General features: G+C 38.7%; 9 protein-coding genes and 1 pseudogene across 12 annotated transcripts; 6 read left to right on the top strand and 4 right to left on the bottom strand.

The window, feature by feature from the left end:
* Positions 1-32,446: 32,446 nt before the first annotated feature.
* Positions 32,447-34,460, top strand: LOC104453612 (magnesium protoporphyrin IX methyltransferase, chloroplastic). 3 transcript variants are annotated; one of them, XM_010068219.3, is made up of 3 exons: positions 32,447-32,651; positions 32,955-33,553; positions 33,849-34,460. In XM_010068219.3, exons 2-3 carry the CDS (start codon positions 32,972-32,974, stop codon positions 34,254-34,256), a joined length of 990 nt encoding a protein of 329 aa, XP_010066521.1. In that variant the 5' UTR covers positions 32,447-32,651; positions 32,955-32,971; the 3' UTR covers positions 34,257-34,460. The 3 variants fall into 3 exon arrangements, with proteins under 3 accessions (XP_010066521.1, XP_039172294.1, XP_010066519.1); XM_039316360.1 differs by having other exon boundaries at positions 32,931-33,553; XM_010068217.3 differs by having other exon boundaries at positions 32,448-32,651; positions 32,904-33,553.
* Positions 34,461-41,668: 7,208 nt separating this feature from the next.
* On the top strand, positions 41,669-46,619 carry LOC104453611 (uncharacterized protein At4g15970). The gene is made up of 4 exons (XM_010068216.3): positions 41,669-42,092; positions 42,992-43,357; positions 45,544-46,025; positions 46,149-46,619. Exons 1-4 carry the CDS (start codon positions 41,913-41,915, stop codon positions 46,225-46,227), a joined length of 1,107 nt encoding a protein of 368 aa, XP_010066518.1. The 5' UTR covers positions 41,669-41,912; the 3' UTR covers positions 46,228-46,619.
* A 601-nt stretch (positions 46,620-47,220) lies between these two features.
* On the bottom strand, positions 47,221-57,689 carry LOC104453610 (protein ACCUMULATION AND REPLICATION OF CHLOROPLASTS 3). The gene is made up of 16 exons (XM_010068215.3): positions 57,214-57,689; positions 56,275-56,333; positions 54,540-54,604; positions 53,690-53,824; positions 53,423-53,471; positions 52,744-52,856; positions 52,590-52,661; positions 52,287-52,397; positions 51,837-52,015; positions 50,967-51,248; positions 50,801-50,877; positions 50,236-50,627; positions 49,500-49,604; positions 49,277-49,414; positions 48,395-48,561; positions 47,221-47,598 (listed from the first exon to the last, which is right to left on the bottom strand). Exons 1-16 carry the CDS (start codon positions 57,558-57,560, stop codon positions 47,526-47,528), a joined length of 2,364 nt encoding a protein of 787 aa, XP_010066517.2. The 5' UTR covers positions 57,561-57,689; the 3' UTR covers positions 47,221-47,525.
* Positions 57,690-76,357: 18,668 nt separating this feature from the next.
* On the top strand, positions 76,358-81,823 carry LOC104453609 (protein indeterminate-domain 5, chloroplastic). The gene is made up of 5 exons (XM_010068214.3): positions 76,358-76,496; positions 76,719-77,052; positions 77,400-77,802; positions 79,266-80,614; positions 81,542-81,823. Exons 2-4 carry the CDS (start codon positions 76,842-76,844, stop codon positions 80,566-80,568), a joined length of 1,917 nt encoding a protein of 638 aa, XP_010066516.1. The 5' UTR covers positions 76,358-76,496; positions 76,719-76,841; the 3' UTR covers positions 80,569-80,614; positions 81,542-81,823.
* Positions 81,824-93,481: 11,658 nt separating this feature from the next.
* On the bottom strand, positions 93,482-97,526 carry LOC104453608 (ATP-citrate synthase alpha chain protein 3). Its single transcript, XM_010068212.3, has 12 exons — positions 97,170-97,526; positions 96,756-96,932; positions 96,505-96,666; positions 96,331-96,411; positions 96,000-96,051; positions 95,688-95,802; positions 95,521-95,602; positions 95,027-95,122; positions 94,694-94,795; positions 94,464-94,580; positions 94,255-94,371; positions 93,482-93,857 (listed from the first exon to the last, which is right to left on the bottom strand). The coding sequence occupies exons 1-12, from the start codon at positions 97,266-97,268 to the stop codon at positions 93,786-93,788; spliced, it is 1,272 nt and encodes a 423-aa protein (XP_010066514.2). The 5' UTR covers positions 97,269-97,526; the 3' UTR covers positions 93,482-93,785.
* Positions 97,527-98,977: 1,451 nt separating this feature from the next.
* Positions 98,978-102,133, top strand: LOC104453607 (signal recognition particle 19 kDa protein). The gene is given in 4 exon segments (XM_018859858.2): positions 98,978-99,354; positions 99,450-99,549; positions 101,761-101,805; positions 101,808-102,133. Coding segments are annotated over 4 exon segments (405 nt in total). The 5' UTR covers positions 98,978-99,177; the 3' UTR covers positions 101,891-102,133.
* Positions 102,134-103,144: 1,011 nt separating this feature from the next.
* On the top strand, positions 103,145-104,865 carry LOC104453606 (1-Cys peroxiredoxin). Its single transcript, XM_010068211.3, has 4 exons — positions 103,145-103,328; positions 103,420-103,568; positions 104,068-104,214; positions 104,344-104,865. The coding sequence occupies exons 1-4, from the start codon at positions 103,211-103,213 to the stop codon at positions 104,590-104,592; spliced, it is 663 nt and encodes a 220-aa protein (XP_010066513.1). The 5' UTR covers positions 103,145-103,210; the 3' UTR covers positions 104,593-104,865.
* A 2,528-nt stretch (positions 104,866-107,393) lies between these two features.
* Positions 107,394-108,512, top strand: LOC104455609 (annotated as a pseudogene).
* A 438-nt stretch (positions 108,513-108,950) lies between these two features.
* On the bottom strand, positions 108,951-120,443 carry LOC104455608. Its single transcript, XM_039317840.1, has 6 exons — positions 119,662-120,443; positions 117,661-118,534; positions 116,360-116,641; positions 114,874-115,597; positions 114,377-114,717; positions 108,951-109,760 (listed from the first exon to the last, which is right to left on the bottom strand). Exons 1-6 carry the CDS (start codon positions 120,441-120,443, stop codon positions 108,951-108,953), a joined length of 3,813 nt encoding a protein of 1,270 aa, XP_039173774.1.
* Positions 120,444-136,032: 15,589 nt separating this feature from the next.
* Positions 136,033-138,266, bottom strand: LOC104453594 (mediator of RNA polymerase II transcription subunit 21-like). 2 transcript variants are annotated; one of them, XM_039316418.1, is made up of 5 exons: positions 138,118-138,266; positions 137,709-137,930; positions 136,678-136,755; positions 136,514-136,586; positions 136,033-136,430 (listed from the first exon to the last, which is right to left on the bottom strand). In XM_039316418.1, exons 2-5 carry the CDS (start codon positions 137,916-137,918, stop codon positions 136,354-136,356), a joined length of 438 nt encoding a protein of 145 aa, XP_039172352.1. In that variant the 5' UTR covers positions 137,919-137,930; positions 138,118-138,266; the 3' UTR covers positions 136,033-136,353. The 2 variants fall into 2 exon arrangements, with proteins under 2 accessions (XP_039172352.1, XP_039172353.1); XM_039316419.1 differs by lacking the exon at positions 138,118-138,266 and having other exon boundaries at positions 136,535-136,586; positions 137,709-138,111.
* Between the last annotated feature and the right edge of the window lie 5,913 nt (positions 138,267-144,179).

The raw sequence follows: 144,179 nt of genomic DNA, 5'->3' as shown, positions 1-144,179 counted from the left end.
TATCCTCGAGGAGATTACAAGCTCATTTGGCAATATGTGATAAAGTTGGTGGAGAATATTTATTTTTGCTGAACAAATCTAAAAGAGATGAGGAAAATAAAAAAGATTTTGTGTCCGGGAGGTTATAGGTGATCTTTGTGCATATTGAAAAATGAGATAAAATAGTCCACGAATATCATATTTTTGGCCTATAAAAGGAGCCGTGTACGGAGAGAGAAAGGGGGCCACACTTATTGAATACACGGCCACAATAGAGAAACACACGAGAGAATAGAGTGCTTGAGATGGGCAGAGCCGTGGGGATGCTTGAGATGGGCAGAGTCGTGGTCGAACATCCCCCCTCTCAGCCGTGACCTTCTGCCGTTTGTCGAGTTTCGCTGCCGTTTCTGACTCCACTGGCCGCCTTTGAGTCTCTCTCGAAGACACAAGACAGTCGCCCACGTTTGTGCTGGTTGGGTCCAATTTCTTCTTGCAGGACTTTTGGTGAATCCGCAGCAGGTGGCAGCCCTTGGACGCTCCTCCCACATTAGCACCATGTCCTTGCAACAATCCAAGTGCTTCATTGAATAGTCCAAGTCGCCCCTCAAAGTTTACGTGTAGATACTTGAACCGACCGCGATTTGTGACTACTTGCCGAGCAAGTACCTTTGTCGCGCGTGATTCGAGTCGCAAGTGTGAGCCCCCCATCGTGCCGATCACCCAATTTGTTGTCCGTCTGAGTTTGGAAACGGTATCCAAGCGATATTGCAATTTAAGTAATAATTTTCATTGAATTAATCTTCATATATTTTTATTGCCTAATTTGTGAAATCACTATCTCGTATGAATATTTAAATAATGCTATCGTATCCACAAAATAGCGAGCATCCTTTTAAATTAGGGATTTATTCCCTAATTTCATAACATGCATACGATTAACAATCCAATTTCACGCCCGAAATATGACTCGCAATTGCACAGAAAAATCGTCAATCCGATCTCATGCTCGAGATACGATTCGCAATTTTGTTAAAAATTGACTAATTTGATCTCATGCGCGAGATATGATTCATCAATTTATTAGATGGGTATCAATCATATCTTGCCAGATTTGCTATCGTGTTGTTTGAATTGATTTTGTTTCCGTAAAAGAAAATTAAAAAAAAATGTATATTTGAGTTAGATTAGGTTCATGTTAGAATATTGCTTGTTTTAGGGTTATTTTGCATAGGGAATTTATTTATTTCGATTTTTTTGAAAAAATAAAAATATAAAAAATGCATTAATTTAGGATGTTAGTTTTTTTTTTTTTTTTTTTAAATTGCATGCTTAATTATTTGGCAATTTTAATTTCGAATTTCATAAAAAGAAAAAGGAAAATTAGAATTAGGGCATGCTTTGCACGTCATTGCATATTAGGATAAGATTGCATGTTTTTTTTTTTTAAAATTAATTATAGGTATAGATATTTTTTCCTAAATAGGCAACATTTTAGGATTATTTGGTTAAGATAATGTTCTAGTTTAAATTAGGATTTGGCTTAACCTAGTTCCTAGTACAAATTGGATGATATCTTAACCTACATTTATAATTTTTGCATTTTTTCAAATTTCGAATTTCATGGAAAATACCAAAAACTTGTCTTAGAATAAATCAATTTCATTCTTTAGGATAGACTGCATGCTTATATTTTATTTATGTCATATAGTTTAGGTCATATTGTCATGTCATATCATTTTATGTTAAATTAGTAACATTGTATTGCATAAAGCATGATTCTCATCAAGTAAGTGAAAATAAAAAAAAGTAATTGAGTGTTAATAAAAAATCATATCTAGGATTGTCGATGTGAATTATGATCTAACAGTGCAGATGCTTTCGATACTACGAGGTAAGCCCTGCAATTTATTCATTGCTTTATTTGGGTGTTAAATTAGTGGTTTGCGCACCCGCATAATCGCTTCACATGTTAGAGAAGTTAATTAAAATTAATTCAAGTTGCTTGCAAAATATTTTTTCAAAATAAAAGGGAATGGTACCGAAAGAGCATTAGTGAAAGCTAGCGTAATCAAATCTCCGAACTCACAAATCTCTGGTTCGTAAGAGTAAAGTAAAACTCCCATTACTAGACTTAATTTCTAATCAACCCATTCAAAAATAGATTAGTGGTGGCTTCTAATTAAAAATCAATTGCATGTTAAGAACTTGAATTTAAGTCGCGAGTTGGTATGGGCTTGAGAGAGCCTGAGCTAAGTTTAGATTTAGTAATCCATTAGACAAACCCTAGATGGCGTACCCGAAAATTTGGTTGTGACAACGTCGAAGAATCTTGGATGTCCAAATTCGTCTCTGTCTTCATTCAATTCCTCAGCAGCATCCAAACAACCGCATTGAATTCTTCTTTTCCACTGAAGATCGTGTGTATATGTACATGTGTCCACAATGCGAGCCACATTGACAGAGTTCTTAAGCGATTTATGCCTCGTCTCTCTTTGACGACATTGTTAAATTCTCTTAACTGGCATTTCAAGCCAGTTCACCAATCGTGATCGTGCCCATTTTGAGCATACAGAATCACCTGACAGACCAATATGTGAGGATGCATAACAAGATTGTAACAGCCCTGATGCAATTGAAGGGAAAGGAAAATACTTCGAGCAACAAGGTATGAAGCAACTGTTGAAACAGAATTAGGAGATACAATCCCCAAAGTGCCACACAAAAAGAAAAGACAGAAGGGGGGAGCGCCTGAAGATATCAGTAGAAAACTTGATCATCATACATACAGTACCTTTATCGGTTGGTCAAGTCTGCTTGGTTTATCCTTCATAAACTTGAGAACAAGCTTTTTGAACGACAGTCCTTAGGTCCGGCTCGTTCAACCTGCATGTAGCTTGGATAGGAAAAATTCGGTGATGCCAACTGCACCAGAAAAACCCACTGGCAATTTGCAAAACAGCAGTTACCTTAATCAAATGCTAGCAAAGAAATAACAAGTTAGTCTACAAGTTACATTCCAAGAATGGAGAAAATTCAAGGTGCATACTCCACAGACATAGATCTGCAAAAAAAAAAAACTTCCCTTTTTTTAAACTCTCTCTCTTCTTTATTTATTATTATTTATTATTATTATTATTATTATTATTATTATTTTATTATTATTATTATTATTATTATTATTATTATTATTATTATTATTATTTTGGGAGGGAAAAGGGTCAGTAAAGATGTCTTCTTCAAGAAAAAAAGCTTCCATAATTGTCCTTCCAAGCTAGCCAGATGCACATTCACATTATTTGAAATGCATGCTTAATCGCAATTGTAAGGTGTGCGATGGGCCATTAGGTGGCCTTTAATTCATAAAAATAATATTAATGGACTTTAAATGTTAACATATATAGATTTCTAGTGATTATGGGCATTTATTTCTAAAAAGTCACCAAAATGTTGAAAGTAAAGATCACAAGCATGCTATACAGCAATCCCATCATACTGTAGAGGGCAGAGTAGTATGTTAAGCTGATCAAGTAAAACAGATATGCCTCAGAGAGGCTTAGATGCACATCTGTTTTTTCTTCCCTTAACTTTTAATTTAGAGTACTCATCCATCAATGCCAAAATTTTCTGTCCCATGCAGTGCAAGAAGGTTACACATCAGTAGTGACTCCTAGGACATAATCCAATCCTAAAGTAATAAGCCAAGGTAGGAAATGCATGAAATCAATTAGGCAGCTGTTTTGGTGTCTAATGTCAGGGAAGAAAAGGAAGAACTTACTTTGGGGAACTTGAATAACCAGATCCCAGGGAATCGATAATATGAGACACAAATTGAATGGTGTCGGCTGAATCCTTGTGGGGGAATCTAAAGAGAAGCAAACCACTCCCTGCCAACTTAACCAATGAAAGAGCTGGAAATTAATTCGCTCGCGCATGTCTCCCTTTGCTTGGGATGATACATCTTCTGAAAGCTTACCTGCTTTCAGTTAAATAGAAAGGTTGGAGGCTATTAGACTACCGTTTGCAAATATCTAATTACGTAGTAATCGGGTTTTGACCAGAAGAAGAGTACCATTATCATTCCAATACTAATTGGTTGAATTCCCATGCTCGGCACCATCGGCACCGTCCTGATCCAATTCCTCAGGGCATACTTTCCTTCTCTCAGCAGTTTAATTTTGCCTCAGCCACCTCCAAGTCATTACTCTCCCTAGCAGCAAACGTCCCACAACACTGCAAAAAAAAATTCATTACAAAGCTAAGGACAATGAAATTTCACAATCCTATATACGAATGGAAGACCCCGTATCATTTAGCTATTTCAAACCACTTCCACATGAACAAGTCTATGCTCTGGAAATCACCAATCAGTGCAATTACAATTACTCAAAGGAGACCCGATTCTTCACTCTGAGCCTCAAGCATAAACGAACCATACACTCACTCAAACACAGTATGTAATTAATCAGAAGCACCTCGTTCAGTCACGCTCAAAAGGTTCAACTTTAAGAAGGCAATCAAACCTTTTCGAGGAGGCACGTGGCTTCTTTGCTCAAACTGTCTGTCTCTGCCATAGAACATGGTGAAACTCCGGCGGTTTTCATAGTCAGTTGGGGTTCGACCCGACCACCCAGTTCATTTTCCAAAAACGACCCAACCGGACCCGACCGGACCCGACCCAACCCGCCCGTCTTACCCAAACATTTTTCCATCCTCCATTCTAAGAAAAGATTGGATTATACTTACTTTATAAAAGCACAAGATTCCTAATACGATTATTTATCTTGCCTTTAGTTAACTCTTTCCTAGAAACTTCTAGGAAGGAGCTGAAAATTCAAACGGATTAATAAGCTTACACCGATTTTTTTTTATTTGTATTATTAGCAAGCGATATACAGCAACTCAAGGCCTAAATTCCATGTTTCTATTTTCTACATATAGCATGTGAATATATCGACATTCCCATTGTAGGGGTATTTAGTTATTCTCTTTTTTCTTTTTTAGTGAAAAAGGCATTAATAGTCCTCAAATTTGGATATAATGTGTAATGTCATCTTTGAAATTTTAATTTGTTTAATGTGATTTACGAACCATTCCTAAATATTTACTCTAGTCTCTGAATTTTTAATTTTGTCAATCTTTTCCATTAGTTGTCTATAACAAAGTCAAATCAGTCCTTCAATACTTTCATAAATTTCCGTTATTACATTATTGCCCAAATTTTTAAATATCTTTTCATTTCAATTCATTTCTAAAATATAAAAAAAAAATGTTGTCTTTTTTTTTTTTGTTATTTATAAGCAGTAGGATAGTTCCACATAAGTTTATTCTAGCTTATAACATCTATAATAGCAAAAGTAAAACCTCGTTTACAGTGATATCTTATTGATATTCCACCTATTTTAATTTTCTAATTTACACATTTGATTAATTAATTAAGAAAACACGAAACAAAAATGTAATCTAAAAAATTAGGAACGAGATTCAGTTTGATATAAGTATGATTATGTATAGATAAATTAATATCAATATTAGATATCATTATCAAAACACTTTTTCTTTTAAAGGTATAATAACAATAAAAAATTCAAATTAGTAATTGCATGATAAATTTATAGGGAACTTAATTTTCGCCTCACAAAAAATTTCAAATTGTTTCTCGTCACTCAAATCTACCCTTCATGTCATAGCAGGTATATCGACCAATATAACTCTAATGAGGTGCAGTTTTATTGTTACAGAGATAATATACTAAAATACATTTAGTGGGAATTATCGTAATAATTATAAAGATAAAACAAGGTAAAAAGGTAATAAAAACATATTGATTTAGGAAAAGGATTAAATGAAAATATATTCAGAAATCTAGGCAAGATAGTAATTATGAAAAATTAAGAATAGTATCGAAGAATTAATTTGACTTTGTTGTAGAAAGTTAATGACTAAATTGAACACATTAAAAAGTTTAGGGTATAGTTGAGCATTACGTTTAGGAATAATTCAAAGAAAATATTAAACAAATTAAGAATAGTACCAATGCAATGCTTGTCTCTTTTCAGAGTCCTGCAGTTAACTTTGATTTTACGTTGCCATGCTAACAAATGTAATCAAATTCATTATCATTTTCATAATGCTTGGTTGTCTTATGGGGTGTTCTAGCTCTTTCTACTTTTTATTTAGTCATATTTAAGGGAGAATCTGCAACAATTGTGGGCATATCACCTCATAAGCCTAGGAGAACACAATGTTGATCGAGCTTTGAGTCCAATAAGGGAAAAATTATTTAATGATTCTAACATTTGTGAGTCCAATGCGTGTGAGCCCGTAATTTTGATTGCTCCCATGATTCAAGAATTAAAATACATTGGATCTATCCTTCAGATAAGAGAGCTTTACTAGTCTTGCATTTGCTTAATCCCTTTCCACCTTTGAAGAAAACCCTTACAGCCGTACTTCGGCTATTCCGTATTCAAAGTCAATCCCTCTCTCCATCCAACACATCCATTGTAACTTGATTCCGAAATCCGTAAGACATGTCCCTAATCAATATATCTCCTAAAAGAGTGTGAATATAAGATCAAAGTAAACTAAATTCACCTCAAACAAATGTCATCTTTACAGAAATTTGAAGGATCTGAAAATTAATTTCTGTAAAAGAATTGTGGTAGATGATTCGCAAAAACAAATATACGTGCACGATCGGACTGGGACTCTTGGTCTTGCGTTTATAACATTGATGCTCCAAGTCATTGACACACTTGACAGGGGACTCTCGCACCTTGATCTTGGATTGATGTTGACACCCAGCACTAGGAATCATGCACTTGTGAATTTTGGATTGATGTTGAAAACCTGCTTTAGTTCTTAGAATACGTCGACATTTATTCCAAAGTCCTAGAGCAGGTTGTCAACATCAATCCAAGAGCAAGGTGCAAGACCATGTGAGACATACTATAATATACATTACTTAACTCCCTTCCCCAACAATTGCTCTGCTATTGCATCTCATTCTCTTCCTCTCTCTCAGCATTCGCTCTGCTGCTTGTCGTCCTCTTCCTCTTTCTCTAAATATATACAAATAAAAATGCCTATTATTAATCGTGATCAATGGAGAAACATTCATGTCATACTTACTTTCGTCATTCCAGCTCTACTTAATTTCATTACAGTGAAGTATCAAGGGTGTTCCAATTCTCCATTCGAAACTCACCCCATTATCATGTTCTTCTTCATATTTGCTCTCCTCCTCTATTGCTCCTTATCCCTTCCACTTTTTGATCTACCAGCCTTTACTACTACTTCCTCATGATCATTTCTTTTTCCCTCGCCATTGTTTTGCCTACGTTGTTGTTGTTCCAAGGAATTTCATTCTTCCTCCTATATTTGCTGTTGCTAATTAAGTTACGCATGACAACGTTTCTATTTTGGGGATCTATTTCTTTTCAGAAATAGTTTTTTTCTATTTCTACTCCAGGAACAATTTCTGAATAAAATAAGGTGTTAGGTAATTATACAAAATTTCTATTCTTGAAATAGAAAAAAAAAATAGAAATGTGTTTGGTAAAAATTTATAAATTTGTGTATCTATTTATTTTTTCTTTTTACTCATGGACTGCCAACCGTTGCCTGTCGCTACATGACTGCCGCACAACCATCACATGACCGTCGCATGACCGTTGCACAACTATCGCCTGCCGCTACACGAACGCCAACCATCGTCGGCGATCGTCGCTACAGGATTCCTACCCACAGCCCATTCGCCGATGCCCCCTCCCGCGGCCGATGGGCGGTGGGCAGCAATCCCGAGGCGGCGGTTAGCGGACGACGGTTGGCGGTCGTGCGGCGATCGTGCAACGGTCGTGTGGCCGTTGGCGACGGCAGGCTGCCGACGAACGGTGGCAATCATTGGCCGATGGGCTGTGGGTGGCGGTCAGTGGGCTACGAGTAGCGATGACCATCGCCGGCAGTCGCCTACCAATGGTGGCCGCAGGCGGTAGCAAGCCATTGTCGATGGCCAACAATTGGCCAGTGGCCGGCGGTGGTCACAACAAGGAAGAAGAACAAAAGAAAAACAGAAAAGAAAAAGAAAACTTATTTTTAGAAATTGTTCCTATAAACAAGAAGTTACTTTTTTTATATTTTTATTTATATTCCAAATCTATTCCAAGCCACTTTTCTATTCTGGAGAATAGAAAAATAAGTTAGCGTTATCAAATAGATTTCTGTTCTTTTTTTGTTCCGGAGAATAAAAGAACAGAAATCGGGAGAAATAGAAACGTTACCATGCAGGCCCTTACTTATGCAGTCTCGCTCGGCAACACGTTCATCGATAAGGCAGAAGATAATAGTATTTGCATTCATCCACTTTTTCCGCCGTCGACCTTGCGGAGGAAGAGTGCCGCCGCTTTTGCCACGTACGGTTGCGATACGTATTTCATGTTAGGATTGTAATGCCTGCCAGAGTTCAATCAATCATTAGCCGCATAAGAAAAAGCAAAAAGATGTATGAGTAATGGTGATCGATTGGGAATGGCATTGTGATAAGTAATGAGTTTTTTTTTTTTTGTGTCAAAATATCGTTGATCGTCCTGGGGTTGCCAAAGCTTGTTAGCAGGACGAGCTGTTATTCTACCCAATCTTCGATGGGCAGTAGGGGATGGCCGCACAATCAAACCGAGGACTGATCCTTGGTTACCAAGAGGAATATTAGGTGGTCCAGCTCAAAGAGATGAACCCCCGTTGTTAGCAGATTACATGGATTTCAGTCACAATACATGGAATGCTCCTCTATTGCGAAGCTTTTTTCATGATTCCATTGTGGCTGAAATTCTGACCATACCAATCAAACCTAACTATATTTCGGATCAACTTATCTGGTCTGCATCTACTGATGGCAAATATAGTGTCAAAAAGGGATACCAATCCATCAGACAGAGTCAGACAGCCCTAAGTGGCGTTACTCTCAACATAGCCACTAATTCGACTCAAGCTCGGGAGATGCTATGGAAATATGTATGGAAGTTGCAGATACCCCCAAAAATACGACTATTTCTGTGGTCCCTTAGCCATGATGCTCTACCGACCAAGACTAACCTATTCCATCGCCACATCATCCCAGACAGTATATGCCCTCTCTGTTCTACAGATGCAGCAGAAACAACAGCACATACATTTTTATATTGCCAATGGACAGCAACTATCTGGTCTCATCCCCTAATCAATATTCAGATTCCTACACCACACATACAACATCTCCGAGATTGGCTTGGAAATATGCTGTCACAGAATCATAACTCACCAGTTTTTGAAGTGGTTGCTGCACTCTTGTGGAATATCTGGAAAGCCAGAAACAATTTTATCTTCCGGCATCACCGTCCAGATCCACTTAAGGTCGTTGATCTGTCTCTTGCTACTGTTCGGGCGGCGCAGTTGTCCTCCATAGTAGGCGGTATCACGTCTAAAACCCATCTTAGCCCAGAAGAACTCTGGCGACCCCCAGACCCTGGAGTCTTGAAAGTGAACATAGATGGTGCGTTTCAACCGGGTGGTACTGAAGGGACTATGGCCTGCATCTGCCGTGATCATAATGGGAAGTTTATCGATGGACTTACCAGAAGTTTTGCAGCTTCGTCTGCTTTGCAAGCCAAATTTCAGGCGTTCACGATCACTCTTCGCTACCTGTTGGAGAAGAACAGAGCCTCTGATCTGCTTGTGATCGAATCAGATTCAAAAACCCTAATCAATTTGGTGACAAACTTAACTGATCCGCCATGGGAGGTTCAATCGCTCTGTGCTGAAGCTGTGGCTCTTCTTCGCGATTTCTCCAATTTGCGAATTAGGTTTTGTAGAAGAGGGGCAATTTTTGGGGCATATTGGGCTGCCAAGGCTCATAAAATTGGTTCTCTTCCCTCTAACCGGGCCTCCTCGCCTCCTTCTGCTTTATTGGATATCTTTTATGCGGATGCTTTGGCTGCTAATTGTAATATTAACTCTTTCTGATTAATATTAGTTGTTTGTCCAAAAAAAAAAAATTAAGGCCTCAAAATCAAATCTCCTCGAGACAAAGAAAAATCTTCTTTCGAATTGATGTCTCTTTACTTATTTCCAAGGCATTTATATGAATTCTCGATCCGCCTGCGGCTGCTAAGAAATGATGGAACATGAAAGCTACGTTGATGAATCTCATTAAACGTTCGAATTCGTCTTTGTCTTCTTTCGATTTCTCAGTAGCATCCAAACAACCGCATCGAATTCTTTTTCGATTGAAGATCACATATATGTATGCGTGTCGTCAATGAGAGCCGCATTAACTTAATTCTTGAGCAATTTTACGCTTCTCTCTGTTTGAAGGCACTATTGAATTCTCTTATCCGGCGTTTAAAGCCAGTTAGCCAATTGTCAATTGTGCCGCTTTTGAGCATACAGAGTGACAAGATAGACCAATTTGTGAGAATGCATGACAAGATTGTAACAGCTCTGATTCAATTGAAGGGAGAGGAAAAGGCTTCGAGCAACAGGGTATGAAGCGACTGTTGAAACAGAATCACGAAATCCCATGCTATACAGCAATTAGTAGATAACTTGATCTTCTAATGATACAGTACCTTTATCGGTTGTGCAAGTCTGCTTAAGTTATCCTTTCTAAACTTGAGAATAATCTTGTGAAAAAGAATCCTTAGGTCTGGCTCCTTCAACCTGCAAGTAGCCCGGACTGGAAAAATTCGATGAGGCCAACTGCACCAGAAAAACCAACTCACAATTTGTGAAACAGTGGTCAGTTAAATCAAATGCTGGCAAAGAATAAATAAGAAGTTAGTCTACAATCCACAATTCCCAGAATGAAGAAAATTCAAGGTACATAGTCCAAAGCAAAGATCTGCAAAAAACCTTCCTTTTTTTCTCACTATCCTAAGTAGGAAAGGGAGACCCATTTTATTGAACTATTTCAAATTACTTCCACAAGAACCAGCCTATGATCAGGAGATCACTAATCAACGCAGCAACACCTACACAAAGGAGGCCCAATTCTTCACTTTTAAGTTCCAAGCATGAACGAACCACACACTTACTCCAAGACATTATAAAGCATCTCATTCAGCAACGCTTAAAAGGTTCAACTTCAAGAAGGCAATCGAGACTTTTTAAGGAGGCACATGGCTTATTTGGTGGCGCCTTTCTCCCTCTCTGCTGTAAGCAGAAAAGAACAAAACGAAAACCCATCAACCTAAGTTTCAATCACCGAAATGACAACTGAGAAAGCGAAGGAGAGATGGTACGGCGATGGCGCAGGTGATGAGGAAACCAGAGTGCGAGCGTGGAAGGAGGGGAGAGGGGAGCGTTGTAGTCGAAGGAAGGGATGCTGATGACAGCTGAGTGCTGTTCCCATGGCGTCATCGTCGAATTCTTTGTCTTCGCTTTCATCGTAGTCTTCTTCTTCAATTTCTCTTCTCCCTGCCATGAGTCTGTTCCATAGTCCAACTCAAAGTCTGTGTCTCCGCCCTAAAACACATTGAACTCCGGCGGTTTTCCTGGTCAGTTGAGGCCCGACCAGACCAGACCCGACCCATCATATGAAAATGTTTTTCCATTCTTCTTTTTAAGCAAAGAGTGGATTATACTTTTTTTCTATCGGAGCGCAAGATTTCTAATTCGATTGTTTATCTAGTGTTTAGTTTACTCTTTCCTAGAAACTTCTAGGAAGGAGGTGAATCTTCACTGGACTTCCTTGAGGAAAGCTGTTAATTGCATAATCAGTATTCAAGGGCTCAAGTTTCAATTGGTTTGGGCAATTGTATGTCTCTTAGGGGCGCTCTTACACCATGGACGAAATGTGTTGTAGTTGACCCACTTAGACGCAATTCTGCAAGACACTCAAGGGCTGCATGGGAACGTTTATGTTCCTTTGTTTTTTTTATCTTTTGTTTCCTGAAAAAAAAAATATAAATCTGTTTAGTAACGTTAACTAATTTTTCTATTATCTAAAATAGAAAAATAGCCGAGGAATAGATTTGAAATAGAAATGAGAAGTAGAAAAAGTAGTTTTTTTGTTCCCGAGAACAATTTTTAGAAATAAGTTATTTTTTTTTATTTAATCTTTCTTTTTCTTATTCTTCCTTGCTACTCCCTGCGAGCCACCATTCGTCGGCCGACCACCACCGACCACTGCCCGCCATTGCATGCTACCAACCGTCAACCACCAACCATCGACTGTCGCCATCCACCGTCGTTGCTCGCCAACGCCAACAGTTAGCCGGTGGCTACAGCGGGTGGCAATAGCAGTCGGTCAACGGTGGCAAGAGGTAGGCAGTGGTGGCGAGGGGTGAGTGGCAGCAATCGGCAGCCAACTAAGATGGCAGTCAAACATGTTCCTATTCTTTTTGTGGATCATACTAAATGTATTCCTATTCTTTTTCTATTCCGAGAATAGAAATTTTATATAATTACTAAACACGTTGTTTTACTTAAAAATTATTCTGAATAGTAGAAATAAAAAAGAATTATTTGTGAAAAGAAATTATTTTTTGGAATAGAAATATTACCATTCGCACCCTTATAAGCCTATGTACATGACCCAAGTAATTTGTACAATTCCAAGCATTTTCTTGGTGAAATTCGATTGCTGGAACTTCTTTTCAAGAATCAATCTCGGAGCAATAATATCATCAGATGCCGTGGATATAGTTCCTGCTCTAGTGGAGTGAGTAACTGATTAATATACTAAATTTCTTTCTGACCAATATATGTATACACACACTAAATTTCTTGGTGACTATAGTTCCTATCAAGTCGATTTCATTGTTTTTGGAGAACCGAGCGCATGCGAGAGAAAGAAAAAATGACACGGAGAGTTATAATGTTTAAAGTTGGCGGCATCATTTTGTCATGAAGGGCCACCTCATTGTCCACGTTAGGCTTTCTTTTTTTTCATTTTTTGTCAAAAAGCCACGTAGGAATTAACATTCCATTAAAATAGTCACGCAGAATCTTTTACCGAAATTTGTCGTCGAACGCAATTAACTGATTGCTTTTGGCACTAAGTGGGTAATTGTGATGCTTCTAGTGTCCTTAGAGGGACTTTGGACTTAGAATGAATTTTGGGCAACACGACATAGGGAGATTATGATGCGAGAGCATCCAATGTAGCTCCATCAACCAACTCAGAACCATTGATACTTATCCAAGCCAAGAAAGAAATTGGACATTATGTACTTCAATGGATTATTTTGAATGAATAATGTTAATTACGTATCGGTACTTGATGGTATATCGATAACTATCATTGAGAGACCATTTTAGACGTCTTGCATGACCAATTGATAAAATTTCAGGAGGATTATTTCTGGTCAAGGGAGGAGCACGAATTTTGAAAGGCTAAAGGTTCACAATGTTGGAACCAAAAAAGCGGTTCAAGATTACAGAAAGTCAAAGGTTCAAGAATGCGGTTCAAGAATATGGAAAGCTAAAGGTTCGAGAATGCGGAAGGCCGAAGATTAAATACATTTAGTTCCCATGCTAAAAAGGCATTTAGTTCCTAGGTGTCTTTATTGTTATGTAGTTCAAGAGTCGAAGGTTTAAGTTCCTGGGTCATTAAAGTTTGTTTTTAATATTTCTTAAAGCTAAAATCCTCCTATAAATAGGGGAAAACTATTCAATGTATGGGAGATACGAATTTGATCAATGAAAATGATGAGATTTCCTCTGCTTGAGTGAACTCCTTCGGAGAGTAGATAACTCATTTCGGTCTCTTTATCCTTGGAGCGATCACTCCTTGGTGGTGAGCCAAGAAACCCTTTATCCTTGGCTGGTGGAATCTTTAGGCCTTGGTAGTGAGCTTCTCATATCCCAAAGTCCTTTATCCTTGGCTGGTGGAAACTTTAGGCCTTGGTGGTGAACTTTGTAAATCTCGATCCTCATCCTCGGTTGGTGGCGTGGCCCTTATACCTTGGAATGATATCGTTCTATCTTTTCTTATTCCTTTTCGTTTCTTCCTCGTATACACTACTCCATACACTTAACCACAAAAATCCCCTCTAAAAAATTTCTATTCTGGAATCACTCACCCCATCATGCATCAAAAGATTGGTATCAGCGCTCAAGGTTCAACTCATTTGAGGGATTCATTTCTTTTTTCTATTACAAATTCCTTATGGATGATCAAGTTCCAAGAGGCTTGACTTTGGAGCAAGTGCACAACGAAAGGCGAGATCGTGCAATCCAAAATTTTCAACAACAAATGGAGCGAGTCCTCAAGGCGTCCCAATGAATGACATTGGCATGACGATTCTAAATCTCGTCAAAATTCTGATGGCGATTCCGAGTCCACTAGAGACAACTGAACGATTCTGCACTCTAGTGATTTTGAATCTCAAATTCGAAAACGAAGATGAAGAGGGAGGCATAAGGAGGATGAAAGAGACATTAAAGTGGAGGTCCCTGAGTTTGACGGTAATCTCAATCCTGACGACTTTGTGGATTGGCTACACACAACCGAACGAATTTTTGACTTCAAGTCCTATTAGGATGAGAAGAAATGTAAGGTTGCTATCCTAAAACTGACAAAATATGCTTCTCTGTGGTGGGAGAATCTAAAGCATCAACGAGCAAGGGAAGGAAAATGCCGAATCAAGGCTTGGGAAAAACTCGAGAAGTTGATGAAGAAGAGGTTCTTGCCCAACAACTATAAGCAAGATCTATTCCTCAAACTGAATTCCTAAGACAACAAGGGATGAGTGTTGAAGAATACATTCGTGAGTTTAAACAACTCAAAATGAGGTATGAAGTTCCAAAAGTTCCTGAGCAAACCATCACTTGTTTCCTTGGCGGCATGGATCGAGAAATTGTTGATATGGTTGAACTTCAACCTTATCGGTCCTTTGAAGATGAATGCAAGTTAGCCATAAAAGTTGAAAAACAATTGAAGAGCTAGAGGTTTTCCTCTAGAACCTCAACAAAGGCGACCTCCTATTTTAAGGGTGCTTCCTCAAGCAAGGGCGAGAGTATGTCGACAAAAGACAAAGGCAAGGGAAAAATTGCAGAGCCTTTCAAAGAAGTCCAAAAGAAGTTTGAAGGCAATGTAAGGAAATGCTTTAAGTTCCATGGTTTTAGGCATTTACAAGCAAATTGTCCAAATTGGAGGGTTATGACTTTTCAAGGAATTGAGGAGATCAATTTGGCGCTTCAAGAGGCTGAGGACAATCAATACCAAAATGTTTCTGAATCTGATCGGGAAGAAGAAGTTGTCGAGAAAGCCGATGATGGTGAGCTATTGATCATCCGAAGAGCATTGCATGTTGAAGTTTCTCCTGATAAAAAGCAAAGGGAGAATATATTTCACACCCATTGCACTATTAACAGAAAGATGTGTTCGGTGATCATCGATGGTGGGAGCTGCACCAATGTTGCTTCGACAACTCTTGTGGACAAGCTGAAGCTTCCAACAACGAAACATCCTCAATCATACTAGCTCCAATGGCTCAATCAAGGGAATGAACTCAAGGTAAGCAAACAAATTCTTATATCATTTTGATTAGGAAGAACTATCAAGATCAGGTTGTATGTGATGTGATTCCTATGGAGGCATGCCACTTGTTATTGGATAGATCATGGCAATTTGACATAAATGCTATGTATGATGATTGGAAAAACACACTCTTTTCGTAAGGAACAAAAATACATTACTTTTTTACCCTTAAATCCTTCTTCGATACATAATATTCAACCTAGGGAGGGAAACACTTGTAAGGAAAATCTGTTCTTGAGTGAGACACGGGTTTAGAGAGCCATTAGCAAACAAAAGAATGTATTTACTTTGCTTGTAGTCGAGAAAAAAAGTGATATAGAGGGACCCATACATCCAAAAATGCATTGCTTGTTGAAAGAATTTGCAGATGTGTTCCTGGAGGATTTGCCACCTAGATTACCTCTCGTAAGAGGTATTCAACATGAAATTGATTTGATCCCTAGTGCTCCACTACCAAACAAGCCAGCTTATTGATGCAATCCAGAGGAAACAAAGGAGTTGCAAAGACAAGTCGATGAACTTATCATCAAATGATACGTTCGAGAAAGCATGAGTCCCTGTTTTGTTCTGGCTCTACTTGTACCTAAGAAGGATGGTACATACCAAATGTGTGTTGATAGCCGGGCCATCAACAACATCACCATTAGGTATAGGTACCATATACCTAGACTTGATGATATGCTTGACGAATTATATGGTTATTCTGTGTTTTTAAAAATAGATTTGCAGAGTGGTTATCATCAAATTAGAATGCGAGAAGGTGATGAATGAAAGACGGCTTTCAAGACCAAGGGAGGCCTTTATGAGTGGTTGGTTATGCCATTCAAATTATCTAATGCTCCGAGTACCTTCATGAGACTTATGAACGAGGTTCTTTGTTCCTTTATTGGTCGATTTGTCGTTGTTTATTTCGACGATATTCTTGTTTATAGTAGGAATGAGGAGGAGCATATCTCTCATTTAAAATAGGTCTTAAATGTCTTGAGAGATAAAAAACTATATGCTAAAATGGAGAAATGTGAGTTCTTCTCTCCAAGCATTGTGTTTCTTGGTTATGTGGTTTCCAAAGATGGAATCTCTGTTGATCAAACCAAGGTGGAAGCTATGAAGACTTGGCCGGTTCCGAAGTCCATTTCTGATGTACGAAGTTTTCATGGACTTGTTTCTTTCTATCGACATTTTGTCAAAAACTTTAGTACCGTCATGGCTCCTATAACTAAATGCATGAAGAATAGTGCTTTTGAATGGACAAAGGCTGCTCAAAACGCCTTTGAGGTAATCAAGCAGAAACTTTGTGAGTCCCCTATCCTTGCACTTCATGATTTTGATTAAGTATTTGAAGTTGAGTGTGATGCAAGCGGAGTTGGTATTGGTGATGTTCTGGTGCAAGCATAAAAGCCATTGGCATATTTTAGCGAGAAGTTATCCAATTCCAAGAGGAATTATTCAACTTATGACAAAGAGTTCTATGCCATTGTCCAAGCTCTTAGTCATTGGAGTCATTATTTAAGGCCAAAACAATTTGTCCTTCATTATGATCATGAGGTGCTTAAGTTTATTAGCGGCCAACGCAAGCTTAATTCGAGACATGCAAAATGGGTAGAATTTCTTCAATTCTTTTATATTGTCTCAAAATATAAACCTGCGCACACTAAGGTTGTAGCAAAGGCTTTATCGAGAAGATATTCTATGCTTGCTATTCTGGACTCTAGGATTCTTGGATTTCAATCAATGAAAGAACTTTATTTTGAAGATGCGGAGTTCTCATCCATTATCAACAATTGCAAGCGGGGAGTTCAAGGTACATATTCTTTGCAAGATGGGTTTCTTTTTAAAGGAAATCGATTATGTGTGCCGAAGAGTTCTTTTCACGAATTGCTGATTCGAAAGGTGCATGGTGGAGGGTTGGCTGGTCATTTTGGTATTAACAAAACTCTTGAGGTTCTTCAAGAGCATTTCTATTGGCCAAAGATGAGTGGACATGTGCATGCTATCATCTCAAGGTGTGCAACTTGTCAAAGATCAAAAAGCCATTTCCATCAAGGTTTGTATACTCCACTTCTGGTACCATTGCAGCCCTAAGAAGATGTTAGCATGGATTTCATTGTGGCTCTACCAAGAACTCAAAGAGGAAAAGATGCTATCATGGTGGTCATCAATCAGTTCTCTAAAATGGCTCATTTTATGCCATGTCACAAGACCAATGATGCATCTCATATTGCTGAATTATATTTCAAAGAGATTATTCACATTCATGGAGTACCAAAGACCATTGTGTCGGATCGTGATTCCAAGTTCTTAAGCTACTTTTGGAAAACACTATGGAGAATGCTTGGTACAAGACTCTTATTCAACACAGCTTGTCATCTCCAAATTGATGGCCAAACGGAGGTAACAAATCGTACTCTAACCACTATTCTTTGTGGTATGGTGAGTAAATCATTAAAAGATTATGATTTAAAGTTTGTGCATTCTGAATTTGCTTACAATCGATCATCAAGTTATACTACTGGTCGATCGCCATTTGAAGTTCTGTATGGAATTAATCCTCTCACACACATTGATTTGATTCCAATTCCATCTAACTCTCAAGTAAGCTTTGATGGCAAGAAAAGAGCTGAATTAATGAAGAAGCTCCATGAGCAAATTCGATCAAGATCGAAAAAGCTAGCGAATCTTACAAAAAGAAAGCTAATCAACATCGCAAGAAGACTCAATTTCAACCGGGTGATCTTGTACGGCTTTACTTGAGGAATGAGAGAATTCCATTTCGACGAAAGAACAAGCTCATGCCTAAAGCTGATGGTCTCTTTAAAGTTATTGAGTGAATTTGTGACAATGCTTACAAGATTGACCTTCCTGGAGAGTTTGGAGTTTCGGCAACATTCAACGCCCGATCCTCGGGCACGAGACTTGGTCGATTTTATAATGCGATATCCCGGGACAATGTATGGAGCCCTTTCTTTTATTAAGCACATGCGGAAACAGTTAAAATCCCCAGACAATAAAACGATGGGATAGAAAAGTAGGGCCATATTTTTCCTATTGAAACTTATAACCAAACTTTTATACAAACCACAAACTAGAGCACTTCACAACTTTTTACTTTAAACTCTATTCACATCAAAATGAAAAATCTCAAAAGAAGATAAACTCTCAGCCATCCAGGCCGTACTCAAGGCCCTTCTCGGGATTATCATCTTCTCCTAAAAATCTTTCTCCTTAAGATTCGCCTCAGAGTCCTCCTTCTCGGATTCCTCCTTCTCGGCTCTTGGCGGGGTCCCGAAATGGTTTTCCCAAGGCGGGATGAGACTACGTCTTAGCGAGTTCTACCCCACTAAGCCCGATTAGATAAACTATTATACTACGAGTTGCCTAAACACGCACGGGCGGAGGACTTACCTTGGCCTCCGATCCCACCGCAAGTCGGTACAATTTAACATAGGCACCCAAACGGTCATATCATCGATGGAAGCATCGATCAAATCGACCTAGTCGATTATATGCCAACAAGACCACTCACGGTCATCTCCATTGAGTCAATCAATTCACAACATCAAATCAAAGCAAGGATTAATCGACCTAGTCGATTACATGTCGAACGGACCATTCGGGTCATTGATTCCACACCATATATTCTTTCATCGAGCACTCGGTCACGAGCCACATCAATGCTCTCGGGCGTCAACCGCCAAGGTGACATATCCACCGAACAGCGTGTGCGTTCTTTAAGGCGCGTTTTCGCCGAGTGATATCCCAATCACCGACCACACATGCCAATGATTTGATCAATAGACAATTGCGTGCGTTCTTTAAGGCGTAGTTTTTGATATCCATCAGAACCACACATGCCCTACAATGATTTGATCAATAGACAATTGCGTGCGTTCTTTAAGGCGTCGTTTTCGCGGTGATATCCCAATCATAGAACCACACATGCCTACAATGATTTGATCAATAGAAAATTGCGTGCGTTCTTTAAGGCGTCGTTTTCGCCAGTGATGCCCTTATCACCGAACCACGCATGCCTATAACCATGTACTCAATAGACAATTGTGTGCGTTCTTTAAGGCGCCGTTTTTCGCGGTGAGTTCCATAATCACCGAACCACACATGCCTATAACAATGTATTTAATAGACAAGTGTATGCGTTCTTTAAGGCGCCAGTTTTCGCCGGTGACACCCTTAGTCACCGAACCATACATGCCTATAACAATATGAGTACTAGACCGATACGTGCGTTCTTTAAGGCGCCGTTTTCGCCGATGATGTCCCAATCACCGAGACCACGTAGGTCCATACACGATTGGTTCAATCAGTACTTACGATTCACTCTCGTCATTCTACTCACTTTACAACTCAACAAAGCACTATAAATGCTGAATAAACATACTTGGCCATTCATCAATCAACAATTCAATCTCAATCAATTCCAATCAATTTAGGGTAAATCCTAAAATATCACAATTTATTCAATTCCATACAACGTAGAGCTCAAATAAATAAACGGACTGCACCATGACGATCAGCACGAGATTTCGGTCGTCGGCCATCAAAATCTTAATTTCCGAAAAATAATTAATTTATTTATTAATTTCGAAAATTAAATAATTATTATTAAAAATTCAATTTAGCTCAAAATAAAGCCCGATTACATAAACGGACTTCACCACGGTCATCAGCATAATTTTCCGGTTCGGGCCATCTCAGTTGAATTTTCGGAAAATAAATAATTATTTAATATAATTCCGAAAATTAATATTTAAATACTAAAAAATCCACTTAGGCCCGAAAAGTCTAATTGGAGCCCACTAAGGGTCAGGAAAAATCCCGAGGCACTTCCAATAATTAGTAGACCACGTCTACTTGCTAATTGCACAATCAATTTATCTAAATCGCATCACAATTCACTAATAATTGCTAATTTATTCTAATCTAACAACCTAAACATAATTAATTAAATCTAAACCAACCTTAAGTATAATTAGCCAACTAATCCAGGATTAGTGAGATTACTCACCAAATCGCTCGCAAATCGGATCAATCCGACGGCGGCGACGCGAGGAACGATTGTTCCCAAAGCACGGCTCGGGTTCGGGGCCGGGAAACGGCCCAAAAGCGGGCCCGAAGTTGCTGAAACCCACTCCGTGGGTCTGCTGGACGGAGCCGATCTGAGCTGCTCCGGCGGCTAGGGCGGCGAGGGAAAGCCGGCGGAGGGCGAGGGGGTTGCGGGGGAGGTCCGGCGGGGTTGGCGGTGGCCGAAGGTGGCCGGAGATGGGCTGGTCGGAGCTGGAACAGAAGCGAACAGCAGCTGGGTCGCGCGGCCTGGGCGCACGCGGACGGCGGCGAGCGCACGGGCGCGGGCGGCGGTGCGGCGGTGCGGCGAGCGGGACGAGCGGCAAGCGGCTGAGGGCGAGCTACAGCTTCTGGTTCGCTCGGCGTGGAGAAAAGAAGGAGAAGAAGAAAGAAGAAAAGGGGTTCGGTCGAGCGTGCAGAGGAAGAAAGAAGAGAGAGGAGAGAAAAGAGAGAGATAAGGGTGTGGGGGTTTTGACTAGTCAAAGAAGAGAGATAAAGTGGGCGGTGGGGAATTCGCACGAGGGGGAAAGGAGAGAGAGAGAAGAGAGAAAGAAAGAAAGAAAAGAAAAGAGAGAGAGAGAGAGGAAAAAGAAAAGGAAATGTATAATTCCTTATTTAAATTTTCCTTTTCTCTTTTCCTTTTCTTTTGGGCTTCAATTTTTCTTCCGATAATTTCTTTATTGAAATTTCGGACTCGTCAATAAATTGACGAGCGATGAGACAGGATCCTAAAAAAATAAGAACTATGACGCGCTTAAAATTCGATTCCCGAAATCGAGTTCAATTTCGTGGTTAAAAATTGATCGGGCGTGATTTTAGCTCAATCTAACCAATTAGGTAGCTTTTAGGATTTTACAGTGATACATCCCTTAACGGCTTTACCCAATAGGTTAGTTAACTCGTGAGTGATCGAGAGAAAAAGGCCATAAAGACGCCGACGCCCATTTCACTTTATCGAAACGGGGTCGAATTTCAGGATGTCACACTTTCTCCTTACTTGGAGGATGAAAACTTTCTAGATTTGAGGACAAATCTCAAACAACCCGAGGAGGATGATGCGGGAGCATCCAACATAGCTCCATCGACCAACTCAGAACCATCGATACTTATCCAAGCCAAGAAAGAAATTGGACATTATGTGTTTCAATGGATCATTTTGAATTAATAATGTTAATTACGTATCGGTACTTGGTGCTATATCGATAACTATCATTGGGAGACCATTTTAGATGTCTTGCATGACCAATTGATAAAGTTTCAGGAGGATTATTTTCTGGTCAAGGGAGAAGCACGAATTTTGGAAGGCTAAAGGTTCACAAATGCGGTTCAAGAATACAAAAAGCCAAAGGTTCAAGAATGCGGTTCAAGAATATGGAAAGCTAAAGGTTCGAGAATGCGGAAGGCCAAAGATTAAATACATTTAGTTCCCGTGCTAATAAAGGCATTTCTTAAGTTCTTAGGTGTTTTTATTGTTATGTAGTTCAAGAGTCGAAGGTTTAAGTTCCTAGGTCATTAAAGTTTGTTTTTAATATTTCTTAAGGCTAAAATCCTTCTATAAATAGGGGAAAACTATTCAATGTATGGGAGATACGAATTTGATCAATGAAAATGGTGAGATTTCCTCTGCTTGAGTGAACTCCTTCGAAGAGTGGATAACTCATTTTGATCTCTTTAAACTTGAAGCATAGATCACTCCTTGGTGGTGAGCTAAGAAGCCCTTTATCCTTGGCTGGTGAAATCTTTAGGCCTTGGTAGTGAGCTTCTCCTATTCCGAAGTCCTTTATCCTTGGTTAGTGGAAGCTTTAGGCCTTGGTGGTGAAGTTCGTAGATCTCGGTCCTCATCCTCGGTTGGTGGCGTGGCCTTTATACCTTGGAAGGAGATCGTTCTATCTTTTCTTATTCCTTTTCGTTTCTTCCTCGTATACACTACTCCATACACTTAACCACAAAAATCCTCACTAAAAAATTTCCATTTTGGAATCACTCACCCCATCACGCATTAGATTATCTTGAAGAAATTAATTATTGAATTTTTATAAGTCCAAAAAGTTTACGCCTAAGGTGATTGTCCTCGGCCCAAGGCCTTATGCATTTGATTATAAGTCCAAAAAGTTTATGCACGACGGTGTTGAGGCAATAAAGTTCTTACATTAATAAGTCAAAAAAGTTGACAAAATTGTTTCCCAGACAATTTTGTCAACTATGACACAATTTTGTCTTCTAAAGCGTCCGAGCACAAACAATTTTGTCCAACCCTGCATAAACAATTTTGTCCAAAGCGCTCTGCATGTAAGACAGACTCATTATAATCAGTCCATTTTAAGACAAACTCATTATAAAATCACTTGCTCCCTCCCTCAACAATTGCTCTGCCGGTGCATCTCATTATCTTCCTCTATCTCAACATTCGCTCCGCTACTACTTCTGATCCTCTTTCTCTTTCTCCATATACAAATCCAAAAATACCTCCTATTGATCATGATCAATGGAGAAACATACATGCCATAGTTACCTTCATGAGCTCAACTTCATTGCAGTGAAGTATAAAGGGAATTCCAATTTTCCATTTGAAACCCACCCCATCACCTTGTTTTTCTCCATCTTCGCTCTCTGTCTCTATTGCTCCTTATCCCTTCCCCTTGTTGCTCATCTACCAACCTTTAATACTACTTACACTGCCCATATCTTTGGCCTTCTCACGATCCTTTCCTTTTCCCTCTCCATTGCTTTGCCTATCTCATTGTTATTCCCAAGCCTCTCCTTTTTTTCTCCTTTATCTGCCATTTTCGATATTGCTCTTTGCAACTCATTTATGCGGTCTCATTCAAAAACTCATTCTTTGTGTAAAGCAAAAGATTCTAGTGTTCATTTTCCTGCACTTGTTCTACCATCGATTGCTAGGAGGAAGAGCGCCCCAATTTTTCCATGTATAATTGTTGATACACATTTTGTGTTTGGATTGTAGTACCTACTAGAGTTCAATTGGTCATTGTTAGCAGCCCAGGAAGAAACAAAGGAAATGACAGGCAGGATAAAACATATGAGATAGAAAAATCATTATCCGTGGAGATATCCTAAGCAAATAAAATTGTGCTATCGGTGATTGGTAGATTGAAGAAATTCCAAGCAAATAAAATTGATAGTCTAAGGAGTAAGCCTTTTCACAAAAAGCTACTCATAATTGACATTAGATGAGATGGAAAATTCATTATCCATGGAGATATTAGATTAATGGGAGTACACTGGAAGCCCTAAAACTTGTCACGAAAATACAATTAAGTTTAAAACTTACAAAAAGTACAATCAAATCTTAAAACTTAGCAAATTGATTCAATCAAGTTCTTTCATTAATTTTGTCTAGTTTGACTAACGGAAAATATTGAAGTAGTTTTTTATTATTTTCTTTATTTTATGTGGAGATGAGATGACTCAAAAACATTGTTTTAGTGCAAATTTGATTTTTAATATAAATTTTATTTAGATTAATTTTTTTTTTTTAAAAGCCCTCACGGCTGCTCACCCTTTGCAATGGTGGCCGTTGATCAAGTCTAGGTTGCTGACCTCTATTCAAGGATTGGCAAACCCCACCGGCCCTTCTTGGCAATGGCCGGGCAATAGTATGGGCTCACCATTTGGTTTCTCATCCTTCCCCCTTTTTATCCAAATGTAAATTATTTTTAAGAGTTGATACCCTAAAAAACCCTAAACTAATTTCTCTATGACAATTTACCTTAACTAATTTTTTGACTAGTAAAAGCCCAAATCGATACACTTGTGATAAATCTATCTTAAATTAATTTTTTGACAGTAAAAAGCCCCAAACTTGTAAAGTTGTGATAAATTTATTCAAAAATATTTTTTTGACCACCAAAAATCCTTAAAAATTACATTTATGACAAATTTACTATCTATTAACTTTAGTCAAATTTTACTATTCAATTTGTTGACGTGGATGATAACATGTTATGGTGATTAATGCCACAAAAAGTCCCAAACTTGTCACAAGTTTATCTTAAATTCATCACAAGAGTATTGATAAATTTGTTATGGGTGTAGAAGTTTGGGATTTTTCATGATATTTACCCTATAAATTTCCACGTGAACTTATTACATGACCATACTACCTCACCATATGTCATCTAGTTCAGCAAATTTAACCTTGAAATTTGATGAAAGCTAATTGAGAATAACTTTGTCACAAGTGTACCATTTTGGGATTTTTGGTAGTCAAAAAGTTAGTTTAGATTAAATTTGTTATAAACGTATCAATTTGGGGTTTTTTATTATCAAAAAGTTAGTTTTATGTAAATTCATCATGAATATACTAGTTTGGGATTTTTTATAGTAAAAAAAGTAGTTTAGGATAAATTTGTCACAAGCGTACTAACTTATGATTTTTTAGAGTATTAACCCTATTTTTAAAATTTATTTAAATAACATTTGCATTAAAAATTAATTTTGCACCACAATGACATCATTTTATCATTAGTTTCATGACTTAGACACATAAGAGAGAGAAAATATTTTTAAAAAAAGGCCACATCATCATTTTCTTTTAGTCAAGTTGAACGGAGTTGACTGAATGACTCAATTGCATTAATTTGACAAGTTATAGAATTTGATTGACATTTTAAAGTTTTAAGACTCATTTCATTTTCTTAATAAATTTTAAGACTTCCAATGTACTTATCCTTAGATAAATCGATAAGCTTATTTGGTGACTTTCAGGTTTCTATGGGTGAAAATTTAAGCCCCAATTTTCAATCCTTCAATCCCAAATTCCTTGATATCCGAGGCAAACTTGAAATAAAACCCCAATTTAATTTTAAAACACCTTAAGAAACGAGGCTGTTTTGAGTATTCGTGTGTTCTGTTCCTTAACTTTGGATGCAGATACTTGCTATCAAGTGGACAACTTAACAACGCTTGGCGGGTTGAAACCCAAATTACGTCTATAATGTTCAACGGGCCAAAGATTGTGCTACAAGGCCTCTTTTTTTTTTTTTTTTTTAAATTCTTCTTTTGACCGAAAGGTCATACTTGCTTTGGGGTAAGTAATTGGCCCTTTTATGCTTCATTTGCTAAAGCATAGGTTGCCAATGATTGATTCCTAAATGATCATCCAGTCATTTATGTGGAAAAATACATATTTAGTACATAGACAATGAAGCAATTATGCGATGTTTTCAACACATGAACGCATAAGCAAGGATAATTGTAAACAAAAGTAGTAATGTCACCTTTTTAATGGGTAGAGAATTAATTTACATTTCTAATCTTTTATCTGTTTATTTCATCATTGCCCCCACTGGCAATTGGCTGAGGCTCTGATCTCGGATATGAGCCCCACTCAGAGATAATCACGGCCAATTTATTTCTGGAACCCAAAATTTTTTTTGGCTTTGGAAAACCTTGAAAGAAGAGGTTTTGGGTGACTCACTGAAAGAAAGACCTCATTCTTCGTCTCTCCCTCTCTCTGCGGAGTCGTGCAATTCGTCTTGATTTTTGGTACCCATTGCATCGCTACTGGGCTCCATTTTTCAACCTCTCACTTTTAGCCGTGGCCAATGTAGAGCTCTGTCTTTCTCTGTAGGTGATTATCTTCTTCCGAGCTGATGTCTCTTTACCTTTTGTCAATGCATTTATATATGTTTTCGATCTGTCTGCGGCTGCTGAGAAACAACGGACCACGAAAGCAACGTCGGTGAATCTCATTGGACGGAAAGATCGTCTGTCTTCTTTCGATTCCTTAGTAGCATCCAAACAACTGCTTTTTTCTCAATTGAAGATCATAAATATGTATGGGCATCGCCAATGTGAGTCACATTTGATTTACACTTGTCTCCCTTTGAAGACATTGTTGAATTCTCTTATCCGGCGTTAGGAGCCAGTTTGCCAATAGCGAGTCGTGCCACTTTTGAGCATATGGAGCCACAAAATAGACCAATTTGTGCAATGGTGTAGAATAGTATCAAAGGATTGATTTGACATTTTTGTGAAAAGTTGAGTGGTTAAATTGAAAAATTTGAAAGTTTATGAACTAGATTGAATATTTAGAGATAATTCAAGAATTATATTAATCAAATTAAGAGTACAAGAATGACATTCTATATTGAATCAAAGTTTAAGGATTATTGTGTCATTTATCCTTGTCTTTTTTTATACAAAGTGATTCTCATATAGTATGCTCACTATGTAGTGAAGTAGTAGATGAACTAAAGCAACACTTATTATGCACACAATTTTTCCCCCTCCTTTTCATCTAGTTCATATGTTGTCATTACAGTAGGAGAATATGTTGTGCAAATTGGGGGTTTAATTTCTTCACTAGGTGCTCCATTTTATGTGGCCATGCTGACGAATGAAATCAAATTCATTATTCAGCATTTTCACAATACCTGCTTGTCTTATGGGGTATCCTTGCTCTTTCAACTCATCATTTAGCTAGATTTAATGGAGAATCTACAACGATTGTGGGTATATCACCAGGTTGATTAAGCTCTGAGTACGATAAGGGAAAAATTCTTAATTTCTCGTATATGTAAAGCCCAATGCCCGTAAGTTCATAATTTTGATAGGTTCCATGATTCAAAAATTGAGATGCACTAGGATCATATGATCTAGATTCTTGCAAGAATATATCCTAAAACAGTTTGAGTATGAGAACAGAATAAAGTAAATTCACCAAACAAATGTCATTTTTACATAAATTTGAATGATCCAAAAAATAATTTCTGCAAAAGAATAGCCAGGGACTCTAATGTTTGGTGCACCAAGTCAATTTTGATGCACCAAGTCAACCAACTGGTTTCCAAATAAAAAAATGAACCAGCCGTGTTGTCAACATCAGCAATTCAAGCCGCTATTCACGCACACTGTCGATCGACCAGCCGGGTCGACTGGATTGCTGATGTTGACAACCAGGTGCAAGACTCCCTGTAGAGGGCATCGATGACTTGGTGCGGTCTCGGTCTTCGGAACCCAAAAAAATGAGTCCCTGTCCGATTGGTACGTATGTTTTTGTGAATCGATACAAGTGCCCATTAATCAGTCCATCTAAGACAGACTCGGTAGAAATTGACTTCGCTCCGTTCTCGACAATCGCTCTGCTATTGCACCTCGATCTCTTACTCTTTCTCGACGTCCTCTCTGCCGTTGCTCCTCGTCCTCTTCCTCTTTCTCCACATTTGTAAAAATCCACAAATGCCTATCCTTGGTCATGATCAATAGAGGAACTTGTATCCCATACTTACCTTCATCGTTCCTGCTCTACTCAACTTCATTACTATAAAGTACCAAGGAAGGCCCAACTGTACATTCGAGACCCACCGCATCACATGTTCTTCTCCATCTCTGCTCTCCTTCTATATTGCATCTTGTCCATTCCACATGTCGCTCATCTACCAACCTTTAATGCTGCTTGTGGTGCCCATATCTTTTGCTTCCTCCCGCTCCTTTCCTTTTCCCTCTCCATTGCTTTGTCTATGTCACTATTGTTTTCAAGCCTCTCCTTCTTCCCCCTCTATTTGCCGTTGCCAATGCTATTTTCTTACAACTTACTTGTTTGGTGTTGTTCAAAAACTCATACACCTAGTAAGGCAAAAGATTCTAGTATTCATCAATTTGTTTGCCCATTGATTGCCTAGAAGAAGAATGCCACCACCTTTGCCACATAGGGTTGCCGATATGCATTTTGTGTTAGAATTCTAGTACCTACCAGCTAGTCATCCTTAGAAGCACAAGAAGAAATAAATGACAGTTGTAGTCGTAGGCTAGGGGAAACGTATCAGTAATGCTATATGTATGAGATGTTTACTTGTGTCTTGTATGCTAAGAAAGTCATTGGGACAATAAACAGGAGATTTTATTTGTGTTGAAGTATTGCACGTCAATTTGAGTTTAAGATTTCAAATCAAGTATCTCCTAAACAGAGAATGCAATCACTAATGGTGTTGAATGCATTAGAATTTGTTCTATCGGTGATTAAGTAGGGGAAAAAGAAGAAGATAAAAGCCAAATGTTGGTTGATGGAAGAAATTTAAGCAAATAAAAACTGATGAATCAAGGAGTAAACTTTTTACCTGAAGCTACTCATAGTTGATGTTTGTATCCAATAGAAGAATGGATTCTTATACGTAGAGATATTAGATGAATCGATAAGCTTAAAAGGTCACTTTCGGGTTTTTACACGTGAAAACTTAAGACCCCAACTTGATTTTTAAAGTACCTAAAAAAATTTCTTAATCCTGAGTGTTCGTGCATGGTATCCCTCAACTTTGGACGTGAGACGTGTTGTCAAGTAGACAACTTAACAGTGCTTTGCGGATTGAAACCCAAATTGATGACTATTATGTCCAACAGGCCAACGATTGTGCTGTAAGGCTGTAATTTTTCTATGAGTGAAAGGTTATATTTGCTTTCGAATATTTTGCGATTAATGGGGTTCTTATGCGATCTTGTGCTAGTCTGTCTTCAGAGTCCTGCAATTAGTGTCGATTTTACAATTTCGTGCTAACAAACGAAATCAAATTCATCACTGAGCATTTTCATAATGCTTGCTTGTCCTATGAGTTGTTCTAGTTCTTTCTACTCACAATTTAGGCAAATTTAAGGGAGAACCTGCAACAATTATAGGCATAGTACCTCACAATCCTAGGAGGACCCAAGGTTGATTGGCCTTTGAGTCCAATAAGGGAAAAATTCTTTAATGATTCCAGTACATGTGAGTCCAATGTGCCGGCCTATAATTTTGATGGGTTCCATGATTTCAGAATTGAGATGCACTTGGCTCACATGTCCTCGATTCACACAAAAATATCTCCTAAAAGAGTGGATGTGAGAATAGAGTTAACCAAATTCACTCCAAACAAATGTCATTTTTACACTAATTGGAAGGATTTGGAAAACAATTTCTGCAAAAGAACCGTGTTGGATGGTTGACAAAAATAAATGTATGCACAATCAGACGAGAACTCTTGGTCTTGCATTTACAACAGTGATAAACCAAGTCGTTGATGCCCTCGACAAGGGAGTCTTGCACCTCGGTCTTGGTTGATGTTGACACCTCGAGGACCACAGTCAATAAACACTGTCTGTTGATGGTGGTCCTCTGTTGACTGTGGTCCTCAGGGGTGCCTAACATTATTCTAAGACCAACGTGCAAAACCATGTGAGACGGACGTTATAAATTGACTTTGCTCCCTTCCTCAACTATTGCACCTAGTTCTCTACCTTTTTCTCAACATTCTCTCTACTATTGTTGATCCTTGTCCTCTCCCTCTTTCTCAAAATATATACAAATCCAAGAATGCCTATTTTTTATCGTAATCAATGGAGAAACACGCGTGCCACACTTACTTTCATCATTCCAACTTTGCTCAACTTCATTGAAGTGAAGTATCAAGGGAGGTCCGATTCTCCATTCGAAACCCACCCAATCACCATGTTCTTCTCTATCTTTGCTCTCCTTCTACATTGCTCCTTGTCCCTTCCGCTCGTCGCTCATCTACCAGCCTTTCATACTACTCACGGTGCTCGCATCTTTCGCTTCATGATGATCCTTTCCTTTTTCCTCTCCATTGCTTTGCCTACATCATTGTTGTTCCCAGGCCTCTCCTTCTTCCTCCTCTATTTGTTGTTGCTAATGCTGCTCTCTATAGCTTATTTTTGCAGTCTCATTCAGAAACTCATACATCTAATATGGCAAAAGATTGTGGTATTCCTTAATTTGTTCGCCCGTCGTCTACATGGAGGAAGAGCCTTACTGCTTCCACCACATAGGGTGGCTGATATGCATTTCGTGCTAGAATTGTGGTACCTGCCAAAGTTCAACAAGTCATCCTTAGAAGCACAAGAAGAAATAAAGGAAATAGTTGTAGGCTAGTAGAAATGTATGAGTATTGCTAAATGCATGAGATGTTTACTTATGTCTTGTATGCTATGAAAGTCATCATGAATAAATAAGAGATTTTATTTCTGTCGAAGTATCACACATCAATTTGAATTTAAGGTTTCAAAATCAAATCTCTCCTAAATAGCAAATGTGATCGCTAATGGTGTTGAATGCATTAGAATATGTGTTATCAATGATTGATTGGGGGAAAAGAAGAACATAAAAAGCCAAATGTTGGTTGATTGAAGTAATTCCAAGCAAACATAAACTAGTGAATCAAGGAGTAAACCGTTTTACATGAAGCTACTCATAGTTGATATTTGTATGAGATAGAAGAATTAGTCCTTACCAACGGAGATAATAGATGAATTGATAAGTTTGAAAGGTCACTTTTAGGCTTTTACACGTGGAAACTTAAAACCCCAATTTGAATTTGAAGTACCTTGGGAAAAAGAAAAAAACCAATGCCGTTTTGAGTGTCCGTACATTGTGTACCCAATTTCAGATGTGACACTCATTGTCAAGTAGACAACCTAACAATTTTTTGTGGATTGAAACCCAAATTGATGTCTACTATGTCCAACCGGCCAAAGATTGTGCTATAAGGCCGTAATTTTTTCTACAAGCGAAAGGTTATACCTGCATTGGGGTAAGTATTTGGCTATTCTATGCTCCATTTGATATAGCATAGGTCGCACATGATTGATTCATGAATGATTGATCAATCACTTTTCTATAAAAATACGTATGTAGGATCATAGACAATGAAGCAATTATGCGATGTTTTTAGTATATGAACGCATAATCAAGGACAACTATAAAATGAATAGTAATGTCCCCTTTTGAATGAGTGGGGATTTGATTTATATTTCTAATCTTTTTTGTCTCTTTATTTCAATATTGCCCCCACTGGAAAATAGTTGAGGCCCCAATCCTGGGTATGAACTCCAGTCAAAGATAATCACGGCCTTTTTCATTTCTGGAACCCTAATTTAATTTGGCTTAGGAAAACCTTGAAAAGAAATGTTGTTTTGGGTGTTTGCACCAGTGTGTAAAAGACTACGTGGCGTTGGCTTTGGGGGGCATTTTTTGTTGGCAAGTAAGTCAAGTAAAATGATGCTTGTTAATGAAAAACCAGAGAAATGTCAATTTTGTTCCTCAGGAACGAGTCAAAGATCGCGTCTTTTCTTATGATGGTCGGCAGGAGGGCCAAAAAATTATCCACAGCAAAAAGTTAAGCATTTTTAGAAATTTTGATCTATGAGCGATTCGCTATCGAATTACGCGAACACAAAGAGAGTATTCAAGTTTGAGCGAGATTACCCATCACACTTGTCGGTAAAAGCTAGGTTGACGAGGGCCGCCGCATTGGCCCTACCACAAATTTGTAGCCCTCACCTAGAGCCATGGCAAGCTAGCCCCTCTCTCTCTCTCTCTCTCACGCACAAACATTGAGGGTGATGCCCAAGGCAAGCCCAAACACTAGCGAGACTACTAACGCTCATGGGCAGATGAGTGCCATTATTGCACTTGCCCTTGTCATTGTCTCGTTCATTAAGCCCGCCTTCTCACTCACTCTCTTTTTCCTATAAATTTATTTATATGTTTGGTTGCAATAGTAATTAATACATTTACGCATAAGGTAAGGCATCTTTCTAATTGAATTTTTCTTTCATTTTTTTTCCCTTTCTTGCCCTTAAAAATTATGATCTTCCCAAAAAAAAAAAATTGTTTGTTTTCCATCTCGATAAAAAAAATAAAAAGAAAAAGGAAAATTCTTCACTCTCAAAAAAGGGGAAAAAGGATAAAATATTCCGCCAACATTCCAGGTAACCCAGTGACATATATTATCTCACTCATATCCACTAATATGGCGCCACATGTCAGTCACTGAATAGCCCGGCCACGTCAACATCTCTTGTCCAATGACTCGTCCACGTCATCGCCCTATCCACTTCATCTCGACCATCGCTTCGCTCCCCCTGCCCCTGCGCTCCACTGCAGTCTTTTGGATATCTCTCGTCGGAGAGAACAAGACCATGAGAGAGGCCGCAAGAAGAGATTTCTTTCTGCGGCTTTGAGAGGCAGACCCAGGTTCCTGCTTGCTCGCGTGACCTCCCCATCATGCTAATTGCGCAGTTCCATTGAAGTTGGCTCTCCGAGAATCTTGCCCATCTCCAGAATCTGGTAACTGGGTTTGTCCCGCATTGGTCCTTTCTTGTTAGGTCTGCTACTTCTTTGACCATCCTAGTCATAGTACTGTAAAGCCCCTGTTGCTCAAAATGTAGCCTTTGTTCTGCATGAGCTAGTTCAAGAATTGTCAGTGCTTTGCCATTAGAGTCTTCTCTGCTTGCTCTTTAATTGTGCTTCCCTTGAGGGTTTCTTATGGCGTTTTAAGAGAATTAAGCTATCTGTCTTGTTAACTCGCGCCCATTTCAGGGCCTAATCGACGACCTCGCAATCTAGGCTTACTCACCAGAGCGTCAGCAGGTGTAGATAATTATAGAATGGCTTGCTCGGTGTCCTTGACATCCCCCATTTGCTTCCACAATGCGAACAACGGGAAGACTGCACTGAATCCTAGCCCAATCAAGACGGCAAAGGCAACACCGAGGTTGAGAACGTTTACCCAGTTCGCGATTCCGCCCCTCTCCACTGCGGCAGCCGACTTTGCGTCCGTGGATGGCGCAGCAATCGCCGTCATTGGCGGCAGCTCAGTGGCTGCTTTGGCCGCTGTGCTCACACTGACGGATCCAGAGAGGAGGCGGCAGCTCCAGGCAGAGGAGGTGGGCGGTAAAGACAAGGAGGTGGTTAGGGAGTACTTCAACAACTCAGGGTTCCAGAGATGGAAAAAGATATATGGCGAGACAGATGAAGTCAATAAAGTCCAGCGTGACATACGGCTTGGGCACTCCAAGACCGTGGAGAATGTGATGAAGATGTTGACTGATGAGGGGTCTCTTCAAGGGGTCACCGTCTGTGATGCTGGGTGTGGCACGGGGTGCCTCGCTATTCCGCTGGCAAAGGAAGGCGCTATCGTATATGCCAGTGATATCTCTGCTGCTATGGTTTCCGAGGCTGAGAAACAGGTGAATCTTCAATCAACTGCCCTTCTCAGAGCTATTACAGGCACATATGATTCCTGAATGATTGATTAATAATTCTATGCGCATGCTTTGCCATTCACTGCTTCTGTTAGAAAACTTCCAAATTTCCAATTGTGTGTACAGTGACAAGTGCATTATCAGATGTTTCTATGGCAATACTTCAAACCTTGGGTTGCTTTCAATTGACTCTGCATGACTGATTAAGCTTGTCTCTTTTGTCTCATCGCCATTTAAGAAGGCAGTTGTTACTAACTCGGGATTGTTTTTTGGCAATCAGGCGAAAGAGCAGCTTCAAATCACCAACGATGACCAATCATCTCCTCCAACTATGCCAAAATTCGAAGTGAGTGATTTAGAGAGCCTAAAAGGGAAGTATGATACGGTGATATGTTTGGATGTTCTCATACATTACCCACAGAGTCAGGCTGATGGGATGATCGCCCACCTTGCTTCACTGGCTGAGAGTCGGTTGATTCTGAGCTTTGCTCCAAAGACGTTCTACTATGATTTGTTAAAAAGGGTAGGGGAATTATTCCCAGGACCTTCCAAGGCAACAAGAGCTTATTTGCATGCTGAGGCGGATGTCGAGAGGGCATTACAGAAGGTTGGGTGGAAAATAAAAGAGAGAGGCCTAATCACCACTCAGTTTTACTTTGCGAGACTTGTCGAGGCTGTTCCTGCATAGAGGCAATGGAGTGAGTGAGGCGAGGTTTTGGTTTTTTGACTTGTTAATCAGACTGTAGTTTTGGAAAAGATAGGAAGTTTGAACATTGGTCAGAATTTCTTCTGTAAATTAGTTATTCCAAATCAAACTCCTTAATTAAGAAATTCTTGTTACATTGGCATTTTGTTATGTACTTGAGTAAATGTTTACACTTCATGCTGCCAAGTCTGTTCACGAAACTCTTGAAGAAGATTTTTATCAGAAGATGCCCTCATTTAACCCCTCAGTCATCCAGAAACAGCTGTAGGAAGTTAATTTTTTTCTTTTCTTTTTTGCCCAATAACAGCTATAGGATGTTCAGCTGATGCTCTTTAGGAGTATTACTGAAACCATTCAGTTAAATTTCTGTAGAGTATTGAATCTTTCTGAATTGGTTACCCTGGGAACAAGTTCAGAACTTTATCGTGTTCTCCTTGTAATAGTAGCGCTTGATTAAGAAACTCCTGGGAGAAGCTAACTCATATAGCTTTCTGCTGAAAGGCATTGATTATTACTGGTCTTCCTACTCAAGTCAGATGTGATGCGAAGTTGAGGTTGTTTTGGATTAGACTGAATTATGCTTGACTATTCTTTATGGATGTCTTTTTTCCCCCATTTTTGGCTACCAATCATCACAATACAGGTTAAGGTCCCCCTTTCTAATAATTAACTGTTCTGTATTACCATACAAAAAACTGGATTTTATCTGGACCAATTGAGCATGTATTGAGTCAGTTACATAAATGGTGAATGATGCCGCTATTTGATGTTTCTCTCTGATCTGCTGTTCCAAGAGGTGAAACATCATTGCCATGTTTGCATGACAAAGCAGATGAAACTGTGTGCCAAAGTCAAGAGAGAAGAAGAAACAAACTTTGATACAGAAAGACCCCGACCATATAATGATAGAAAGGTGAGTTCAAGATATTGGCTGTAAAAGAGGGCATTGATGTGATCATTCCATTTTTGGCAAACTCTTGGAATATTTTAGGAGCAATAAAACTTATCAGACAAGCTGTTGCGTCCTTCAATCTTTCTTTGTCAAGGGTCGGTGGACATATGGATGCTTGATTAGGTTGCTCTATAATCCTGCATTGGTCTCTCTCTCAACAGTGGTCTCTAGTCGGTTCACCGCTCCTCCCTCCTCCAGAAAGGAAAAGAAAACTGAATAAAAGCAAGAAAAGCAAGCAAAGTCGGTTTATAACTGAAAATTTTATCATTTGGTTGTTATTATTTATCAAAATTCTTGGAACTTTTTGAGTGGAACTTTTTGAGTCCTATATTGATTATCCGTATTGGTTCTTCTAGAATGGTAGCTCAGCCAGTTGAGATGAGAGAGTGAAAACTCAAATGTTGGTGTGACATTGCAAAAAGAAACTTGTTCCCTGTGTGTGTGTGCAACGTCCATCTGCTTTGTGAAAAACCTGTGATTTAAGAGTTGCTGAGTTTTTCATCAAAATCATTAACTGTCAAAAACACTGTCGACGGTGCAAGTGCTACGCCAAATAATTAGAATACGACTAATTTCCCTATAGCACCACAAGAGGCAACGCTCCTAAAATAAAACGAATTTCAGAATTTGATTGTCCTCCTTGGCTTGCATCCTGGTGGTAACAAATGGGGAAGAGTTTCCATGTTTTGGCTCTGTGTTGCATCATCCCTTTTCTCATGATAGAATTGTTAAGTTTCTCAGCGATCTTGTGGCTGCCAATCTTCCGCCATAAGATGCTCTTCACAGTTGTCTCACAGGTGCCATTAATAAGCATCTGGTTCTCTTCAAAGTTATTGTACTTCTCTTTAGTGGGCAGATTCCGTTTGACATTTCAATCAGCAGCCTCCTCCTCTTCTTCATCTCCTCATCATACCTTAATCTATATAGTTGTCGCTCGCAAGGGTGGCCCCGATATAGATATTGTCACCTGTAGTGTTGATCTGCATAAACATGGATTTAAGGTCAGCTGCTCGATCCTGTGCTGATGCACTTTCCCATCTTTGGGTTTCCCTTTGCCCGATGCATTGATCGTTGTTGACTTCGTTGTTTGGTTTCTAATTTCTTCCTCTGTTGCTGTGCTCATGACGTGCTCAGGTCGTCGCATGTGTATATATGTAAACATGTACTTACTATATGGAAAAATTTTCCATGGAGTATCATTTCGATTCAGGGTGAGTAGTTCCAATATCGGTTCATGTTTTACCTGAACCTTGCACCTACCCTATCGAAAAGTACTCCAATTTCTGGAACATGATCCTGTCAATTGTTTCCAACGTCTATCTGAGAACCAGCCAATTAATTCAGCAAAATGAAAGTCATCACAACAATTTAAATTATCATTTGTCAATAACAATAATACATAAAAGATGCACACGTAAAATAAAATAAATAATAAAAAAATTCAAAACACGGAACATAAAACAGAAATTACATAACTTTATTCCTCAATCATCCATATCACCTGAAATCAAAAGAAACGACAACAAAGTTAATCACTTAATAATAGATTTAAATTAACATTACTATTAATTAAACTAAAATAATCATAGAAAACCTCACCTTATATATTCAGTCCACTTTTAACTCAAACTCTATTTACTAATCATAATCTCCTCATTAAAACAATTCATATCTATAAAAAAGAGAGAAAGAGAGAGAGAGAGAGATTAAATAAAACATTCATTTATTAATAGACAAAGGAATTACAACACCAAAATATATAACCATCACTTACCCAACTCAAATTTTTCTGCATCTTCAATGCACTCTTCAACATTAATCGGCGCATGAACAGCTTTTAACCAATCTTGAGTGCAAATCAAAGCTTCCACTACTTTAGGAGTCAAAGAACTTCGAAAGCCATCAAGCACATGACCCGATGTACTAAAAGCCGACTCTAAACCAACAGCAGTTACGGGAATAGACAAAACTTCTCGAGCCATCAAAGATAGGATTTTATATTTTGAGCCAGTAGTCTTCCACCACATCAAAAGATCAAGATCAGGAACATCTTCACTTTTATCTTCAAGATACCGATCAAGCTCAGATTTGTTGTCATTGTACAATTTTTCCATCGAGTTCAAAAAGTTGTCCGCCAAACTGTCCGCCAAACTCGGATGTCATACTTGTTATCTTCATTACCATTGACATTGGAACCACTATTATTAGCACCCAGGCTTTGGACATAAGAATTTTGATTACTTGAGGCAATAAAAGATTGCTCATAAAATTCAAACAAATGCTTCAATGCGTTCTTCACCTTATCATGCATCTCATTAACTCTCGATTCATCATCACAAATTTGTCTATAACAAAAAGTCACATATTCCAACTTTTTTGAAGGATCCAATACAGCCGCAATTAGCACCATCATATTCACTTGATCTAAACTCCCACAATAATTGTCAAATTTTTCTTTCATTTTTGTACCCATAGCTCTAAACTTAGGATCCGAAACATTCGCCGCATCTTTCAAATATTTATATAAAATAGCCATTTCCTCAAAACAATAATGTGATGTAACACATGAACTCATCGACATCCGATTGATGGCATCATAGAACTGCTTTAGAAATTTACAAAGAATAATGATATTTTCCCAATCTTCATCTCTAGGAAGATCATGGTCAAGCTCATTTGGGAAAGATAAATAATCCTCTTCCATTCTTTCAAAAGCTTTTCTGAATTTTATGGTAGTATCTAACATGAGATAAGTAGAATTCCATTTAGTGGCGACGTCAAGACAAATAGAATCCTTGTAAGTGATCCTTTCAATCTCAATGCATGATTGAAATGCTTCGGCTCTCATGGGAGAACTACTCACATACCAAACCATATCTCGGATACGTTTAATAGATTCACGTACCGTAGTTAAGCCATCTTCCACAATCAAGTTTAATAAATAAGCGGTACACCTCATGTGTAAAACATTACCATCGAAGATCAATGCCCTTTCTCTTGAAAGTTTTTCCTTCAAATAATCAATTGCACCATCATTCGAACTAGCATTATCCATGGTAATTGTGGATACCTTTTTTTCTATTCCCCACTCAAAGATGCATCTCCACACTATTTTCCCAATCTCTCTACCTTTATAACTATGCATCACCTCAAAACTGATGATTTTTTGATGCAACTTCCAATTTTCATCAATAAAATGTGCAGTGAGACATAAATAATTCAAGTTTTGAATGGAACTCCATGTATTAGTCGTGAGTGCAATCCTAGACTTAAACTTATCAAAGTAAGTCTTCAAACAAGTTCTTTCACTGAGATATAACTTCATACAATCTCTAGCCACAGCAAATCGCGATATATGTTTGAAGAGAGGTTGCAACTCAGTGATAAAATCACGAAATTCAATATGCTCGACCAAGGAAAAATGTTGCTCATCAAGTATGATAAACCGAGCAAGCATGTGCCTACAACGGTCTTGATCAAACTGCCTTGTTGGTAAGATATTACCGATATTAGTATCTCCTCCTGCCTTGTTACCCCCTTCCATTTTATATGGTGCAAAAAAGAATCTTCGTTTCTTATCTACATTGCGAGAAAACTCCTTGCACGTTTTTAAGTGCTTCCTCATTGCAAAAGTACCGTTAGCAGCACGATACACAAACTCAGCCCCACAGTGGATGCACTTTACTCGATATGTATTCTTTGACTCCTCTACTAAGATTCTTGCATAATGTTTCCAGCAATTAGATGTGTATCGCTTCTTACGAGGAGGAAGACAAGAACTAGGTACCTTGTTTGTCTCGTTTGTTGCACTCACAGATGGCTCGTCTTCACATTCATGGCCCGACCATTCCAATTTTGTGATTGGACTTGTCTCATCACATTGCTCCACCTCCATTGATATGTTATCTTGATACATCAACTTCCCATATACACAACAATAACATAATATAATTAGAAATTTCAAAATAAAGATCAAATATTTATAAAATAGCGAAACAAACTTCCATACATAAACATTCAAACAGACATTCATTGTGTAACACAGAGTATTATGTCATGATTCCTGTTCGAGATAGTTCAAAGTACCAAAAATACATTCAGTGATTTGGGAATCAATATGTTTGACAAAACCAAAACTGTAACATTGCAGACAACATGACCAACTATAAATGGCTGGAAAGAGAACAGCAAAAGCCATTCTCACTAAGCATCAGCTTAGTAAGATATGGGGTCAAACTATAACATCCCAGACAGCATGACCAACTATAAAGTGGCTGGAAAGAGAACAGCAAAAGCCATTCAGCTTAGTAAGATATGGGGTCAAACTGTAACGTCCCAGACAGCCCTATTCCTTTGTACCACTTATCAGAAGTTCACAGCTGTCTAGTGATCTATGCTCGAAAGTCTTAAGGGCGGCATGACTACAAAGGAGGAAACAACAAAATCATGAAGAGATTGACATTTTCTTGGCTGAGCCACGTCTGCATGACGATTGAATTTTGGTACACCTAACTGTAGATTCTTAGCAATTGTTGAACATATGACCCCAAGTTGTTAAGCTCATATACTGGTGCAAGTCATCCCTAAATACCCCATATCCATCGGTCTTTGGATCATTTTCAGTCGGCTGTGTACTGACCGCCAGATGCTCTACTGTGCATGCACGAGTTGTTCTGTTATGTCTCATGACTTAGGTGAAACCCAGGCAAAATTCTTAGCATCACATCACATTCCCCGGCTCCTGGCCGTGCAATGACTGCCAGATTCTTCAAGGTACAGAACCGTCATGAGGTCCAAACATCGAATCGCCAAGCAGACATTTCTTCAAACACGCGGTTCACAAAACGCATTGCGGTTTGCGAAGCAAGTCCTATGTAATCTACACACGCCCACGCCAAGCATAGCGAAATCTATATAGCAAGGCAGAACTGGGGTTCAACAAAAATGCCAAAGCTTACCTCACTCGGAGTAAGTCCCTGTTGCCGGAGGGAGTGAGCCGCTGGAGAGGGGGTGAGTCTCCGGCGGGAGTGAGTCGCCGGAGGGAGAGTCGCCGGAGAGGAGGCTTTGCTTGCAGCCAAGAGAGGAGAGTGAGAGAGGGAGTGTGAGTTTCGCGAAGGGAGAGAGCGAGAGAGAGTCTTCGCATCAGAAGATGAGAGGCGGACTTAGGGTAAAAAGAGAGCAAAAAAGAGAATTTAGGGTAAACATAGGTCCGGTTACCGGTTCCGGTTCCGGTTCCGGTTCCCAGTTCCAGGTTCCGGTTCCTGGTTCTTTGGTTCAGATTCCTAGTTTCGCCTTTTTTGGTTCCAGCTCCGATTCCTAGTTGCCGGCTCTTCATTTCCTAGTCCTTGGTTTAATTCTACCCAAAAAAACCCATTCGTAAATGTGTTTATAAAATGGTAGAACAACTGGTTTTTGTAATGAAGATACTGGTTAAGGGAATTGAGATGGCAAAAGGGGCTCGCACTGCTGAGGGAACAATGGAGAAAATACTAGTTTTAATTTTTAGAATTGAGAATTGAATTGGTAACCACTAGAACTTGGAACTAGATCAGTTTGGTTCAATTCCCGATTTCACCCGAGACTCATGCTCATCCTTAATTTTCATGATCATTGTTGTTAAATGCATGTCCTTTGCCTTCTATCGTTTTCTCCATGCAAAATTTTTCATAGTATATATGAATATATGTACTGAAAGTCCTAAAAACTTGTTAAAAAAAACGGTCAAGTTCTATAATTTATCAAATTGGTACAATAAAAAACTTCCATTAACTCTATCCAACTTAGCTAAATCGGTTGAGGAGCAACCAAGTACATAAACCAGGGGCATGATGCTTCTCGAGGCATTCATAGCAGCAAAGGCACGTGAGGATAGCAAAGATAGGGCATACAAAGAATTAACGGGCCGTGCTTCGCCGGAACTCGCGATCTCATGCCGGCGAGTTTGATCAAAAGCCTCAGGAACAAAGAATTTCACCTACTGATCCGACCAGTTTGCAGCGATTTTACAATGCAAAATTAGTTAGGCTTCAATCGAGTTTCGTCAAGAGAATGATCTGATGCAAGAACAGGCCGCTGTTAGGTCTCTTTTTCAAGCAATGCATGGCTTTTGATTAGTGTCTTGTTGGGTGTTCTCATGAGGTGGGCATCTCTTACAATTGATACAAAGATTTGGGCTGCTCATACAATTTTTTAAAATTACTTTTTCCTCCCCCCTTACTCAAAGATGTCAACAAATTTACTCCCAGCATTTTCTTTATTTTTGCCCATACGCCCTTCCTCCAAACAACAACATCGGCCTTTCACTGATTTCTATTATTATTCTAAATCCAGATATGTATATATATATATATATTAATAGCTGTTTTCATTTCCTTGTGTTGATGGTGATGGGGAGCCACTTTTCTCAGGTCGGTCTCTCCTCGAAGCCATAAAAAAAAAAAAAACCAGCACCGTTGCTAACCGAAGGCTCCATCTCTCTCTCTCTCTCCCTCTCCGTAACAGCAAACTAACTCCGCCAGTCTCCACCGCCGCGAATGGCCGCCTCCTTCTCCGGCGCCTCTCATCCCGCGGCGGCGATCGGCGGCATTTCACCTGAGGAGCCGTCGCCTTCGTCGTCGTCGGCAGCCCGCGGCCCCGCCGCCATTTCCCTCCCGCACTGAACCCCCCACCACCCGCGCGCGATCGATATGCTCGCCGAGTACTCCCCGTCCGCCTCCGCCGCCGCCGCCGCCGCCGCCGCCGCCCTCGTCCCCCGCCGCCGCCGCGACCTCTACTTCTGCCTCCTCCTCCTCTTCGCCTCGCTCTACTGCTTGATCCTGTACTGTGCCAACTTCGAGAGCTCTCTCGACGCTAGCCTCTCCCCTCAGGTGAGTTCCGTCCCGCTGTCCCTGAGCGGCGTTCGGTGTTTCCGCGTTCGGTGTTTGGCTTGGTCTGCGGCGTGAAGTAGCTTGTTAATTGACTGATTTGTGATTGTCGACTTTGGATTCTGGCGTTCTGCCTTGAGGTTTCCTTTCTCCGAGTCAAGGTGGTTGCGGTTTTGACGTTTCGGTTTGTGATTGCGAAATGAAATGGCGTGAATGTCAGTGAACTGATCGCGATGTACTTGAACAGGCTTTCCCTATCATCGAAACCTTAACTCGACTGATTGCAGTGGTGAATTCAACTGGAATTGTCGGTGCATAACATAGAAGATGTTTTAGCAGCTCTTCTTTCTTGTTGCGGTGGTGTGGAGTTAAGTGGCCTCAGATGCCACGAAGTTCAGGCGTATGTGATTTAGGAATATCTGTACTGAATGTAGAAGGCTTGATGAAGTAACATTGGGATGCAAGTTTAGTTGATAATCCTGCTTGATCGGAAGTTCACCTAGAGAGATTTGAGTACACTGCTATCTAGCTCCACACCAGCTGGACAGCAATTTAGTTGATAATCTTGCTATCTAGCTTCCTTTCTATGGCGAAATGATGCAGTTCAGTGTTAGTTTGGCACCGAAATTTTTCAAGTGCTGTATGCATACTCTCTGGAGCTCCTCAATAGGCACCTCCACCTTCTGTTTTCCCCAAACATCAGTTGACACATTTTCAGAATATCTAGTTATTACGCTTTTGAGAGGCATAAGTTCTCATATGTTCCTTGGTTTGCTGAAAGTGTTGATAAGATTGATGCGAGAAATGCCTTCTTCTTCTTCTTCTTCTGTCTTATAACTTTGTTACATGTGCACTGATGGAGTTAAATGTGCTTTATTCCTCGGTAAAACTATTGTATTTAGTATTCCGAGAAATACAGGCTCGAAAAAGTTTTGAAGAATGCTGCAATGAGAGACAGAACTGTTATCTTGACAACTCTAAATGAAGCATGGGCTGGTCCCAACTCCATCCTCGATCTCTTCCTTGAAAGCTTTAGAATAGGAGACGGAACTCGCAGGCTCTTAAAACATCTGGTCATTATTGCCTTGGACAAGAAGGCCTATCTACGGTGTGTCGCTGTGCATACTTACTGTGTTGCTTTAACAACTGAGGGAGTTGATTTTTCAGCGGAAGCATACTTCATGACCACTGATTATTTGAAAATGATGTGGAGAAGGATTGATTTCTTGCGTTCTATTCTTGAGATGGGCTACAATTTCGTCTTCACGGTATGTGAATATCCATCTCTTTCCTGATATACATTTTATTTGATTCTTGATTGAGCTAATAGAAGTACTGATTATTTCGGCTAGTTTGTTGATGGATGAAAGAGAGAAAGATCACAATCACAATGCATCAAGAAAAATGGAATTTGTGCTTTCATTGTTAAGAAGCAATTTTACTTGTGTTGTAATAGGCTATAGCATGTGTTTGGTGAGAACTAGTTCACTTTTTGTTTGTATTATGCCTAATCCACATGTAGAGAAGTCAATCTACTGATACAAAGTCTCCAACTTAAGATGCCATGCTCAACACAGCTCCTATCTAAGACGGTGGTAGATGTGCTAGGCAGTAAATGAGCTACTCTGGTATTGATATAAGGGGGCACAAATTCCTTCTGCCTCCTATCTTTGAGCAAGTACCTGTCACGATATACTGCTGTTGGTGAAGGTTATTGATAGGAAAAGTCTGTGAGGTACAGAGTTAGACTTAAAAGAATGTTTATTTGATAATGTACAGAAACCAACAATCTCAGATATTTACCTAATAGTATGGTGATATTGGTTAGTTGCTGGTCTGGGAGACTTTGACAGCCTTTAACCTGTCTCCTCACTTGTTGTTAGTGTGCAACATAGGGGTTTGAAGTTTAAAAAAAAAAAAAAGAACATCGGGGTTTGAAATAGTCAAAGGCTAAGAGAACTCACTAAGTCTTCATTTTTTTATGAAAATTGGTAGCGGTTCTGATTCTTAGGTTAATTTGATGCTACTAGCTAAGGATGAGAGCTAGTTTCTGCTGGAAAGCATACATATATAACAGAAAACTGGACAATCCTGGTTTTAGTTTTCAAAGTTAGTACCGCAGTTCTCTTGTTAATGCAAACAGTTATTTTGCATCTCAAAATAAAGAAACATTATAATTATAGCAACAATATAGACTATGACAGATGATGGATGGAGAGACAATGTCCCTTCCAACTTATTAGTTTGTTATTCATTAGATTCTTTTGGGAGAAGTGAGTAGAAAAAAAGTCCTTTGGTGCCAGCCCATATGCAAACTAGCTCCAGAAATAAAATATAGGAAGAATGATTTCTATTGTGGTATATAAATCTATGAGCCACTAAGTTAAACTGTGAATGGTTCGTCTTTCATTAATTTACTCTAAAACTATACACTGCATTGGTATGTGGTGCCAAAACTGGAAATGAAGGAAATTCCTGCAAGGGATAAGAGCAGGTATAGATCTATTTCAAAGTCTAGTACTGGCGGTGCAAATTACCCCACAGATTCAGTTTGTCATTTCTTTAGATTTCTGGTTCGACCTTTCAGATATTGACGCTATTGTAGTTAATTCAAAACAAGTTATAGAAAGATCGGTAATTGTCAATAACTTAACGATTGTAACACCAGCAATTGCTGGAGTATCCTTTCTAGAAGGTCAAAAGGGAAGAAAATTAGTAGTGGTGGCAAGAAATAGAAGGCCCTGTGAGAACATAGAAAGCCGCCCCTGTGCTTAGAGGGCAAAAGGCTCTCAATCAGTTGACACATGCTATTTTCTGGGATTTTGGATCTTTTTCCATGTAATTAATTTTGTCTATGGGTTGCAGCCCCTTGGTCTGTGAGAGGGTATACAAGTTTGAATGGTAACACTGGAAATACTTTAGAATCTTGGGTGACTTGCTTCCTTATACTGAATGATCAGCCTCATCAAATATATTTTTGCTGCAAATGGAGCAATGATTGGGTATCAAAAATCATTTTTGACATAATCTGTTTTTCACAAAATCCTGTATTCCTAGTGAGTACATCAAATGGACATAAATATATCAATGGGCTTGATATTTACTCCTTAGCAGGGCAGATGGGTAGCCGTCCCTTACACTAGGTTCTGGGAAATATGTCTGATAACACACGAGCACACTATTTACCTATAGCTGTCATTATTGGCTGCCTCAAGACAAAATTCAGTACATTATATTCGTGCTTATGAAGCACATTCGAGTCTCAAGAGGAGGAAATGTCTATAGCGTGTGGGAAGATGCCAGTAACCCATCCCTAAAGATTCCCACTCATTTCTCTCTTTCCACTCCCCCTCCACCCACCCAAATAAAAGAGAGAAAAAAATTGTGATGTGACTTTGCTCCCTCTCAACAATCTTTCCTAGCATTGATACCATTTTGGCTTTTTTGAATCCAGGATGCTGATATATTGTGGTTTAGGAACCCATTTCCGAGATTCTTTGAGGATGCAGATTTCCAGATTGCATGCGACCATTTCCTAGGCGACTCTCTTGATATTCAGAATAGACCCAATGGAGGATTTAACTTTGTGAAGTCCAATAACCGGACAATTCAGTTCTACAAGTTCTGGTATTCATCACAGGCAATGTACCCTGGGTACCACGACCAAGATGTCCTTAACTTCATCAAATTTGATCGTTTCATCACAGATATTGGATTGAAAATGAGATTCCTGGATACTATGTACTTTGGGGGGCTTTGTGAACCCAGCAAGGATCTAAATCAAGTGTGCACAATGCATGCAAATTGCTGTTTTGGACTGGACTCCAAGCTTAATGATCTTAGGATGATGGTTCAGGATTGGAAAGATTTTATGTCCCTAACACCAAGGTTAAAGAGGTCACTAAACTTGTCCTGGAGTGTTCCGGACAAATGCAGGTAATTTGGGTCTTTTGAATGTCTACCGGTTTTTGTTAGTGGGTTAATTCCCTCAATCATGTTTTGCAAATTTTTCCTAATGATTATTTTGACCTTATTTTTTTTTTTTTAATTTCTCATCAGTCTCGAAGAACTCATTCAGTATAGTTCACTGCCAAACAATGTCCAATGGTATGGTTCGCCAGTGAACGACGTCGGATGACAAATGCTACTCTAGAGTGGAGTTGTAAATACGCAATCTTTTTGAAGCGAAGGTGTACAATTCACATGTAGAGAAGGTAGAAATTCCTTGTGCAAATTAGCACCTCTATACGCAATCCAACACTCGATGCACTGACATAGTTTCTGGGATAGATTACTTTTTAGTTGTATGTACTTTAGTAGACGCAAACTATTCATCTCTCGAGCCACATGCTTCTTTTTTTGCCCCTTTTGAATGTAATAAAAAGAAGGAAGCGACGTGACTATCCCGAACTCACATTTGAAGGTCAGCAACTCATGTAAGACTGATCCTTCAAATCTTTGATAACGGTGGCTGTGTCATTCAAAACATGTTAATGAATCCTCATCCTCGAAAGCGAGGACTTTCTTGTACTATTTTGTGTTCTGCTCATACTGCATGCAAGATTTTGTTCAGATCCTCTAAGAAGCTCGGAGTGATGCTGCTGCATTTGAAGATCGGTCTCAAACCATCATTGATGTAGTGTGCACGCGTAAGTGGTAAGTCGAAGGGGCAAGAGTTGGCTCTTTTGCCCGATATGTTCGGTAGTTTACTTTCTTGTCTTTCCGGTCATCTGTCCCAAACTTCTGGTATCTCCAATCTCCAATATGCCAACTTGACCAATTGGTTCACACGTAAGTTCGTCGGTCACACCACGGATGGAAATCTCTCTCTCTCTCTCTCTCTCTCTCTCTCTCTCTCTCTCCTGAACTTCCGGTACCTCCAATATGCCAACTTGACCAATTGATTCACGCATAAGTTCGTCGGTTCCACCACGGAATAAGTTCGTTGTTTACACCATGGATGGAAATCTCCCCCCCCCCTCCCTCCTCTCTCTCTGCTGTTTTTAGAATGATTTATCTTGCCGATTGACAGATGAATTTCAAAGGTACTCCGCTGTCTGCATTGTTCCAATTTCACATGGTCACCGAAGATCAACAGGTATTAAGCGGTTCCTGTCAAACAAAACTAAGATCGATGGGAAAGGGTATTGGGGAACTTGAATTCAGCTGTGATATCTGAGTGTACAGGCGGCCGGTTGTCACTTTTGTACAGGTCATCAGTCGCCCTTTAATACATCTATCAATAAACAGAGGCAGTCATAATCCATGCTCTACACGAGATCGATAAAGAGAAAATGTCACGGAAGAGCTGAACTTATGTCATCGACCCCAACTTGTGACATCGATCCTTGTCCAAACAGCAAACCGAAAGTCTTGGTCTGCTTCAGCTGCGAGTACTTTCCCTTAATTCATGCTCGCTTCCTGCTCCCCACGTCTCTATAAAGCATCATTTTCGGAATCTAATTGCTCACGGCTTAGCAGAACACCGTGGTCCCAGATCTCAACGTACCTGTCCATAATTAGTTGCACAGGAGAAGAAATAGGTCGTCTCAGCATACATAGCAAATTCAAAATAAATAAAAATAAAAAATAAAATAAAATAAAAAACAAGTTGAGATCAGATATATCAAAAAAAATGATTTGTCCAATCAAAGCTGTTGAATACCAAAGTTGCTCTGATGGACAATAAAAGCTGATTCTACAAATGATAATTTGATTATTTAGATGTAAACCGGCAGCGCGACTCAGTTCTCAGCTATATATGGATTTTGGAGCACCCAGCCCAGACTCAATGAATTGGATTTGGCTAATATAATATGAGCAGAAACCATTATTTTCTGCAATATTCCAAGCACATAGTCAAAGGATTTATCCTGCGATGCATTAGCCTGTGGACCCTTGAAAATTACAGGAACATCACAGTGGTAAGTATAAATATAATGCAGAAATTTCCGCGATACGGTATTTCAACAAGGGGCGACAATTTATATGATTACGTGATTCCTGGGGTAACAGTACTAAAATATTAATTTTCAGTATTCCGATTGTTGTCATGTTACAAGTAAAATAGGTTGGGTTCCAACATGAAGTTTTCAAGTTTTTAGTTGACTCGGTTTCTTCCAAACTGGAAAGAACTCCATGCACACCCTGTTCTTTTAGGAAGGTTATCAGGAACGTTAATTTCTGAGTATGTTAGGCATACAAAAAACTAAGATAGACATGTCAAGTTGGATGCTGCAGAATATGCTCTGATGCAATTTACATGTGTCAATGCATTTTAAGTTTTCCCCCAAAACACCAAATACCTGTCTCCATTAACTACAATGCACAGGAAACGGCCATGTCGCCATCCATCTTCAAACTGGCCAAACCAAACATCACCAGATTTTGTGTAGAAGCGCCCTTCGCCATTGGCCTTTCCCTTCCAAAAGTTTGCAAACCATCGGTCGCCGGTGTGAAAATAAAACCACCCCTGCAGGTGCATTGAAATGGTATCATTATGTTGCCACACAAGTGACTTAAATAGTCTAACTCATATTCATATCTGGTGAATGAATTTTTAACAATTACTGATCTTATGATGAAAGCAAAACATACGGAACTCAATTTACCTTGAAACTGAAAAAAAGAAAAAAAAAAAAAAAACTGAGTGCAGAATTTAGGAGACAGAGAAATAATTCTTACAGACATCAGCAGACAATACACATGCAATTTCTTACAATAGGTTTAAAATAGGCACATTGCTTGCATCTAGGAAGCATAAGGAAATGTCTCATCTTTCAGTCTTAACAACTCTGAACGTAACAAGCAGGAGAAAATTGTGGAACCATGCTTAAGTCATGTACAAATATAAGTTGTTTTAGATGAAAGCGTGGTTTGCGGTTAAATGCTTGAACACTCTCCTTCACATGTAGGCTATAAATTTCTCCTAACACTGATGCATAGGAATGAATTATACATGGGGGGACATACAAAGAAAGATATTTGAACACAAGATCCATTGTTCTAATGCCATGTAGAAGTTGTGAGACCACAACCAACTTAGTCCAATAGCTGAAGTGGTTAGATAGAGTAGGGGCTTAATATTTAAATGCTGTTACACAAATCAAAACAGCTTCATCATTGAACAGGAATATAACGCTGGAAAGTCTAAATCAGCAAAATAATTTTAACAGAAATTTGCCAACCTTTCCATGCATTACATCGTCCCTCCAGGATCCCTGGAACACATCCCCATTGCTGAAGCAATACGTACCAGAACCAGACCTCTTACCATAGCGCCACATACCATCATATATGCTTCCATCACTGAGAACCAGACGGCCCTATACATATTAATTCATGCACCACAGTCATATGCTTTCCTCAAGTATGACAATAAGTACAGCAAAGCCTTCTTGGGTGCAGTACCTTTCCTTCAGGAAGACCACCCTGGCATCGTCCTCGGTAGGTACCTCCTCTATATTTCATCTCCACGTTAGGATTCCATGTTTTTTGAGAATATCGTTCAGCTTCCTGCAGCAGAACTAGAACCTTGAATGGAATCCACCATGATCTTACTATGGATAGTAAGATGGTGCGGTTACGTTGAACTGTGACCTCTTACAATGGATAGTAGCATATTACTATGGAAGGAGACATAATCAAACCTATGCTAATAGAAAAAATTCCAGTTGCACAATACAAAATTAGAGGACACAATCTGTCCTCTTCCTTAGGATCCATCACACACCTTAAAGGCCTACATTATTAATCTCTAACAGAACTAAAAAGTGGAGAAAAAGAAATAAATAAGCATAAAGGTTAACATCAGTTTTTCAACAAAGAAGTTTCTGTTCATCTTTATATTCAATACCAAATCCAGGCAAGCCAATTTCAGTTCAATTAGACTATCACTGCATCAAAATTTCAGCAAACAACAATATCTGAAGTAAGAGGCATTTAATCAGACATGCTCGAGAAAAGAAGATACATGATATATCTTCGATATAGTCACTTCTCTTGATCACTCTTCAAGATCAAGAAAATAAAATGTTGTTCTGGCTGGATGCAAAAGATGCTTCTTGTGCCCACTTTATGGCAAAACTGAAAAACAAAACACTGCTCAAAACAATTTCTAGTGCGTGATTTGAAGAAAAAAGATTACCAACATCGACGCTGCACGAGCAGAAAGATTTCCTTGTTTCTGGTGAACATCTGGACGTTTTCCCTGTATCAACGTTGACGCAAAATCCTTCACTGCTCCAAACCCTACATCAGCCAACCCACTCCAAGAAGATGCACTTGAATCATCAATTGGTTGGGCTTCCACAACATTATCAATTTCCTGAATTCCATTTTGCACTGAATTTGCAATATTCTGATTGTCTTTCAGCTCATTTGAAGGCTTTACACCAACTGGAAGCTGAAAGATGCTCATGGTATTGAGCTTTGAACTTGAAGAGTCATGTGCCCTTTCTCTTGCCCACTCCTGAGCCACCTCATATCCAGGTGTGAAGTTCCAAGAGTTGAGTGGCTCTCTTTGAAAGGATGGACTTCCTAACAGTGCATTTAAACCAATTTAGTTAAGAAAATTCACATATAGAGTCTAACAAGCAAGTAGAGGAAGACAACATGCACCGCATTCAGATTTTACGTGTTAAAATTATTTCCTAATTACCAGTGCATAAAGTAATGTGAGGATATCATCCAAGAGTACTTGTATGTTTTACCTTCAGGAAGTTGACCATCCAAAATTTGCAACTCTGCATTGCTCTCTGAGAATTGAAATTCGTCTTGTTCATATCTTCTGCGTTGTATCCATCAAAAGAAGGAATATAAAATTCACGATTTTATAGCCAGACAGCTAAAGCTGACACAACGAAAAAGCTCTCATACCTGGATGAATGGATTTCATTGTTTTCTATTTTGGCGGATGATTCAGGCTCTCCAGAATCAAGCACAGATCCTTGTCCTCTACCATTTACAGCTACACCACTTTGCTCGTCATCTAAGTCTAGCACATTTGTCACTTGAGAAGGATCTGTAGTTTCAAATGAACCTTTCCCCTGACCTCCGTTTAATTGTGGTTGTTGCTTTCCAAAAAGATTGAAGACAAAAGGGAAACTTTGAGCTAGTCTGGACAGTATGCTGCTCTTCCGAGGGTTCCGATCTCCATGACTAATTAGATGGTACAGGAGTCAAAACTCAAAAATAAGAGATAACTTCGGCAACAACTCCCTAAGTCTTGATATAAAGTTTCTGCTGATAGAGATGCTAACAGTAGAAAGAAGCAAGGGAAAACTGTGCGCTCATTCCGATCCAAGGACAGAAAAACTATACTTTCTTTTTGAGGAGAACAGAAAAACCCCACTTGACTCACTAATAAGTTTAACTGCAGAAAAGATGAGTGGAAAAAAAATAGTTGCCAATAAGAGACTTAATCCAGTTCAAAATGATCAGAAGTGATGACTACTGAGTGAAAATCTCTAATAATGCCAAAATGATTCTTTTTACAGATTAACACGCATCAACAGAACTAAGAATGTCCACCTTACCAAAAAAAAACAGAACTAAGAATGTCCACTAAACTCTAAAGCCTCTGTAACGCTGGAGTAGTGTCATTAATCAATAACATTTTGCCCTTAAACTATATCAATGAAGGCAAGTTGACAGTCCCTTTTCAATAGATGGAAATTAGTTCAAAATGATAAAATACCAAGGCAAATGCAACATATAGAGCTTTTGATATTCCATTAGGACTCTTACCCTACAGTAACAACTGTTGTTACCAGCACGTTCGCCTCCAAAGTAGGCTCCTGAACCACAGAAACAATAACTTCCTTTTGGTATCCTGTAACTTGACGAAAAGTTTCTAGAAAGGCTTTTAGATTGAGTTGGTTGCCAGCTGAACTGGTTAGGATGCATATGACCATCCCATTAAAATCCTGTAACCAAAGAAAAGGGAAGAAAGAGGTAGCAAACATTTAGCAGATACTTTTACCAAAAAAAAAAAAAAAAAAAACATTTAGCAGATATATTAAAGCAGCATGTGAGAAAAGAAGACAATTAAATTCATCACAAAATTGTATTTCATTATTGTTGATTTTCCCATTGAGAGAATGGAAAGGCTTGGGTTGCCAAGCTGCCTGCTGCACTTGAAACGCCAAGTTTCCATTTAAATTATTTTCATATTAGGTAAATGAACATCAGCATTACCTTGAAACCACGACTAAGAAATGGGCAATCATATATCGCTTGCAAAATTGACATTTTAATGTTGTAACCACTACCAAATCCAATCTTTCCTTCTTTGCATCTTTCCAGGACCTAACAGAGTTGCAAAGACATATCAATGAAAGGCAAAAATATTAAATATAACAAACAAAAAGATTAGTGATTTAGAGCAACTAATGACTTCTTATATCATGTCCTAAAGAGAGAGCGGCGAGACAACAGTAAGAAAGCTAAAAAAGGAATCATCAGAATCAGATATAAACAAGAGCATGTATCGGAACTTACTTTCATGACCTCAGTAATATTCAGTTCTTTCATACTGTTCTGCGTCAAGTCTAAATGCTTCTTGTGGACATCCTGAAAATACCAGGTGCTAGAAAATGAAAGACAAAATCACCGATTCCAGGAGAGAGACAATGAAATAGAGAGGGAAACTTACAGATGTAAGAATAGAGATGGCATTTATAGCCAAGAGAACTGCATTATTTGCCGTTCTCACAGCCTCATCAAGCGTAACCAAATCTTTTTGCAGGAGCAGGTCAGTGTCAATATCTGCAAGACTACATTCCATAAGTCGGAACCATTTTGAGCTTAAGAAGTGACTATAAGTGATGACAAGAGGAAATGTAGACTAAGAAAGTTTCAATTGATGAGATCTGCAGGTTTTGGAGTTGAAATTAAATGGATTACCACAGGACATCAATTTAAATTCCTTACCACAGCTCTAAGCGATAGATGGTTAATTTCTCCCATTGTATACCTCTTATATTAAGATTGAGCAAAATGAGTCAAAGTAGCTTAGTACATCTATAAACAGAAGATAATGACAAATGGATGTCCGAAATAATATAATTGCTCCTTTGACCAAACGCTATATTAAGTCCTCTGCTAACTTATATTACTAAAACCCATTTTCAAGACCAAGGAATAATAGCTAATTTGTTCTAGCAACCTCCTCAATAATTCTAAACCGTTTTGCCTCAGGACAATACCAGCTTAAACTCACAAGCATTTATCAATTAGACAACAGGCAGCCAAAATAACTCCAGACAACTAAATCTTATTTTATCACAATATCTAAGAATGTTATTACTAAAAGGACAGAAAAATTTACTCACTTATGCTAAAAGTTGTAAGCTCTTTAAGTTTGTCAACCAAATCTTTGACCTGCAGAATAATTATGTAAGCAAAAGAATTAAAACACCAACCATGAACGCTTAAAAGAAAAAAGAAAATCTGTCATTTGCAAGATTAGCAATAAAGCCCTATTTGGAGAATCCAACAAATCTATACCCATCATCATTACTCTCCATGATGTTCTTTAATCTTTTCCAATTCAGACTTTTCAAATACTGAGCATGATATGTACAAAAAGCAGATGTTACCTCATCTTGCCGCCTTCTTCCTTCAAAGCTGAAAGGTTTCAGGAAAACAGCAACTGCAAATCCATTTGCTGATTTGACTTGTCTCAGAATATCCCAGGCTATAGTATGATCCGAGCCATATCCTGCACTAGCAACCTATCAAGAGAAGGGAGAAAAGAGGGAACATCAGCAGCAGTACAAGAATCTAAGGACAGTCATTAACACAATCAGTATATGATATTGTCTCGCTGAAAAGAAGGATTTAAGGTAACCTTAAAATATCATAAGCACATTTCAAAGGCATGTCCCGTTAAAATATTACTAGCAACTTAAGTCCTAATATGATGGCATACCCACTGTGCACTTTGATATGTGCTTATATTCAGAGAACCATGCTACACTCCTCCATTCGGCTCCAATGGTTTTTCTAGATGCAATTTGTAAGCCTTCCATTGAAGATTTCAATTTCATAGCACATATATAGCAAAAGAGTCTCAACAGGTGGATGCAGGGTTTGTAGAGTAAGAACTGGTTATGGACCAAGTGCTAGATATAAAGGGTCTAATCTACCACAAAGATGTCCCCAAGTGAATTCTTCTATAAGTTAAAATGGAGACACACGACACGATAAAGCGTGAAGCTGTCATATTGGGAAAAAATTAACCCACTTCGTGGTATCTGCTTCATGTTACCATAATTTGTGCAAGCTTAATAGGAAGACTTGAACTGCCTTCATAGAAAATAAACCGTTATAACCTTCAAAGTGCATACAGGGTATGTCATCATATTGATTATATAGAAAGCATAGCAGAATGACAACAGAATCCTCACAAAGAAAGAGTTCTAACTTATAGTTGAGGAATGTACAAACAAGAATTATAGCCTTTGGAGAAGACTGCATGATATGTGGAGCTTCCACAAGACTGGGAGAAGCATCTGCAACAAACAAATCAGGTTTTTATGATATAATCAGCAGAAAAGAAATGTTTATGCAAATACTTCCCCCAATGTGCAATGAAGATGGTTCAACGTAAACTGCCACACTGAATATGCAGAGTAACAATCCCAAAGTATCATTATCAGACTTAAATTTTTCCCATAGCATTGCTGTGAAGCTAAAGCTAATTCACTTGTTTTTCGCACCGTATACTTAAAGCCATTGCAATTTACAACCTACATCTAAAGCCATAACCCAGCAAAACCTAAATTTTGAGGGAATCAGATAAAAGTTCATCAACTAGATAAATTCCAAAATTACTGGTCAGGGATCTGTTACTTCTACAGAAGCATGAGCAGTTCATTGGAAGCGGATTCCCTTATTATTCGTGGAGCTAGAAACTAAATGAGAAATTAGCTTTTCCTGTCTTTATAATGCTGTCTCTGATTTTCTTAGTTAGAAGTTGAATCCCCTTTTTTCACAGGTCAAGAGATCACAGAGAAAGGCTTTTTATCATAATGGTGCCTTTGCTTTACTTGCCTAAACAGAAGCAGAGAGATCCTCCCAGGAAAACTTAGAAGACTTCCAAAAATTGAAAATTTAAGTCGCCTTCCTTTGACATGAAATTTTCCAATCACTCATCGATCAATAAACAGGTGTATAGATGAAAAAACAAATTAGAAGACCAAAAAGAAGCCCTCTTACTCTTAAGTGGATGTATTAACAGCAAAAAAAGTTTTATCAAATTCTAGCATAAGAAGTTCTAGTATGGCACCCACCCCGCGGTGGACGAGATAGTTCGCGCCTTGCCCCTCAACCGGCAGGGAAGAGGTTTGAAACTTCTCACCCCCATTGCGCGACTCACCTACGGCCCGTGGGAGGTGGGTCCCTGCGGGTCGCCCCGGGTTTACGCCGCCAGCTGTCAGCTGTACGGCGGTTCCCGGGTCACCAAAAAAAGAAAAAAAGTTCTAGTATGGCTACTTCTCTTTTCTTTGTTCTTTTTTTTTTTTTTTTTTATGACATACAATTCTAATTTGGCTATTCAATCTTTGAAATTTTGAGTACTTCATCCCCTCAGGCTAAGAAAAAAAGAACCAACTTCAGACATAAAGGACACAGTAACCTAATTGACTGGTAAATCAGCAAATTGAAGCATCTTTAGCATTCCAGGCATGTAAAAAAGTGGTATTCAAGCATCTAAGGGTGTTTAAGATGGTATTAGCAAAATAGGTACTCCATAGTTTTCATGCTGAATCCTTGAAAAAGATGACTGGTGCTATATATTTGTAGATGAAAAAGATGAGAAGAGAATCGACCTTCATCATTTATAATAAAAGAAGATAGAAATATGTTATGTTACATGAGTTGCATCCCATTTTGCCTCAACTACTGAATGCCAAATGAAGAAACCATTTTCAGTTGCAGTATTGACAGTGATCCATTCATGAACAAAAACTCCCTCTCACATCGGACATCTATGACTGAACTTTAACTGCGATTATAACAAAGAGTTTGCATGATTCCACCTATAAATTTTAAGCAATTAAATATCCAATCAGCCATTCTGTTTTATCACTAAACAGAACTCACTGGATTAGAAGCCAATCTAAAGATTCAAAAAAATAGGAACAGATACGATAGGATCAGTGTGGAGAACCAGATATTGAACCTTTGTCAAGCATCCGCTGCTGTAGTTGCACCTTCGTTGGATCATTCCTTATAATATTCCTGCAAAATAGTAGCTTTCTAGATGATGTACTGGAATATAACATGAAAAAATTGGGAATGTTCTAGCTAATCGGCACCTCTCAATAAAGAACAATAATTAATGCATTCAATCACCAGAAAAATTCTCTGATCCAGGAGTTGCCACTTTCTGTGTTAAATAAAATCAAAGTTCCCTTCCTAAGTTACTACAATGGTAGTTCCCCTATCAAAGATCCTGGCATTTACCAAAAATCTATCAAGTCCAGCAAAACATGTGTGGTGACATATGATTGCTAAATGCAGTAGGAATTAAATTGGAAAACCATCTTGAATACTGGCTGAGCTGAACATGCGACCTTCTACAAGTCAATCAATTTTGGGTTTCATAATGTGCACTTTGATTCACGCCAATGATTTTTGACTAAGCGAAACATGCCTCCTTCCGTAACTCCATTGTGTCATTTCCATCACCTCGGGAGTCCAAACTACTGGGTAAGCAGCTCCGATGGACTACCACCCCAATGGATCCAAGTCCAACAATGTCAAATAGTGATATAGTCCATAGAAAGCTCCAAACAGACTACCACTTTCAGTCTTGGACATATAACCTAACCACAAGTTCATATCTTCTGAGGCGTTTCATTTCGCAAATGTCACTTCAATATGAGACTCTCATCCTCGTGGCTATACTTTCATGTCAGGAAACCTACGGGCTACCGCTCATTGATCCTAAGCAACGTTACAAGGAACGAACCTATCCAGATGAAACTTTTACACATACAACATGCACTCTTTCAACTACTACTCTCATACTAAGACAACCCAACACCATTCCAAACAGAGCATTGAAGTGTCACCAGAATTCAGAGAAGATGAATTAAAAAACAGAAACGGGTATTACCAGAAACGCACGGATTCGAATCCAAAAGGCGAGTCCAGGCAGAAATCAAGAACGGCGTCCTTCCGGCTGCCAACGCCAATCACCTCCACGAACCGGGCATCGCCGCCGCCGCCGTCGCCCACCTCCTCCTCGTCCCCAACACGCTCCCCGCTCAATCTAACCCGAACCCAGAACGGCGCGACGCCGGCACCGGAAACCTCGCGCCGCTCCCCTGAATACCCGCGTCGACGGCGAGGGAACGGAGGGAAGGCGAGGGAATGGGGTGGCAGACGACGGAGCGAGGGGCGAGGCGAAGCGGCTCGGCGGGTCGTGGCGGGGTCGAGGGGGAGGCGCAGCGAGCGGGACATGGCCGGACAATGCGGCTTCCGGGTCGGGTCCCTTCAGGCGAAAGATCCGACCTTTGGTGCGAAGCGGAAGCGGAAGGAGTGGTTCGTCTCTTTTGCTCAGAGCTGAACTGTCTTTGTTGATATCTTTTCAACCGGCAAGAATTTTTGTACCGGAAAAAGTAGGGGTTGAGAGAGGTTATTTTCAATGGATCCAAGATTCGATTTTGAAAGCCTATTTGAGTATCATGTACATGTTTTGAAGGATCCGAGGGGCTGTTTTTGGTACGTACCAAATAGTATCCGATTCTAATTTTTTTTGTTCCCAAGAATAGTTTTGGAATAGAATTGCATTTGATAAAAATTTCGTTCCCGAGAACACGATTTGAAGTAGAATAAAAAAAAAAAAAGTTTATTCTTGTTCCAAAAACAAATCTGAGAATCAAAATCAACTCTTCTTTTTCTCTTTTCTTCTTTTTCATCGACCGCCATCCTGCGACTGCCACCCGCCGCCACCGGTCACCGACAACCAATCCAACAAGCTCGCTAGAGGCTCACCAAGCCAAGGCGAGGTTCGGCGAGACCCGCTTGGCCACCGACGGGGCTGGGCGAGCCTCGCTAGGGCTAGCCAGCCTCATCGAGGCCGGGCAAGCCTCGTGATGCCCACCCGTCGGGAGGCCAAGCGGGCCTCTCCCGGCCCTAGCGAGGCTCGGCCAAAGAGGGCCGACGATGCTCCAATGAGGTCGCCGGCCCTCATCCGGCGACCGGCCACAAGAAGAAGAAGAAGAAGAAGAAGAATAAGAGAAAAAGGAAAAAAAAAGTAAAAAATTTATTTAAAAATTAAAAGAAATTGATTTGGAACGTAATTAATGAAGACGGTATCAAACGCAATTCTATTCCGAATAAAAAAATTTGAACAATTATCAAACGGTTTAAAATGCTTTAGAAATTGTTCCCGGAAACAGAATAAAAAATAATCATTTTTTATCAGAATTTGTTTCCGGGAGTAGAATCATTACCTATAAGTGTTTTGTATAGGACATGAGTCGAGTTCTGAAATTGGACGAAATCAAGATCTTAAAAGGTTGGTACTAAAAATCAAGATCATATGGAGATCAAAGGAAAAGTAGAGAAATTGGATATGAGTGAAAGAAAGTTCGATTGGCGACGAGGGTGGCCAACTTCCTTGTACTCTTGTTGATGCTTAGAAGTGATTCTCTCTCGCGATCGTGCACGTGCGCACATGTACACATTTAAGGATACTCTTGTCTTTATTAATTTCTCCTTCAAAGTTTAACTATAAAGTGAGGGTCGATGACCATGGCCAAATTCCGAAGAAGCCAGGGACCCCTGCTCACCCAAACAACCCTGCCAACCACCCCTGGCCCCCTCAGACCATTTCTCGTTAGTAATATATATCAACTTTTGCCACCCAAGCCGTGCTTTGGGTGTGTTTGATTGGACTTTTGGAGGAAGCCATTGGAAAAATGTAAAGGATTTTAGGTTGAAGAAACTTTTTCAAAATTAAATTGTAATTTGAAAGTTCATTACGAAGTATCTTTGAGCAAGGTGGAGTTTGGAGAGATTATATTTACAAAGGACTTTTGTGATAAAAAAAAAATTATCAAAAGAAAAAAAAATTAGCCGGCAAGGCAGCGGGCGATCAAAATATATTGCCGGCGGCCGACATTTTACTTAGGCAGCCCCGAAGACGACTAGGGAGGGCTACCTGAGGTCGAGCGACCCTCGAAGACCACCAGCGAAGGCCACCCAAGGTCGGGCAACTCCGCCATGACCTCCCACAACATTGCCACCCCCTGCCACAACCTAGATTCAGAGGCGCGAGGTCGTGCAACCCTGTCGCGACCCAGATTCGAGGGTGGCGAGGTCACGCAACTCGCATGACCTAGATTGAGGGTGGCAAGGTCCTCCCGCAACCCCCCCCCTAAAATTTGGGTCGCAGTGAGGTCGGTGACCCAGACCTCACCACGACCCAAATGGTGTGGCAGTCGCACCACCCTCATGGCGACCACATCTAGTTGCGACCCGATCTGCAACTAGATGGGTCACACGAACCCAGCAACCTCTGTGCGGAGGTCACAGTGCAACGAGTGCGACGGTTGTCGGCAACTGCCCTACCCTTCGCCGGTGACCACTCATGGAGAAGAAGAAGATGAATAGTGAGGGCAAAATCGGAAAAACAAAAAACTAACAAGGATAATTTAGGAAGAAATTTTTTTTATTTACCCCCTCAGCTTGGCATGCCGAGAAGGCTAAAAGCCCAAGGCAGCCCTCAACCCACCTTAGGCTTGCCTTGGGCTTTCAACCCTGTGAATTTGGCATTTTCCAAATGGGGTTTGAAAACATTTTACCAAACACCCCTAAATTGGCCCCAGGATCTTTAGGGGTTCAAAGTGGCTTCTCAATACCATTCCCAAACACACCCTTTGTCAAACTAATGAGTGCTTATGATGAATAGGTGGAGAACACAATTGCACAATCTGTACAACTTAAAAGACTTAGATTGTATGGAAAAAAACAATTAGAAAAATAAATCACGTATACTACAAAATTCCGAATATCAAACTTGTATTAGACCTATTGAAATAGGTCATAGACGCATTTCATAACCCACATTTGATGGGTTAAGTTATTATATGGATTAATTATGTTTAGTAAATGATTATTAATGGGTTTAAAATGACAAAGCCCAAAAAAGTTATGAATATTAAATGAATTCACAGTTTAACTAAACCCAACTTATCTCTTGACTCTTTCTTCACCCTTTATGAGAAAATTTTAGACTCTTTAGATTGTTACAAGTTAAGAGAAGTCTTGGTGTGCTCACAAAATGGGCTTGACTTCATTATTACTAAAAATATTAAGACAGCTTCTTTTTTTCCATTATTTTTTGTTAGATGTTGGAATATATATTTCCTTGGTTGCATTGCCATTGTTATATTTATATAACATCTCAATATGTGTTCTTGTCATTGCAATCCAAAGTTAGCATAAAATCTTCTCCTTCAATGTCTTACATTCCATTTAATTAAAAATTCAATTCCTCACATTCTGTGTTGCTATGATTTATAAATTTAATACAAAGCACTAATTTTTGTATTGATTCACAATCTATTATTCTTCACTGTGAATCAATACAAAAATTGAGAATTCTATGCAATGTTGAAAGTCAATTCTCTAACATCTTATGATCGAAATAATGATTTTATCCAAATAACATATATACATGAAGAGCTTAAAAGTGGTTAACAAGGTGAATGCGAATTTTCATAGATTAAAATAAATATGAAAATATTTTAGTAAATGAGTCGAGTTAGATATCAATGAGTTAGGTATACTATAGATCACTAAATTTATATTGTATATAAATGGGTAAAACAAATCAAAAGGATTAATTTAGATCGGACCATCTTCGACTGAATCCAATTTAAACCCGACCCAATACTAACAGCCCTAACTTGTCCGTAACCCTAATAAATACAATTCTTTTGGTTCCAGGAGAAAGGGGAAAACAGGCCGAGAGCATAGCCAACGGTTCCTCCCACTCTCGGACAGAAATGGAAGGCTCGAGGGGAATTGTTTCTGTTCATTTCCCCCGACGTACTTGTCGTATTCATGGACAACAGTTGGTAATTGGAGGTGCCCACACGACCGTCCCACGCCTTGTGGGGGCAATTCCGTACGTCTGATTCCCACCCTTTTAAGGCATCGAGATTTTCTCTTTATCCCCTTTTATATCCATGTCAATTCTCAATTATTGGTTTACACACCATGTTGGACTTCTAATCGTTCCAGAATATTAACAAAAGGCGAAGTATAAAAATAAAAGGGCACAAATTTATGACCTCGGAATAGTTTTTTAACCGAATTTTTGAACATAAAAACGAAAGGACACATTTATGCTTTAAGACAATTTTGGCTTCTATTACTTTGGTGGCCGACAAGTGTCAAAGATCGTCAACATGTCGGATTCACATTGCACAACGTGCCCTCATGCCAATGGACGAAGTATCTAGAGCAGACAAATGAACAATGGTTTTATGGACAGAATGATTTAATAGACGCTAGAACGATACAACTTTGCATCGGTAAGATGATCCAGCCCACTCGTTATTGCTTTCAATAAGCACTATTGCAGAATGTAAAGACAATGATATGGTTTTGTTCACTTCTAACACTATTTATGTACGTTAAAACAAAATAGGACAAAATTGTCCCATTGGTATACAAATATGCCTTTTCTCAAGACATTGGAAACGTTTTTGTGCTAGAGTAATCTTATGGCCATAAGTTTATGCCTTTCGCAAGACATTATCTAATTGGTCTTATATCTATAGTACAAAAATCAATGCATTTTTAAATATTTAAAATTTTCCAATTTAATTATAAATCTTTATAAAAATTCCAATTTAATCATTCCGAAATTTTTTTATCAAAATCAATATGAAAAACTACATTAGAATTTCGCACAAAGGTTGAGAATTTAGAACCAACCGCATAATTTCCCTTTGAAAGTAGGTACTACAATTGTTCTACGGATAAAAATTCGTGTCATTTTTTATTTTATTTTTATGTTTAGGCTAATAACAAAAGAGTGTTTAATTAAAAGGGTATTGCCTAAATCAACTTATATTTTCTTATATTCTATCTAATCTAAATCTTGTGACTCACTTAGTTTGACTTTTTTTTTTAATCGGAAATTTCTAAAATTTCACAACACTCAAATGTTGGCACGCAAGTTCATGAATTTTTTTTCCCATAATTTTCTGAAATTTGAATAAAATTTAATTGTTAAGAAAAAATAGAAAAAGGTATGGTTATGCAAACAAATGTAATTGTAGTCTAAAAAAGAAAAGACTGAGGGTGCATTTGGTTTAGAATTTGGGAAAAGCTTTTGGCCCAATGTAAAGGCTTTTAGCCTAAATAGTTTTGAGGAAATGCAAAACTATTTGGTAAACATATATTTGGAAAGTTATTTGAAGTGACCAAATTAAGTTTTTTATTATTATTTTGTTTAAATTTGAGAAAAAAAACAATGATTGTAACTTTTATATTTTTGCATTGAGAGTAATGTAAAAGAGATGTATTATCAAATTTATAAATAAATAAAAAATCACATAAAAGTACCTTTCTCAACTAAAGAGAGAGCATTTCATTATAATAAACATGATAACATATGTCCCTAAGAAACGAATGAGTTATTCTTCAATATTACAAACCTACTTTAACGACTTTGTAAACTCATAATACCCAGTAAGGCTAAGAGCCTACTTCCACATATCTAGCGATGCTATTGCCATCATTTATTCTTCCACCGAAATCATAACCAAATCCCGAATACGCTAATGGGACAACCAATATAAGTCAACTATCGTGCCCAAATCTTACGAACCTCTACAAACAAGAGAAATTTATAAAGTTGGCACTATACTACTAGATAACCAAAACCTTTTGATCATCATTACCGGTAACAAAGTCTTGCACGAATACTCACAATCTCTCGATTTAGATCATTCAAATAACACAATTTTATCTATCATAGTTCCACCGAAAATAGCAACTACTTAAGATTCATCTTTTGTGATATTCATCTTTTGTTGCAACATTTTCAAGCCATCATAATCAACCCTTTACACATTTTACATTAGTGTATTTGCTCCTTGAAGTGATCTGCAAGAAAAAAAATCATATGATTATTCAAATAGAAGCTAAACAATAGGCAAGTGCACTCAAAATGCAAGCATATATAATTGACACTTGAAAATCAGCATTGCCGCATCCTCTCTCACATGTGCTCCTGGCTCATAGGAAGAGAATATGTTGAACCAAACACACACACTATCTCCCTTATAAAGAAACTATAAGATATGCGTTATAAGGCAACATATCGGAAGAACAGTTGGTGGGACAAGAACAAGTAGATCCTTTCTCCCATTCCCAATGTGCATGGTGACATAACTTGACCCATTCTTGACATAAGGGAAAATTGACCAAAAATTGTTAAACCTATTGTACCGTGATCAATTTGGTCATAAACCCTTTAATTTTGCTAGTTCAATTCTAAACCTTTTTTACGATTTGCCAATTTAATCATCCTGACCAATTTATCCAAAAAAGATGCTTATGTGAATACCCCGTTAGTGACGACCATCCTATATGAATGGACCAGCAAATAGCCCGCACTGATGTGGACGTAGAGATCAAAACAACATCATCTTTTGTTATTAAGGAAGAAAAGCTCTTGAATATTGAAAAACATTATCGTTTTGGAATCCCTCCTTTCTTGCCTCAAATCCATCGAATGCTCACCCAAATTCCTCAGTGTCGCTTCGATCCAAAGAACCCTAACTGAGATTAATTGAGATCTCAATCAAACCTATTCAATCTCAACTCAAATCAAACGATGTTGCTCAAGTTGAGTTGTTCTTTCATCAAATTGGCTCCCCCATTCATCCCAACACCATAATCTGTCCAAATCCCACACTCACTTGTCCAAATCGCAAATTTAATTCACCCATAACCCAATCATGACCCAATTTGACCTCAAGATTCTACATCTAACACAATAAAAGTGTCATTCCGATTTGCTTGTATTGTTAGCACTCAACAAACACGACATAAAGGTATGTTCCTTCTCTGGAATGCAACGAAAAAGTTTGTTGTTTTCATGTGTGTTATTAGAATTTTCTTACATTATTATACCTTCTAAATTTAAATCTTCCAATATTTTCGTCCTTGAACTTCTTTTATATGAGCACTCTAAGGTTAGTGGTTCGCATTTGCTATGCTTTTTTGTGAAACATTTTGTTGATGCTATTAGCATCATAAAAGAGGGTCATAGGGCTTGGATTTCTCATTTTCCATCATTATACTCAACACTTCCATGCTAGGAAGCTTGAAAGATGGCTTTTCCATCAAGATTTTTGGTCCATGAATGATGGTTTATGTGTGCATTTGAGAATTGACGCTCTAATGTCCTTTGAGTGAGACTCAAGATATTCAGCAAAAAAGAATTTAGGATATTCTACAAATTTCACGTTCCCATGATAAACAAGCTCCATCAAATTTGTTTAAATTGCAAATTTCAAGGAGCCTCTCCATGTTGTAACCTATTACTCATTATTTCTGATTTTTCAATAAGATTAAAGACATTGCATGTATTCACATACAAAAGAATAATTGGTAATTTAGGGATGTTGCTCAAAGATTTAAACATTTGGCAATAAAAGAATCTTTAGTTATACTATTAATATAGAATGTTTGTGGCAAACTATGTTTTTATAATAGTTTTGCCTATGCAAACTTTGCTTTAGTTTCTTTATTTTCTTCTGGGGTTAGCATTTGTTTTGTTCTAGTTTAAGTGATAAGTCCAACACTTATTCAAAACTATTGACATTTCTTTTCTATCCGCTCTAGCTAGATGTCTAGCCACAAATGCAAGTTTAAGAAAATCATGTTCCTTACACCTAACATTGCCAATAAAGAATTAATAATTGCATAGATTATTTTGTTATTTTTATGCTAATAGATAAAAAATATTTAGTTAAGTCGTTATTTACTTTAAAGCCATTGCTCGTTGTCTTCACATGTGCTATTATGTTAACCCTCCATTTTGTGTCTGCTTATAGTATAAGTTATATTTTTGTATATTATCAAGATGAGTAGCAAGTCAACATTGGTTTGCCTTTTCCATAGTAGAAAATTTGTGCGACGTCCAATGCTTGAATATGTTGGGGGCAAGATAGAATTAGTACAGGTAGATAGCATCTCAATGAGTTATGAAAGGTTAATCACATATAGTGAAAATGAGGTAAATGGTAAATCAAGAAGTTTGATTTTAATTTTCTTGGGAAGTCTCTAGAAATCTGGTATAAAATACATATTTAATAATAGCAATATTGTCAATCTATCTATTATTTGTTTTGAAGGTGGTTAAGGTTTTATGGAGAACATTTTGATGACGAGGTAGTTAAGGTGCTACTCAAGGGGTTAGTCAAAGTGCTAGTCAAGGTGAGGGCATTGATGAGGCTACCGATAGGGTGTTGGTTATGGTGAAGGCAATGGTGAGGATGCCAACGAGAATGTTGGTTTAGATCATGATTTCTTAGTTGATGAGAATGCTGATCAAGGTGAGGAAATTGATTGAGACAACAAACACTCAGACTTCTTAGTTGATGTAAAGTTCTTGACTAATGATAAGGGTAAGGAAAATTTGGACCTTATAAAAGGAAGGAATTATATTAGGGAATTCCACAGAAGGGCCACAAAGAATTGGATTATCCCATCAATTTATAGGAGAATCATCTAATTCCCAACGATCCGACACGGTTACTGTTGCAACTGGATACAAAACAAACCATTGTGAAATAAATGGAGATTATAGTTCGGATTCTAATGGAGAGTGAGAATATTGCAATGTGACAAGAAGAAGAAGCAAGTTTTTGAGGTATGATCCTAACTATACAGTGCATATTTTTACTACATCTATGATATTTGATAATGGTAGGCAATTTAAAATACTCTCATAAAGTATTCATTTGCCAAGCTTAAGGAGATGACATTTATCAAAAATGATAAAATTGTCAGAGCAAAATATGCTAATGAAAATTGTCCTTGAAAGATTTATGTATCTTTTGATGTTAAAACTAGATCAAACCATGTAAAGACCCATCACAAAGAACATGACGTAGCATTAGCTTCAATAATAAAAGGGTCAACAGTTATTGATTGGTAAAGCATTATTTTGATTTAATTAGAGCAATGCCAATTATGAAAACCATTACTTTGAATAAGCTTATCTAGGATTAATTGGGTTAAATTCAATTATGAATCAATGTATTAAAGATAAGTTGTTTTTCTTTACAATTTTGATGGAAAACTACAAGAAAGAGGATGCAAAGTTATGAGATTTTGTAGAAAAGCTTAGGAAAACAAATTTTGGGAGTGCTGTTATATCAAAAGTTGAAAATCTCAACATGCACTCAAAAATATTATATGAGAGAATATACATTTGTTTTGTCACGTACAAAAAAGGCCTCGCCGTGGCTAGGTGAGGCCACCGGCCCTCGTTGGCTGGTCACTGACCATAGCCGAGGCTGGCGACCGGCCAAAAGAAGAAAAATAGAAAAAGGAAAAAAGAAAGAAAAAAGGAAAAATAAAATAAAAATATTAAAAATTAAAAGAAATAAAAAAATACCACAAATTTAACAAACATATTTCTGTTCTTTTTTTATTCCCATAATAAGTTTACCAAACGCGTTTTTCTAGTCAAAAATTGTTTTTTTTTTGGTAAAGTTTCTAGTAAAAAATTATTCTTCGAAACAAATTAGTTTTTTCTATTTTTGTTCCCTGAAACAATTTTTGAACAAAAATGTTATCAAACGTACCCTTAAATGATTGCTTTTTTAAAGAAAATTTGTTAATGGGAGCTCGTGTAATGTTGAAAGGGATATAAACGATTAGATGTCCCTAGTTGCATAGGCATTTGTCAAAGTTGAGAGTAGAGACACCTGAACTTAATTCTTGGTAAATTTGATGTGAAACCTTTAAGACTATGAATTTCACCCAAAAAAAAAAAAAAAAAAAACCTTTAAGACTATGAATGTGTATAGACGAGGTTAGTTCATAATTCGTGATAAGCAAAAGGTAATTCCTTATTTCTTTTCTTCTTCTTTTTATTATTATTATGCCTCTTAAATGATCACACAACAATATGTTGTTTTCATTAAAATAATATTTTCTAGAGTTTTCTAAATACTTACAGCAAAGCATAATATGTGCTAGACACATCTATGCTACTTAGGACAAGAAGTATAAAGGAATATGGATACAAAGACTATTTTGATAGTGTGCTAAGAGTAGTACTATGATGGAGTGTGATGAACATGCTCAAGCATTGAAGAAAATCGGTTGCATTGCATATCATGACTTAATTCAAATAGAGCCAAAGCTTTGGTCCAAGACTTTCTTCGCCACTAAGGTCAAATGTGACATGGTTGACAACAAGTTATATGAGGCATTCAATGAAAGAATCATAAATGCCAAGCATAAGTCCATTTACAATTCAAGGAGATAAGGATAATGATAATGACAAAATTACATATGCAAATGGATGCATATGCTCAATAAAGGAGGGATTGTGGTCCAAGAATTGTAATTGAAAGAAAATAGATTTGGTGCAACTTACTATCAAGTAATATGGAATGGTAGCATTGGATATGAAGTGTTGGATAGGGGTGTTCAAGAGAGTTTGTACTTGCTAGAGGTGGCGGCTTATTGGCATCCCTTATTTTCGTGACATTTATTTTTTAAATCATAGGTAGGAGTATGCATATGATTATATGGATGAGTGTTATAAGAAGGCAAAGTTCTTAGCTACATATCAAAGCATGATGATGCCGGTTCAAGGAGAGAGATTTTGGAAAGAAAAAGAAAACTAATAGAGAGACATTTGTTTATAGATAGGATTTGGACTATTAAAAACCCAAACATCACAACAACAACAAAAAACCATTGCCACAAATATTTGAACTATTCAGATTACAAAAAAGGGTTAATACCTTGAAAAACCCCAAACTGGTACACTTGCGACAAATTTATCCCAAACTATTTTTTTAACCATGAAAAACTCCAAACTGGTAAACTTGTGACAAATTTACCATAACTGATTATAAAAAACCCTAAACTAGTACATTTATGACAAATTTATCCCAAACTAATTTATTCGACTGCAAAAAACCCTAAACTAGTAAATTTGTGACAAATATACCCTATACTAAATTGGATTAATAACACAAAAAATTCATAAAAATTGTAAACTGTGACAAACGGAACGTAAAATCCTAAATTGGTATACTGGTTAACTGTCACGTGTCATTTAACTTAATAATTTGAGAATAAAATTTAACGAAAACTAACATGGGTAAATTTGTCACAAGTGTACCAGTTTGGGATAAATTTGTCAAAAGTATACCAGTTTGGGATTTTTGGTGGTCAAAAAAATAGTTTAGGGTAAATTTGTCACAGGTGTACCAGTTTGGGGTTTTTTAGGATATTACCCCTACAAAAAACCTTCACTTCATTTAGCCCACAAACAAAGTACACATACATGTACAAAATATGGTGATGAATATAAAATATGTTCAAATAACACTCTATGGCAAACTCATAAAGTGTGTTATTACTATAAGTATGAACAACACAACCAACATTATCTTCAATTAGAAATTTGCTTTCTTCATGTTTGCCAAATATTATTTCACATGTTTCAATGGTGCCTTGAGAGCTTTGACTTCAATGTTCATAAAACAACCATCATCCTCATTATGAGTCGACATTGCTTCTTGTTCGACATTACTCCAATGAAAACTTTTGGACATACCCCCTACCAATTGACTGATTTCCTTGTCAACCCAAATAATTAAAAAAAATATATAGAAACTTTCCCCTCTGTCGTTGTGTTTGTATCTTGGGCAATCATGGTATCATCTTCCTTGATTCTCCTTCATCCTTGCTGTTCGTAGAGGAAATTTGAGGCCACAACAACAAAGCACAAATGTATCATTGTCAATTAGAGGGACCAATGTTATCAATTGTGATGAATTGACTGATCTCTACATGAATTCACTAATATTTTTTTACGATGATAGCTCGCTATTAGTTTTAGTGTAATTGCTATTTTTGCTTCCAAAATCACCATTGGAGTTTCCTTTTGTGATTCTACCATCTATAAAGGAAAAAAAGTGAGGACAACATAAAATAAAGAGAATCCAAAAGGACATTTCTAGTAGTCAAGACAATGAACAAACACCATGGACTGATGAATAGATGCTATCAGACAAACACTTCTAGTAGAAACATTTTCAATATGAACAAATGCTATAAAAGAATTCAAATGCATTCACAATTAGAAAGTGTACTATCTAAGTATTTCCTTAGTAATTGTTGTATCTAATCACTCATAAACAATGAAGCAAGTTCGACTGGGGCAAAAAAAAAAAAAAAAACAGAGAGAGAAAGCGGTGAAGGAAAAAAATAAAGTTCATCAATAACACCTTGTCACTATTTTATCAAATAAATATAACTAAGTAAGTAAAGAGTGTAAGATCTATGGACAATGTAAAAGAATCGATGGTCGATGGTCCACTATTATGTTCCATCTACTACGTACAGAGGCAGTACTTGATATTCACATTTATTTCTACCATTTTCATCAGCCTCCTTTAAGCTCCACTCATGGAAAAATTCAAGGGCAAACTATAGAGTAGTTGCAAGTCGAAGCACAACATCAACTCCTGCAGCACATCCATTCAACATCATTACACACATACAAATTTAAGACCAAGAATAACCAAAGTAGCCTCTTAATAGTCATCCCTATAATTGCTATGAGTCTCTAAATAGCAACGATCTTAGGGATATAAGTTATACATGATGCATTGTAAAGTGAGAGAGTCCAAAAGGAAGTCTTTGTTGGAATCCTTTGAATCTTATCAAATTCAATAATGGAAACTTTGTGTGCTCAAGAATCACTTTTGTGGTTCCACTATAATTTGCAGTTTGAGTGAGCAAGTATGGGTGAAGCTGTCGGGGGAGCATCAAGAAAATCTAGATGAACACACTGTGCAAGCATTTGCTTTGGATTTGGGCAACAATTTGAGAGCGATTTAGGGAAGATATCAATTAGGTTCTTTGGATTTGGGAGAGATTAGCTGGTTGCGCGAATGAGGGGTTTAGAAAAACAAAGATCCGTGTTTTCCCTTAATTGCATAAAGAACAACTCAAGCTCGAGCGAAATCATTCGATTCAGACAATTACAAGATTTGTGTTAAAGAAACACAAATCCCTAACTGAGAAAGAGTGCAAATCTGAAGAACCCTAATTGAGATCCGCTAGCTATGGCTGGGGTTCTTCAAATTGGACCTACATTGAGGTTTTTTTTTTTTTTAACATGCAGGAACTTTCTTTTCTTAATTGTGGAAAACAACAGTGATTTGATCTCCGATGTCCATGAGCATTGTTTGTTTGTTAGTCCAATCACATAAGACGACCAACATTGACTGGATATTTATTTAAGCATCTTCCAGGCTAAATTTATTGGAGGGACTAAATTGACAAATTATCAAAAGATTTATAATTAAATTGGTACATTAAGTTTAGAACTTTTTGCACAATTTTCTCTGTGTGTTACAAACTATGAATTGCTATAATGTGGTACTTGTTGGGAGTTGGGGATGAGCTACTCTCATCATGCATACACACAATATTTATGCTTCCCTTGATATCCTCAATGCATGTAAAAATCTATAATCCTTTGCAATTTGAAGTTGGAACTCTTGAGCTCTTCATTGCATGGGAGGAAGGTGCCACGAGGAAAGAACCCTACAATTTGCAAAGTGATGATTGGAGGATGATTACATGCGAGGATTGTTTTTATTGGGTCGTCATCTTATTCATGCCAGTTCCTTTTGGGTATTTGCTTCGAAACACGATTAATAAAGATCACTATAGGTATCACACCACAGCTTAACCTAATATAAACTATATATAATAATCCTTATAAGTTTGGGATGTTTTAAGTAATAGAAAGATTCCATCAATTACCAATTGAACATAGTTGTTAGTCTCAAATCATGCGTATAACTATTTACCATCTGTGTATGTCATACGCTTACATGGGAAGATTGCATCAGTTACCAATCGAACAATTTCACCGTGGATAACTCAACTCATGGATTTAGTCAACACATAGAGTTTGTTGACAATGAAAATATTTTCTGTTCATTTATTTTTGTGAGTGATATAAACAATTGTTTTTAGGAAAATATTTTTCAAATCATTTATTTTTTGCAAAACAAACGAAACCTAAATCAGTCTAGCTTTCTCCATCTTTCATGTGGCATAAGAGCACACTTGAGTCACATTCCCCATTCCTATATTAAGTAACTCTTTTTTTTTTCTTTTTTTTTCTTGGTGAAGTATTAGCACTCCATGTTGACCCTAGACTGAATCCAATAACGCGTCCCTAGCCCCCTCCGCCCTAACCACCACACCGCATGCCACGGTCTTATGTACAATTAATAACCTCTTACCAATATGGTAAATTTGACAGATGCCAAGAATTATTATAGAGAATCAGATTCATAGGGCAACCTTAATCAGTTCCAATGTGACAACCGAGAAAAAGAGGGCATAAATTAATGATACTGCAATTTCATGAAAGTGCACCAGATTATAATTGCTGTATAATAAACCTTATCATTCGACTGTAAAAATAGGGTGGAAATCATATCTAAGGATATATGGCAATCTCCAACTTATACATTTATTTATTATAGGAGTAGTATGTAATACAAATCCTAGATTGGCGTTAAACCTCAAAATCCTTCGAAAATAGCTACTACATCAATAGCATTAATTGCGATTAGATTTAATCAAATTTGACATGCTGAAGTTGGATAAGACCGAAGTCCAATGACTCTTTTAAGCTGAGCAAACCCAAATAATTTCTCTTGACAAAAATAAGTAACATAATCCCTCCTGAATTGGCCATTTCATTATGACAAATCTGTCAAAACATGGTATGTGGACTTGCCCCTAATGCTACTTACCAAGAACTCAACACCTTCCTAAATGGAATTATGAGGATAATTCCGAGCAAATAATGTCCGTGTTTACGGTGAATAAACTCACGTTCCGTGCCGACTCAAGCACAAAAACACAATTGTTCAGTCCGGCAAGAGAGAAAGAGAGAGAGAGAAGAGCAGGTCCTAAAAGTCTCGGCCGGCGGCGAGAGAGTTTCAAGAGGGAAGTCGAGATCTACAAGTTAGAAAATCTAACTCCAAGGTTAAGATTCTTAATTTACTCAATCTTTGCTGCTCTATAGATGTAAATCTAGCTATCATTCCTCTTTCCTTTCTTTCTGTACTAATCTTATGTGCCTTTCCGAGATTTCACCTTAAATATATGAATGATCTTATCAACTTTAACCGCTAACAACGATATACATGAAAAGTTTCATTGCATACGCGAAATACGATGTAATAGATGCAAAGGTTATTTCTCTTCTCGTGGATCTTTTTTACAGCGTCGTCGTCTATGATATAAGTGGACTTATGATCAGTGTATAGGTTGAGTTCTTGTCCTGTGCTCCTTTTTGTATGATGTCGACTGAATCCGGTACTCATTTTTCAGGGTACCCTCTCTTGGGACGTTAATTAGGGTTTGTAGCTATATGCACACAATGTTAGGATCGCTACAGGAGGTCACGCTTCATTTTAGGGCACAACTGATGTTCTGATCTTTGAATTTTTATTAGATACAGGGTTGAAAAGATTCGAAACTAGGATCTCTTGCTCTGATATCATATAAAATTTGTAGGACCCCTGCCAATTGTTTTAAAGTTTAAGTTATTAGATAAATACGCGATTAAATATTTATATATAATAACACTTACCAAACTCAATGTTTTTTTGAAGCATTTGCAATTGAATTACCCAATTAGTCTTCATTTTATTATACATATGTCAATTCAGTCCTGAATTTTTCGATTTTGCCAATTTAGTCTTAAACCTTTGTATGAAATTCCAATATAGTAATCCTAATCAATTTTTGCCAAAAACCACTAGCGTGGCAATCTAGTCATTACTGGCCATTTTGCGTGGCCCACCACCACGCGAACAATTTCCGTCGAAAATTGGTCAGAATGACTATATTGGAATTTCACATAAAGGTTTAGGACTAAATTGATGAAATTAAAAATTCTATAAATGAATTGATATTCACACAACAAGTTTAGGACTGATTGAATAATTTTCCCAAGCATTTGCTGCTTCAAGATTTGTACTTTAATGTTATTTTAAACTTTAATAATCACAAAGCCCCAATAACATTTAAGGACGTTTAATTTAATTCTAGATAAAGTTGATTTGATCTTAACTAATGACTATGTTTAACCACTAAGGTTTGCCCCAATGGCCGCTCTTCTAACATGCGAAGAGGGAGGTGAAGAATTTGATTCCCCACATTCTCAGGGGGCTGAGAGTGAAGACATTTAGTTTCAAGTGTGGGGTTTGACTCCCATGCTCTACAAAGAGATATGACAAGAATTTGAGAGTGAGTTGAAAGTTAGAGTAGGACGGGCTATAAAGAAAAAAAAAACACTACGTTTGCTAAATACATTAAAGCACTCTCACGACTATTTTATGACCACACAATTTGGAATCACAGCATTTTAGTGAACATCCCCTTTCTTTTTATGTTGAATCCCTCTTTACCCAATTGCCCACAGAAAATATATATATTGGTGATCTAGTTATTAGGTGAAATTCCTTTTTGCGTTCTAATTATACACTTGATCCTTGCAACTTTATATTATTTATCCATCTGCGTAAGCTCCCGTAGGAAATCATGATAGAATATCCATTCACTGAGAAAAGCTCTAGTTTTGCACATGAAACTTGTCCTGAAATGCAATAATTGGCTTAGGGGGTTGCGCGCCCTTGAGGATTAGATCAAGAGATAAAAGCAAAAGAGAGAATCCTAGGAGTAACAAGGTGGATGAATATGTACTGGCATCCTCAGTCCGCATGTCATCCATGCGCGCACAAGATCCTAGGCCTTCTTAAATTCATCGGAAACATTTTGACCCGTGAAAGAATGGTGTACGGTTACCGTTAAGCTGTCGCTATTTAATAAAGTGATTGACAACTCTGCTTGATTTTGAACGGAAAAACTAGCTTTTCTTTCGACCCTCGAGACCAACCTCCCGTGGCACTTCGTCGCATTCCAACGCTTCAAGTGAAAAATTAGGGTAAAAGGGAATCTTGATTGCATTGAGTGGGGACGAGATTGGTACCTTGAAAGACCATAGTCAAGCACCGAAAAAAACAAAAGAGTCGACAAATAATCGACGTGTTGAAAAGTGAAAAGCTTCGGAGAAATGTTGTTTAGGTAAACCTCATTTCCTGGGCCAAAATTACATGAACATATCACACAATCCTATTAGAAAAGGAACATTAGTGAGTGGATTAGGCGCACATAGCGAGTTTCATTTCACACGCCAACAGATAAAAGAATTCACATTCGAGTCATTCACCCGAACTTCAATTCTCATCTCACCTTGTCTCTCGGGTTGATGAACTATATCATGCTTCCAAGTCTTAATTACTTAAGATGGTTCTATTCATCATTCATATGATGACTCCATGAGTAAATCGCATGCATATGCTGGGTCAAGGATTATGTTGGTACAAATTTCTTTTCTAGTGGACGTATACATACCTGTGCATAAATCTTGGCATGTGATTGATTTAATGTATAAATTCCTTTGCTCTGATGAAGAAGTAGTTTATGAGATTAAAATTAACTGTCACATTAGGGTTGAAGTTTATGGACTATGATCTGTCTCATACGTTATATGATTGGAATGAATGATTTACTGAACCGGTGGCAAATTTGCAGCCCGTCTGCTTTACACAACTTTGTCCCCTCTTTTGTTGTGTGCAATCCACTTTTTATTTTATCATGAGCCATCCATATTGACTAGGCAGTAAACACGAGGGGCGCGAAGCTCCATTATTGCATGTGAATGACGAAAATGGATAGCTGCGACCAAAGGGATTTTCACCTTTTTTGCCCTAGTGCCCTTTTCTACATGTCAGTAGGCAAGCTCCCGAAATTGCTGTATGGATAATTCAGTACTCTCTCCCCCGGTATTTCTCTGTTCTAGACGTGATAGACTGAATTAATCATGATTAATAATTCGTATGTATAGCTAGATTTCGTGACAAACTTAGTTTACTGTATGCTCCGCATGTGGAGTTCTGATCAGTCCTACTCGTTTGACTAATCGGGTCCTGTATTTGGTGGACTAGGTACGGGGGTCCAAGCCTATGTGGACCAAGCTATAGTCAATAACTTTTCTTCTCTGAAACCCTAAGTCCGCGTCTCCCGTCAGAGGTCAATCTCCAAGGTAATTCGCTGCACCCTCGTCCTCCTCTTGCCTGCACATGGAATGAGAAGAACTGTTTAGAAATGACAATCATATAAAAGTAATCAATAGATATGCAGGGGCGGAGCTAACTACTCCACTAATGCTGCGCATTCCTCCAATCACAAGAGTCCAAAAGCAACTAGGGTTTCTACGTCCTCAAATATTCTCTCCTTCCTTTTAAATTAAGTCAAAATTCTCTAAACCCTATTCTTCTTCTTCTTCTTTTTTGAATTTTTAGTATGAAATTTCCTGTGGCGAGGTCCACTTGATGAGGATGGTGATGGGGGAGTTTGTCCTGAAGTGATGGGGGAGGGAAAGAGAGGAAGATACCGATATTGTCACAATTAAAATAAATTTATTTCCACGGTTCCGAATCGACCGCAATATAAAACGCGGGATTATACCCTAATTTTCGGCCTGAATAGATAGATATACTTCCACGCGCTTTCCAGTTCACATTGAATTTTCTTTTTTCGTCGCGCCGTTTAGAAAAACAATTTATGAAATTATGCTTTTCTTCCGTTTTCAAGAGAGAGAATGAGGGTGGTGAGGACTATAGGTCGGTGGACCCAATCCACGGCCGCAAGAGGACACAGCATGGTGGTGCTAAAACCCATCAGCCTCCCTCTCGTCGCTGTCTCTCTCATAATAAATGTTCAGCCCCGCAAATTTTCTTTTAAATATTATTTTTTTATAAATTTTTGAGTGAATTCTTGAAACCAAAAATGGCAAACAGATTAAAAACGGAAAATTCAAAAACTTATGATTTTTCTTTTTTAAAAGGGAGGAGACCCAAGTGCAGAATCATGTGTTTGCTTAAACCTGCAAATCAAGGTGAATAATGATGGGGAAATAATGGGTGGGAAAACCACTGAGGATTTTGCTTTAACGTACTCATTCAAAGCAAGGGAAAATAATAAGGGAAGAGAAACTGTGTGCAAGTGAAGGTAAACTTAACTAGCTGCTGATGTCTCTCGTATGGCCTGTTTTCATTCCCTTTTTCCTTCCTCTTGAACTTTCCCCTCTCTCTGTCTCTGTCTCTCTCTCTGTCTCTCTCTCTTTCTCTCTTTCTGTCTTTCTCTTTCTCTCTCTAGAACAAGATTTTTCCTCTTTAATCAGGTTTCAGAAACCCACACTCTAATATGCTGAAGCTGCAACCACCGTTTCAGGTTTTCCCTAGAGAAGATTTCAGACAAGCTCAATTTTCCTGCTGGGTTAAGTGTTCTTGAGGATAAGGATAGAGAGTGCAAGTTGAAGAAGAACAAGAACAAGAACAAGAACAAGAACAAGTGATGGCGGCCTCTTCGTCGTCGGTGCCGCCGTTTTATCGAATTCAAGAAGGAGGAGATCAATTGATTCAGATGGAGCAACACCGCCACGCCCAGATGGAGCAACACCGCCATGCCCCATCAGCTCCATTGGCTTCATCAGCAGCAGCATCTGCACCTCCAGCCCCAGCTCCAGCTCCCCAGAAAAAGAAGCGAAACCAACCCGGAAACCCATGCAAGTATCATCACCCTAATTTCAATTTCATTCATGCATATCTCTAGAAACAGAGAAATGGCCAATGATTCTTTGGTGGATAAGATTTTTTTTTTCTCAGTTAAGTTTCAGAGTCATTTGATGCTCTTGATGCATCACCTGCATATACGGTACAAGAAAGAAACCCTAGGTTTTCCAAACTTCCCCTCAAACTTCCATTAATTGCGCCATGTTTGTATCCCAAAGTTTCTCTTTGTTTGACTCTCTCCTTTGGCCATAGAATTTTGCCAGTGATTCCATGGATTTTTGGCATTTTTCACTCATGTAAATTACTAAAATTGCCCTTCTGCAACGGCGTTGCAACACAGATCCGGACGCGGAGGTAATAGCCCTGTCGCCCAAGAGCCTGATGGCGACAAACCGGTTCGTGTGCGAGGTGTGCAAGAAAGGGTTCCAGAGGGAGCAGAACCTTCAGCTGCACCGGAGGGGCCACAACCTGCCTTGGAAACTCAAGCAGAAGGGCACCAACAAGGAGGCGGTACGGCGCAAAGTCTACCTGTGCCCCGAGCCCACCTGCGTGCACCATGACCCGTCCCGCGCCCTCGGCGATCTCACAGGGATAAAAAAGCACTACTCCCGCAAGCACGGCGAGAAGAAGTGGAAGTGCGAGAAATGCTCGAAGCGGTACGCAGTGCAGTCGGACTGGAAGGCGCACTCCAAGACCTGTGGCACGAGGGAGTACAGGTGTGATTGTGGCACTCTTTTTTCCAGGTATAACCATAATCTTCTCATTGACTCTTTTTTTTTTTTTTTTTTGAATGAACGTAGTTTTTTTTTTTTTTTTTTGGTAAGAGTTTTGAATGAACGTAGTTTGCATTTGAATGTGCGCAAATTATTAGTTGCTGAATGATTTCTCCCATGTGGCTCATGAGGATGCAAATAATGTGGTGGGTTATGGTCTCAATTGTGTGTGAGAGAGAGAGGCCTGGCGCTGGGCATCTTTCAGGTTAGGATTAGATTCTTGAAATCGACAGAAGAAGCTTTTGAATCATCTTGGTTTTTCCCCTTTTTCCTTCTCCGTCTCTAGGTTTCACCTTTTTAGTGAATCTCTCTCTCTCTCTCGTGTACATTTTATAATGGCTTTTTGAAAATTTTATCAAGAAGCCAAGAAATTTGAGTGAGAAAATAATCATTTCCAGCATGAGGGTCCTTTCTACCTCGAAAAGAACGCCATCTGCCCGCAAGTGTCTTTTCTGTTTTTTCTTTTTTTTTCCCTCCTTATTCGTCCTCATTCACGTGTTGCTACACACAACACATGAAGAAGCTTGGGGTGGTGTTGCCATTTTTGTTATGTTATCGTTTGGCTACATGTTATCAGGACTGTTCTCCTCCAGGTACCATTTCTGACAATCAACCCCTCCCTCCCTCCCTCCCTCCTCTCTCTCTCTCTCTCTAGATGCCTCCATGATTGCAATGGAAAAGCTGGGTTTTGAACAGCACCTAACAATATTGCAGCAGAATCTATCCCCAGGAACACAACCCCAATTCAAAGACCACTTCCCATCTATTTATGATGAAATACTGTATCACTTTCATGGGCTTTTGCATTTATGAAAACCTAGGTCTGAGAGAAATAGATAGGCTCCTGTCATGGATGGACATAGATTGCACCAGTTTTTTTCATGGATCTGAAAATATTCCCTCTTCTCATTTATTGAACTGCCGGATCTTAGAATGGCAGTTTGACGAAGATGACTTATTCATCATCTTCTTCTTCTCATCTATTTAATGCACTAAATGATAAATTACTCCCCTGGCCAAGAACGTGTCCGTGTTTATATTCTCTACGGTTGATTCCTTCGAGGGTTTGTGTGTGTTTGTGGATGTGTGTCTGGGGGTTAAATATTATTAGTATTAGAGTTAGACATCCCTAAAATCTTTCCCTTGAACCTACTTATATTGCTGTACCTAAGTGCATCCAACATAAAAATGAAGCTTCAAGTATGAATTTACTAAGAACAAATGTTTGAAACACACTTGATTAAGATGGGATAATGGGAAAAATTCATACGATTACTGCCTATCAAAAACTAAAAGAGTCAAAAATCTCCTGATGAAACTTGCATGAGCCCTACCTAATTTCTTCATATCCAACTAATTATATTAGTTCCTTAATTTCCGTCACTCTCTTTGGCTAAAATTGCCGAATGGCATTGCGAATGAAACTTTTGCAGGCGTGACAGCTTCATCACTCACCGTGCCTTTTGTGACGCGCTTGCTCAAGAGAATGCTAGACACCCTCCCACCTTGAACAGCATCGGCAACCACTCCATCTATGGGAGCACCAACATGGGCTTGGGCTTGTCACAGGCGAATCGCCAAATACCCTCGATGATGCAAGGCCAGGGGATAAACCACTCCAACAATAATGACATCTCGCCACTTGGCCGTGCTCGGAGTGGACAATTATTCGATCACCTGCTTGCGCCATCCATCGGAACTGCTTCTTCGACGTTTAATCAACCGCTTCCCTCAATGGGATCACCATCCCCTAATAGTTTCTTGTTCCAAGCTCAGTCAAATCAAAGCTACAATTCTCAGGAGCAAGCATCACCTCAGCAAGGGTTGCTCCAGAACAAGCCATTCCATGGGCTGATGATGCAGCAAATGATCCCTGATCATGTCAAGAGCAACAACAACAACCCATCACCATCCTCATCAGTGGCAAATATCTTCAACCTTGGAATGCTTTCGAGTAGCAGCTCGAATAGCAACAACAACAGTAGCAGCACCAGTAGCTTGCTCAATTCCGGGCTTTTGGTCCCAGATCAACATCGGTTCAAGAGCGAGATTGGAAGCGAAGGATCGAACCTCTTGCCCAGAAGCATACCCGATGATCATCATCAGATCAGCTCATCAGGAGTGCCTTCTCTCTACAGCACTTCACTTCTGCAAACCGGTAACCACCATGATTTCTCACCGCCTCACATGTCTGCAACTGCTCTCCTCCAAAAGGCGGCTCAGATGGGCTCATCAACCTCAAGAACGAACACCAACAACAATGCCTCTTTCCTAAAAACCTTCGCGAGCTACTCTTCCTCAAGCGGCACCAAATCCGACCGGTCGCCGCTCGCCCCAGTTAGCTTCACAGGCATTTTCGGGGTCGACAACAACCTCCAGGAGCTGGTGAACTGCGCCTTCGGAGGTGGGCAAGACCATCATCAAGAATCAGCTGGGGACGCTTACGATGGGATGTACGACAACGCGAACAAGACTGGGTCGGAGCAGTCGACGACGACCCACATGGGCCAACATGGGTTGACGAGGGACTTCCTTGGGGTCGGAGAGATAGTGAGACGCGTGAGTAATAACGTTAACAACAACGGCAACAATGGAGGGTTTATGGACGTGCAGAGAGAGGACGACCAGCGACGACAGAACCAAGAAAAGTATGGCCTGATGATCAGCGACGACAAGGCGATCAGCTCCTCCTTGGATTCAGCGCCGACAAGCCAAACCTTCGGAGATTTCCGTTGAAAAATACGACGAGGAGCTCTCTGTGTGAAGAAAAGACCGAGTACAGGTACGTGAAATTCAGCGAACCTTATTTTTTAACTACAGAAAGAAAGAAAAGGACAACGTCTTTGAGCGGACGTGATCTGGCATGCGTAGTTAGGTTCAATTTAATTGCAAAAATCGCAGTAAACTTCACGTTTTATTTAGTGCGTGACTCACGTACTTTGTCGAATATGCGATCGGATTGATTTTTCATTTCTTTTTCTCTGGCGGTATCATTTCATGCATGGGACGAAAGGGTCACGAGAGGGGGGCTGCACTCCCTCTTTTTTCTGTCCCTCGGCTTGTCTTTTTCCCTGGTTGTATTCTGATTTTTCTCCCCCCTTCTTTAATTGTCTGACTTGACGATTCTGACAAATTCAAAAGGTACCACACTTTGATATGATCTTTCTTTTCCAACCCACGTTTATCTTTCTATTTTTCCAAAATTTTCTTTTTCATTTCTTGGGCGTTGGAGGTAAAATTATTATTGTTCTATAAAACTATTCATTGTGCCTATCGTCTTGTCATTGACATTTTACTCTCGAGCATCATTGGGGTCGCTAGCGGACAACCATTGCTCATGTGAGATTTCATTGTTCACGCTGCATTTTTGCCTGTGATCACATGATTTGTGTAAGAAGCCAGGCTCGTGTTATCCTACTATTCTCTCTTACTCCCCCCACATACTTGATCTGTAGTTGGTATCCTGTCAACACTCCCATCGAATAATGTGCATTCGCCCGGGCATCTTTAGATGACGTGTCGTGGCAAATGAATGGACAAAGGAAGCCCGAGTAATCGATGCGTGCATGCTAAATGGTCTAGACTCTAGAGATGTCCATTCGCAGTACGGGGCATAGCATATCCAGACGTTTATTGAGATTTTGCTTGCCTATCTTTACAATTCTAAATCGTATGGAAGTATGATGAGGTCGACTTGTGAACTGTGCAGGAACGCAAAGACTCAGGCCAATTGCTGAACAGGAACGACACAGCATCGGGCAGATCGAACTCAAAGAAGTTGAAACTTTTATCTCTTTTATTGTCCCCCTTTTCTTCTCGAACTTGTCGGTTGTTTTGTGGAATTTGTTAATCCCGGTAAGAAGTTTTTATTTTTTTATTTTTTAATATTCCCCCCCATACATTTTAGACTTCGAAAGGAAAAAAGAGATCCTTGAGGAACGATTTGGAGGGCGCCCACATTTTAAAACAACTAACTTGAGTTTTCATATCATGCTAAGAAGATTTAGCGGGACTCTTTTTTTCCTTCTTCTTCTTCTTTTTTTTTAAGTGCTGTAATGTGCTATGGTAACTTCTCATTTCAGCCCCAGCCAAGATCGCTACTTATCGTTCGAATCCCACAGATTTCCCGTAAATTACATGGGTTGCCAAGTACCCAGATCTCTGCACTTCTGCCGCTGAATCATCTAAAGGAAAAAAAGGATGGTAAAACACGTTTATTTTCATGCTAAATAACCGCTCATGTGCAGATACTTTTAGGCTGCGTTTGGTCAGCAAGATAAGTATTAAGATTGGGATAGGATAAGAGGTGGAATTTGTTATATCCAGTGTTTAGTTTGGTAGGTGATTGGATATGACTTTAATTAGGATTAAATAAACAATAAAAAGGCTTGCACTTAAACCACTCCAAATATGGCCAGGAAACCTCCACCATTTTGAATGGATGATATTACAAGGAGTGAGCGGTTCCAAATTCCGTATAGATTCCACCTAGAACCTAGAACTTATCCATTAGAACAATTTCCTCATTTTCAGAAATCTGGAACTTAACTTGCATACTTTAGAACTTGGAACCTACCATATTACAATTTCTAGGGTCTATCCAAGTTCCATCTTTATTATTAATTAAACAATTATAGTGAAATATCATCTTTAATAACCACCACTAGCTATTACAATTGATTAACAATAACTTATATTTAGAAAATATAAAACATTAACAAAGTAAAAATCTTAGTCATAAAATGAAAGCTCGAACTAGTGATTCTAGATTATACACCCATTATCGAACGTCATTGAATACTGCATTATCGCATGAAGACATAAACTAGGAGAAGCACAAAAACTTATTCCAAATTTCAGGTTCCACCAACCAAGAACCTAGAACCTATCCATTAAAACAAGTTCCCCAATATTTGAACTTGGACCTACTCTGCATATCGTGAAACCTGGAACCTTACAAGTTTTCATTGATTCGATTATCAGATTCTAAATTCTACCCTGGAATTATGCTCACCTCTAGATATTACCCTAAAAAATTAATGGATTAACCACCGGGTTTGGCCTAGTGGCTGCTTCAGATATGAGACTTTGAGTATTCAAAGATGCCACCCTTTCCACATGGGAAATGGAAGGTGGGGATTGATTTCCCACCTTCTCAGGGGAGGATAGGGGTAAGAATGTTTAGTTCTGGTGATGTGGGGTTTGACTCCCATGCTTTGCAAAAAGACATGGCAAAAGTATGAGAATGAGTTGAGGAGTTAGAGTAAAATAGATAAAATAAAATAAAAAGAAGAAGACAAAATTAATTGAAAGGCAAAACTATCCTTACCTCACTCAAAAAAAGACTTCTTTTTTTGTATTCCTAGCGTTAGAGGTGAGCATGGTTTCAAGGTAAAATCTAGAACCTAAAAACCAAACTAATAGGAACCTGTAGGTTTTAGCTTCTAAGGTATGTAGGGTAGATTACAAATTCCAAAAAAATAAGGAATCTATTTCAACGAGTAGGTTCTGAGTTTTTAATTGGAAGAATCTAGAACCTGTAACCCATAATCTAGAACCTAGAACAAGTTTTAATGTTTTTCTTTGTTCATGTTTTTGTGTAATTTTGTGATATTCCATGTTGTTCGATGATAAGTATATAATCTAGAAACATTAGTCCGAGCTTCCATTTTATGATCGAGACTTTTACTTTATTGATGTTAATTATTTTCGTATTTTTAAATATAAGTTATGATTAATGAATTGTAGCAGCAAGTGGTGGTTATTAAAAATATTAATTCACTGCAATCATTCAATTAATAATATAGATGGAACCTAGTTAAATCTTGAAACTGACCATTAAACCTGTGATAGGGTAGGTTCTAGGTTATAGAGTATAGATGGTAGCTTCTAGATTCCAAAAAATGAAGAACATATTTCAATGGGTAAGTTTCAAGTTCTAGGTGAAACTTATACTGAACCTGAAACCATTCACCGCCACCTAGCATCACTTCTTCCAAGTCTCTCAATCATCCTTTTTTATTTTTTATTTTTTTCATGTTCGTCTTCTTCTAACTTATTCTCCATTACCCAAAAGTTCAACAACTTCTTTTAATCCAAGCAAACATCAAACGAACAAATGAGCATATAAAGGTTAGTTTTATTTGCAAATTGGTCACTTTATTTCACCTAGATTTTCCTCATGATCATAAATTTTTTGACTTCATTTGCTAACACTAAAATTTACAAGAATTTACTCAAATATTGAATAATGGAATTGATGAATATATTACACACAATTCCAATTCCATTGTTATCAATCTAGATATTTTTATCCTTACAACTACATACGTAAGTAGGAAAAGCGTAGAAAACAGCTTGTTAAGATCAAACAATTTAACATTTTGCAATCTTAATGGTTAATAATTCCATGTAATGAAGTTAAAGATAATATACCATGTAATAATGTTTTAATCGGACCTTTTTCTTTGAATTTGCATGAGGACAATGATTTTTTAAATTTACAATGTACTTAACTCTGTCATAGTGTTAATTATCTTTTGAAAATATCTATTACAAACTGTGTAGTGATGACAGTAAAAATAAATAAAAGTTGGACTATTTGATTCACCAAATTAAATGAAAGTAGTAGTTAAAATATATGTAACATAAGGTAATGACATATATTAAAGTTTTAATTAAACCAAATGCTTTTGTTAAAACTAATAGATGATTTTCTTCACTCGTTGTTGTGCTTAGGTTATATTTAGTGTGCGTATGCATATACTCACAATAGCTAATAGGTTATTTGCCAAATAACCTATTTTTTGGAAAAGATGGTCATCAATTCCGTCCTGAAGGGGAACCAACAAAAAGAAAAAGAAAACGATGGCGACAAATAAGCTTAAATTATATAAGTAGGCCTTACATTTACCCTTAGTCTACGTCTCACGCACGGCTAGAAATGTGATGGAAAATATTTAACTTCCAACAGCATGTTAAAATGAAATTTTTGGATGGAAAAACCGCGAGCCTAGTAAAAATCGTTAAAGAGTGAAAATCGCTACGTGAAAAGCGCACTCAAGGTAATACAAATTGGAGAAGCAACGACAAACGTCACGAGCGCAACAAGTCGGTGGCATCTAAAGGTGCGAATGTCCGAGCCTTGTCTTCAAGGACAATGGGGACAAGAAGGAGCGGATTGGCAAGAAGGACAAAAAGAGACAAGGAATGAGAAAAAGGTAATGTAAAGTTCGTGAAAGGAAAGAAGACGACATTATTGGCATCTTCCCTGGAGCGAAAGCAAAAGCGAGGTAGATGATTGATTGCTCTTGTGACGAAGATGTCGCCAATCTAATGTCTCATGGCTATTAGCAATGGTGAAAATGGAGGAAAATTATCCAAAAAAATATAAGTTTATTACATTTTTTACCAATTAAATCATAAATCTATTAATTTTGTCAATTAAATCCTATACATTTTCATATTTTGTCAATTGAATCCATTTAGCATATTTTGGTCAGAATTTACTAACATAGACGCTAAATGTTTAGCCGATGCTAACGTGGATAATTTTTAATAATATTTTAATTTTTTTTTCAAATTTCTCATCAACCACAGTGAGGGTAGCCTCACCCACTCACAACCATAGTTGTTAGATCTTGAGCTTGCAGCTGCCATGACCGCTTGAGCTCGAACTTTGGTTTCATGACCACTATGGCAGGGTGCGAGACTCGAGTCATAGCCATGGACGTGAGCTCTATAACTCAAATGGTCATGATCATGAGCATCAAGCTTGAGCGGCCATGGTGGCCGCGAAACCAAAGCTTGAGCTTGAGCTTGAGCAGCCATGGCAGCTACAAGCTCGAGATTTGGCAACCATGGCCATGAGTCAAGCTCAAGCAACCATGGGCAAAAGCTCAAGCTTTGGTTTTGTGGCCACCATGGCAGGGCAAGGATTGCAGCCACGAACGTGAGCTTTATAATTCGAATGGTCGTGATCGTGAACCTCAACCTTGAGTGGCCACGGTGGCGCAAACTTAGAACTTGAGCTTGAGCGGCCATGGCAATAGCAAGCTCCATGGCCTCAAGTTGAGCCTGAGCAGAAAATTTGAAGAAAAAAAATATTACTACAATTTTATTAAAAATGGCTCATGTCAACGTTGTTTGTACCATATAAAACCATATAAAACAACCAACGTCTACATTAGTGATTTCCAACAAAAATTTGCCAAATGAACTCAATTGATAAAATGTGAAAATGATCGTAATTTAATTGGCCAAATTGAAATGTCTAATTGAATTAGTAAAAAAGGTAATAGATTTAAAACTTTTTAGATAATTTTCCCTATCAAAATGAGGTAGGTGATCATAGTTCTATTCACACTTTTGAAGAGCTTTGAAATCATTTGATGACCTTTATGGTAAATTTGAAAAGGTTAGTAAGAAGAATTCCTTGCGCACTCCCGAACGATCTCGAGGAGTGGAGTACGCAACAATTTAGACACGAACCCCTATAAATCAATTGAGCATTTTCTATATTCTTACCTTTTTACTTATTAACCATATCACTTGTTTGATAAACTGCTTAGCTCATAATTTGTGTATAAATATTTGATGATGTATACTTTAGACAAATGCATCGGCAATCACTTTAGATATAATACACTCGTGTATAAATGAGTTAATGTAATGCACTTTAGATATTATACAAACTAAAATTGCTCATATTATTTATGTCATGACCTAAATTTTCAGCTGCACCACCTAAAACTAGGCTAATGGATTGCTAAGCCTAGACTTAGCTCGGCTCTCCCAAACCTATACCAATTTGCGACTTAGGTTCAAATATCTAGCATGCAAAAGGGAGTTGCCACTAATCAGTTTAGTGTAGATCGATTAGACACATAAGTAAAATAATGGGAGAGTTATTTCACTTCTACGAACCATACAAGGACTTGATTGCGTTAGATTTTTCTAACGCCCTTTCGGTACATTTCTCTTTTATTTTTTAAAAATGTTTGGCAAGCAGCTTAAATTGATTTTAATTTATCTCCCTAACAAGTGAGGTTATCATGTAGGTATGTAAACCACCAATTTAACACTCAAGAAATGAATGAAAAGAAATAAATTAAAAGAAATGAATGAATAAATTGTAGGACTTACCTTATAGCAACGAAAGCATCTGCGGTGTTAAATGAGAATTTACATCAACAATCCTAAATATGATTTCTAATTAACACGCAATTTCAATTTTTTGTTTTCACTTTATTTAATGAAAATCATGTGATGCATACTAATAATCTAATATGACATGGCAACATGACCTAAGTTATATGACATGGCTAAGTTATATGACATGGCAACACGATCTAAACTATATGACATTGATAAAGTAAATCCTAAAGAAATGCAATAATTAAATGCAATCTAAATGACCTAATTCTATTTACGGACAATTTCTAATTAAATGGGCCTAAAAAACTAAATGACATGCATTTGATATTTCAATTCCTAAAAAAAAAAAAATGCAAACTATCTTAAAGAATGAAATGAATCTACCCTAAGACAATTTTTTTTTTTCATGAAATTCGAAATTAAGATGCAAAAATTACCTAACTAGATTAAAATTCTATCCAATTTAAACTAAGAATTAAGTCAGACTAAATTCCACTAAGATATTATCCTAACCTAGCAATCTCTAATTTAAGATGCAATTTATCTAGAAAATCAATCTAAACCTAAAGTGAAACACATCCTAAGAATGCTCTAATTTTACATGATATATGCATAATGATTTTTTTTTGTTTTTTTTATAAAATTGGAAATTAAACACATCACATCCAACAAAATTCCAAAAATTGACAGATCGTATCTTACGCATAAGATTGAGTCGATCAATTTCAAATTAAATTGCGAATCAAATCTCGGCGTGAGATTAGATTGTCGATTTTTTAAAGAGATTGTGAAGAAAATTTCGAGCGCGAAAATCGACTGTCAATCTCTAACTTGATGGGCTATTTCATGTTTGCATCTCAAACATATATTAAGGAACAATTCCACTAAAACAGAATATTAAAAAATAAAATAAAATAAAATAAAACCTACCTAATCTGATTTTTTCTTTTCTTTTCCTTTTTCAATTTTTTTTTAGCACGGCTTGCTCGCGGGTCTCCAAAGGCGACAGGTCGTCAGTCCAGCAAGGGAGCTCCGGCAAGGGTGAACCGGCGGCGGGCGAGCGGCGAGGAGGTGAATCGGTGGTGGCTTCGCGGACAGCGGTCCGGCTTGGGTCCGGCTGCTGGGCGACGGGCGGCGCTCGGGATCTGAGGCGTCGGGGGAAGGGCAGCGCGCGACGGTGACCGACTGGTGTCGCGAGGCTGACCGAAGCGCGAGTACTGGGGACTCGTGGGTTGCTGGTGCCGGCGCGGATGACTCGGGACTCCGGCTCGGTAGAGAGCGGCGCCGGGAAGTCGCGGACGAGCGGCAGAACAGGTCAGGAGCGGCTCAGACGTCGGGCTTCACGGACTGCGACCGGCAGGGCAGAGCTTCGGGTGACTGGTCAAACAGCTGCAGTGGGGGCGCAACGGTGCGGACACGAGCGGAGTAGCAGAAACCAGCAGGAAGCCCAGCAGCGAAGAAGAAGAACAGTGGACGTTTTTCTTCTCTGTAGCCGAGCGCTTCTTCTTCGTCTCCGTACTCTCTATCTGCGGTTTTCTGCTTTTTCAGCCGAAGGAAGAAAACCCTTTTGACTTTTCTCCCTTTAAAGCAAGAAAACTTTTTGTGAATTTTTTTCAAAAACCAGAGAGAGCCCCCCAGCCCCCACTCCTTCTCACGCGTACGGCCTTATACAGGGGAAGGAAATGGATTTTCAATTTCTCCTTCGAATCTACGTCCCCAATATTTATTCACCAATTTATCACATATTGATAAGGATTCAAGATTACGATAAATTTTTCTCTAAATCCAAATCTTACAAAGATAAATCGCAATATTTTTCACACATTTGCCCTATCCGAAAAAATTCATATCACGAAAAAATTTTAAATTTTTTATTTTCTCACGAGATAATTTTTTATTATTAAAAAAAATTTGGGCTTAGGTCAACTTGCTCGCTTTGTGGGTTTAGTCCGACCTGCCAAGTTAAAACTCAAAACCACTAATTTCAACCCATTTGCCTCTAGTCCAATGAATAAATGCACAAAATGCAAATTAAAAATTAATGCACCTAACCATCTGCCGCGGTGGCTCAGATGGGTAGGCGCTAGATTTCCATCGAGGAGGTCTAGTGTTCGAAACTCCCGCAATGCAAGTTGCAGGAAAGCTAAATTTGAGTCTCTTGGCAACTTATTCAATGGCACGTGTGTGGTGTTTAGCACATGTCGCTCCTAGTGGTTTATCTCCGGCTGCCGGCCGTACGGAGTTCCCTGGGTCACCAAAAATAATCAATAATAAATAATAATAAATGCATCTAAATCTATATGCTATGCAATTGATATTTTTTAAGGATAAAATTAACCCTTAATTTTTAATGCGATAAATGACTAAACAGGTTGCCAAAATTTAAGTGTCAACAATTTACAAACATGTTGAAATGTGTTAATATAGGTTGTTGTGATGTTAGTGAAGCTCAATTAATATTCATATATTGTCATACATCAATATATAGCATAATTTTAACAATCTTTTGCTCATCTCTTTATAATATAGTCTGTACATTTTAAATTAATAAATTAAATCATATTTAAGGATAAAAAATCACAGAAGATAGAGAAAAAAACTCAATAATTCACTTTAGATGTTAGCAAAGTGAAATTACTAATATTATCTATAACCATGGCGAAATGTATTTACACATATTGTCGTACATAAATGCGTTCATCGTTATAAATAGGATAAACAGGATAAGTATCCTGATGTGTAGACACCAAACATGGTAATAAATTTGATAATTAATTATGTGATGGTTTGACATGCTCAATGAGTTGTGTGGAGGCAAGTTCGACATGTTCATTAAGCATGTCGTGTTAGGGGTGAGCATGGTTCCAAAATAAAATTTGGAACCAAAGAAACCAACCAGTGGAAACTTATCCGATTACAAGTTCTAAAGTATGTAGGATATATTCCATGTTCCTAAAATTAGGGAACTTGTTTTGATGCATAGGTTCTAGACAAATGGAACTTGAAACTTGGAACCTAAAACAAGATTCTATGTTTTGCTCAATCTATATTTTCGCGCAATCATATGGTATTCCTCTAATGATGAGTGTATTAATTGAAGCCATTAATTTGAACTTCTATTTTATGACTGAGACTTTTACTTTGTTAACGTTTCTATTAATTATTTCTAAATATAAGTTATAATTAGTTGATTATAGTAGCAAATGATGGTCATCATTCATAGCAAGTTCCAAGATAAGTTTCGGGGCATGCAACGTAGGTTCCGGAGATCAAAAAATAAAGAATCCATTCCAATGAATAGGTTCCGGGTTCCAGGTGATACTAGTACGGAATTTAGAACTATTCACCCCTATGTCATGCTTAGATAAGCTATATTCATGTTATATAACCTTGTCTCAACATAATATGAGACGACACGAATTGTTAGCCAGCAAAAAATGGCAGAGAAACACTCATAATCCAATCTACGAACATGCATTTACGCACACAATCGCTCACGGACAAAAACTCAATGTATTTTTAAAATGATAATTATAAGGCGTATGAAAGACAATTACATCGAAAATAACAAATAATCACTACACAAACCAAAGGCGACATGAGAAACCCCCAAAATAGCCGTACGCACAAAAGAAGTTCGGAAAAGTTAACAAAGCCAATTATAACAGGGAAAATTGACATAAAAGTGCACCTGCAAGATGCCTAAATAATGGATTTCGAGGCCGAAATGACCTACAAATCGGTTCCCCAATTTGACAATAGCATAGCACAAAATAGGCTTCTTTGTATTATTGGTCACGTAACTCCTCTTGGATCAAAAGTTAGGGTCCTTTTATCACCTGTCATGCAAATTCTTGTACCTAGCCCACATTTTGGATATCTACTGGACTAAATGAGATTTTTTTTTCTTTTGTACTTAACTTTTCTTAAATTTTGTTATTTAGTTTTATTAAATTGGTTATATTAATCAAAATATTTTTAGTCAATTTTTATTATTTAATCTAATCATTAATATTTATTCTTGGCTAGTCATTAATCTTATAGTTAGTGTAATTTTCTCTTATCTTATTATTCTCTCACTTTTCTTTGACAATTTTCGTGTTTTCATAAGTTTAATTTACAAAAAATTAGATAAAGGTGACAGCTTGAGACAAATTTGACATATTTTATTGTGATTAATTACTTGGCACGTAGAATTCAATCAATACTAAGATGTTTTAAGTCAACACGAATTGACACGAATTACAAACACGATTATGACATGTTAACACGAATTGTCAGCCCTAATTAGGAATCACATCTTTGACGTGAGTAGGTCCTTAAAAGGCTCAATGGGAAGAAACAAGCAGGAAATCCGCCTTGGAGTGAGAGATCTTACAATGTCATTCCCATATTCCCTATTTGTTGGAAAGATAAAGATAAACAGAGAATTTGGGGGCCTCATAGTGGTAAAGTAGATATCACGTCGAGACGAAAGTCCCAACTACAGCCGGGTAGGCAGGTATAGTAGCCTCCCGCACTTAGAGTAAATGAGGGTGGGTGAAAGGCTCACCGTAGAGTTAGCATACTTTATGGCATTGTACTAAACCACGGGCTTTTCTTTGACAATTTTCGTGTATTCATAAGTTTAATTTACAAAAAATTGGATAAAGGCGACAACCAAAAGTGCGCAGCATATTGAACCTCAATGGCAACGAAATTTCCATCGCTAAAAGAAAAGCAGTTCTCATTCCCGTTGTCCTTCCATCAAGGTTGGTTATCCTTCCCCTCGCCGTCGCCATCTCTTGAATTTTGCTGCCACCGTAACCGAGGCCACCACGTCCGTCGTCGCCTGGTGCACAGTCACGTATAAGTCTGCTTGCAAATTTCTCTTCGTTAGTTTGTTGAACTTGAAGTGAAACTGAACGACCATATCAAATGTTTCGTCGATTAGCTTGCTGTTTTGACGTTACAAAAGCTTGCACATGCTGGTCGATGCAAGGTTATCGCTTCTCTCATATTGTGTGTCTATTTCGTATTCGACTTGTCGGATTGGCTAGAAGTCGTGATTCTCGGATGATGTTCATACTCGGTCGTCGGACTTTTGAGTTTCTCGCTTATCATCGAGGGTTTAGAGCAAGGATCACCACGGCTGAGATTTGATGCCGACGGATCGTTGGTATGAAATTTGGCTTACCTGTTGCGATCTTGAGAGCATCGTAAAAAAGATTATCCCAACTTCTATTAGCTATCGAGCATTCTAAATTTGGACTAACGATTTAGTGGAATTAGTTATTTTTGCAACTTCTCAAACCTTGAGTTACTGCATTTGCCCGGGTGTCATGTTCACACAATTGTACTAAATGATCCCGGCAGTTGGCTTCCAGTTTCTATAATGCCTAAATGTTCGGTTTCTCGAACACCTAGAGATCATAGCATCCGCCGTCAATGATATTGACTCATTCATTCGATGAATCATTTCTACTTAATGATCTCCAATCATCCAGTTTAATCTTAGTTTTAACTTATAATTTTCTAGAATGCCTCATTACAATCCAACTGACGAGGAGAAAAGGAAAACATATCATGCCTATGTGCACAGACAACACACATGTTTTAATCATATGCTTGTGTTCGCTCCGAAATCATCAAATAGAACTGTCTGTCAAGACAGAAGACACCTCAGCCTACATCAGCAAGGGTAGATGTGCAAGGAGAGCATGTAGTTACTAAAAAGTAATTTCGCTGAAAATGAAATATAAGAAAGAAGAAATATCTACACCTATTGCATTCCCCTTCATTAAAATCATATTCCGGCCCCGTATTTGATGGTGATAATTTTATTTTATATTTTGGGTTCGGTTTCCTTGTGTTTCTCTTCCTCCTCAAATCTACATCTTTGCATCCCCGCTCATTAAAATCGAATTCCGGCCCTGTATTTGATGGTGATCATTGTCCGGGTCCGATCGACAGGGACCCTTGATGCTATGAATTGTCCATTCAGGTTGACTTTAGCCCCCTACGGTTGAAGGGAACTGATCCCGCCTCCGCCTAAAGAGGTTGATTTTAACTCCATTTTGCTGTGATTTGTCCTCCAGGTTGGCCAGGTTTCGGTCAAGCCGACGTCAATATTTCTCAACTCAACCGTTCCCAACTCAACCATCAGTCAATCGTTGCAACTGTTCTTGCCTCAAGAGTTTGACTTAGCGCACATAAGTACAAGAGGCAATTCAATCTATATAAATTGACTTAGTGAATAGGATACACTGTTGTGTGCTTGGATTATGTGCATGAAACATGTTTATATTCTGCAAATCATAAATGCAAACAAGTTTTTATTTTTGGCCACCTACCAGGACTATGATTTGTGTCCCAGTTGATTTATAAGTTCAGCGAAATATATCATATTTCAATTCTTAATAATTTATTGGACCATGCGAGCATGCAAAAGGCAGGGCACAAAAAAGCCAATAAAGCAAAAACAAAATCAGTAAGAATATGTAGGGCTAGGCACTTCACAAAAGCAATTCCAGCTTGGAGACCTTCCGTTTTAAGTACAAAGAGAAAATGTGTGAATTAGCTCTCAGCTTAGAAGAGTATTATTGAAGATGCAAAACACACTTTTGGCACATTGCAAATTTTGGGAAGTGAGCAATGTTCGAGAATTTCCAAGCAATATTAAGTCCTCTTTTTTTCATTTTTGGGGAGAAATTCTGGGGACCATATCTTGAAAATAATTTTCTCTTGGCCAAATCAAAATGCATGAGACAAACCACCGGAGCAATCCCTTTAGAAAGCTGCTGGAGATCGAATGCATTCTATGACTCCGCCATTATGCACTCAATTGCTTCCTTGCAAATTCCAGTCATTGTCGCTTCAGGTCCGTAAACCTACATCATAAGCAAGAAGAAAGATCAGCCAAGAATAGAGAGCCAACGATTCGTTGCAACATGTTTGCATATCAAATTTGGGTTTTATACTCCTACTGAATCGTGCCATTCACTCATTAACTCATCGCAAAGAATTTTACTTTTGCTCAACACGTTAAAAAACTTTTGTAATTTAAATTCGTGTCAGCTTGCGTCATTTCTAATTTGCTAAAATCAGGAAATGTCACTCCTAGGCATGTTGCTTAGGTATTTGTTTCTTCTTTTCCTTTTGCAGCAAAATAATGCAATTCGAGCCAGTGCACAGTATAAAAAGAAGGAATTTCCTCAGTGTGATCACAACATGCATTGGCAGCAAAGCATAACAGAAGAAAGGGGACAAAGATGATCAATGACATACCTCAAGTGGAACTCCAAGTTCTTCACCAAGTGCACGCATCTTTGCTAGACCGGTCTGGTAGTTTGGACCACCTCTTCTCACATAAATATGCATTCTTGCTGCTTTCAGCTTAGATTCCTTCATGTGATTGAAGAAAAAAATCAATCATACATATATGGATATTATCCATGAAAATGCACATCGTAGTGTTAATTTTACTGAGGTTATACCTTCTCCCTAAGGGCTCTAATTATGCCATTGAATGTGGCAGCAACATCGGTGAAGTTAGCAATGCCACCTCCTATCAAAAGGGCTCTCTTACGGCCATCAGGATTTGCAGTAGCGCACTGCCAATGAAATCAGGTGATTGAAGCAGCATAAGATTTCCAAAAGTGATAACAAATATTGTGTGACATTGCGGAAACAAAGTATAAAAAAGCAAATGGTCAGAAGATCTTACATCGATAACTACCCTAGCATACTGCAAAACCTCTTCCTCATTTGGAGCTCCACTGTACTCTGCATAGTTGCCGAGTTCTGATGCATAGCCCAAGTCACCAACCTGGAAAGAACTCATGTTAAATGGTAGCACGAAAAGAAGGAATTTTTTTTTTCTTTTTTGCAGTACAAAAAGAGGCCAATTTATTGAGATAAGCAGGAAGGTTACCATGACAATCACGAAATTGCAAAACAAGCAGATTTACATCGAAACAGAGTAAGCAATGAGCCAAACAAGATGAGGTTGTGGGAGTAAGAGTGATCTAGTCAACAGATGAGATAAATGAGAACTTACAGTGTCTGCATAGATTACACTGGCTCCACCTCCAGCCACCATGGTCCAAATACGTCCTTTTGGATTCAAAACAGTAAACTTCAGGGATGCACTTGTCTGCAATATAAAAAAGGCACATGAATTGTCAAGTTTTTCTTGGGAGCAAGGACTGCCAATAGTGGACTCAAGCGCTGGAGTCAAGTGCTGTGACAATTTAAACAGAATATCCATCATATCAGATGAGGTTTAGATTCATCATGTAGCATAATGCATAAAAACCTGCCCCAGAGGGGATAAAAAATGAAGGTCAAGCATTGATAATCGCTGCATAATCTAAAAAATCATTACTATAAGCAAGCCACAATTAGAGCTTCCAAATCCCAACTTCACCAAGAAATCCAATACCAAACACTAAACCCGGTGGCCAAGGAAAACTTCAAGAAAATGAATTCACTTTGCTGTAATATTTATGCAATAACTTAAACTAAAAGGACTTGTTAAGTCTCCATAGCTACCTTTTCATCCAATGAATGAATGAAGCTTTCCGTTGGACTCAACACTCTGCCAAATGGCAATGGAAACTCAATATCACCCCATCTGCACATTTGGAGCACCGAGCTTAATAGGCAATAAAGAAGCAGTCAAGAGGAAAGCTTTAGAAGAGTTTTATCCAGAATGATACTTATTAAAGTTCTTGAAAGCTGCAGTGTCATCAAGCTCCCCCCTCATATCCAAAGGATAGGGCTCACCATCAATCAAAGTGAATGGGTTCATCTCCAGGAAGCTGAAGTCCAAATCTTGAGAAAAGAGAAGGGTGGGGGGAGTGTGCATTCAAATATTTAAAAACAATATAAAAACAAAGGAGAACAAGATTTGCAAGTCTCATGGTCCAGCACTAGGATGAAATAAAATTTTTAATTCAAAAGATAAGCCTTCTCATAATGTAAAGTTGTAAAGAGCCAATACTATAATTCCATCCCAAACATTTCCATACCCTGAAATACTGAGAAGACTCCCTTTATGAAATCCCCAATCTTTCCACGAACCTGCAAGAAGGATTTTCTAAGCATGGTTTTCACATAGCAAACAGAAATCATGCATAAATGATAATTTGAGAGAGCGTTTTTCTTTTCTTCCATATGCTATAAAACATGGTTTTCTCTCTGACCATTTACAACCTAATTAGTTCCTTAGAAATCTTGATAAAAGTATTCAGTCTAATCCTTATAAGCAGAGTAGCGTCACATGTCTTGTCTTGGAATGTTACCCATCTACAAAGTACAAAACTTTAAAATGAAATCTTGAAAATTGGGAAACATGACAACCTCCAGAGGCAGTGTCGCAATAAGTGGAGCACAGGTCTCACTTGTCAAAGGCTTCTCGGTAGGCAGAGAAATAGTCTTGACCTGCACACAGAGAGCGCGCGTCTAATTAGCTGCACGACGATATGAGAAAACATCTGCCGTGTCACCATATTATGTCGTGACAACATCAAGTACCTTGTCCCAATTCTCTTCGATTTCAATCCCTCCACACTCTGAAAAACTTATAGTGCATCCCAGCCTGTCCGATACTATAGAAAGATAGTACTCCTGGTCATGGGGAACAAAGGGCTCGACTATGAATGTGGTCACGGGTGCTCTGCAACCGCCCATTTCGACCTACAACCAAATCGGGAAAGCATCTTCAAACAACAAGAACGTTGCCAAACTGCAGCGAATGTAACAAAAATCTGGGTTTGTTCGATCACCTCCACACCAAGACGTTCCTTCACAAACTGCGCAACTTGAGCCATATCCAAATTCAGGGCCACAAGTCCGCTCTTGCCACGCTTCCCGAACAACATGTCGGGCTTCACGACCAACTTCGTAGAGGACAGCCACGTTTCTTTGTTCACCAGTTCGCCAAAATCCGTCGATTCCGTCACCTTCAAAACACACGTGAACACAAAACCACGACAACCGTCACTACTACAGTCAACCGTCAACACCCATTTTCTATAATTCAATTTCCCACCACCAAATTCACATCATCAACACGAAAGACGGTTCCTTCCCAAATGGGTTTCGCGAGCAACCGATATCTCGACACGAAATCTCGACCAAGACCTCGGAGAGAATCGACACATCAAGAAACAGAGGAACCAAGATCGAGGGAGCAGAACCTGAGCGGATCGGATCGGGAGGTCGATGTTGGCGAGGCGCTTCAGGTGCTGCTTGAGGAGCCGCTTGGAGTCGTACTCCCTGATCTTCTTCCTCGCCATTTTCGACTCGACACGGAGACTCTGCGCAGACCCGCTTCGTGGGCGTTACGAACTACCCAGTACTCGGTCGCTGCAGTGAAGGAGGAGGAGAAGAAGAGGGTTGGATCGATCGGATGGGAATTTGGGTAGGTCGAGGATTGCGAGGATCGGGAGTGGATGGAGTAGGTCGAGGGATGTTGGTGGGCTGCTGCGAGTTAGTTGAGCTGGATTTGTGCCGTGAATAGGACTCGGCGGACAACGGGAGACGAAAGCAACCACATGGTTTTGCGCACCCGACGAGGTTAATGATGATTGTGTTGGTGTTTTTCTTTTTTGGTCAAAATTTTCTTGGTGTTTGACGGGTCGGTTTTTTTTTTTTCCTTTCCATAGAGTGATTTGCTCAAATATTTTAAGAGAATGGGGCCGGTTTTGGGTTTAGGTTCCAAAGTCCAAGAATTAAAGAATTGATTCCCTGGAATCTGGAATAAGTCTTCGTGTTTGTTCTATGTTTCTGTGCAATAATTGCGGTATTGCTTGGTATTTGATGATAAGTGTGTAGAATCACTGGTTTAAGGTTTCATTTTAAAGATATTTATGACTAAGATTATTACTTTTGTTAATATTTCATATTTCACATGTATCTAAATATGAGTCGTGTTAAGTGAATTATGATAGCAAATGGTGGTTATTAAAAGTGATGATTCACTGTAATTATTTACTTAAAAGTATAGGTGAGACTTGAATGGATTGTAAAACTTATGAAACCTAGATTGACCTATAAATCATGAATTTTAATTAGTTCGATGTGATCTATAGACTTTTGATATATCTTTAGTTTAATCCTTGAGTTATATGAAAATATTAAATGTAATCTTTTAATTAATTCAAGTTTAGAGATAATATTGAACATTTCAATATAGTTTGGGGATTGAATTTTTTGATTGAATTTTTGAAATCAAATTAAATAGGTATCAAAAGTTCGTGAATTATATTAAATAAATTAAAATTTTAGGACCACATAACACATTTAATTAAAATTCATAGAACATATTGAACAAATTAAAAGTTCAATGATATTGTGACAAATTTTAGAGATCATTTGTAAAATTTTTGAAATATTTGTATTGATCCATCATTTTCATATACTAATTAATGTATATAATCAAATGTCAATTTCGATAATTTGACCTCGATATTTCTTTGGATTTAAATTTTTTCAATATTGTGGCCCATATTTTTATTTTCTAATTAAGTTGCTCTTCCCAATTTCTTTGATTCCCCACTCTATAGAAGAATAAGGAAGAGATTTCATTCGGAAGAGAAATTAAGAATTGAAAATAGCCTTTTACCTATTAAAAGTCAAGTGCATTACCTATGGCAACAAAAGATATAAGTGAAAAAAACAAAAAAAGGTATTAAAAAGAAGGGGTATTTTCATCATCTCAATCTTACATTAAAAGGATGATGACATAAATGGTTATAATCTAATGCCCAATGTGATATATGAATTATAACTTACTATGAAATATGATATTTAATGCCGTCTCTGTCAGAGATTAAGTTGAATAAGAACTGAAAGTCCGACTCCTACATTAAATAAATTAAAAATTTATTAATCAATTATACATTAGGCTACAATCTAAGAATTATGTCCAATAACTTAGTTCGAGAACTAAGCAAAATATGAACTAAAAGTCCAAAAATTAGGAACCACATATCACGACGTCACATGACCGGGCCGAATTTAAGGGGCCATTTGCCTCGTTCTGCCCGATTGATTCGCCAATTCCGCTTCTGCTCTTCTTCTTCGTCGTGCGAATCTTCAGAAGCCCTAATTCCTCCCACCGGTTGCGTCCGAGCGCGATCGATTCGGCCGATTCGTACCTCCGATCCCTTCCTCCGCCGCCGGAATCCCCGATCGCCGCCGCAGATGGAAGGCCCGATCCCGGACATCAAGAAGTGGGTCGTCCTCTACCCGGCGTACATCAACTCGAAGAAGACGATCGCCGAGGGCCGGCGGATTCGCGTGGAGAAAGCGTGCGAGAATCCCACCTGCGTCGAGATCGGGGACTGCTGCGGCTACCTCAAGCTCCGTTTCGCCGTCGAGGTTCGTTTTTTTTTTTTTTTACCGCCGCGGCGGCCGCCGTCGCTTCTTTTGCTCCGTTTCTTGTTTTGAAGGGGTCGAAATGGGGTTTGGTGCAGATCGATAAGGTGTATCCGCGGGATTTCATGCAGAGAGGGAGAGTGAGGGTTTTGCTCAAGGCGGAGGATGGGACTCTGTGCAATCCGGCCATATCTTCCAGTAAGTTCGATTAGCTTCTGCATTGGTCCTGGACGTAAGCTTGTCTGAAATTGGGGTTCAAGCTGTCTTTTTTTTTTTTTACCCAAAGATCAGAATGATATAGTTTAGTGTGCTGGAACTATGAAACTTTTCATCTTTTGGCTCTGTGGAATTTTTTCGTTTTAAGAAGTGGGTGGAGTTCATCACATAGGTCCCTGGTCAAGTTATGAGGAGTAGGATTTTGGTTGCATTAGACATGGAAGAAGAGTTGTGTAGCACCCAGAATTGGAAAATCTAAATGTAGTGTGAAAGCAGCACTTTGCCCAAAGGACATGTTGTGATGGCCCCAGGGCGTGCTCTTCTTGGTTCTTTATTTCTAATTTGTCGAGACATAGCTGGCATCCATGTTGTGTTGCCTTTCAACAATTGGAACCTGATGAAACAAATGCATTTCTGATCACTCAGCTTGTCATCTAATTTAACTTCGAAAGCTATTCAACTTCATGCTTTGTTTTCGTTGCTATACGATGGGAATTGTGGAGTGATGGTTGAGCATCGACACTTGATGGCTGTTATTCCTGTCTACTGGTGTCTGCTTGTTGTTCCTACGTGGTCACTGTCCTCCTGAAGTACTAGGCTCAAGAACTGTGACCATGAATTTTTCTGGCAGAGCTAGAACTCCATATAGATATGATTTGACAAAGGTGAACTAAGTGTGAGAGATCTTGAAACTATGAATCAAGCCTCGTTGGAAAAATGGCTTTGGACATTTGTCATTCAAGACAACAATTGTTGCAAGACGTTCATTGCTATTTGGTGGTGTACATTAGATGGTTGAGTTACAGATTGGTATAGTTTTTGGAGGCTTAGAAGCAATGTTGGGATGAATTCTGTTTTGTTGTTGGTATTGCACTGGAACCCAAATCCAATTCTGGTTGTGTATTAGATAGTTTCTGTGGATAGAAGGCCCTTCACATGGGTTTTCAGAATCTTTATTCTAATTCTCCCTTACAAGGTGCATCAATTTAAAGTTACTACAAGAAATTTGAGGTTAAATCTCATTCTGTGGCCATTTGTCTGTGACAGAACGCTTGCTTTCTATAGAAGCAAATTTGGAAGGTGAAAGCTCCATTTAGAGTTACTTTCTTGACATGGTTGGCATTCCCGAATATTTATAAATGAAAAGAGTTTTGATCATATTAATTTGAATTGTCAGTGCATATGCAAGGAGAGTTCTGACTATGGGAATTTTCTGACATGTCCATCGTGAAGTAGCCTTAGTAGTCTACTGTTCTTTCCTGATGAGAGTGGAAGTCTGTCTTAGGTGGTCCAAACTCTTTCAATGAGCTACTTAGTAATTGGAAGTGGCCCAGCAGGTTCAAAATAGAAATAAATTCTAGATTTTGTGTTAGACTACTTAGCTTCTTTTCCAGATTTCTGCTTTTGCTTCTAGCTTATATTCTGTATACTTCCTGTATGCTGGAATATTGTATCCCTTTTTATCTTACAGATTTCATTACCCTTTGGAACGGATTTCCCGACTGAAAAACTGTATGTTCGTTTATCTGTGTTAAATTAGTTATTAACCTAAGGCTTGTAATTTTATAAACCCTTTCGGCTTGTGCACTACCACTAACATCCAGTCATATGAGGAGGATACTCTAAAAGACTTCACTTGATCCAATGGTTGGCTGCAAGGAAAAAAAGGACATGATTGTTGAACAAATTGAGTTTTGTTCATGTTGTGAATCTTTGGGTGTTCTCTCTGAGATGGAATTTGCATTACTTTAGTCTAAGTGTAAATGAGGCCTTCTGATAGATCTTTCAGGGACTCACTCATCAAATTGGATATTTAACCCATGGGTTTTTTGGACTGTTCTTGAAACAATTGATGGGGCGATATATCTTATATAGTGAAATCCTTGTCCTCTGCATGGAAAAGATCACAGCAAGCTGAATCTGCACATCTTCGCAGAGCTCTGCATCACTAGTGCCTGCGAATTGCTCTTGCTGTTGATATTGATATAATAGAGTGGAAGTAGTTTATCTTAGCCTCTGCCAAATGTAAGTATTGTTGTGGAGTTATCTGAGTATCATGCATAATAATTCGTTTTTTGAGGAAGTTGTAATTCTACAAAAAGAGAAGATCCTGTCTGGTTGCTGGTTATAGACTTGGAAAATCTTATCTATGGTTATTGTGCAGATTTAGTAATTTTGAACGATGTTCTGCAGGAAAAGAGCTCATGCTTCGTGTTGCAGAGTTGGTTCCGAGGCATCCGGACGGACCAAGAAGCAAGAGCCCGTGTCCACCGCGAGTACTGGAGCTTCGAAATCCGGCAAGGGCGGGAGAAAGAAGAGATAGTCGAACGTAGTTGCAAATGCATGCGTCATCGCAGTTATAGTTCAAACGTTAGTGAAATTGGCGGAGGCTTCTTATTCTTCAATTCAAACATCGGCGTGCTCTCCTTGGTCCGTGAAGATTTTGATAGATTGTGCTTGTGTCTGAGATTAATGCATATGGAGGAAATATGTGGACCCGTTTCATTCATTATATTCCCAACATAATTTCTCTTGCGAATGAACATAAAGAAGTCTCTTCGTTCCATCCCATTCCATTTCATTTCCGCGATACCCCGAAAGAGATTGTGACTTTAGATTCTGATTTGATTTCCTTAGTCCTGCCACTTCCGTCGTACTAAGCGTGCATTAAAAGTTCCCTTTGGATAGAAGACAAGTCTAAATCAATGTGTTAAGACAATTATAAAATCGGTGGCTAAACTAAGAAAGATTTTGAATTCAATTCGTTTGGTCATCATTTGTCATTTAGTGGATTCTCTCTATTATCAAGTACCATAAAATCAATTTCACCTGCTATCAAGTATTATAGAATCAATTTTCTGAACTTACCTTCAACATAAAAAATACCAGAAAACAGTTGAACCTTTTTTAATAGTGAATTTTTTAAAAGGTTAATTCCACGAAAAACTTCAATTGCAACAATTTTATTCAAAATTTATTTTTTAATCACAAAGATACCAAAATTGATGCATATACGATAAATTTATCCTAAATTAAAATTTCAAATTAAATTAAATTAATACTAAAAAAAATTACAAATTGATACGCTTATAATAGAAGGTAAAATCTTAAATAGATATATCCGTCAACTCTCATGTACCATCAAATTATCGTATTATTAAATTCAACAATTTGATGGTAAAATTTAACATAAATCAACATAGGGTAAATATGTCACAAATATATCAATGTAGTTTTATTAATTAAAAAATTAATTTAAGGTAAATTTATCAAATATATATCAACTTAAAAGTATTTTCGTCGTTTTTTTTCGAGGACATAGTTTTCGCCGAAACAAAGCATGATTTCCTGTCAGCACATTGTATAGGATATAAGGCTGGTCTCCCCAAAGTACCCCCACGTGGAAGGAGGACGCGAGTTTGCACGTCCACCATGCACGCCATCCCGGAGGAAAACCGGAAAGAGAAGCCGCCGCTCGTGCCACGTTCTCTCCATGCAAACCCCCTCCGGCGTACTATAAATCTCCCTCCCTCTCTCTCTCTCTCTCTCTCGCTAACTCCTCTCTCCAAAGAAACGATTCATTCCAAGAAACTGCAGAAGAGAGAGAAGAAGAAGGAGAAGAAAGAAACCAGAGAGCGGCAACATGCCGGGCCTGACGCTCGGCGACACCGTCCCGGACCTCGCCGTCGAGACCACCCACGGCAAGATGAAGCTCCACGACTACATCGGCGGCGCCTGGACCGTCCTCTTCTCTCACCCCGGTAACCGTCGTCTCTCCTTTGCCCGACTCCGCATGTTTCGACGGCCCCGAGAAAAGGGAAGTCTTGTTCACCCACGACATCGCTTGCGCAGGGGATTTCACGCCGGTGTGCACGACGGAGCTCGGGAAGATGGCGGCGTACGCGCCGGAGTTCGAGCGGCGAGGGGTGAAGCTCCTGGGCTTGTCCTGCGACGAGGTCGAGTCGCACAAGGCGTGGATCAAGGACATAGAGGCCTTCACCGTCAGCTACTCTTCTCCCTATTAAACCTTTTTTTATCACTTGGCATATGTGTATTTGCATGTCTTGTAGGAACTTGCTTTTTTGGATTTTGATGTTGTGTTTTATCTGGTTTTGGTGATAGTATCCTTCAGAAAGAAAAAGAAAGAGAACTTATAGGAATGTGTAGTATTATGATTTAGTAGAGTTTGCATGTCTTGTAGGAACTTGCTTTTTTGGATTTTGATGTTGTGTTTTATCTGGTTTTGGTGATAGTATCCTTCAGAAAGAAAAAGAAAGAGAACTTATAGGAATGTGTAGTATTATGATTTAGTAGAGTGACCAAGGGAAGTCTCCTTAATCTTAGGCACAATTTGGGTAGAATGAGGTGGTTTAATTGCGGGTCACAGGGCTGACTGTTCTGTTTCACATTTGAGATTAGGACCTTTGGCTTTTGTGCAACTTTCATTATTCCAATTTCGAGCCAACATCCTCAATGTCGTGTTATTTGGTGGGGGTGTAGCCTGGTGCTAAGGTGACGTACCCGATAATCGCCGACCCGAATAGAGAGATAATCAAACAGCTCAACATGGTCGAGCCCGAGGAGAAAGACGCCTCGGGGAAGCAAGTCCCTTCTAGAGCTCTGCACATTGTCGGTCCTGATAAGAAGGTATACGTGCTCCTCTTAACTTTTCTATTCCGTGTTAATCAAACTTTTATCGGATGAAACAAATTGCATAAACCAATGTCATCTCATGCATGTCGTTTTCGGTTTCACGATATAACATAAATTGTATAGATCAAGCTGAGTTTTCTGTACCCGGCGAGCACGGGGAGGAACATGGACGAGGTGGTGAGGGTGCTGGAATCCCTGCAGAGGGCGACGAAGCACAAGATCGCCACCCCGTGCAACTGGAAGCCGGGGGAGGCGGTTGTCATCTCACCGTCCGTCTCCAACGAGCAGGCCAAGGAGATGTTCCCGCAGGGCTACAAGACCGCCAATCTCCCGTCCAAGAAGGATTACCTCCGCTTCACTCATGTTGATTAGCTCCGTCTGCTCCAGTCTTCGGCCCGCCTTTGTTGCTCAGCGACATGTTAATAATATGTGTCTTAGTTTTACTCCTGTGTCTGTGCAGCCTGCCTTTTGTACGGTGAGAGCTTGTGCATGAACATGGATATGGAGACTGTGAAAACCTGTTATGTTGGCTTTGGGAGAGATGACTGGGCCTGTGCAGTCATGCGGTAAAGGCCTGTCGTTAAGACATGGATTTCCTTGTCGTGTTTACTTCCAACAAGCTCTTCCTTTGTTTCGCACTGACATTTAAACATAGTAGCTGGTTAAGTTTTCATTGTCCTGACTCACAAGAAGAGTCATGTCTCCTGATGCAAGGATTGCCTTGTCATAAGCGACAACTCAGGACACAAACTAAAAGAAATGGAATTCTGGTGGAGGCATGGGTGGGGATAATTGTCTTAAAAATCTAATTTTTTAACTTTCTAAATTCTGTTAATTTGGTCTTTTTATCAATATATTCCTTTTGGTCAAATTTGGCTAATTGTTAAGGTGATCGGCGGTCACGTCAATCAATGGTTTTCGAGTTAAGACGGTGGTCACGCCAATGGTTTTTTTGATCAGTTAAGACGGTCACGTTAATGGTTTTTGGGTTAAGACGGTAGTCACGCCAATGGTTTTTGATCAGTTAAGACGGTCACGTTAATGGTTTTTGAGTTAAGACGGTAGTCACGCCAATGGTTTTGATCAATTGGAAGGTATAAGTGCGTTCACATCAACGGTTTTCAATTAATTCGAAGGCGTCATGAAGCCCCGTTTGGTTCGGCGGTTTTTGGCCCGTTTGGATGCATGAATGGTTTTTGGCCAAAAATATTGTGTGTTTGCCCACTTAACTTTTAAAATGGATTCTATTGTTCAACAAATGATTCGCATTAAAGCCAGCTTTTATTTTACCTGTGTTTTGAGAAAAATATTTTGTGTTTGACATGTGTTTTTAAAAGCTCATTTAGCTAATGTCAGCATTCCAAATGCTGAAAGCCCAATGCTGGGCTAGGGCTACTTTGAGCATTGACATTTTAAAGATGCGATTTCACTGTTCATCGAGTCACTGAGTTACTGTTTATTGTCTTCTTCGCCGTTTGTCTTCTTCTTCACGGTGGGCGGTGCTCAGCCACAGGGGGCCAGATTTGGCCTCCGAGAAGCCTTGCTTGAGGTCGGGCAACCTCAGGTGAGGTGGCCTAAGATCGGGCGACCTTGGGCGTCGCCGGGTCGCGCGACCCAGCGATGCCGCCCGAGGCCACGCGACCTCAAGCGACGCGACCTATCGTTAAGACATGGATTTCCTTGTCCTGTTACTTCCAACAAGTTCTTCCTTTCTTTCGTACTAAGACATTCAAACATAGTAGCTGATTTTCATCGTCCTGACTCACAAGTCATGTCTCGAGATGCAAGGATTACCTTGTCATAAGCCATGACTCATGACACAAACTAAAAGAAATGGGATTGAGGATGAAGGTCGTATAGCATGAGTGGGGATAATTGTTCAAAAAAGTCTAAATTTTTAACTTTGCAATTTTTTCAAATTAATCTTAAAATTTTAAATTATTTGTCAATGCAATATGAAGTTGGAATTATTGACATGGGCGGTCTACTTCAATATATTTATGGTTGGTGATCATGTTCAGTGATCACGTTTACAACTTCCAATGGTTGGAAGAATTATATTAATAAATCATAAAAAAGAATCGTATTAGTAAATCGTCTAAAGAGTTTGGCTAAATTGGTTGAAAGGAATTCTCAAAAAGTTAAGAACTATATTAATTGAGATTCGTCAAGGGCCATTGGAATAATTATATTAGTAAATCATCAAAAGTTTAGAATTATATTAATTGAAATATTGAAAAGTTTATGATTAATTTAAAATCCCACTGATTCAAAATCTCGAAAGAGAAGCTTTGACTACATTAATCAGAAGGAGAAGCTCTTGATTACATTAATCGAAAATGTTATATCAGTATATGATCACTCAGTAAAATGATCAATCGAAAGGATTATATTAGAAAATTGTCAAAGTTTAGAATTAAATTGATTGACAATCCTAAAAGAGAAGCGTTGTCAAGGTTTAGGATTATATATTTGACTCAAAATCTCGAAGGAGAAGGCAATTACCAGGTTCCAGAACTGTGGCAGGACATCACGCCACAACGGGTTGGAAGGATGTTGAACAAAAGTTCATCTGGGTCAGACATTGGCCAATTATGGTCGGTAGGCAAGGTTTGGAAAAGTATCTCTTCAAAGAATTCGATTCTCGCGTCAATGATAGGATCCATTTTTAGATCCCAAGGGATGGGACACTCAGCTACTCGAAGGGGCGGTTCATTGATGTCCCTCAAGTCGAGGAAGTCTCAGCGCTCCATCAAATCCCAGTGCCATGTACATTGATTAGCATTTTAAAGTTGATTTGACTCCTCATGCGTAATGTAAAATTTGTTGGGATACTGCTTAAGATTGTGTTTCCTCCCCCACAGATATGGTCGTGCTAAACATGATGATTATCGAAGATGAGGAATGACAAACAGAAATCTGACTGCTTGTATACGAGCCTGAGTAGGTACTTTTCAGAGTCCAAATTTTTAAGTAAAACGGATATTTTCATCTCCTTTGCCCGTGTCGAAGGACCGTTAAGTTAGGCTAAACTCTGGACAAGACCATACTTTCCTCCAGGTTGGAGGGAAGCACCTTGTCTTTGATGAATGGATTACAAGTTATGAACGACGCTCATGAGTAAACTTAATTAAGACTAAAGGTGGGTGATGTCATTTTCATGGCCCCTTGCGATGAGAGGATACACCACGACGGAGCTCGGGAAGATGGCAGTGTACGTGCCGGAGCTCGAGCGGAAGGGGGTGAAGCTCCTGAGCTTTTCCTGCGACGAGGTCAAGTCGCACAAGGCGTGGATCAAGGACATAGAGGCCTTCACTGTCCGCTACTCTTCTCTCTCACTCTGCCTATTAGACCTTTTCATCACTTGGCATACATATATACTGCATGTCCTGTATTAACTTGCCTGTTTTGATATGGATGTTGGGTTTGATCTGATTTGGGTGATTGTATTGTTCAAAAAGGAAAAGAAGGAGAACTTATAGAAATATGTGTATTATAATTTAGTAGATTGACCAAGGGAAGTCTCCTTATTAGGCACAATTTGGGTTAGATTGAGGTGGTTTAATTGCGGGTCACGGGGCTGACTGTTCTGTCTCACATTTGAGATTGGGGCCTTTGGCTTTTGTGCAATTTTCATTATTCCAATTTCAAGCCAACACTGTTCTGTCGTGTAATTATGTTGGGGTGCAGCCCGGGGCCAAGGTGACATACCCGATAATCGCCAACCTGAATAGAGAAAAAAAATCAAAGAGCTCAACCTGGTCGAGCCAGAGGAGAAAGACGCTTCAGGGAAGCAAGTCCCTTCTAGAGCTCTGCACATCGTCGGTCCTGATAAGAAGGTATACATGCCCTTCTACCTTTTCCTTCTCCCGTTAATTAAACTTGTATCAAATGAAACAAACTGCATAAACCAATGCCATCTTATGCATGTCTGTTATATGTGTATTACTTAAAGTAGCATAAACCATTTATCCCATTTAAACAGAGCAGATGCAGCAGGACTCTGGATCATCTATTTTCACAATATAACATAATTTGTATTGATCAAGCTGAGTTTCCTGTACCCCACGAGCATGGGAAGGAACATGGACAAGGTGGCGAGGGTGCTGGACTCCCTGCAGAGGGCGATGAAGCACAAGATCGCCACCCCATGCAACTGGAAGCCAGGGGACGCGGTCGTCATCTCGCTGTCCATCTCCAACGAGCAGGCCAAGGAGATGTCCCCGCAGGGCTTCAAGACCGCCGATCTTCTGTCCAGGAAGTATTACCTCCGCTTCACTCATATCGATTAGTGCAGCGCCGTGTACTCTGGTGTTTGGCACGCTGTCTGTTGCTAAGGCTGGAGCATAATGAATGACTGTTGGGTGTGATTAGCTACATGTTAATAAAATGTGTATTAGTTAATCTAGTGTCTGTGCAGCCTTTTTTATGGGGAGAGTTCGAAAATGAACATGTACATGGAGACTTTGTGAAAATCTGTAATGTTGGTTTGAGAAATGTGACTAAATCTTTGCAGTCATGCAGTAAAGGCTTCCTATTAAGACATGGATTTCTTTGTGATGTTACTCCCAACAAACTACTCTGCCAGCTTTATAATTGAAAGGACAAAAAGGTAAAATTTTTCAAGCTAGCCACACCATCACCATCACCATCACCGTAGCATTTCTAGAATAACATCTATCATAAGAAAAAACATCTACTTGACTTACTGAATTGGGTGTATATTGGTTTCATGTCGATAAGCTTTGGATGGTGGTATTAAGGTCGCCCTCCCAATGCCCTTCACCATCCTCATCGGAGAGGAATAGTTTATCTAATTCTGGTGTTCTTGCGCCACCCTTGCAAAATATGTTCATCTTGGGGCATTGGGTCACAGTAGCGTGCACCAGTGATGGGAACATGAAGGCACAACCGGCTGGAGAGAAGCTCTCAAGGTTTGGTAAACCATGAAGTATCAGCTCTTCCAGCTTGCGGAAATAAATCTCCTCCATTCCAGTCCCATCATCTTTTACTACGTCTTCCATTGCACCACACTTTGCTAGGGTTAGCCGGCTAAGGTACACTAGGCTTGTGACGGCTGAGCAAGTCCCCATATGAACCAAACCATTGCAATCCCGTACTTCTAATTCCCTCAAGCTCTGGAACGAAGTCGGAGATGGAAACACGATTGATAACCTGTGGCACTCCCAAACGAACAGAGATTCAATTTGTTTAAGAATTTCAGCCATAAAAGAGCCATCTTTCCAAACTTGCTTTAGGTTACGCAGGTTAGTCAGCCAAAGTTGCTTCAAATTTCCAAGTTCCCTCGGTCCAAACGCCTCTTCTGGAAATGTTTCTGGAAATATCTCCTCGAAAGAATTACTGGTCACTCGAAGCTCTTCTAAGTTGGGGAATCTTTGGAGAAAGAAGTTGGAGGGTAAAGCTACATTTTCATCATTATAGCATTCCAAAGTCAGCTCTCTAAGATTTCCCAATATGTCTTGCTGCATCATCACGACATCCTCCTTTGTCACTGTCCATCGCTCCAACCGTGGAATGACCTGTAGGAATCCGTTTAATTAGGCCATTTCCATATCATAGCTATTGCCGTCGTACGTTTGCACTTTCTTCTACTATAATATGTTGCCCTCTGTTTTTTAAGCTGCAGTTCTCATATCTTTTTTTTTTTTTTTGCCATAGATCATAAGTAGCGCATGAGTTCACCTTTCTATAACTCTGGGAAGAATGCATTCAAATTGAATTGATTATTGGCCAAAAAAAGAGAGGCATAAATAGTTAAGATAAATTATTAATTGTTACAACAGCAAAATGAAACATCAAATAAGATAGGAAACAAACCAAACGTACATAACCTATGCATGGACGATTCTAGCATTCTGCAGAGTTAAAAATGAACCTAGTTCCGCATTGGTATGTTATTAATATACCAGTCAAGTTAAGATTAGTAATTTCAAATAATTGCTAGTGACTTCAAAGACATTGGCAAGTCACAGAAATTAATATTAATATTAATAAAATAGTTGGGGATCTTGAAAGTATAAAAACATACTTTTCCTTTTCAAAATCCCCCAAATAAAAAGTTGATCAGTGACTAATGTTGGTATATCAATCAAATTGAGGTTGGCAATTTTAAATTAGAGTTGGTAATTTTGAAAGGCAATGGTTGGTCGAAAGAATAAATATTGGTTGATTAATAAAGTAGTTCATGATTTTGGAAGTATAAAGAAAATATGCTACATTTCAAAACCTACCAAGATAAAAAGTTTGTTGGCAATTAGAGTTTATTGGTATGTTAATCTAATGTATGTTGGTAACTTTGAATAAAAATTAGTAACTCCAAAGGCATTGGTAACCGCAATAATAGTTGTCGGAGGATTATTATAGTATTTGATAATCTTGGAAGTATAAAGAAAAGTCAATACTTTCCAACACTTAACCCAAAAAAAAAAAAAAAAAAGTTGGCCTAATTGCTAAAATCAGTTTGTATCTTAATTGACGAATGTGCTATGCCAATCAAATTAAGGTTGGCAATTTCAATAAAATTTACGTATTTTAAAGATGTTGGTAAGCTACAAAATAATTATTGATGGTGTATTAAAATAGTTGGTAATTTTGGAAGTACTAAAAAGAAATTATTTGTGCTTCTCAAAACCTAACAAAATAAAATGTTGGTGATTGCCGAAAGTTAGTTTGTATGTTAGTATGACAAATGTTAATATGTCAGTCAAATTAAGATTGATAATTTTAAATAAAAGTAGGAACGTCAAAAGCATTGGTACTCACAATATTAAATGCTGGTAGATTATCAAAAGTTGGGAAGTGAGTAAAACTAGTGGATATCCTTATGTGATAAATGTTGATGCAGCAACCAAAATATGATTTCAAATAAAAGTTAATAGTTTTCAGGGAGTTTTTTTTTTTTTTTTTTTTTTTGGTAAGGAAATTTTCAGGGAGTTTGTAAGTCACAAAAGCAAATATTTGGTAATCTTTGAAGAATTATAAATGATTGCACTTGTCAACACCTGTTGAAGCTACTGACACATGATTAGATAAGCAAATCACCAGCGGTATTGGACAATTACCAACCGCATGCGTGATGTACCAGCATGCAACTCTATTCCATTTTGGAAGCTAGGGAACGCCAACAAATGTGCCGAAGAATGGACTCGAGTAGGTCCTTAAAAGACTCAAGGAGAAGAAACAAACGGGAGATCTGTCTTGGGGTGAGAGACGCCACAATGTCATCCCATATTCCCTCTTTGTCGGGAAGACAAAGATAGATAAATAATTAGAATGCCTCACAATGGTAAAGGTAGATACCACGTCAGATGAAAATCTGGCTATCACCGGATAGGTAGGTATAGTAGTTTTCCGCGTTTGAGCTGAGTGAGGATGGGTAAAATACCCATTATAGGACTAGCATGCCTAATGGCATTGTCACTAAACTAACAGGCTAGTCTTGTACCCGATTTAGTGACAGTGCCGTTAGTTTTTTTTTTTTTAGATTTTGGCGGACAAGGGAGGTCAGCTTAAATTAAATAGCTAACTTCCAGCCATTAGACATGCCACTAGAAGGGTGGGTGACTGTCAATGCAAGTTAATTATATAATTTTTTTCAGTCAAAGCAACAACTAGGACCACTAGAACATATCCAAAGAATATGAGCCGTAAAAGACTAACTTCAATCAATTTTTCACAAGTGTGGTCAGGTGAGTATTAGCAAACAAGAAATGTTTGACAATTTCAATTACCAAATCAAAGAAGAAACAAGGACAAAGACAAATGCACATAAAGCAATGACCAAACGTAGAGAGCTAGAATTAAGGATTGCACCTTTTGTAAAGAAAAATATGCAGGTTGTTTTTGGATGGTAGCAGTATCCTGGCAGCTCTGCATCTCAGAGGTGAATGAGAATGACCTCATTTTGCTACATCGTCTCACTCGCAATTCCTTCAAGAGTGGCCATGTTGAAGTATCACTATTCCTATAGAAGCTCCTTAGTTCTGACAAATCAAAAAATGTCAGGGTGGTCAATTGCGGAAAGAAGAGATCGCATGCCCGCATCTCTATTCCGTTGTCTTCCTCCACTAAAATTTCCTCCACTCCACAATCCCATACTACAAGTTCTTCCAAATGTGTCAGGCTTTTGCCATTGAACTTGGAAATAAACTTTTGAGACTCTTACACTCGACAGCCTCCAAGCATCTTAAGTGTCCAAAGCTAAAAGCTCCTTGAGGAAGTCCACTCCACACATGCTTCATTCTTGGGAGCTGTCTCAAAACTAATTCTCTCAATTGAAAAGTTTTGTCGAAATTGAACTCTTGGATGCAAAATATCACTTCTAAGGACTCGCAGTTGGTCACAATTAACTTCTCTAGATTTCGGAATCTTTCAAGGATGGTAGTAGATGGAAATATAGATGAAAATCTCTTACAATTTTCCACCACTAGCGTCTTGAGTTTGCTAAAGGCATTTGAAGCAAGCTCATCAAGCCATATCTTCTCCATGTTATCCATGTGCAAGATCTTCATCGACTCCAAACTAAGAAATTCAACCTGCTAGTTTTAAATTTAATTCCTTAGAGCCGATTCTGTCCCCCTCAAAAAAGAGAACTTTAATATCAAGTATAAGGAAAAATCATTGGATAAAATGATAGAATAGGGAAAAAAATACTGGCACGTTATTTTCTTTTTAGTACATGCCGCCCCCCATTTTGTCATATTATTTGTAAGTAGAAGGCATAAATTTTTAAATCATATGTCAAGCATAACCATAGTGTCATAGTCTTGAGGTTCCCATGATCGAAGGACCATGAATCAACTGAGAGGAATGGGCATTCCCTCTAGTGTTTTGAGGGTGGGTAATATTGTAATTGTGTACTATTCTAAAGTATTTTTGTAAAAATGCAGGTAGATGAAGTCTGTGAGATGAAATTTCCACTGTTAGATTGAGAAGAAATCAACGGATATGGTTGAGTGTACTTATATATAAAGGGGTCTCTTCCCCTTTGTTTGCATCTCATTCTCACAAGTAAGATACAATTCGCAGTTCCTCTTCTCTCTCTATACTTTTTTTGTGAGTGAGTGTGCCAATAAGGAAACGCTAGATCAACTGACCCATGACAATAGCCCCGAGTTAGACAAGCATATTCTTATTGTGCATCATATATTTCCCATAAACCTCCAATCTAACCCATCCTAGATCTTGATCATTACAACACGCATGGACACAATAGCCAATATACTCTCCCATTCTTTGAACCATTTAAAATATTTAGCTTGTTCATAATAAGGTATTGATGATAAAAATGGTTTTTGATCTTGCATTTAAAAAAATTTAGGGCTGGAGGAAGCTCCATCACCACGTTAACAGGCATGCAGGACTGAAAATATAATTAAAAAAATAAAGATTTTCCATCTGCATCTACAAAATAGAAACAGGCTTAAAAGTCCTAAAATGCATAGAATGTACAAATATCACGACTTTCATGAATGTAGAAAGAACTTTGGAGGGTCAAACCGACACAAGTGAGGGATTGGTTGTGTCATTATCGGTTGATTTACGTTGAATAAGATTTAACTTTGAGCCAATCTCTTTGGCATCATCTACGCTCTAAATTAGTTAAAAGACATTAGGAGCTTAGCCTCTTAGTAGTACTTATAATTTAGTTACATATGGTACATTAGTCTAAAATTTGAAAATGAAAGAAAATATATATAAAGTTTTGGAAGCTTATGAAAAAGTTTTCATATACCTGTCAAAATGTTTATGTTAAAGTCGTAACTTTGAGAGTTTCTTATCAAATAAAAGTCAAGGATTTGTAAAAGAAAATGATAAGGAAGCAGAGGTCACCCCACAGACCCTTGCATTGTCTAGCTCAAACCATCAGGGACAAAAATGCAGATATGACAATAATGCAGATATGCCATTAAAGAAAAATGAGTACAAACCTTTTCGACTAGCAAAAGTGATAGTTGCTTTGGAACGCTGCCCTGTAATTTTCTACAATTTGCATCACTTAGAATCACCTCCACAGCTTTACAATCTTAACTGTAAACTCTTTCAAGGAGGGCCACTCTGAAATATACTTCCCATGGCAGAAACTTTTGAGTTTTGGCATGTTGTGAAGATCCAAAATGACAAGTTGAGGAATTACAATTTTGTCGGTTGCTTCGTCAGGTTTCTCTTCTTCTCTTGCAACAATATACTCCATCTCCCCACAACCACCTAGACCGAGATACTGGAGTTGTCCTAGACTTTTTGCCATAGACATTGTAAAAAGGTTTTTCAGACGTGGGCACTTCTCAACCGTCAAGGACTCCATAGACTGAAGCACCCTCTTCCACATGGATGAAGGAATAACATTCAAAAGGTTGTGACACCGCTTCACCTTGAGGACCTTTAAGCAACGAATGGACTCATCGGACATCTCATTCTCCCACAATTCTCTTGATTGAATTCTGTTAGATGCAGCTCTTCTAATTTGGGAAATATGACCTGCACAAGCATCACCCGGCTAAAGTCATAATGAATGGCATAGAAGCAAATTTTATTTCCAGAGCATCACAAAAGAAGAAACCAAATCACATGAACAACTATACCACCGAGGAAAAGGAAAGAGGAAAACCTTCCCATCAAATAAAGAATATGAACCTTCATCAGAACCGGTAGCTTCCTCATTCATCATCTCCACACTTGGTGCTGGAGGCCTTTGTATGAAAGCCTTGAGTTGAGTGCACTCCAGAATTGAGAAATTGCTTAGGGAGGGAAACTCATATGAACATCTTCCTGAGCTGAATCTAATCAAGCTCTTCAGGGACCAAAGTTTCAATGTACGTAATTGAGAGAACTTCACTGTCCCCAAATTTTGCTCTTCATCTTCTTCCACGGCAACAACTTCTTGCATCTTTTTGCAATCAGAAATATCTACCATCTCAAGTTGATCACAAGTCCTGGCTACATTATTTGTCAAGAGATATGTCAAACTGTGACAACAGCACAAGCTAATATTAGTCAGTTTAGGAAGATGCAACGTTGCTTTGGTGTTGCTTGTCCCAACTGCAATCAGCCCTGGCAGGTGCCACAACTTCACTTCTTTTATGTTTAAGAGAAGCTGACATTTCTGGCTTTTCTCAGTATTGAAAGGAACATGTTCGATTAATGTTTCCAAAGAGGTACACTTGACCGCCTCAATCATTTCCAGGCTCTGGAAGCTCCCAATCAAAGTTGATGGAATAATATGAGAAAGATTTTCACAATCTCTGACCGTGAGGGATGCTAGTTTGCAGAATGATTCTTTAGGGAGTTCATTGTGCCATATCCTCCTCAACCCGTGCAATGACAAGAGCGTCAACTCCTCCAAGCTTGGAAAAAGAACCTGTATTAAAGGACCCTTTGTTAGTTTCTCGACCATGAAAGTCTTGATTTGGATGATTTAATATGCTCTAATATGTTAATGTAATCTTAAGAATGAAGTTGATTACCCAAGATTATACCATTGTCAGAAAAAACAAAATATGCATGGAGTGGCAAGAGGTTTTATAGGACATGTTGACATATAGAGTTTTCTATTGCTTCATCGGCAATCGGACTATAATTATCGAGAATAATTTCCAATATAAACATAAAATAGAAAATTCCAAAGACAATTACGCACATTTTGAGTGAAGAAAACGGAGGATAAGCCAGAGTTAATACAACCAAAAGTTTGCTGTAAATCTGTATTGGCTGTCATCGGCCATTGCCTTCCTTTGCTTGAAGAGAATGTCATCATTTTGGGGCATCCGGATATAATTAGTCTTTTTAAGGATGGATAGTGAATATGGTACTTTCCATAAGAGAATGTCTTGAGATTAGGTAATTCTTCAAGAGACAAGGAGGTTAATGAAGAGAACTCTATAGTGTTAGTGATTGTAGCTTCCTCTGATTCTTCTTCTTGCATATCCATAATTTTCTCCATCAATTTACAACTCGCTATTTGTATTACTTTTATTTGCTTGAGTGCTTTAGCCATGGAAGAAGAAAAAAGAAACCTCATTTTCCCACAGTTTTGCACCTTCAATGCACTTAAGTTTTGGAAACACAAGGATCTTCTCAGGTTCTTGTTCCATATGCATTCCAAACTTGGTAAGTCACTCACAGTTAGTTTGGCCAATTGTGACAGAATCTCGACATCCCCATTGGCTGTCAGTCCTTCAAGGTTGAATACTTCTTGTATTAACTGACATCTTTTAACGGTTATGGCTTCCAAATTCTGTAGCTTCATTAGCAAATTTGATGGGATAATGCTCCGGAGCAACATGCAATCCTCTACTTTCAGAAATTTTAGGCTGCTCACATTTGACAGAAATTGAGAGTTCCATATCTCTTTCAATTTAGGAAGTTCAGATAACGTCAGGGACTCCAGCCTTGGCAATGAAACCTTGCAAAGCCAGGAGAATAATGTCAAGGAGGCATACGCGTCAGTGTTTTTTGTAGTTCTGAGGGTTGAATACCCCCACAATTCATAATCATGATTGGAACAAGAAATTATAAACACGCATTACGTATGAAAAAGAAATTAATTACCCACTAACATATAATGTACCAAGTACAATAAAAACAAATTGGCCTTTCGAATATTATATTTCGTTTTTCATTTTGTAGTCACATAATAACTCCATCACTTAACATATAGTAGTATAAATCTATATAATGTAACCTCGTGTAGAACCATATTTCCACAAAGGTCCAATAACCTGCCACAATTTTTTACCCTTATCGAGGGAAAAAAACAGCAACTCAATCGTCTCAGTTTACTCTAAACATTCATGTACTTAAGAACAAAATTGCAAAATTTGATTAATATGATTAATTGATGTGGATGTTAGTTGACACATATAGTCACTAAGTTAGATTCATTCATTGAAAATTCTTTCACTCCTTTTTTTTTCCTTTATCAAGCGGACATATGTCCCTTGATAATTAGATAAAGGTCATCCAAATTATAAAGGTCGTATATATTCCTTCAAGTTATGAACCTATCCATAAAGGTATGCGTATACGCTCAGAATTTTACCATTAAGAATTGATAAACTTTTAGGCATGTATACAGTACATCCGTGAGACAAATAAATAATTTAAATGGTCTGGGTATCAGCCCGCACAATGTGTAGGACTTCAACTAATGCCTTTGAAAGGAGAGGAGAAAATCGGAAAAAGTCTATCAAATTTGGAAACTTTTATTTTTTTTTTCCATGTCTTTCTTCAGATTTCATTACCAAGAGTATCACTAATTGAGTAATGAGTTAATCCATGTTTGAACCAATTATATTTCTATTATGACTTATAAATTTTGTTGAAGGCAATGTCCATGTTTGTAACTCATGGATCAGTCGAAGAATATTTCCTTCAACTAGGATGGTCCGGACCGAGGAAAACAAGAGAATGCTTGAAATTTACCTGTTGCCCGTTGAAGAACGCATTTGAATGGTCCATGATTATCCAAAAGCTTGTCATCACTGACAAATTTCGCAATGTCAGCCTCTGCAAATTGCTTAACTTCACATTGCAATCATCATCCACTGCATCTCTGTTTTCATCAGCCTCGTCATTTGCGACAAATTGCTTCATCGAGTGACATCCGCTTAGTTCAATCTCTTCAAGCTGTAAGCACACTCTCGCCATGGACAAAGGAAACAAATGTTTGATTACTCCACAATTATCCAATTTCATAATCTTTAATTTTCCGAATTCAAGGTCAAGATTGTTGCGAGAAATCTTCTCCAAGTTGTTGAGATTCTCAAGAAACAATGATTCCAAATTTGAAAATGCCGTGCTTTGAACAATCTCTGTGGGGGGGAAAATATACTGAAGGGAGGGGTTGTTTTGTACATGAAGATGCTTCAATTCTCGAAAGATACACAAATCAGGAATGCTATCTTCGCCATCTTGCAATCCATGCAAGTGGAGATCTTGTGTTCTCTGCAAACATTTCTGCACAAAGTGTCTCAGGAGAAGATTGTCTGACTCCAGCTTGAGCTTTAAAGTTCTGGATTCTTTGTATTCACCCGACCAATCCCAAATGTTCCCAATTTGGATTCTGTACTTCTTTAGTTCCCCAAATGGCAGGTCACTTGAGAAATTGGTAGAATGAGGAATGGCAATGTGCAAAGTGCTCAACTTTTTCATGTTCTTCAACTCAGCTAGGCTGGCATTTCTTCGTGGTGCTTCACCCTCTACCTCCCACTGATTAAAACTGTCTGCCATATACAGTTCTTCTATATTTTCCAAGCTTCCAAGCACACCAGGTTCAATAACTTTGAGCTTGGCGCACCTTGTCAAGTCCAAAAATCTTAATGCTGTAAGTTCACATATTTCTTTGGGTAGCCAAGCGATTGTAGATTCAATGAGACTTAGGAATTGCAATCCTTTCAGCTTTCCAAGAACAGTCACATCCTCCAGATAGCAGAAATCCAAACATAGCGACTTGAGCTTTTTAAGGAATTGAATCGATCAAGGTAGAGTGGTGAAAGATAGGCTAGTAAAGTCCAAGACTTCGAGCTTCTCCATAGATTCAAGAAATGAGTCGGCAATTTTGAGAGAGGGGTTATGTTCGAGTAATAAAAGCATCCTTAAGTTTGGGCAGTCCAAATTTTCAGGAAGCTCATCAATGCCAACATAAGGGAAGGATATCGCGGTGCATTTGGTGAGGTCATCCTTTGACCAGTCTTTAAACCCATGATCCTTCTTCCCGACCAAGGCTTTCCATTCTGATGTGGAGGCAATTGAAATGGCCGCTTCAGCGAATATGTCATGCATTCAGAACCATTCCTTATCATCACTATCTAGTAATAAAGAAGAGTCTTGCAGGCTACCTAAATCCTCAATCAACCTATCTCTAGCATTTTCGATGGTCTTGCTGAAATCTTTAAGTAAACCCAAACCCATGCAATAAATAAGGGAGGCACTCATGGAAATTCTCCCAGAGTGTATAGCACAAACCATGAACAATGATTTAATCCTCTCATGTTTTAAGTCATCGTGAATTAGTTTCACCATTGACTTTATATCCGACCATTCTATATTGTCCGAAGCATTCCTCCATGCAGCCAAATTTGCGTGCCTCAACCTTTTTGCCAATGAAACAATAAAGAGTGGCAAGTCTTTACAATTCTCAACCGCTCCATCCACCAAAAGTTTAAAATCAGGATCATTAACTTTGGCCCCCACTATCTTATCAAAAAGTTTTCGTGCTTCTCTATTCTCTAATCGATTGAGTTTGAATAGTAGGTCCAAGCCCATGTCAGTATGCAAAACAGCTTGTATCTAGACGTCAGCAACAGCTTGCAGTATTTTACTTTATTATCAACCCCGCAAGGGATTCCAACTTCCTTCAACTCTAGATTCTTATACAAATTATCTAAAATGATGAGAATATTTTTCTCAAGATGGCTCACTAACCTTTGACGCAAACGATCCGCTCTCCCATGAGCAGTTTCCTCATTCATTAGATTCAGACCCAATGCATAAGCAATTTCTCCCTGGATTTTTTTTAGATCTGGATTAAGTGATATATTTGCTGTGGCAACCACATCAAATAGCTTCTCTTCCTTGACTCGCTGTTCAACGTCCTCTAAAAGCTTGGACTTGCCAACCCCACCTATTCCATGGACCCCAATCACACAGACCTTGTCATCAACTAAAGCCTTCATTACATCCTCTATGATCGAAGCCCTCAAGTCCAGGACATCTTTCCTGTCAACAGATCTTGCAGTGGATGTGGTAGTAGTGACAATTCCTGCCGGAGTATTCTCATAAGAGACCTTTGTGAAGTTACTGTTTTGGGCTTTGTCATAAAGTCCCTGAATGACTTGTGTCATCTTCTTTACTTTCCTGCCACTTCGATGTTGCACCATGGGGTTCGGAATCCACCATCGTAAGCAAGTGTCTTTTGCATTTTCGCCAGGTTCTAACAGGATATTCGCTTTTTCCGCCTCCTCTACCTTCTCCAGCCAACCCTTGACATCAGCATGTATAGGTTTTCCATTATTCCTGGCTTCCTCGACGGAGTGCTGCACCCTTGCCTTCGCATTCTTTAGCTCATCGACTCTGTTTTTGAGATCTTTGACATTGCTCTTGTAGCACAACACGTACCCAAATTGACGTCCAATGGGAGCAATCAGGTACTCACCGACTTTCGACACTAGATTTGATGCAACGGATGCCAAAAAAGCCCCGGCCATGTCTTTCTCCTTCTCTAGAAATTTCTTTTCCCCCACTTTTCGTTTCCTCTTGTTGTGTCTCCTTGTTTTTTGTTAAAATGTGGGTGCCAAGGAAACTGAGCAGAGGACGGAAATAATCACTCGATTTATGAAAAGAAAGGAAGAGCAAAGTGATAAAAGAATGAGAACAATACCAGAGAGAGAGAGAGAGAGAGAGAGAGAGAGAGAGTGGCTTGAGTGAGGAATATCAACAATAGCGATTTAAAATCATCTTAAGGCCTTTCGCAATCTTGAGACAATCAGAATGAGCGACAAAGGGAATCAACGAAAGAAAGAAAGGACATCAGCACAATGCATGTACAAAATAGAATTACTTACAAATGACTCCCTATCATCAACGGCACAAATCTTCGCCGATGACGCGTGTCACACGTGCCGTATCTCGCACCATGGACAGGGGCGTTTTGTCCGACCTTGTCCGAGCTAAATTTTGAATTTCTTAACTTATATTCACTGAAATCTCTAAACTATAACACTAATACCCCAAATATTCCCAAATTTCTCCCTTTATTTTCAATATGCCTCTCGTGTGAAGTGAAATCACGTCTTCCGTGTTGCTCGATTGGCAAAAGCTGTTTGTTCTACTCGCTCAGGGCAAAAGCCGAAAGTGCAAAATGGATGGCGCGGGAGGACGACGAAAAGCAATTTACCTGTTGCGGAGAAAAAGAGGCAAAGAGCGTTGCTTTGAAGAGGAGCAGAGGCAGTCCAAATTCAACAGTGAAACTTTGCTGGAATTTGCTAAAATTTCAGTATTTTGTTCCCTGGTCCAAGATCTACAAGTTCATTGGATTTGTTTATTGAAATCGTCCTCCCAATTGTCTCCCAATTTCTTTAGTAGCGGCTAGAGTTTTCTAATTTCTTTGAGTTAATACACCTTTGTGGTGATAATATTTCTATTGTTTTGCTAATGTGAAGAGCCTCTAGCTATGTGACTAGAGATGAACTATTGTTTATTTCCGTATTCTTGGTGATTAGTGAAAGCTTTTTTGAGTAGCCCTATGATATTTCCCCCAGTGGGTTTTCCACATAAAATTTGCGGGTGTTATTTTTGTCTTACTTTAATTTCAGCACTATATGTACTGCTTCAGGCTTGACATTGCTGGGATATTGTGACCGGTTGCTGTTGGGGATAATTTGATATTCGTTGGTTGAGTTTTTGGGAAGATATTGATCTTGGACAGGTTTAAACATTAAATAGTTGCCCTTTGTCCCCAACACTTACCTCGCCAACTCGTGCGGCATGTTTTCAGAATCCGCTCTCTCTACTTCCAAACTCGTCAAATTTGCAAGCCCATCAATGTCAGATTCAGTCCTCAAAGTCTTCAAGAACCAAGGTTTATCTAGGACTCGAACCTTAATCGGCATTAGGAGATACCCGCTTATGCTTATCAGGAGCCCAGATAATTTCATAAAGAAGATGGCTGTGAAGAATTTGCCGCCTCTCGCCCCCCTCAAACAATCTTAATCCCCGGCTTAAAAATTTGGAATATTTGGAATATTTGGAGAGTAGAAGGTTAAGTTTAAACATTATGGATAACAATGTCACTGTCCATGGCGCGAATAATGGCACGTAAGACATCCGTGTTCGTCGTTCGACGAAAATCTATGCCTCCAGTGAGATGACATCTATTGGGACGAAATTACGAATTCCAAGATTATTTTAGGCAAAGTACATTGAGAAAATTGCCTCACTTGAGGATTTTTTATTTATTTTAAATTTGCCACTAAATTTAAAATAAAAAATAAAAAAGATGTTATTAAGTGAATAACTAAAAAAGAAAGTAACAAACAAATTACTATAAATAAGTAAAAGTCAATCTCAAGAGATTGGAAATCTTTAATTATTTTAAATCATATAAATTTAAAGCAGTATAATTATTATGGATTTTTTCAAAATCGTACATCTTTCTACGGATTTTTAATTTAATTTTCTTTCCTATCATTACCTCTTTATAAAATACAAAACAACATCCATAATGATAGTTTTATAAATTACAAAAAAGGAGAAGTAGTGGCGTTAGCAGGGAACAAAACATGAGAGATAAAAAGTTAGTGGTCATGATATATTGTCCATTTATCTTGAAGATGAACAAAGGTAGGTCAATTGTTGATCAGATTAACGGATTAATATGGTCATTAGTCAATTGAGTTCAATTGAGATTGACTTTGATGATGAAGTGCATGCTTTGATTTCATCATCCTTATTGCCTGCCAGTTTGAATACTACTATTATTACTATTAATAATTCTTCTGAGTTAACAAGCTTGACGTTTGATGGGGTTCGCGATTTGATTCTTAGTAATGACATCTATAGGAGAGAATATGGTGAACCTCTACCTGCTGCTTTAGTAGGTGAAAATAGAGGAAGAACTAATACTCGTGTTCATAGAAGTATAGTAAGTCAAGGACTGGCAGTGCTATTGGTTGGAGTTGAGACAAAATGGGGTATCTTAGAAGGGATTGCCTAAAAATCAAGAATGAAAATGGTAAGAGAATTAAAGTTGACTCTACTGATAATGTTGTAGCTATAGCTTACACTAATTTAGATAGTGTTGATTATGTATTATCTATCATTGAGGATCATGGATTTTGATTGTTCATTTCACGCTACACCGAATATGAACTAATTTATTATTTATGGCGCACGGATAGTAGTAAAGTGCAATTAGGGAACAACCCTATATGTGATGTTGTAGGCGCTGGCAATATTAGAATTAAAATGCATGATGGTATCATTAGGATATTAACTAGAGTGAGGCATGTTCCAAAGATGAAGAATAATCCCAATTCTCCTAGGTACCTTGGATTTAATTAGGTATTAGTATGCTTTAGAAGATGGAATTTTGAAAGTTGTTCGAGGTGTCTCGATAATAATAAGAGGAATTAAGCATAATGGCCAAAAGGGGCGAGCATGGTTTCAGAATTAAACTTGGAATCGAAGAACTGAATAGGGGAACTAAAGAATTGAATCAGTGAGAACCTATCTGGTTCTAGATTTCAAGATATGCAGAGTAAGTTCCAAGTTTCTAAAATCTGAAAACCTATTTTGACAGGTAAGTTTCAAGTTTTAGGTAGACAGAAGCTGGACTTTGAACCTGGAACAAGTTTTTATATTTTTTTAATCTATGTTTTCACGCGATCCTGTGGTATTCTATGGTGTCCAATGAGTGGGTAATGTGGAACCACTAGTCGGAGCTTTTATTTTATTATTGAGATTTAAAAAAAAAAACGTTTTATAATATTCATGTATCTAAATATAAGTTATGGCCAATGGATTAACAGTAAGTGATAGTCATTAAATAGGATGATCTACTACAGTCATTTGATTAATAATACAGGTAGAACCTAGGTAGATCTTGCAACTTGTAATAGAGTGGGTTTCCTTATGCAAAGTAAGTTCTGGGTTCCAAAAAATGAGGAACTTGCTCCAACAAGTAGGTTCTAAGTTCCAAATGAAACCTATATAGAACATGAAACCGCTCACCCCTAGTGGCCAGTATGAGTTTTAAGATGAGACGGTGATGGATTTCACTGCAGAGACAATGAACGCATATGTTTGAGAGTCTAAATTGTGGTATATGTGTTTGTGGCATATTAATGAGAGAAGTCTGAAGGTTCTATTTGAAAGGACTGTCGTGTGGTTATGTGGCTAGAGAATAGAATGTATGTAGGTGTTGTGCCCTAGACAAATAGTGAAAAGTGTAGTTCAGTATGAATATAAAAGAAACCACGGAGATTGGAAAGTGAATTCACTCGCATGTTCACTAGATGCCACGATTTCCTTCTAGAAAAAGTGTCAATTTTCTAATAATAGTTGTGGATGATTACTTGACAAAGACTTGGATGTTCGTGTTAAGGCACAAGTTTGATATTATTGTCAGGAGCAAGCAGTTGAGTACTTTGATTGAAAATGAGACGAATAAATCATCAAAAAGCTTAGGACTGATGAATACAATTGATATGTTTAAAACTAAATTGGATGCCATATAATAGGTTTATGATTTTTTGGACAATTATCCTAAATAAGAATTAGATCGAGAACAAGAAACCCAAAAATAGGTAATCTACTCCAACTAAAAAAACCTATTCAAATTGACTAGGAAAGTTTCCTCTTCAGGTTTAAATTAGAGACGTATTTTCAAGAGTAAATGAATTGAAACTTTTGCATGAGTGAAAAATGGTTTATATATTAATTTACAATAAATGTTAATCCGTTATTTTTTCCCTTGAAGAAACGGACGACTCTGATGAATATTTTGAAGTGAGCGAATTGACATGATTGCTAGCTTGGGAAATTATTGTCTAAGCTTCGAAAATGAAATGGACCCTGTTAACTATCTAGCATTTGCTAAAAAAAAACAATAATAATAATAAAAATAAAAGACCAATTGTAACTGTATTAATTCAATTCTAAATTTTTTGTTTTGCCAATTCCATTCTAGACCTTTCACATTTATGCTAATTCAGTCCATCCGACAATGTTGGCTAAATGGAGCTGATGGGAACGCTAGCCGGCGCCGGCTGTTTGGCCAAACACCGACGTGAATAATTTTTAATAATATTTTACATTTTCAAAAAAATTAGTATTTATTATTTTTCCTTTTCTTTCTTCCTCCCTTTTCTTGTTTCCCATTGTGACTGTCAAGCTATGGCTAGCAAGGGTCATCAAACCTTACTAGCCACTAGGCGAAGGTCGTGAAGTCCTTGCCGGTTGTTAGGCTTCGCAATCGCTGGCGAGGGTCGCAACCCTCACCTAGATTTGGAGAGGCCAACCTTGCGAAGGCCTCTCGCCTGCGACTAGCAAGGCCATGACTTCCAAGATTGGCCTATGGTCAGTTTGCCTTACTTCACTAGACTTCTGCTCTTGGGCACAATCAAAGGTAAAAAATTTATGCCTTGCGATATTTGCTTCCGTTTTTCTTTTGTGCTACTGAAGAATGTGAGTGCCCTAGGTTTGTAAGGCACCAAGCATCACTTGTCTTAGGCGAAGGCAACTGCCCTCGCCCAGTGGTCGGTGAGCTCCAAGGACCTTCGCTGGCCACAATGGGAAACAAAGAAGGAAGGAAGGAAAAAAAGGAAAAGGAAAACTAAAAATAAAAATTGAAATAAAATAAAATATTATTAAATATTGTCTATGTCAACATTGGCGGATAGCCAATGCTAGCTAGTCCATGTTAGTTTCGGTCGGTTAAAATTGACCAAATAGACTAAATTAGCATAAATGTAAAATGTTTAGTACTAAATTGATACAATTGCAATAGGTTTACGATTTTTTGGTAATTTTTCTCAAAAAAATGTCACCGTTAAAAGGTTTCATTGTTGAAAAATTCACCAAAAATGTTGGTTAAAAATAGTGAAATCACAATTCATTACGGTCAATTGAAAGCCGTTTCTTCAAAATAAAATGAAATAATAAAAAAAAGGTGGTCTTTCGACCTAGCTAAGTTTATGACGCAATTCAACCGAGCTAGCTAAGTTCCCATTATTACAAAAGCACAAACGAAAATTCAGAGGGCCACCTTGCCCTAGTTCACAGGAGCAAAGTATATTCGCAAACAAACGTGCAAGTTCTGAGTTTAAAAAGAGGAGGTCCAAGGGATCCCAATTCCTCCCCAGAAAAAAAAAAATTCTTCCACAGTAATTGATTAGCAAGATACACTAGCTCACTTGGTCTTTTTCAATAAGCAAAAAGCAAAAAAAAAAAAAAAATTCACATGGACCAACTATGTCGATTCGAGCAGATGCGCAAATAGGTAACAAGAAGAAGATGAACAGGAAAGAGTAGGAAAAAAAAAAAGGAAGAAAAGAAAAAAAAATAGAAAAAAATAGAAATTTCAGGAGATCTTGATTTGTACTTACAAAGTGTCCGTGCAACCCGAAGCGAAGACTTTATTTAATAAAATTTGTCTATTGTTGGCAAGAGCATTCTCTCTACTAAAGTCACGTGTCTTGAAGGTGTAGCTATTATGAGAAAGGAAAAAAGTAATTAAAAAAAAAAAGATGAGTCTACCGACCAAAAAGAAAAGAAAATGAACTAGAAGTCTATGATGGAGTATGGGAGGGAACGGCTATAAATAGTATTAAGTCCAAAACGGGTCCCCACTTCAGGCGCTTTATGAGAAAGGAGAGCGATTTGGGTTGCTCTTGGCACTTTTTTTTTTTTTGGGTGTATAATTTGATTGATTTAATAGGTTTTTATAGAAATTTTTATTTGGCTTTTGTCATAACTGATTCTCCCCATTAATTTTCTCTCAAATGCCCATCAACTTCACAAATCTTACTTGGATAAACATAATCAATTTTATCTCTGATTTTGAATAGGTGCTAAGAAAATTGATTTCTCACAAGTCGCAATAGACATGACTTGTATAACAGAAGTGCTACTTACTGAGATGACTTGAGGTTATCAAATAATGTTCTGTGATCTAAATGAGTTTTTCTAGAGCTCAACAATGCTTATCGGAATCTCTTGTACATGGAGAAGATAAGCATGTTATTTCCTTTAAATAAGTTTTAACTATAATCAAATATATAATAATTTATATTGAAAATGTAGATATGATGCCTTGATCTCGAAAGGATAACAAATTGTAGAGGACGAAGCAGTTTTAAAGCAACGGTATCCCATTCCCTATTAGTATAATTTACATATGCACTAATACTTTTCTTTGAATAAAGCTGAGGGAATCTTAATAAATTAAGAGTGATGTCATCCATTGAAAGAAAATCGATGAACAAAATATATGAACCAAAGGTGAAATTAAAGATCTTCACATACCTAACTTTTAAGGAAAAACGAATGACTTTTTAGTCAACCATTTCGGTCTGTGATTACAAGCGATGTTTTGAAAATAATACCTGAGGTTAAACTGGAGAGAGGGCTGGAATGAGATTCCACCAGTCAACCGGTCCAATCGTTTTTTTGCTAACCAGTTTTAATATAAAGAATATTGTATAAAAAATAAGCAATATATGTAATGACAATTTTGAAAATGTTATGTGTATATTCACACATAATATTTGTATGCTTTAGAGGAATTAGATGTTCTGCAATTAAAATCAACTCTTTTTTCATTCAATCATAAACATATTATATAGATATCAATTTGGTCATTCTAGTCAATTTTGTTCGAAAATCACTGATGTGGTGAGCTAGTCATTGCCAGCCGTTTTACATTATATGCCGCCACATTAGTGATTTCTAACGAAAAGTTGGCCATCAAAATTACATTAAAATTTCACGCAAAAGTTTATGATTAAATTGAAAGTTTGAAAATTTAGAATTAAATTAGTATCGGTATGAAAGATTTAGGATTGATTGGAGAATTTCCCCGGTTGAATTGTCCTAGTTCACTCTCATCATTTTCTGGTCACAAATTGTCCCACCAACAAGAAAATCATTAAACGTGATGTATAGTTAACATTTTGGAGACACATAAAAGCTGTCGAGAGACAAATATGGGCGCCTCCGAAATGAGTTTCTGTCGCAGTTATTTCATTCCTTTCTTCTTCCCATTTGTTCTCTTTTGGTGCTTTTATGTTTTTAAGGGTTTAACCAGAAGAACCAGATTGCCAAACAAAGAGGGAGAACGTGAAACAAGCGCTGATAGCACACGAAAAGTAGATATACATTGACACACACATACCAGGAGTGGCTTCATTGTAAGCATGCAAGAGGAACTTAGATTTCCTGGCTGCTGACTGGTCTGCAAGATGGATGAAGAGGGATTCAGGCCAAAACACGTCTTGGTAGCACCAGAATCTAAGTGGACGTATCAGCACAATGACGCAAAAACAAGTGGACACTGGACACTGCGGGGAAGAAAACGGCAGGGATCTCAGAATTCATTGAAGAGAAAATGTAATCGAGGAGGATGTTCGATTTCAATGCCTTCAGCTTCGACTGGGAACGACTTAAGGATGATGGGACTCTTTGCTTTGCAAGGGGCCAATGACGAGAGAGGAACGGCGCATATAGTTGCGTGAGAACATATTGAAACCAAGCACATCTAAATGGCAAGCTATTGGTTGGCAATTTTTATAATGAGCAATGCTTGCTCCTTTTAGAGTTGAGCATTGTCCACAACAATTTTTATAATAAGCACTACTGACTACTTTTCGACTTAAGCATCGTCAACCCAAGTACCCTATGGTGGTTCTGCCCAACTAGCCCGAATGCCTAATTGCATATGACCATCGGACAAAGACAGGCATAATGTTAAATTATATCTTGAATTTGAGCGTTTGCAAAACGCGATCCGCCTGGATGAAATTTTAAGATATTTTTTTGATGAAGATAATATTCAAGATTACGCACAAGAAAAGGAATTCAAAATTCTTTTTGAATCGGATGTCTTCAATTAACAAAAGAAGATTTGTTGGACTCCATAAAGGTTTACAAAAGAGGAAATAAAATAGAATAAAAAAAGGAGCAAAGTTTCTTCTTTATCTGTAGAAGCCGAATAAGGTTATCTACCTGGGGCCCAAAGTCAAAGTCTTGAATTTGGGCACGCAATGTAAAATCTAGGAAAGTGAAGCCATCTACAAGTTCACGCTGCTTGAGAGAGCAGCTACAAGTTTTTGAAGCCACGCGAAGCCTTAAAAAGGAACATACGTGAACCAAAGATGAATGTTAGAGTTCCTGATTTGGCGTATGTATATGGTTCTTTTTTTTTTAGCTTGAATGCGTGGTAATTTTGTGACGTGAGTTTATGTTCAAGTGAGTTGTTTATTTATAAACACTTAGGGTTTGGACTTAAATCTATGTGTGGGAAACACTCGAGCGTGTAAGCGATTATAAACTCCGATTCTCCAATTATAGTGGATTATTTATTACTGGCTCTCTCTATGAACGTAAGTACCGATACTCGGACCAAACCACGCAAAATTCTGGTGTCCTTATTATTTCTCGTTTTTTTCTCTGGTGATTTTGCGTTGACATAAATCGCAAGATTCTGTCGTTCACGCATTTTATATTCCAACACATAACAAGCCAACAAAAATCACAGCTCTATCAGCACGAAACTTGTAATGGAGAAGTCGATTTACTTGAGAAATAGTGCATAGCATTTGACGTAAATGAAAAAAATCACGGCGTATATAGTTACGTGAGAATATATTGAAACCAAGCACATCCAAATGGCGAGCAACTAGTCCGCAATTTTTATAATGAGCAATGCTTGCTCCTTTTAGAGTTGAGCATTGTCCACAACGATTTTTATAATGAGCATTACGGACTACTTTTCGACTTGAGCATCATCAACCCACGTACCCTATGGTGGTTCTGCCCAACTAGCCTGGATGCCTAATTGCATATGACAATCGGACAAAGACAAGCATAATAAGCCAACATAAATCACAGCTTTATCAACACAAAACTTGCAATGAAAAAGTTGATTTACTTGAGAAATAGTGTACAGCATTAGACGTGAATGACAAAAATCACGGCGCATATAATCGCGTGAGAATATATTGAAACCAAGCATATCTAATTGGCAAGCAACTAGTCGGCAATTTTTATAATGAGCAACACTTGCTCTTTTTAGAGTCAAGCAATATCCACAGCTATTTTTATAATGAGCACCATTGACTACTTTTCGATTTGAGCATTGTCAACCCAAGTACCCTATGGTGGTTCTGCCCAACTAGCCTGTATGCCTAATTGCATAGTACTATTGGACAAAGACAAGCATAACAAGCCAACAAAAATCACAGTTTTATCAGCACCAAACTTGCAATGGAGAAGTTGATTTACTTGAGATATATTGTACAGCATTAGACGTAAATGACAAAAATCACGACGCATATAATCGAGTGAGAATATATTGAAACCAAGCACATCTAAATGGCAAGCAACTGGTTGGCAATTTTTATATTGAGCGACACTTGCTCCTTTTAGAATCGAGCATTATAATGAGCACTACTGACTACTTTTCAACTTGAGCATCGTCAATCCAAGTACCCTATGGTGGTTTTGCCCAACTAGCTTGGATGCCTAATTTCATATGACCATCGGACAAAGACAAGCATAACAAGCCAACACAAATCACAGCTTTATCAGCACGAAATTTGCAATAGAGAAGTTCATTTACTTGAGAAATAGTGTACAACATTAGGACATAAATGACAAAAATCGCAGCGCATATAGTTGCGTGAGAATATATTGAAACCAAGCACATCTAAATGGCAAGCAATTGGCTGTCAATTTTTATAAGTAGCAACACACGCTCCTTTTAGAGTTGAGCATTGTCCACGGTAATTTTATAATGAGCACTACTAACTACTTTTCGACTTGAGCATCATCAACCCAAGTACCCTATGGTGGTTTTGCCCAACTAGCCCAGATGCCTAATTGCATATGACCATCGGATAAAGACAAGCATAACAAGCCAACAAAAATCATAGCTTTATCCGCAAGAAACTTGCAATGGATAAATTGATTTACTTGAGAAATAGTGTACAGGACTAGACGTATATAGTTGCATGATAATATATTGAAACCAAGCACGTCTAAATGGCAAGTAATTGGTCAGCATTTTTTATAATGAGCGACACTTGCTCCTTTTAGAGTCGAGCATTGTCCACAACAATTTTTATAATGAGCACTACTGACTACTTTTTGACTTGAGCATCGTCAATCCAAGTAACCTATGGTGATTTTGCCCAACTAGCCCGGATGCCTAATTGCATATGACCATCAGACAAAGATAAGCTTAACAAGCCAACAAAAATCATAGCTTTATCAACACAAAGCTTGCAATGGAGAAGTTGATTTACTTGAGAAATAATGTATAGCATTAGACATAAATGACAAAAATCACAGCACATATAGTTGTGTGAGAATATATTGAAACCAAGCACATCTAAATGGCAAGCAACTGGTCCGCAATTTTTATAATGAGCGACACTTACTCCTTTTATAGTCAAGCATTGTCCACAACAATTTTTATAATGAGCACTACTGACTAGTTTTCGACTTAAGCATCGTCAACCCAAGTACCCTAGGGTGGTTTTGGCCAACTAGCCCAGATGCCTAATTGCATATGACCATCGAACAAAGGCAAGCAAAACAAGCCAACAAAAATCACAGGAAAAATCTTAAATAAGAACTTAAAGTATCCTCATAATCTCAAAAGAAGACCTAAATGACCCAAAGTAGTTATTTAGCCTCAAAGAATACCTCACTCGCCGGTTGACGAACAGTTGCATGTGTATTCTGGTGACCTGATCAGAAGTATTTTCCTCCAAAAATATTATTTTTTTATTTCCTTTTCCCCCGTTCATCTTCTTCTTGATCCCACCCCATATTCATCATCTTATTCATCAATGTTGAAGATAGGCATTGCCCATATCAAGAACACCTGATTTGGGGAAGGGTAAGGGCCGGTGAGGGCTTTGCAGGCCCTCACCGGCCCTTACTAGTGGCCAGCGAGGTCGGAAGGCAACAAGCGGAATGAAAGCTGCGAGAGTATGAAAGCTGGGAGAGGGGGACGTCCTATCGCGGCAGACGAGATAGCCATACTGCTTGACGGCAGCAGCAGTTTCGGCGCAACTCATCTTTCACCAAACAGAGCACCTCCCTCTTTGATCACAAATCATGCCTCGCCCCCACACTTGATCAACAAAGGCCGAATCGAATCGATACTCCCATGTCAAGCATTCGTAATCTCAAGATGGAACAAAATGAACTACATGAAATTCTGATTTCTCTGAATTGCTATACGCCCGGCCACCCGGCCACCCCCCACCACCCCCAAACAAAAAGAGAGAAAAAAAAAACAAAAGAAAAAACCCCACATCACCTGCGTTACCTGAATGACAATCAGCGTCACGGGCGGAAAGCTCCGCAGCATAAGAAATCGAGCTAACCATCTCATTCAGTAAGAACCCAACAGAGACACGTAAGCGACAAGTCGTCAGTAAAGGACGCACTACAGATACGTACAGATACATTCAAGGAAAAAGGAACGAACTGGGATTTAAAGGGAATTCTCAGTTCGCTACGTCGAGTCGTCCCGAGCATCAAACCTCAAGAAAGCGGGTGACCCAAAGCGGACCCCCGGGATGTTACACAAGGAAAAAGGAACGAACTTTTAAAGGGAATTCTCAGTTCGCTACGTCGAGTCGCGAGCATCAAACCTCAAGAAACCCCCTCGGGAAACCAAAACACGGCAAGATAATCCAAATTCGACAGCAGGCAAATGGTCTCCGGCGAGGGCTCGCCAACCTCGCCAGCCGCGATGGCCCTCGCCAGCCGCGGGCGAGGCCACCCTCGACAGAGGGTCGGCCTGCAAGCCCTCACCCACGGCCAGTGAGGGCTTGATGGCCCTCGCCCGCTACCGATCTGGCGAGGGTGGCCTCACCAGCCCTTACCAGCAGCCAGCGAGAATCGCAGAGTCCTTGTCGGCCCTTCCCCAATCCCGCTGTTCTTAATCTGGGCAATGCCTATCTTCAACATTGATGAAGAAGATGAAGAGCAGGGACAACATAGGTGGGATTAAGAAGAAGATGAACAGGGGTAAAGGAAAATGGAAAATAGAATATTTTTTGGACAAAAATACCTGATCAGGTATAAGAGATGCATCTGTCATTTTCTGAGACCAAATGAATATTTTGGATCTTTATTTGAGATGAACTCTAGTTTAGATTCTCTTTTGAGAAAAATGATGTCCATACTAGAAATTTTTTCAAAATCACAGCTTTATCAGCATGAAACTTGCAATGGAGAAGTTGATGCACTTAAGGAATAGTGTGCAGCATTAGATGTAAATGACAAAGAGGGACATATTTCATCAGGTATCTCGATCCCCCAACCCAACCACCGCCCCGCGGGGGCGGCGGGCCATCTTCAACCAACACCGGACAGAATGGTCATTTCCCACTTGTGGATTGCCACAATCTAGGGGTCAATCTTTCTTTCTTCATTCTTGATGGCATGGAAAGACGTTGCATTTAATTTTCTTTTCCTTTTTTATTCCGCTGACCCCATGTTGAAATCGGAGCTAAAATTTAGGCCCAACGTGAAGAAGTTAACGGTCCAAATTAAGTTCAAATCAGGCCATGACAATACATTTAACCCACAAAACTCATCAATCACGACTTTTAATTGACAGTATTTGAGCCAATTCCATGATACTAGGTGACTATCAATTGATTCAAAACATGCATAGAAGTTATAGACTGAGCTAAGGACGATTTATCGACTGGTGAATAACCATAGCTAAGAAATCGAGAGCAATTGCAAATCATCTAGAGTAGCGTCCAAAGCGAAGATGTTTAATGATTCTTGTGGAGGAAGATTAGGATGTATAATGCTAAAAGACAAAAGAAGAATCAACGAGAGGCACCACAAAATCCCAATAGCACATTAGAATAATTGTGAAGATATGAAGATGAGGATGTTATTTAGAGTATATCAGATTAACTTGAATTTGAATTTGAATTTCATTTTAGATTAGGTTTCCTAGTTTCAATACCTGTCGTTGTTTATAGAAGCATTCTGGTTGTGTTTTGTTAGTTTTTTACTTTCTCCACGCATTCTAGTGAACTCCATTAATAGGATTTGTTCAGTTTTAGTCATTGAGTAAGTATGGCTTCAAGGAATGTAAGCCATCCATTCTGGTTCAACAAAATTACAATACAATTTCCTTGTTTCCAATCTATAGTTTGTGCTTCATCAGTAAATTCACATTTTTTCAGAGTTCTTGAGACTTCAAGACACGTTAGAATTCATTTACTTTGGATTCAACCTCAATTTTAACATTTTAATTGGTCATCAATCACATCGCTTGGACTTTTATTACTAATTGAAATCACTGAGTTTGTGGTGATCACAATCTTGCGAAAGTCCACCTTACATGTTTTTATGGTGACCACGGTTGGAGAATAGAATGTCTTGCCGAAGTACTGGAAGCATGTTTGGGCTTCACCATTGTGAACCAACTGCTCCAATAACCAAAAGTTGGGTTCTAACCCAGCAAAAGCCTCCCCAGCTAGGGATGGTCCAGGGGACGAAAGACCACCATCTCAGTCTCCTAGTGAAAGTGTGCAGGATTATCCTTTCGATCGATTCACTCGGACCTTTTTGGAAAATTCAGGATAAAGTCTTACAAAGAATTGGATGAACAATCTGACGCCTTCGATGCTAATGTTAGGAGAAGGAAACAATCACAAGTGGTTCCTAGAGAGGTCAATGTGAATGATGGCAAAAAAAGTGGGGAACTACACCTAGCCTCCAAGGAGACTAGAAATTGACAAGACCATGAAGGATAATTCGACGAAAATGAACCAAGAGTACCCAATCCTCTGGACAAAGAATATCTGACTAGGACAATAGAAATATTTGCATGGACCTATACTAAAGGTTTGTGTCTAGGAATGATTTCCCTGATCACATCAACCTGTCCCTAGAAAGTATAAAGTGCCTTAATTCACTATGTTCACTCGTGAATGTGAAATCATAGCTGTTGAAATATTGTCACACATTACTTGATAATTGGTCTCATGTGCTATATATTTTCTTGTGGTTTTCTCCACCAAATAGCTTAAGTTTTGGATTTGACTATCTGAATAGGAAGTTCCAAGTTCATATTTTTATGGGCCCCCATATGCTTCCCTAATTGCGTATTTCCACATGCCACTCAAATATTATCCAACATCAATTGATAAGGGGCCCTCTACGTTTATGCGGTTTCCCTCAAAGTGGTACCTCAGTTTGCCCACGAATTCCATTTGGAATTGGTGGGACATGCAAATCCAGTTCCAGACATGCTTCTCTCAAACTGATCCTGGAGTATCAGTGGCTGATTTGACCAAGAGATAAAGGCCACAGCCTGGACTGTCCATAAATATTTAATGAGATTGAAAAATCCAATGTTAGGTGTAAGACTAATCTTCCTGAGGAAGAATTCCTCTCCCTAGCCCAAAAGTACATCCAATCTAGCACCATCCCCCAAAATGTAGTGGAGGTTTTAGTCGGTAGCAGCAGGCGACAAGTTAGGCCATAACAAGCCATCGATGCCAAGTACCCACCAAAGACATTGGCAATCTCAGTTTCTGACCCTTTGCTCACGTGGCCCAGAGAGGCCAGCAATGTCGGTCCGTCATCCGTCATCTGGGATCCTAACAACACCAACAATGTGGGCAGTTCAACCAGAAAGCCGAGCATTCTCATGGCCCCTTTTGGAGAAGAGGATATACTATTCTCTTGGCTGTTTACGTACACTCTGGAGAGTTCTAAACTAATGGTTGGGCCTTTTATTTGGGGCCACGAAGCCTGCAAGAAGAGCACCCTTAAGAGGGCAAGCTAGCCATAACCCGACGCACGCCCACTAGGGGTCTAGTGTTCAAAGCCGAAGCCCGCCCTGTCCTCTCTCGTTCAAACATGGGAAACTCTGATTTCTTGAACTTCACAACTATAAAGGTTGCCTCCTTGATTATTGATCTACACTGCAAGGGCAAACAAGCCCATGCGCCATCCGATACCAAGACCTTCCTCAGAAGGACCAAAATGTAAGAAAGCAATTTTTGAAAACTTCAGAGGGAAGGAAGGTGAACAACAAAACAGAGAACCTTCCATTGCTAATGTAACATTATAGTTTGTTTTTGCAATTAAAGATTCAAGACTAGACTTCTTACTTCGCCAGAACTACTTCAATTGAGTGATTGTTTGGTTGGCTTGATGCCCATATTGATGCTTTTTGTGCACTGAGAAACTTTTACTCGGCAAGGACTTCAAAACTCACCCGTACAGAGTTGCGACATCTCAGGTCTCTTTGCACTATTCGAACAGTAGAATGCCTATTTCTCTCAGTCATCATCTCTACTGCATAAATTTTACGAAAAAGGTAAAGAAAAGAAGCGTCCTCAATTTTTATTCTGGTTTCTTCAAATTGAAGCAGTTATCTGTTGCCTGGCTGAATAGCTCCTGGACCAGCTTCAATTCCTTCTCTGCCAATGCCAAAAATCATAGAAAATATCACTTTCGACCAAAAATTGACATACATAATTGAACAAGACAAATGCCCTCACACCCTCATCGATAGGGCAATTACCGGCAGCTTCAAGTTGCTTCTGAAGCTCTTGTCCTACAGCATCATTCTCAGCCTGTGCAAAGGTAATTTGGGAAGAATAAGAAACAGCCTTAAACAACATAAATAATGAACTAAAGACGCCAAAAACCATGGGTCCTCTTAACCTGGAGGTCTGCAATCCTTTTGAGTTGAGCTTCTTCACCTCCCTCGGGTAGTGGAAGTCCCGCTACTAAGGCATCAAACTGCAGAAGAAAAAGAGTTCCGATAGAACTTTATTGAGATTGCCAAAGCAAATGGTGGAAAAGAGACCAAATTTTATAACTTGAAGCATAATGCTTCATCTCTAAAATGGAGGCTAATTGCCTTCACCCGCAAGAATATACTGATGCTGCAGAGTCTTTAGGATGTCACACCGACCATCATTTTACTTCAAGCATGAAGTAAAACAAAAGTGAATGAGATAGAAATCAGAAACCAACAATCCACCTTACTCAAGATCAAGAATGCTGATGGAGTTACAATCTCAAACCATTCTACGGACTTTAAGATGCAGAAACACATTTGAAAGAAACGATAGTCGTGATTACACAAGAGTGGTGGCTCTTTCAAATGTGCATAACAATTTCACACATATGAGTCGAAAGATTCTTCAACTCGTGTAAACCAAATTACAGCACATTCTATGTATATATGCACACTGAGATACTCGTGGCAGATATATCCACCAACAGAATCCACAAGAAAGAAATGGAGAAGATCCCGTTTTCTTCTGTAGGAATAACTAACACACATGGAGGCATACACAAAATTGAACCAAATACCCAACTCGCATTACATCTCCAAAACTACCCGTCACATCCGTGATGTACCGATGAGAACTTCCATAGTATACATTTATGAATGAAATCTGGTCACGTCCTCTGCAAGAATGAGCACAGAGTCCCCAAACTGAGACTAAACGCACACAAAAGCCAATCGAAGTAAGAACACCTCTCCGCCGAAACTTCGGACATAACCTAGATTTTTAGCCATACATACAATTCTCATACACAAGTAAATTTCTTTTCTTGCCACAACAAATCAAGTAATCAATCTTCATAAAGCCCTAGCCAAATAAATTCTTCCAATTGCATCAAGCAGACGATGAGCAAGCTCGCTAATAACTTGCGATAGCAAGCCGGAGAGAGGCACGAACCTGCTTGGCGGCTTTGACAAGAGCAGCACTCATCAGCTTGGGCTGCTCGGCGAAGCTGGACGCGTCCTCCGCGGCGGCGGTCGGGGGCGGCTCGGGGTAACTCGCGGAGAGCCGCACGGAGGGCGCGTCCCTCTGCAGCGAGCCGAAGGTGTTGAAGGCGACCGACGCGACCGTGTTGACTTGCTCCTGCAGCTGGGAGATCACGTCCATCCCTCGAATTTCCTGCCGCAGGGGTTCCTAGCGCATGAGCAGTCGGCGAGGTTCCGCCAGAGAGGAGCGCCGGAGACAGCTGCCCGCCGCGAATTAGGGATTCGCGCGTCCGGCGAGGTGGCGACGGAGAGACGCCGGCGACGACGAAATTGCAGAGGAAGAGATTTCACGAGAGGGGCTGAGGAGGAGAAAGAGTCACCTTCAGGTTATGGACGGACGGAGGGACCGGCGGGGTGCGGCGGCAGAGACCGGCGGAGCTCGGCGGCGTGCGGCGGAAGCACGGCACAGGAGGATTCAGGAGAACAAGCGCAGGATTTCGGGTTTCCTTCTCATTTTGCGGGTCTGAATGCTGGATTTTACTAGACCGATAGAGAAAATCCGAATTTTTAATTAAAATATTCGGGTCTTTTTTTTTTGGGTTTTTTTCCAGGGGTTCACTCTGAAAGTAGAATTAAGAAATCATTTCTTGGATTTTTATGTCCACATAGATATATTCGTTTCAATAAACTCAATAATGTATAGAAATATCTAAAGTTTATGCAAATAGATTGTGCTGTGCTCAGCTGTTCATATGAACTTATTAAATCGTGTGAAATTACCGATTCGATTTTTTAAAAGCTTATTATCTAGATAATTTATGACCATGTTTAATTTTTCTGAAGTGGGCACTCAATAACATTCAGAAAGTCTATAAATATTAAACTTGGTCATAAAGAGAAATGATCGAGAGATGGTAGAATTTTACATAATTGATTTTCCATCAATTAATAATACTCGAATGGAAAACACGCCAAATTGTTTAGGTGGCATCTAGGCAGCAGCTATTTTTGTTTGAGAATTCGGCAAAACTGATAAGGAGAAGTCATCTTTAATTATCTACTACTTAAGTTTTGAAGTTTCTAGGCAATCCTTTGAAAAGCGCATGTAACAATAGACAAATATAGACGCACAATATTAAATGCGAAGTGATCAAATCATTTTCAGCATAGGTAGGTTCTTGAAAAGTAAAATTTACCCATGACTTGATACATTTCGGACAGGAAAAAACAACGGACAAGCCTAGTACATGTAGAAAGCTTAGGGTGCAAGAATTCAAGATTTCTTTTTCGGTTCTGCTCGTCATTTTCTTCTAATATCTTTTGCCTGAATCGGACTTGCCGAGCCCAAAAAAGAGAGCTGAATCCACTCACCCAAGCGTGGAATGACGGGAAAATAAGTAGTTTTTACGTGCATTCGTGCAATAGGAAAATTCATCAAACGGTGTACATCTCGAGGAAGCAGGCTATGGCGACGGCTCCCGAAGTTACCAGCATGATTCGTGCCTCTGGCGCAGGCTCTGCGGCGGCTAGACTCCCAGCTATGGAGCCCGAGACGAGGGCGGCGGGCAGCTACTGGAAACTGTTCCGGCTCATGGGAGGCAGCCTGACTTTCGAGATACTGGACAATGGCATGGAGGCCGGGGGCTGTTCCCACCCAGGGATGCCCTAAGGAGGCTGGGTGGCGACCTACCGCGGGGTGTCCCGGCCTGGGTGAACACCAGGAGCAAGGCAGTTCAGTTCTTGGGCAGCGTCATCGAGCGTAACACCGACCAGGCCGCGCATTGCTACGGCTTTTACAATGCTATGTCCGATCAGACAAGGACCTTTGGACTTGAATCTGGCAGGGACACGCTGAAGTACTCATTCTCTCTAAACAAGCTCAAGGGGGGAAACTCTGGCGCATACTTCTCTGGGCATGAGGCCTATGGGGACTATGCGGCGGCAATACGCTTGCGAAAGTGCACGGCCGGGGAAGTGGACATTCCCTAGATCATCATCAGCTAGGGCGTCCGGGATGGGGGACTGTCGGCCGGCCTGGCTCGGCTTGTACCCGTTGCTGCTGTGGTGCACTCTGTTAATGTGATGAATGGTGATGTGTCAGTAAAACTAAGGTGGGAAATTCTTAAATGAAATTGGTGCTTCGAAAGCATTGGTAATCACGTGTAAATCACAAAGAAATCAGTTTCTAAAAAAATTTGGTAATTGAATGTTGGTATATAAATCGAATTAAGATTTAGTAATTTCAAATGGTTGGTAAGTCACAAAAATAAATGTTGGTAGATTATTAAAATAGTTGGTAAATTTGAGGATTAAAGAAACTTTGATATCTGTTTTAACCTGTTGAAAGTTACCAATATGCAACTAGATAAACAAGTTACCGACACGGTATTTGACAGTTACCAACTCGTTCGCAATGAAGTAGCAGGGAACTCTATTCCATGCTAGTACATTGTAAATTAATAAGCGGATTTGGTTGGATGAGATTTCTAGAAAAAGAAGGAAACGATGAAAGTAGACAATGATCTCTTCGATCAGGCTCTTCACGCAGATTTGCTCGACATATATCGATCAAAGGAGCTAGCATGTCACTATCATTGTAGAACAATAACTAGCTGTCCATCCCTTGGCCCGCATTGAGGCTCATCTGATCTTGAATCATCATCTCTGAGGGGCTACTCCAAGAAGATGCAGGACTGTCGACCCTGTGCAGATGGCATTAGGCTTCTTTCTCAAGCAACTGATCAGCTCGCGGCCTACTTTAAAGGGATTTTTCTCATGCACGAGCACATGGCAATGGCATCGTATGACCTCACCCCTAGAGAAGAAAGTATCGTGCAGATTGGGCCTGATGTGCAGGTCGATGGAAGTCGCGGCATAGAGGACAAATTCCAGATGGGTGTGACAGTCATGCGAACTCCCACCAAGGGATAGCCTAACCTAAGGAGTCCCCCTTCGCAAGATTGCCCTTCAGGAGTCCACAAAAGCACAACCAAAGTTGGCATGGTTCGACGGAATGTAGTTGAGGGTTTACTTGGTCGCAACAGGCAACGGATTAGGCTGCAACAAGTCATATAGACATCCTTCCCACCAAAGACGATGGCATCTCGGATTCAAACCACTGGTCAAGTGGACACCCTTGGTCGAGGGACATTCCCCTTGTAGAATGCCGGAATCAAATAGCTTTGTGCCGGCAATGCATATCCATCGTTTAGGATTATAACATCAACAGAGTATGTGGGCAGTGTGACCAGATAAATTGAGCAATATCTCATTTAGGCTTCTTTTGCTGGGGCCAAGTGCTGATGGACAACTGAAACCTGAAAACTTTCACTCGGCCTCTGAAACTTCTAAACCTATTCGATGCTTAAAGACAGTCTAGGCCAGAGATCTGGTAATTTCTGAATGGAGGAAAGCTGCTCAAACCTATGTCACAAGCACTGCAGATCTCAAATTCCGGGATTGCGAAAGCAATGTACAAAAAGAAGGGAACTAAAGTGTACCAAAATCAGGTCTCGGTACCGTGTTAGGCCATCAGGGCCCAGCGGGATAAGAGGCATGCTAAGTAAAGCTTATTTGAGGCAAATGTCGGCGGCCATCGATGATCACGGTCAACATGCATGGCGCGAAAACGATCTCCTCCAAGTGCCCGGTTCGAGTTCCAATTACGGGATCAACTTCGAGATACTGAGGGATGGGACACCCAGCAACGCGAAGAGGCAGCTTGTTGATGTCCCTCAAGACATTGAAATTTCAGGACTCCATTTCCAGGTGCGATATACACTGACTAGCTTTTCAGAGTTAATTTGACTTCTCATATGTAATGTAAAATTGTTGCGATACGACTTAAATGTTTTTCTTTTTTTTGCCGCATACATAATTGTGCTACAAATGATGCGATATCTTAAATGACGAATGATAAACAAAAATTTGGCCACTCGTTGACATGATCATAAATTGTAATCGAGCCAGAGTCAGGCACTTTTGAATCCCAAATTTTTGTAAGTGGGACTGATTTCATCTCCTTTACACATGTTGAAAGACCACTTATAGTAAGATAAGATAAAATGTTAGGCTGAACATTGGATAAGGCTAGGCTTTCCTCCAAGATGGAAGAAATCTCTTTCTACCCTTTCTTCGATTGATAAATTACAAGTCATGGAAATAGTTTATGTGCATACTTAATTATTATTAAAATCGGGTGTCGTGGTTCTCATGGCCCCTTCAGACAATACATATTATAGATTCCCAAGTCTAATGTAGATTGTAGTCATAATATTGAAATATCTATACTTCTCAGGGGGTCACTTTAGGTTGACCAGTAATTCTTACGTCTGTGCCAATGTTTCAGGCATTTGTCCAACATGAACTTGATCTAACATTTTGTGGAATTTACACCAAGCATAAATATGTTTGCCTCGTCATTTGTCTCAATAATAGGAACTGTAGAATTATATGAGGTTAATGGGGACAGATTTTCCTCGGCTTTGCGAATGAAATGCGAGATTGCCAACATGGCTTTTTGAAAAGCCGTTCGTCTAAAGAATTTCAGACTTTTTCTTTTTTTGTACGATTTACTAGATAACAATCCGAGCATTGTACGTTAGATAACTTTAATAATGTTTGAGAATATCATACTCTGACATTATCAAGGAACGTACCAACCAAAGTTGGATATGTGGGTTATCGAGGACCATTGTGTAAGGAATCACGTGAAACAAAGTAAGTGCAGATTCATATTGTTGTATTGAATTGATGAAAACATAGAAAATGAGTGGTGACTTATAATACATCAAAATAAAACTTAAAACAAAGTGAAAAATAAATCACACTCAATAGCATTTGCATAGTCTACAATTATTATAGCTCATTAGGGACGAAAATAATTAAGAGACGGTAGAAATTATGTAATTTATTCTCTTTTGATAAAAAAGAAGAAGAAGAAGAAAAACTCAATAATAAACATATTCAATTGTTCAGATAACAAGTAGTTGGCGGCTCACTTTTTTGAGACATCGTTAACTATCTATAGTTTTAAGTCTCAAGTTTCCAGGCAATCTCGTGAGAAGTTTTTGTGATAGTACGTCAATATAGATATTCAAAATTTAAAATCAACCAAAGTTGGATCTAGCCAAGCTAAGCTCGCCTCGGGCGATGCTCCACCTCTCTAGATCTAGCAAAGCTAAACTCTTGCTCGATGCTAGCGAGCTCAAGCCTCGGTAGAGGTCAGATTGCAAGCTTGAGCTCGCTAGCCCCTAGCGCTCGATGACCTCTAGCTAGCTCGAATCTCACCAAATTGACAAGGCTTGAGCCTCGCCGGTGCCAAAGGTCGATGAGCTTGTCCGTGTCCGTGGCCATTTGCCAATTGTCTTCATGATAGCCACCAACTAAGAAAGAATTTTAAAAAAAAAATTATAAAAAAAAAGTCAGAAAAATTTTAGATAAAAATGACTTGTTTATGATTCATTTAAGCTTGTTACGTAACCTATTTAATACACATTTAAGACCAATTAAATTGTTAAGTAACCCATTTATAACCTACTTAAGCTTGTTTTTAAAATTTAAGGTAACCCATTTACGACTCATGCCATTAAATATGAGTCAAAATATGGATTTTAAACCCATTTTAATACCTCCACCGGTAGCGATGCAGTGGTTCACCATGCACGATGATGACAAGTCCTACAATTTACCGAATCGAAGCATCGGAACATGATATCTATCTATCATCATGTGAATGCACATCAAATGTAAATAGATTACCCAACCTATTACATCTCTTTAGCATTCGGTGCAAAATCGATTGAATTTAGTTATCAGCTTTATAAAGGCTTTTAGTCTATTGACCTTTTATTAAAGTGATTATCTCGTGACATCTTTACGATCCACGCATCATGCTATATAACGATAAAAATCTAAGGATTCTGCTGATATTTCAAAATATTATATTTCAACATTTTTATATAAGAAAGTTTTAACCACGGCCAGATGTTTTAAATGCACTTATTCAATATAATCCTGCGAGGAGAGCTTGAAACAATGTTAGTGCAGACCTTTTAATGCATATTGTCGTCCCGAATCAATCAAAACGTAGAAAATGATTTGTGTTTTTGTAATTAATAGAAATAGAACTTAAAGCAAAGTGAAAGAGCGACACTCCACAGCATAACATAGTGACGGCATTTACTCTTCTGAAACACACTCTCAATGGAGTTTTGGAAGTCCATATGGAGAGAAATAATTAAGAGACGATATGAATTACCCAATTGATTCTCCTTTGATTGACAATACTTGTTAGAAAACGACATCTGATAGCAGCTCACTTTGTCAAGGATTTGGCAAAAATAATAAGGATGAGGCGTCTCTAACTATTAACAATTTTAAGTGTTGAGTTTTCGGGCAAACCTTTTAAAGAGTTTTTAATAATATATCAATATTGATGTAT

The sequence above is a fragment of the Eucalyptus grandis genome, chromosome 7, assembly GCF_016545825.1.
Source record: "Eucalyptus grandis isolate ANBG69807.140 chromosome 7, ASM1654582v1, whole genome shotgun sequence".
Taxonomy (NCBI): Eukaryota; Viridiplantae; Streptophyta; class Magnoliopsida; order Myrtales; family Myrtaceae; genus Eucalyptus; species Eucalyptus grandis.
The sequence above is the reverse complement of the archived record's forward strand: the minus strand, read 5'-3'. Positions and strand labels throughout refer to the sequence as shown.

Coding starts and splice junctions, on each gene's coding strand:
- LOC104453594 (XM_039316418.1), bottom strand. CDS start 137,918: ATGGACGTGATCTCCCAGCTGCAGGAGCAAGTCAACACGGTCGCGTCG. Junction 136,756..137,708: donor TTGTCAAAGCCGCCAAGCAG/GTTCGTGCCTCT, acceptor TTTCTTCTGCAG/TTTGATGCCTTAGTAGCGGG. Junction 136,587..136,677: donor AAAGGATTGCAGACCTCCAG/GTTAAGAGGACC, acceptor ACCTTTGCACAG/GCTGAGAATGATGCTGTAGG.
- LOC104453610 (XM_010068215.3), bottom strand. CDS start 57,560: ATGTCCCGCTCGCTGCGCCTCCCCCTCGACCCCGCCACGACCCGCCGA. Junction 52,857..53,422: donor GCTTACAACTTTTAGCATAA/GTGAGTAAATTT, acceptor GTAGTCTTGCAG/ATATTGACACTGACCTGCTC. Junction 50,628..50,800: donor GGATGGTCAACTTCCTGAAG/GTAAAACATACA, acceptor ATGCACTGTTAG/GAAGTCCATCCTTTCAAAGA.
- LOC104453609 (XM_010068214.3), top strand. CDS start 76,842: ATGGCGGCCTCTTCGTCGTCGGTGCCGCCGTTTTATCGAATTCAAGAA. Junction 77,053..77,399: donor AAACCAACCCGGAAACCCAT/GCAAGTATCATC, acceptor GTTGCAACACAG/ATCCGGACGCGGAGGTAATA. Junction 77,803..79,265: donor TGTGGCACTCTTTTTTCCAG/GTATAACCATAA, acceptor AAACTTTTGCAG/GCGTGACAGCTTCATCACTC.
- LOC104453611 (XM_010068216.3), top strand. CDS start 41,913: ATGCTCGCCGAGTACTCCCCGTCCGCCTCCGCCGCCGCCGCCGCCGCC. Junction 42,093..42,991: donor ACGCTAGCCTCTCCCCTCAG/GTGAGTTCCGTC, acceptor TATTGTATTTAG/TATTCCGAGAAATACAGGCT. Junction 46,026..46,148: donor AGTGTTCCGGACAAATGCAG/GTAATTTGGGTC, acceptor ATTTCTCATCAG/TCTCGAAGAACTCATTCAGT.
- LOC104455608 (XM_039317840.1), bottom strand. CDS start 120,443: ATGGCCGGGGCTTTTTTGGCATCCGTTGCATCAAATCTAGTGTCGAAA. Junction 115,598..116,359: donor CACAATTGGCCAAACTAACT/GTGAGTGACTTA, acceptor CCTTTAATACAG/GTTCTTTTTCCAAGCTTGGA. Junction 114,718..114,873: donor AGCTACCGGTTCTGATGAAG/GTTCATATTCTT, acceptor ATGCTTGTGCAG/GTCATATTTCCCAAATTAGA.
- LOC104453612 (XM_010068219.3), top strand. CDS start 32,972: ATGGCTTGCTCGGTGTCCTTGACATCCCCCATTTGCTTCCACAATGCG. Junction 33,554..33,848: donor TTTCCGAGGCTGAGAAACAG/GTGAATCTTCAA, acceptor TTTGGCAATCAG/GCGAAAGAGCAGCTTCAAAT.
- LOC104453608 (XM_010068212.3), bottom strand. CDS start 97,268: ATGGCGAGGAAGAAGATCAGGGAGTACGACTCCAAGCGGCTCCTCAAG. Junction 96,933..97,169: donor TCCCGATCCGATCCGCTCAG/GTTCTGCTCCCT, acceptor TGTGTTTTGAAG/GTGACGGAATCGACGGATTT. Junction 95,123..95,520: donor TTCATTCATTGGATGAAAAG/GTAGCTATGGAG, acceptor TTTATATTGCAG/ACAAGTGCATCCCTGAAGTT.
- LOC104453606 (XM_010068211.3), top strand. CDS start 103,211: ATGCCGGGCCTGACGCTCGGCGACACCGTCCCGGACCTCGCCGTCGAG. Junction 103,329..103,419: donor CGTCCTCTTCTCTCACCCCG/GTAACCGTCGTC, acceptor TCGCTTGCGCAG/GGGATTTCACGCCGGTGTGC. Junction 103,569..104,067: donor AGGACATAGAGGCCTTCACC/GTCAGCTACTCT, acceptor GTGGGGGTGTAG/CCTGGTGCTAAGGTGACGTA.